We start from the raw sequence: 134,480 nt of genomic DNA on the forward strand, positions 1-134,480 counted from the left end.
AAAAGAATACTCTAAAATAAAGTTTGAATTGAAACTTTATTTTAGAGTATTCAACTTAAAATCTCCCTAAGAGCGAAACATATGAGCACCTACCTCCTACCACACATACACGTGCAAAAAGACAAACTTCGAGAAACTACTTTCCAGCGTTCAAGTTGCAAAACCAGGGTTGCCAAGTTATCGCCTTATTGGCGATTTTCGTATCGAGCGAAAAATTAAAATCTCGCCAAGAGAGGGGCATATCAGAGGAGAGCCTATATATATATATATACCATTCTTTTTTTACATATTTTAAAATAAATGAAACTATCCTAGTGCTTACCATCTAAACATTTCCATTTTGAAATAAATGTTTTTTAGCAAATGGAAAAAAAATCTTACATTTTTTGTACCTTTTTGTTTGAAAATCAAATCCAACAATGACTCGGGTTTTCATTTCCTCATCCCTTGCATGTTGAAGTTCCAAGGAAAATATAAAACTGCTCTATACTGAAAAAGCAAATCGGAGGATTGCTGATTAATTGGTAAAGAATTATTGGCCAATTAGTTATATTGACAGTAATTTTTAGTACTACCAGTTGCTCCATTGCTTCTCCCCCCCCCTTTTTTGTTGACTGCAATTTAGACTTTTTGAAAGTAATTAATACAGGGTTCCAAAAGTCCCTAAAAAGGCCAAATTTTTAAGTATGGTTTATAGGGACCCCTAAAATAGGCCGTATTTAGAAGCCAGAAGCCCTAAAAATTACTCATGGGCCCTATTTGATTTGCACTTTTATGATCCTGGAAAATAGGTCACCCCTCAATTTGGGAACCATTTCATCATAACATAAATGAAGTTGGCCAAAGCAGGCACCTCAAGTCACAGATCCCTTCGCCATGTGGTGAATAGCAACCAGCAATCACTAATTTTCACCCATATTATTGGGTGTTCTTTTCCATGACGTCACTGCAAAGATAACAGGACAAAAAAGAAAAAAGTTTAATTAATTTTGAAGCTTTATGTTTATCTTAATATCTTTTTAAGTATTAAAAACCTCGTTAAGTCGTCACTTGAGGGACCAAAAAGTTTTACCACTTATGCAGAGTGACTACTTATGTGGAGTTGGAAATTAAGGAAGAAAAAAAATGTCTTACAAATACTTTCATGAAAAGCTGTAGAATGCAGTGAGGAAAACCAACTTGCGTAATCCATGTCTATAAATTAGTGGAAACTTTAAAAAGGAGGGAAAAAAACTCATAATAGTTATCTAGGTTTATTTTTTCTTTTACTTATATATTATTAATAATAATAACTTATTTTAATGTATTTACTGTACATTAAAATAATCCATCAATGTTGACTGATGAAGTTGTTGCTTAAATGAAAATAATTCTTGCCTTCTAACTTACTTCAAGCTTTAAATTCTGCATCTGTTGTACCTTGAACGAATGTTAAATACTGACAAACGTTCTCCAGATATTAAATTTTGTCTGTCTTGCTGAATGCAGTTTGACTCATATGCTTGGTACTAGACAGGGTCACAGCAAGAAGTATGCTTTGACTGACCAGAAGTAAGGAGCGATATTTCAAGGAAAAATGACTATCACACAGCATTTCAACTAAGTCTGACACTATTTTCTAAGATCCAATAGGAAAAGGGAATTTTAGAAAACATTTTTTGAGTGACTACTTAACCAAGGTTAAATTAAATTTGGTGACCAGTAAAAGAGGATTATTTTACATTACTGTGAATGTGACCTTGTTGGACCAAAGGAAAACGATGACTTAAGCAGAGTGACTACTTATTGAGGTTTTACTGCAATTCAAGCCAATGTGCTCATGAAAATGATTATTAATTTTGTTCCGTGTTTGTCTTAGGTATGTGAAGATTTTAGAAAATAAAATAATGAAATTGATAAATTTTCTAGTAAAACATTTTGTAAATCAAAAAAAAAAAAAAATGGAAAATTACTCAAATTTCAGATATTTTTTCATTTCCTAAACCATTTAAAAAATATGGGCGATTCTTTATTTTTTTAAAAACATATTTATTAGGACTCGACCGATGCATCGGCGCCGATGGTTCAACAATTTAGGCATCGGCATCAGCGGCCGATGCTAACTTGCAGGAAACATCGGCACATCAACCTTAAAAAACATCGAAAAGCCGATGGAATTGGCCGATGTTTTTGAAAAAAAAGGACCTTAGCTGTTTTACTTTTTAAATAAAGTAAAGGGAGTGTGTGTTTTCATATAAAATTGTTTACTTAAATTTCAGTATGACACCCCTATCAGTCACCCCTGAAAGAGTTTTTAATACTGCATTCTCAGGTACCAAACAAGTTAATTATTGCGTTTTTTCTAGCAGCTGGATGTACGTATGTATCTCTCATAAGTTATAACTAAAAAATGGTAAGCTGTAAAAGGATAAATTTTCGCATGTGGTGTGTGCGTACGTTCGAGTTGTGCACTTAACTTTTTGTTTTCGATCGCGTGTTCTGAAAAGCCAGTTTACTCATTTTTTTGTGGCAATAAATTACTTATTTCAATGCAAAACTAATATAGCGTCTCAGACTGACGATCATTTGGTGATATATTGCCGAATTGGAGACCATGGAAACAAATATGAGATGGCGAAATCGGTTTTTGTGTCATTTTATTAGATCCCGTTGAACCGACGGTAATTTTTAATTTTTCGACATTTGTAATATGAATTACAGTAATTCAGTCTTTTCTGTATCGCTTCGACGGAGTTACAAGTTTGGGGCCCGTCGAAATATATTTTGGGGCGCTATTTATCTATCATAGAAGTTGTAAAATCAGAAGCATTTTGTAACTCCTACGGTGCTCCTATGGTTATGAGGCCTCTCGCACAATTGTAACATTTGCTTTGTTTTAAATTCGCCATTGCACGTCAAAACAAACTCGAGTGCAAGTTTTGAAAGGGTTTTTCTGCTCAATGTTTATGATTATTTTGAACTCTATTTTTTACGACTATTTTTTTTTAAATTTCCGAGAACACTTGCGTGCCTCTCTCCTCTCACTCCCTCAATTTCTGAAATTAAACTGTAGTTGTACTTCTGAGTTGTTTAAAACTAATACCATTCATAAAATTAGAGATTTTTTTTTTCAAACTTTATCTATTGTTTAGAAAGAATTTAGAGCATTAATGCAAGGAATTGATTAAAGACGTTTTGAATGGTGACATAATTTGGAAATCGAAGGGACTTTCAAATTTTTTCTTCGGAAGTGCTTAAGTAGATTCAGACACTCTTCCGAGGCGTTGGTGGTAGCGGTTCTGTACTAAAACGAGCTGATGATGTGCATCACATGACTTCTTTTTACACCAACTTAATGTTGTTTCCCCATTATTGGCAATTTTAGTGTGATTCAATAGTTAACTCTCTAAATATCACCAACAGTGGCCAAATTGAAACCAGATTAAAAATAAATAAATATTTTTTTTAAATCGCCAAATTTGTCGCCAAGTTGGTAACAAAACTTGGCGACCAAAAGACTGCCATATTATCGTCAAGTGTCTGCCAAATTATAACACCACTTGAGTTTGCTTCGAAATTAACAATGATTTCCCCCCAAAAAAGGGACAAAAGCCCCGTTTAAAAACACCCGATCAGACTTAGATAAAATCAAAAGCTTTCTGCGAACACAAATCCTAACCGGAAAATTTTCTGCAAATAATTATTTTGCCTAACTCACCCTTGAATAAAAAATTAAGTTTATATTCAAATATGAAAGAGACAAAAAAAAAAAGTGCTTTAGATTTTTTTTTTTTACAATAACATATATAGTTTGCTTATTTTTCACCAACTGAAGAAAACTGCCAAAACCATTATTTTTTTTTCACATGTGCTTTAAAAGGCTTTTGGAGAAAGGCTTTAACAGAAATAAACTCTGGGATTTTCTTAAAAATTTCCTTTAAAAATTTTTTTTTTCCTTGAGCAATCACGATTGCTTATTGCTTTCATTTGACCGTCCTTGAGGTCCGGTTCCTTTTTCAGAATGGACCAGGGGCCTCTGCAGCACCGCCGTTCACCGGAGGACGGAGCTGCTCCTCTGGTCCTAGCCGCCACTAGCAGCATCCCCTCCTCCTAGGCGGTGGTGTCCATATCCTGCATACACACACTCCTACATACACACACACATACGCACACGTAACCGCCCAGGAGGAGGGGCAGGCTTGGGAGGACATGAGCCGTTTCTAGAAACAATAGCCTCCAATGAGTAGGGTCCTGTCGCAACTCGTGATTGCGAAAAGCATAATTTGAATTCAAAGTGTCAGAATTCAAATTAGATATGTATACACACACATATATATATATATATACATATATATTTTTTTAAATCAATGTTAGCAGTTTGAAAAAAAAATTCTGCAGCGCCTAAAATTTTCTGCGAACGTCGTTCGCGCGTTCGTCTATATCAGCGGTTCCCAACCTTTTTCTCTTTGCGAACCCCTTGGAACAGGCAAAAAAGTTCGCGAACCCCCTGATGTTGAAATTAGTAACATGTAAGAAACAATAAAAAAACAGCATGTTCGCTTTCCATTTTTTGCAGCATTTGATTGCAATAAACAAAAATATAATTGTAAAATATCATTAAGTGCAAACATTAATAAAAAGTTAAAACTACATCTACAAGAAAAATTATAAACAAGAAGTTTTATAAACCAACTATTTTTTTAAAGCATACTTTAAATTGCGGAAAAAATCCTTAATGCGATATTTGTGGCTGTTTGACGGAACAAAGAAACTGAAAGTTTGGTTCAATGTCTGACAGTTTGAGTCTTAAATCAGGTTCTGCATTCCATCTGCTTCGGTATTTATCTTTGAGATAAGTATACGAGGAAAATCCTTTCTCGCACAGATATGTTGTACAAAATGGTAATAAAATTCGAATTGCTTTTTTGGACAAAACGGTATAGTCATTTCTTACACTGAGCCAGAAGTCAATTAACGAGAGCTCTTTAAAGGTAGTTTTCAATGAATTATCACAGGATAACTCGATGAGCATTTCCTTTTCAGGTAATGTCAGGGTGTTCTCTAAGCATGGATTTCCTTCAAAAGGATTGCGTATCCAGTTGTTTGAGAGAGGGACGTTACGCCCATTAGGAAAATACTCGTCAAAAGTTAGTTCAAGATGTTGCAGATGTTCACATACATTTCTTTTAACGCTTTCATCAAGTTTCATTGAGTTTTCTGATAAAAAACTACTAAGAGAAGTGAAACAAGAAAACTCACCCATTTCCAGGCATTGGATCCAGAAATTCAATTTTTTTACCATAGCTTCAATTTTATCATATACAACGAAAATATTAACAACTGCACCTTGCAAGGATAGATTTAATTCATTTAATTTTGAAAAGATGTCAGCTAAATATGCAAGCCTTTGCATCCAAAGAGGATCGAATATGCAAGTGGACAAGTGAAATGGATGATCAACAAAAAATGCTTGGACTTCTGACTTCAATTCAAATAAGCGTGTCAAAATTTTGCCAAGGGAAAGCCATCTAACTTCTGTGTGAAGAAGTAAAGTAACATGAAGGCTTCTCAATTCCTCACAAAGCGCGTGAAATAGACGGCAGTTTGTGGCACGTGATTTTATGAAATTTACAATTTTTACCGCATCATTCAAAGTAGCAGATAATTCTGCGGGAATACGCTTACATGCTAATGCTTGTCTATGAATGCAGCAATGAGTCCATTCAATTTTCTCGTTGATCTTCTTTACTCGCACCACAAAGCCAACAAATTTTCCTGTCATTGATTTTGCACCATCCGTGCACACACCCACACACAAAGACCAATCTATTCCATTTTCTTCAAAGTAACTGTTGACCAGTTCGAAAATTGCTTCTCCAGTTGTGTTGGTTTTCAAAGGTTTTGCAAATAGTACATCTTCTTTAATTGTATTGTTAAAAATATACCTAACATAGACAAGTAATATTGCAGCGTTTGCTACATCAGTCGACTCATCAAGCTGAATCGCAAAATTATTCTCTTTTATTCTATTCACAAGTTCTTTCTCCACATTACTTGCCAAATCAGTAATTCTGCGTGATACTGTGTTGTTTGATAGCGGAACCAGGTCAATTTTTTTTGCTGATTTTTCTCCCAGCACACACTTAGCAATATCTTTAGCACACGGTCCAATTAAATTTTCTGCAATTATATGTGGCTGTCCAGATCTTGCAATTCTATAACTGACTCGATATGAAGCTTCAAGGGCCATTTTACTATCTTCGTTGGATTCTAACAGGAACGTAGAGACGCTACACTTTTTATTATATTCCAATTTCCTTTTAAAATATTCGATAGGTTTGTCCTTGTGTGTCGGATGCTTTGTTTCGAGGTGTCTTCTCAGAAGTGACGGTTTCAAACTGCTGTTCGCTAGAACTTCGTTGCAGAGAAGACAAAGTGGTCTAGGTTCAGACTCTTCTCCAGTAAAATAAAAGCCCATTTGTAAATAGTCACTGTCATATTTTCGCTTTTTTCCTTTTTTCTCCCCTAGTTCACTTTTCTGTTTAGTCGGGGGAGGCGACAGTTCATTACAGCTATCTATTTCAATATCCTGTGTTGATTCGAAAGTTACTGCTGATGTTGAGGGTTGATCGATTGACTGCTTGTCCATTTGTCGCTTAACCAAACTACCAGTTTTCAACCATCGATCCATAACAGCAGAAAGTTATTAAATCATAAAAACTACCAACACGATTATAACTTCACAAACAGAGTAGCAAGTTCACGTAGCAAAACCAATTGCAAACAAAATCACTTGTTTTCAAGCATCTCTAAAGTATCTCTAAATACGTCTGTTAACAACTATTTCCCCAGAACTATGAGCATGCTGATGTTATATATTTTTGAAAACAAACAGATGGGTAAAATCCAGTAATAGATTTTAAGTTTGGAGCCTTTTGCTGTCATGTCTGCTATTCGATGACTGAATTCGACGGAAATTCCCGAGTTATATTTCAACCAGATTAGAAATAATACCCCTATGATGCATTGTTTGAGAATTCTTTATTTTTTTCGACATATGTATATTATGCATATTGTTTGATTGACTCCACGCGATGGCGCCTTTTTAAGGTCATCGTGATCCCCGCCACAGCTTAATACAACGTTTCTGCATGGCGCCTCGCAATAAAGAAGGAAGGATATCTCTTTTTGTTGTCTATCGAAAAAAAAATGAGAAAATTTCTTTTTAACCAAGATTATAAAACCGCTGAAAGATTTTTTTTTTTTTTTTTGAGCTTAATACAAGAGTCTGGCGCGTTTTCAAATAAAAAAAAAATTAGTAACTATGTGTGCAAATTGAATATTTTATAATTTTTTATTTTTACCAAACTAGGAAAAATCCGCCATTGCACCGAAATTTTCGCGAACCCCCTTCCTGCACCTCGCGAACCCGTGGGGGTTCGCGAACCACCGGTTGGGAACCTCTGGTCTATATTATGCAAGATTGCACCCGATTGCAACCGAAAGGGGAGGTGCACAACTAAACTCCACTAGGAGTCTACGTACCACATTTCAACTTTCTAAGACATACCGTTCTTGAGTTATGCGACATACATACATACGTACATACGAACGTCACGAGAAAATTCGTTGTAATTAACTCGGGGGAGTGTCAAAATTGATACTTCGGGGGTCTATACGTTCTTAGGCACTTATCGCGTGTGGTTGGGTTCAAAAAAAAGAAACTCAACATTCATTCAGGAGTGAGCAAATGGAAATTAAGGCTGATTTTTGAGTGAAATTTTTTTTGTGAATACAATATTTCCTTTTTTGTAAAAGGAAGTAAAAATGAGGCCGAAGTGTGAGTTACTCCAAAATCAGAGGGTGACCCCCCCCCCCCCCCTAACCCAAGCTCGTTGTTTCAAGCATTTCTTAAATATTTAGCGATTATTTATTTTAGTCAAGAAATGTCATTTTGCGTATTTCTCATACTTGTTTCACCTATATTTCATAATGCGCTATCTTTTTTGCATCATTAATAGCTATCGATTTTTTTTTTCTGTTGTAAGTAGCTATTTTTATGTAGCTATATAAAATTAATGAATAAGATATTTTCGTTTTTTATAGAAAAGTTTCAAGGATTTTCTATTACGCATTTTTTTAAATTTCAGAAAATTATTGTTAAATTGAAAAATTTAATTTGAACTTGTTTGTAAAGCTTCATAAAAGATTAAACAATCAAATTATTCAATATTATATGTGCAAACATTAGATCAAGTAGTATATGTATTCAGTTATTAACTTGGTGTAAATATTGAGTTTGTTTATTGTAGCTGCTTTTTAAGAACCTCGCTCTTTTCATGGCTATTTCTTTTTTCAGCAAAATTTATGTCACTGTTATAGCTTTTATGAAAAATGTTAACTTTTCTATTCATAAATTTTAAATAAGTATAAAAATATTCCTATTTTGATTTAATATTGTAATTTATCTGTTACCTTTTTTGTTTAATTTGATGACTAAAAAATGTCACGTGCAATCTTTTCACTTTAATTGCGTAATTTTTTTGACGGTTCCATAGTTTTATTCTTATTTTTTGTTTATGATTAAACAACATAATTTAATGTTTTTTAACTATGTTTAATGTATTTAAATCCATACATTATTACAATATTACTGCAATCTTAGTTGTATGTTCAATTTAAAAAAAATCAATTGGTTATTAAACAATCTCTTTGTTTTTCTTCCTTTTTCTTTCTTTCTTTTTTTGGCTGTTGTTCTTTCTCTTTCAGCATACAGCAGTCAAAAAAAGGAGAAGCATAACCACACCCTATACAGACGTAGTACGATCCAAAAGTTCGGGGACAAGTAGTATAAAACCTTACCCAGATTAGTTTACATTACCGAAGCACATCCACCTTCAAAAGGTCACCTTGAGAGACTATGTACTTCTGCCAGTGTTCATATAAATTTTGGGAACACGCCTGGAAGACATTTTTTGCTACCTTCTATGATGCAGCTTTATCTTCTCCTGGCGGAAGAAAGCGGCGTTCATGCAAATGTTTTTTTGCTGGGAACAGGTAAAAGTCACATGGAGCTAACTCCGACGAAATGTTAGTTTATTTGTTTGTCATATCGGAGCATTGACCAATCAAACCGTGCATCCTCAACATGAAAGTCGCCTTCTTTCCCATGAAGAAGTTAAAGCAGCAGCGCAAGAGGCCTTACAGGATGTTGCGAAAAATGTCTTCCAGGAGCGCTTCTAAAAGCTGCACGAACGTTGGCAGAAGTGCATAGTCGTTCAAGCTGACTATTATGTAGATAGATGTGCTTCGGTAATGTGAACTATTCAGGGTAAGGTTTTATAAAACTTGTCTCGAACTTTAAGATCATACTGCGCACGTATGAGTTATCAATTTACTATTTCATAACGTTTTTGAGCGACGCAAGTTTACGCGCATGAAAACATCACAAGAGAATTTGTGATAATTAACTAAGGAGGCGTTCAAAATGGATAGTTCGGTCATCTATATGTTCTTAGGTACATATGCATGTACAGATGTGGCGAAAAAACTTGTGAAGTATAAATTGGGTAATCGTAAAATAGAAATTTAGGTCGAAATCTGATTTTTTTTTTTTTTTGTGATTACAATTTCTTATTTGTAGAAAGGAAGTAAAGTGAAATAAATCAATGATCCTTTAAATCCCTGACAATCTTATCAATTTATTTCTGTTTGTTTTTTTATTATTATTTTTTTTTTTTTGCCATCGGCCATCAGCATCGGCAATCGGCCATTTGGAGGAAAACAATTGGCCATCTTTGAACAATCGGCCAACAATCGGCATCTGCCCATCGGCCAAAAAATGCCATCGGTCGAGCCCTAATATTTATTTTATATATATTCAATTCAAACATTTTTTTTTTCTTCCAAGCACTCTCCAGATTTAATGCATTTTTCTCCAGATCTTTCAGTTTATTTTATTGCATATCTCTTGTAGAGTTTTATAGCTATTTTTCATAGCACTTACAGAGGCTAAAAACTAAGTTTTGAATGAAGAGAAGTTTCCAAGATTTATCTTTTGAGTTGATCACAATTCTTTGAGAGAGAGAAAGAAGCAAAGTTGTTTGACTATTTTTTACCTGAATAACTGCTTCAAATTCATTACCTTACTCAAATATTCGTAAATTTAATAAATAATCCAAATCTTGATTAAGTTTAAATTCTATTTTTAGTAGAACCGTATAAATAAAGAACATTATTATTTATTTTTAATAATTTCTTCCTATGCAGTGAAACCAAGCATTCAATATGTAAGTTAAAGTACCAAAAAATATTAAAAACCCTTTGTGATAGAGAATTTTAATTTGTGCTAAGGATGGTAAAATATTGCACTTTTTACTTCACATCTAGTTGCTGTGAATGAAATGAAGAAAGCTGAGTTGGCAAAATGCTTTGTATGAAATAAGCTTGTCTGTTGTGGAGATAGGTACATATAATTGAGCATCGTAAACATTACTTACATGCTCTTTTGACGTTAAATTTTCACTAATTAATTTTCGCCTTTTGCGGACAAGAATGTTTTGTTCTCCCGGCCAACAATTTTCACAAGGAAAGGATCTGAGAAATTTAGACAGGAATCCTACCATCTTACTTTGAATTTCTGTCGCTGGACTTGTTCAGAGGTGCATCTGTTTAATTTCAGAACCTTGAAACTCTTTCCAAACGACTTTAGTGGAGTTTTAGCATTTTTATCATTGGGTTGAGGAGAATGCAAGAATAAAACAATGGCAATGTTATCAATAGATTTAGGAAAAATACCAACTCTGCCGGTCTAGTATAGTGTGTTTCGTTATTCCTCAAAATCTCACAGCTGAATTCAAAGCTTTATCAAATCACGCATAAGCGTTCTTAACCATGAAGAATTTAAATTGTTTTGGACTCAAGGACTTGCAGCCATTTTGACAGTGTCAGAATGTAGAACCAAACTGATAGGAGAGTACTTTCAAGTGGCATTAGCTATAAATGAAGAGTTCTACGTCTGTCAGACGCATTAAATATGTCTTTCATGTAGCAGCATAGATTGGTGCATAATTTTCTTGCTAAGGACCAACACTGAAAAGTTGCTTGAATTTTTTAATGTGATCATTTTTTTTTAAATTAAGAAACAGTTAAATGCCAAAATTACTAGTCTTGTTATGTCTTGTAGTTAAGTACTTTACTTCATTTATTAATTTTTTTTTATTTTCATATTGTAATAAGGTTTGCCATTTCTAAAACTTGGCAAATAGTTACTTGGCCACTGCCAATCACGAAAAATGGCTCAGAAGTTTGTTCATATTCAAAGAAAAGGATTTTTGTTTCTAAATTCTGGTATTTACATTATATTACAAAGCACAAACTATCAAACACCCTTTGATCTCTTATGGACTCACCCCTAACATTGAATATACAAAGTAAATGGCTGATTTTAATATTTATTAGACTGTATTATGTCTTTATAAAGTTTATATCATATGCTCTCCTTTCTCGAACACTATTTTAAAGGAGCAAGAAGCCGAGTACAGTATTCTCCTTTTTAAAATTAGTTTCCAAAGAAAGGTAGGCTCAATAAGAAAAATGGTTTTCATATTTTATTGTTTACTTGGAAATATATGTAATGTTTAGTTATGCGTATTTACTATGCAATTCTTTTTGCTGCAGGTTAAACCACGCAGACGTAAAAAGAAGAATAGGGTGCAGTATGACGTGACAGCTTTCTGTGAATATTGTAAACTGACTACTTCTTCTGCAACTCTTTTGCTCTGTGATAGTTGTGATCTCGCATATCACTGTGAATGTCTTACTCCACCATTGACAGAAGTTCCAGCTGGGTTATGGTTTTGCCCTCCATGTGTTGCAGTTGATGAACGGCTAAGTATGTTAAACTCCTGTATTGGTTTCAAATGCAAAATGTATAATGCATATGGCTGTGGGCATAGGTACGCTATTGTAGGGTGGAGGGGGCAGTCCACCCCAGATGTCACACATCAGGGGGGGGGGGGGGGTAACACCCAAAGTGGAGTTGTAAGTTTTTGAAAAATCTAAATGTTTTGATTCAGAAAATCTCCTCCAATATTTCAAATTACAGTCGGTTCGCAATAATTCGAAGTTTTTATCAAGACCCAACCCCTTTGTCTTTAACTCCATGCTAATCAGGGTTGTAGTTTTGGCCGAATGGAACCCATTTTGGCCACGCCACTGGCAAAAACCGGTTAAAACCAGCCAAAACTGGATTTAACCAACATAGAGCTGGCCAAAACTGTATTATATAAAAGCACACTCATATGTGTTCTCATACAGTTTGTATGCATAATGTTGTACATTTTAATGCATGATTCAAACAAATTGAATGTGTATTTATGATGATTGAAATAATTGTTAAAACTGATATATTGATTTAAATGCAAATTGTCTTCTATTAACATTAAAAAGTGTTCACAACAAGGACAAAGGACACTCGTTTTGTAGGAATACTAAACAGTCTGCAATATAAGCTAATAACTATCAGGGGTCTGTCCAGGATTTTTCCCAGGGTCCGTTTTTTGTGAAAAATCAATTATTTTTGTGAAAAATCAATCAATTTTGTAAAAAAATTAAATTTTGCAAAAAAAAATTTTTTTTTGAATCCTGAGATGGCGCAAACTGCATCAATGACACTTAAAGTTTCCCTCTTTTCTGTTGAGAATATCATTCTTGCGTGTTTTTCGAGTATTGGGGTATGGGAGGGCGGCATCGCTCTCTGGGAGATGGGCACCCCTCAAGTATCAATATTTACTTACTATTCTACATTATGTTACATTTTTCTAGAAATGTTATATGTATGGTATTTAAAATAATTGTAACAAAGAAATTCAGGCAGAGGTTTAACTTTTTGAACCAAGACATTGTTAAAGAGCACAGAATTTAGTTTAAAACTTATAAACTCTGATTTTTACAAAAATAAAAAAATATTTTATTTGTTTACCTCTTAACAAAGTGTACTAAACATCAAAAATTCGAAAAATCAGATTCCCATAGCGGATGCAAAGAGATTGCAATCCTCAAGTGAAAACATCAAAAGAATAAAAACAGCTCGTAAAATAAATATTTTTGACAAAATTATTTTAGAATTGCATTTTAGAGTCCTATGATAAACATATCATTAATGTCTGGACACATTTGATTAAAAAAAGAAAAAGAAAAATAAATAAATAAATAAATAAAATAAAAAATGAACCTTTGATTCAGCATTTAAACTTTTGACTTATAAAAGAAAATGGAATTCCGCTTTAAAAATTTAAAATAAGCGTTGTTATAAAAATAAAGAGACTTCATTTATTTGCATCCTAATAAGGCGAAGTTAGCTTGAAAAAAGAATAAAATATGATTCTCATATCGAGTGTAAAAAGATTGCGCTTTTCAAAATGTAGACATATAAAGATAAAAACGAGAAATAAAAGAGTTTATTTAAAATTAATTATCCTTTTTAGTATCGAAAAATCAAACCCATATAACTTTTTACCATAATAGCAATTAAACATCGCCCCACCAGGCGCTAAGTGGCGATAAACAGTTAAACATTGCTCCCACCAAACGCTAAGTGGCGTTAAGTTTAAAAATGGCAACCCTATCTGTAGCGATCACATTTTCCCCCCATCCCTACTATCCTTTGCAGTTCTAAGTTCATTTTGCTGTATATTATTGTTTATTAAATCATGAGTGGGGAGAAAAGTGCTTACACGGGGAGAAAAGTGCATACACGACTGGACTGACTGAAGGTTGACTCTTTTTCAAAGAAGTTTACAACACCGCTGCATAAAACAAACAAGCAAAACTATAAACCAAACTCACTTTCAGCTGTTAATTTCTTTCAAAGAAACCAACAACAAGCATTATATTTATTCGGTCTTAGTTGATGTTTATCGCTTGCAGGAGCATCACAAGAGTGCCAATTTTTTTCTCTTTTGAAAAATTAGCAGATTTTATATAAGTTGATCCCTCTAATTTAACTTTAAAAAAGGTTCCAAACATTATCTCGTTATTTTGATTTGAGATTTGCTCTTCCAAAAAACAATTTGTGAAAGATCCGTTTTTGTTTATCAGAATTTTGTGAAGGGTCCGTTTTGGTTGGTTGGGATTTTGTGAAAGGTCCGTTTTGGTTGATCGGATTTTTGTGAAGGGTCCGTTAACGGACCCAAATTTCCTCTGGCCAGACCCCTGACTATTCTTCACAAAACTTGTAACGTGCATTCAATGTATTAAAATATAAATAATATACTTTGATTAGATTTTAAATTCATTTTGTGTGCATAAAACTATGAAACAAGTAGAATATATTGTGCAATTTACACGTTTGGATAGTTTAAAACAATTATCACAATTTCTCCTATGATGTGACTAACCTTTTGGAATATGCTCTCATTTATTACTTGCGTAGGGTGTAAAATTAACTGTTTACTTAAATAATAAATAGTGACTGCTTAAGGGATTGATGTTTCTTATTTCTTTTAATTAAGTACTCATTTATTTTGATTTTAAACAGTATGATTTCCTATATCCACATACAATGACCAAAACTAGATAAAATTAATTTTTTCCAAAATGGTTTTAACCAGTTTTATCCATGGTTAAAACCACATCTGGCTGAAACTCTTACAACCCTGATTGCTAATTATTCTCAATATCTCGAAGTTAATTTCCTTTAATTTGAAGTTTTTTCAAAGATGACTCAAACTTTTATTTCGAAAGAACAAAAAAAAAAAAAGAAAGAACGAAAGAAACAAGTGACTATGAGAAAAAAATTAATTCACCTTCACTTGCAATTCCTGCACAACAGACCTCTAAAGCAAGAAGAGCAGTAGTTGAGCCAATTGCGATGAAGGCGTCACACGTGCGAAAAAGAGCTTGTTTTCTTTTGTTGCATTGCAAAGTTTACATTTTGACATGTTGCTGGACTATGAATTTGCTTTTAATGTGTCAAGTTGTCAAATCAACTGATTGTACCTTTATTCAAAGACTGACCTATGTTAAGATGTGTTCCCCTTCATTCTTTAGTTCGATCATTTACTGATAAGTTCCTGAGAGACGGAGTTCTCTTTACTATTAAAGATATCTAAGCAAGTACCCTGTCAATGATATATATATACCCTGTCAATGATTGAAAGAAAAGGAAACTTCTTAAGCGGTAGAATCCATGAATCCGCATTTGAAATGAATGAATATGTGCACCTTTCTTGAAGTAGAATCAGCTCTATTCAAGTGGTTCCCGCAGTATTGAAATCAAAACCATGCTTTTGATTTTTTTTCCCAATATTCATGTGGACGCCAGTTTTTTCGAAAGAAAGGAGTTTGCACCTTAAGTTGGCAAAACCCGTATAATTTATCGCTTAAAAATTCATCATGTGCTGAATGTAATGAGGTTACAGTAAAAGAAGCATAATCTTAATGATCTTGTTTCAAAATGGAAGCAACAATCACGACCTCAAATTCACTATGAAAATCGTAAGATTACGTACAAGTATCTTACTCGATTTAGTAAAATAAACATTTCTGATGATCCTAAGATAAATAAGTACTTAATTTCTTAATAATCAAGTACTTTATTCCTCCTTTAAAAAAGGTTATTTTTAAGTTTTGCAATACTTTTGAAGCAACATGTTTCCAAAATGGCGTCATGTTGAAGATTTTTTATTTTTATAAGTCAGAACAAAAATGCTCTTTCCAAAATGAATAAAAAGCAGTACAATTGCATGAATTTCTTTTGTAACACATATGAAAAAAAAGCGCCCTTTCATCAAAAGGAGTCTGGACATTTTTGAAAGAAAACACCGTGCAGACCGTTTTTTTTTTGTTTTTTTTAAATCTTTGTGTTTTTTTTTTTTATTTTTTTAGAAAAGAAAACCTGCACATGGAGGTGGAAACTAAACCTCTGTAAAGACTTGGGGAGTGGCAAATGAAGATTATCGGAAAGTGAAGGGGGGGGGGGAGGGGGGTAAGTTTGGGATTATAAAATGATTTCATTTTGCACAAAAAAATGGGGGGAGGTGCTATAATTAATAGGGGAGTTACTTTCGGAGTTTTACGGTATTTAGGTAAGTGCACCAAATAAGGCTAACCTAAGGTTCAAACCCTATTATATTTCTCCTTTATGGTTGAAATACTCCAACTTTTTCATATTGATTAGATGACTCATAAAAATTAAGAAGAAATAAAACTCAATGAAAATTCTCCCCAGTTTTAGCAAAGAAAAGTGGTTTAGACTTATTAGGAACATGGGCCCTCATAAGTCATAAGGAAGACTCTGGGACAAGATTACTTCACCCAAAATTTAAGACCAAAACACCAAAAACTACCATAACGAATTGAAAGAGTCTTTAATGTCACTGTATAGTAAGCCACATTTGATAACTTTATTGTTTTCAGTTTTTTTTTCATCATAGGCACTATTCTTGCGTATATGTGCAGGCAGGGCCGTAACTGGAAAATAATTTTGGGGAGGGTTTAAAAACTTTCATTCGGAGTTTTGCACTGTTTCTGCTAATGTTCAAGTCGTCGGGTTATCTATTATGAAAGCGTTTTATGCAATTAATATACATATGAAAGACATTTGAGTTTAGGAACAATTTTTTTTGGAAATTTTTAAATATAAACGAACATTTAAATGTCAAACCGAACTTTTCGGGGTTGAACCCTAAGAACCCCCTGCAAGTGCACACATGATCATATCTTCCACCTGATACTCTGGTGCCATATTATGAGGGGCATAATTCGTGCATATATGTGCAGGTGCAGCCAATGACGTATATATGTTTTTATTTTGGAGGGGGGCCCATGTAACTAAGATTAGCTATCCCCCCTCAACTTTTTTTTGTTTTGTCTACTTTTTTAGGGGGGGGGAGCAACAATTCCCTGATCTTCTCATTGTTTTCAAGGCAGGGCAAGGACTTCCTACTGTCACCCAGTGACCAACCAAAAAATAGTCTTAGGAGGGCACACTTAAAAAATTTTCACTTCTGGTGGAAGAGGGGTTGAAATTTTAGTCCTAAGAATGCAGTTTTATAAGGTTTCTGGTAGTGCTACTGGAGTAAATTTTGGTGGGCCTTCTGGGGAAATTTTTATAAATTGAAATCTTAAAAACACCATTATAGGCTATATTTGTTGACGTTAGTGTGATGAAAGGAATGGGACTTTTTGAAGTTGCCCCTGATTGTTTTTTTAAAAAATATGGGAAATCCATCAACCCTCTGCTCAATTTTTCAAAATTGAGGTTCTGAAAACGCTAACAACTTCATCAAACTAACTTTGATGATGTAACGGGCAGGTGGGTTTTGGGGCACTCCCCAAAAACTCCTTTGAAATTAGTCCTAAAAAACAAAGTTTGAAAGATACATTCAGAGATACTAGGTAGAGGGATTTAAACTCTCTCCACCTTAAATTTTTCAAAATTGTAGTTTTTTCATTTTCAGATTTCATTCAGGAGCAGTCGGACCCTCGTCCGAATTTTTTTGAAATTGAAGTCTGAAAAGCGCGACTGTGGACCATATTTGGTAACAGTAGGGGTTCGACCATATTTCAAAATTGAAGCTCCATAAAAGCAATATCAAACTAATTTCGATGCTTTCAGAAAGCAAAGCGTTTTTAATTGTAATTCAGTATTTTAAATTCCTGAATGCATAAATTTGTGCTATAGAAATTTCGAATTTCATCTCGAATTTTGAACTTTTTTGGGAGACCCCCCCCCCCCCTCTCCCGCTCTTTTTCTAAAATTTCCAATTTTTTTACCGACCATTCCCATTTTTAGTTTTGATGTAAAGACTTTTTAATAATATTATAGCCAGGAGTTTGCCAATATATATCAGTCAAAAAAAAAAAAAAAAAACATGATATATATCCACTATTTATTTTGAAAATATCATGATTATTTTGATATTTTCAATGTTTATCTTTTCAATTAAGATATTTTCAATATAAAAATAAAAATTACTCATTTTGTTAATTTATTATCAAAAATAACCAGAGTTATATACTATATTTTTATGATGTATTAATGCATCATTAATGTAACTAAGTAATAAAATATTCCTTTTTATTTTATGTTCATAAAATCGTTAACGTTGTAACAACTGGAATTCATATTAAAAGTGCCTAATTAAATATTAAACATTGGTCAGGAAAAAAGAAAATGTCTTATGACTGTGCACCAACTAAAGCATATTTTTTATTTCTGAATTATGCAACTGTGTACAAGTAGCTAACAGAAGAAAAACGAGTAAAACAGCTAATGCTAAATTAACTACATTATTATTGATAAAAATGTAATTAGTCTACATATTGTAATAATGATATAAGAAAATCAAGTGACTGGTTTGAGGTTGCTTTTACTATTTTGGAGACTTTAGTTTGAGTTTATTGAAAATATTGTATACATATCAAAATATCCGATATATATCAAAATATCGGATATTTTCAAACCCGTATTATAGCTATACAGTCAATCTCACTTATAACCAGTCCTGATTTAACGAGAACCCGGATTTAGTGAGGAAACCAGAAAGATTTAGTTGGTACAATGTCAAGTCTACGGAAGCATAACTCTCTTTTTACCATCATATAACACTGAAAGCGAGCAATATTTCTGTGATTCATAATGTTTCTATTGATTTGTCTTCCAGCCCAGCTTATCCTTTCTTAAAAAAATTCCTTACACCCTGAAGTTAACTGAAAGTTAGTGATGAGTCATAATCCTGTGAAAAAAAGATGACAGAGAAGCATTTGAAAGTCATATTTGTTGACTCCAATGTTGTCATTTCTGAGATGTACTTCTGAGGAAAGTGTATCTCAAATTCATGCAAATGCAGATGAAAATAATAATAATAATAATAAAGACGATGTAGTAATAAATGTAAAGAATTTGAAGCTGATTCACTTCCAACATAGTCAATGGCTTTTCATAAACAGAAAAATTTAAGGTTTTTTTGAAGTGAGAGGTTGAAGTGTTGAGTTTCTTTGGGTGCAGAAGATAGATACAATCAGACAATAAGGTAGTTCAGAGCAAATTAACCAAAAAACAGTAATGATAATAATGATAAGCAAATGTGTATGAATTTTTCTGAATCTACCAACTGTACTATTTACTTGAGAGCATGGAAATGTAACAATATGCCTATTTATTTTGTAACAAATGTTACTCTTGAATTCAGAACTGATTTTAAAATAAAACGTCTTCTTTTTCATGAAAACAATCATCTGAAGCATTCACGATATCTCCGATTGATGTTCTTGAAAAATCGAGATTTTTCCAAACATTTTCCAATTTACTTTTTTTTTAAATAGAAATCTCTGGATGGATATTATATGTCCCACAAAATATTTTTTAAACAGATAATCTGGATTGTAGACCAAAAATTGAATTTTTGACCTGTAATCCAGATAGTTATACTTGAAAAATTGAGTAGTAAAACTTTCCTGGATATGAAATACATCAGAAATATTATTATAGTACTGAACGACAATATCACTTAATAATGCTAACATTGAGCTTGAAGTTTGGTGAAAAGACTTTGAATGAAAGATGCACATCAAGGATTAAAGATTCTTCAGAAAACAGTTGTCATAAAAATGTACACTGTCTCCATCCAAAATTTTGACGCTTTAGAACCTATCCATCTGGTAGAAAAAATCATTTTGAAGGAGAACCCCGTTATATATTTATCTATAATTAGCTACCAAAGTTTTAAAATGTACCAATTTTCATTGTTGTTATGTAAGGCCGTCCTGAAGAGCCTAGCCCCCTTCACAGTAAGGAATCAAAACAACAAAATTAAAAGATTTTTTACATTAATGGCATTGCATACATAAACATAATAACATATGAACTTTTGTAAATTGAACTACTTAACTACTTTTGATGTACTAATTTTATTTTATAATTGAAAAAAGAAAAACTATTCATTTTCCCTTTGCTCTTCCTAATATAAATTACTTTTAAGGATTTGCGAACACAATGTACAATATGAATTACATTTGTCACTGTGCTCATATTGAGTTATCTGAATTTTTCTTATTATTTATAATTTTTATGCATAAATTAACAATTTTTTTTTTGTTTGAATTTTAGAGAAAAGGAATGGAGTTAGTAAAGAAAGTGAAACTGAGTTTAAGCCACAGATTGAAAAAGATCCACCAACTTTCAGTTCTTCTTGTTCTGAAGATAGTGCTTCCCAAAGTAAAAATATTTCAATGCACAAACTTTCTCCTTGGAAAAAGAAAAATTTTGAAGAAACTATAAATCCATATGTTTCTGAAGATGAATGTCCAAGTCTGCCTCAAAAACTAAATAATCCGACTGAAAAGATCCAAAATGGGTCCCTGAGGGTATGCTAAACATTAAACTTTGGCTTAAAATTTTGTATGATTCATCAAATAATATATGGGGAATATTCTGATGTGGGAAGGTAAAACTCAGTACCTGCATTTTGTTTTACTTATTTATTTATTTATTTATTTATTATTATTATTATTATTTTGCATTTTTGTCATCTGTTGAACTTTTGCCTTACTGTAAAAACTAGCTTGTTTGGCTTTGTTTGAAAATAAAGCCTGAAAAAAATTTCGAATTCCAACTAATTGGAATTCAAAATGCATTGTTTCAAATATCTGAAAAACTCATTCTTGCAGATACTGCCCTTTACCTTCCAACGGTAGTATTACCAAGCTTACTTTTTAGTTCTATGTAATAAGACTGCAGTTTCAAAAAATTAAAACTAAAATTTAACAAGTAATAAAGCAAATTATGCAATACACATTGGTTACATGTGTTTCGAAGTAACAATAAACCCTTCTTGGTTGCATACATAGAACAGCAACAACAATTACAACAAATACAATTTAATTTTCTTCAAAATCTTGTTTGAAGAAAAAAAGGCTTAACAATGGTAAATTTATTATTTTAATCAGAAATGAAATTTACTCAGTGAAATTATGTGTTTTACTCTGCATTGTGTGGATTTTTTTTTTTTTTTTTTTGCTAATCAAATTTGCTGATTACCGATAAATTGGCTGGGATGATTAATGATCGTGAGGCTTTTTTTAATACTATGTTTTCTCCGTTTCTCTGCTTTTTTTAAAAAATTTCATTCAATTCATATGAGAAAATTATTATTTATATATATATATATAAGAGTAACGGTCTTTCTTTCTTTGTTCCTGATGGCTAGAAGACCCCATAGCACCTACAGCCCTAAAACTTCGGACAAAATTCGAACGTACATCGGGGGGTGTGCACCTCAAAGCCCAAACCCTAAATTTCTAATCAGTTTTTCCTTAAATGTTTTATGTGATTTTTAGCCCTTTTTTTTTGTGTTTATTTCGTCACAGACCCCCGACCAATTGAGCCAGGAAAATCTTTCTTGTACTATAGTGTAGGGAATTTCATTTCAAATATGATGATCGAAAACATTTTGAAGATTAACCAATTTTTGAATTTTTTATGAATTTTTGAAAAAAAACTTTTTTATGCGGGTTTTTTCCCTATGTTAAACTTTTTTCTAAACCCATCCCGCAAAAGGTATAACAGATTTCTTTCTGAAAATTTCATATGTAGTAGTCAAAACAATTCACCTCTTCAGAAAAAAAAACAAGTTTTCAAAATATACGATAGCTTTTTTTTTTCTTTTTTCTTTTAATTTTATTAATGGAATTTTGGAAAAACTTTTATTTTTTCACTTTTTTCTGGGTTTAGTTCTTTCTAAACCCATCCCACAAAAAGTATGCGAGTTTCTTTCTAAATATGCAATGAATTTTTTTTTACAATTTTTTAATTTCAAAGCGACACATTTTATCCTACCATCCTTCTGAACAGGGGGAAAAAGTTTTTTTCCTTATCGTGACTTTTAGTTTTTGGTCATCTAGGAAAAAGAAAAGAAAAAAAAAAAGGAGGAGGGAGAAATAGAAAGAGTGTTACGTGATTAATTGATGAATAATCTGCTATAGAAATTTTTTTAGGCTTTTCTCAAAAATTTTGGTTCCCTCCCCCCCCCCCCCCCCCCAACATTGTATTTTTCCTATTAAAATTACTTTGTTTCCCTAAGGCGCGTTGGTTAGTTCTCTTTAACACTATGGAATGTTTTTGAAAAAAATATATACTCTGCCTTTTCTCTCTCTCTCTCTCTGGGGGGGGGGGGGGGGTGTTTCCCCCCTCCCCTTTTGGTTGCAGCATTGTCACATGGGTCTAAGACATCCCAACATCCCAATTGTCAGTAAAATGTCGTTGAAGGTTTGTTTTAAAATAAGATCTTAGTATATGGGTTATTCTCCAGAAAACATAACTTTTGAACGCAAATATTTTTCAATTTTGAAACCTTTTATTTTCTTCTTTTTTCATTCTTACATGAAAGTGTTACCTACTAGAAGTAACCATAAACAATGGCCCAGCTAAGTTCCAATTATTTTACTCATAAATAAAAAATTAAAAAATGCCTTGTTCACAAAAATGAAAAAAAAAAAAAAAAAACTTTTAATATTTAAAAATCAAGGCCAATTTAATATCAAAGTAGTAATTTTGTTAATTGTGCAAACAATCAGCTATTTTAATGATTAGTGGGAAGATAAAACTAAGCCCTCTTAATTAAAGTATGACTTAGTAGTTTCAAAATGTATGTTAAAAAATAGAGGATATACTGGCAATTTATAATTTTGGTAGAATGCCTATTATTGATGTATTTCCCCTCTATCAGTTATTTTCACCTCAGAAATGATGACATTGATGAGGTCTGTCACTGAGATGAGATTCACGGAGGTAAGGATCTTGCCATTAATATAGGCCTAATAGATACATCTTTCATGGTTTTTTTTTCTTCGTTGCTACAATCTGCACATGTTAAGCACATGAAAACATGTTCACTTTTTTTTACATTAATTAACATCCCTGAAATTCAATTTAACGGAGGTGAGAAGTCAGAATAACCACAATAAGTTTTTACTGCAAAACCTATTTTCTTGTTTTTCGACAAAAATCTCGCAACTTCAACTATGGCTGAAAATAAACAATGGGGCTTTATTGTATCATGGAAAATAATATTTTATATCATTACTGCCAGGTGTTAATGAGAAATGGCATTTTGTTTTAGCTATCGGAGGTAAGAATTTATTGTGTGACATGTCCTTCTAAAACGAACTAAAACACAATATTAAAAAATTAAATATACTTAAACAATTAGTATTTGAGACACTTGTGAAAGGAATGATAAATAAATAAGTTTATACTTTTAATTAATCAAGTTATTAAGCAACATAAACAGTCACACAAGGTGTGTGACATGCCACGGAGGTGAGAATTCACATGTTGTGAACCAAAAATATACTAAAATAAAAATTATTATTAAAAAAATGTTAGCAGGTTAAAATATATATATTTTTGATGAAATTAAAAATCATTGTTAAATGAATTGTTCCTTAAAGGTTTTACTGTAAAAGGCATGTGACAGAAACATTACACGTTTTGTAGAATGACCCATATGATCCTTAGCATTTATGCCAGTAAGCAGCTAATTCTCAGTGTCAATGTTCTTCGCCTGATGATTCAGCTATAATCCAAGTTAATATAAATATTTACAGAATGACCCTCTTTGTAATACCTGAACTAATTATTCTTCTGCTAATTTAATGCTTTTTTCTGTATAATATCTGTCAGATGTAACACAAAATTCTCCAAATACTCGTATTTTATAGTTGCATAATAAAGACTCAGAACAAAGGTAGCAGTTATTTTTTTCTTTTTTTTTATGAGGGGGTGGGGATAAGAATGTTTCCTTCCTTTTTGCGCCTATGATAGAGGCCAAATGTTTACTTGCTGGTGCTTGTGATTGCCTGAGACAACATTAGCAGACTCCCCCTCTCCCCCCATCCTGTTTCTAAGAAAAGGGCACTTTAGAAAATTTGCAAAGGAAAAACTGTTGTATGGTTTTCAGCATGACATAATTTCTATCGCAAGAAGAAAAAGTCTATTCATTAATTTTTCCACTTTACTTTGAAATTGTAAAATGTGCTGCCCCTTAAATATACCGCCATCGGTCGTAGCACAGCGCGGCACCTACACCAGGAGCCAGTACTTATCAACGAGGAATCAATGAATATTCAGTAAATTATTATTTATTATGGGGACGAAATTATTTAGGTGGCTAGTAAAACTGTTCCAGTTCAGTGCTTACTTGTCCCACTCTTTAGCACTTAAAAACACCTGTGTAAAGAGCGGCTTGCTGCTTGCCGCCTCGTTTTATCGAACTCTTTTGAAAAATATGCAACTCTTTTAAAAAATAAATGACTCTAATAATCAATTTTAATTGTCAGCAAAATACGTGAGAAAGCATAATCCCGCCTATTTAATTTATTTTAGAAAAAATGCAAAAGTCAATAAAAAAACTTGACTTAGCACCCACAGTCTCTAATTTATTGAAACTTGGCATGGTTACTTTTTTTGTGTATTTATGAAAGTGAAAAAAAACATTTATGGTGAATCTCAAATGGTTTAGGCTTTACAGCCTATTAAAGTTTTGAGATTTCATGATTAAATGAGGCAGCTGCAAGTTCTTTTGATTCCAAAATCGTATTAGGAAGTTTTTAAAAACAAATTTTGGGTTCTAATGCAAGGAAAAAGATAACCAGTTGTTTATATACAAATATATTTATTTATTTTCAATTCTTACTCTGAAATGTATGTTCAACAACATAATCATCTCTGTTGTAAATTTTTACTTTACAAACAGACCTAATTTTAAAATTTATGTTCTCACTTGCTTAACACTATGAACTCAAATGTTTTTAATGAAAAAAATATTTTTCTCTAAAAAATATGAAATGTTGACACTATTGTGTGATGCATCCAAGATTGACCTCTGGCTCCCCCAACCTTTTGTTCGAGGACCCAGGGGTTAGAACTTGTTGCCTCTTTTTCAAAATCTAGATTTATTTAGGAATAAACCCTGTTGCAAGAAATTGTACAATGCAGCAAATTGTATGAAATTATTACTTCTTACTTAATTAACATATGTATTACCTTTAAAACTGGTAAATTAGCCATTTTTTTGTTGAATTTTTGAATATCATGGCTTCCAGGTTCTATTTTGATGCGGTTTTGTATATCCTCCCTTTCACGAAATTTTTTTGGATATCATCCCTTTTACGAAATTTATTTTTGGATTTCCTCCTTTTTGCTCTCTGACCACTCTCATCCCCGTTTAAAACAACTTAAAGTTGTAATGTTTTGATATTTGTCTCTATTATTTAAAATTGTTTATTGTTTTACTAAAGAAGTAGCAAAGTAAAATTGCAGGTTCTGCTCTGATTTGACTCTAGTTTTGTTTTAGAGAATACAGTACAAAATATTTTGTGTTTGATATCTATTTCATTGAATGCAAAACATTTTATTTGGAAAATTTTATCATTGATTTTTTTATGGACATTTTAATGCTTGACAATTGAATGTGTTTGATGCTAACGTTAAAACATTCTTTGCAGGTTGTTGTAGAAAAATTGAATGTTGCGAGCCTTAAACTCATCAATGACTCTACAATTAATGTTCCTCCATCTGAAAGACCTGTTAGGACAGAGAGTTTTTTGGGCCAGAAAAGCAGTACTTGTACCTCTGAAGATGCTTCATCTTATGAACCAGAACAAGAGTTAACAAGCAAATTCTCATCAGAAGAAAATGTTGCTGCTAAGAACTGTTTGAGTCAAGTAAATGACAATGATAAGTTCCCAGTTCAGAAGTATGAGACAAAAATTGTTGCTGTTGTGCCTGAAAATAAAAATTTTCAATTCAGTGTATTTCAAAAACTAGAAGACATATCTTTGTCTGAGTTAAAATACTCGGAACTAGCAACTGTGACTAATAATCCTAAAAGCAATACTCCATGTGATATTTGTAAAGTCTGGAAAATGAAAAATCGGACAGACAGATTAGAAAAATTGTTGCAGAAAAAAAAATTGCTTTTAAACAAACACTCACTGATGAAAAGTCCTTCCAAAACTGAATCTCGCATCAATCATCATGTACGAAACTCCCTTATTAGTGAAATTCAAAAAATACAGCAGAAGAAATGGAAACTGAAAGAAAACTACAATTTAAAGAAGCGTCGCATCATGAGACAGTTAAAGAAGCAGCTAAAAATGACGACTTCAACCACAGATTCAACGCATGATTTGCTATCAGCTATGCCATATCGTAATGAAAAGATATCAAACATTAACGAAGAACCAAATTCTTCATGCAGGACAACTCATAGAGATATCAAGCAATCAAAATCTAGTTCCAAATCCCTTTCTGGAATGGTTGAAATGTCCAGTGATGCTTTGGAGGCATGTGAAAAATCTACTTATGAAATAACTGCGGCACCAAAATTGTGGGACCAAGCTCATAGCAGTAAAGATTCTTTAAATATTTATGATAAGGCTGTTAAATCGGAAGAAGCCAATAACATGCTTCAAAAACCTTTTCATATGAGTGATTTGAAACGCATAGTTATTCGAAGTGATGGATCTTTATTTTTAGATTATCCTGAAAACACCTAACCTAATACAGAAGTGTAATGTTTTAGTTTCTTGAGACCAATTATATTCTTTAATAAACCAGTGGCAAAGCAACAGAGCAGTTGGTAAAACTCGAGTGTGTGGAAAAATTAAACGAAGGGGGAGTGTATTCTTGTATTTTTGAATAAAGCCAAGCGAACACATTATTTCGCCCTGACTAAAAGAAATTTCTTTTTAAGAAAAATTTTAGCTGTGGAATAATTTATAGCTAATAATGTTGAATCATCTGAAGCATTTGATACAGAGCCATCTTAAAAACTTACTATTTTAAAGATGTAATTATTTTTACAAGGTTCCTGAGCAATTATTCCGGAAGTTTTCGGTTTTCTAACACAGGTTGAAACATCAACTATAATTGTTTTTTGACGTTCCTGAATTACAATTCTTTGAAATTTATCACACATTAATTCTTTTGTTTTGCCAAAGACTTACATTTAAAGTTGAGACTCTTAATCATCCGAAAACAACTGCTTCTGCAACAAATGCCGATTCTATTCCAAAATTTTATAAAATTCAAAAGATTTGTGGTTCTTAAAGTCTCATCAATTTCAAAACTAATAATACAGTTGGCTCTCTGTTTAATGACGCTCTATTTAACGACGGCTTTTCACGGTCCTTGATAGTCCGCTATAGTGTTAAAAGCGTTCTATTTAAGGACGCTTTCTACTTAAGGACAATTTTTTGTGGTCCCTTGAAAGTCGTTAAATAGAGAGCCAACTGTAATTGTAAAAGAATCTAGAGAAAAGAAAAATATCAGGGAGAAAATCAAGTTACTTTCAGTATTAAAATTTCTTAACTGCTATTTATTTCTTGTGTGCTATGTATAATATTACTATCTACATAGTGATATTATACATTGCACACAATGATATTATACATAGTGATGATATTATCACTATGTATAATATCTTCTATCCCTATCACTCTCTCTCTCTCTTACATGTGATGTTTTTAATTGCTTTTGTACAGAATTACCCCTGGTTTATCTAATGATTATTCAAGCGAATGACTGTGAGGTAGCAGGTCCAATATATATTACTTGTGTTGTTTTTTTAAGCTAACTTCTCTTGTGTTAATTGTGATATTGTTCAGATTGAGGCAGTGAGAAGCAAAGGGATGTAAATGACAAAATTAAAAATTTGGAGATACAGTAGAAGACCGTTATAACGCACTCTTTGGGACCAGAGCTTTTGCGGTATACAGGTTTTGGCGTTACATAAGTCATTTCACAAATTTTAAAACTAATATTCAGAATATATATTAGCACTTCAGAATGGGTTTTATCTGCAATGAGTAGTAAAGCACTAATTATAGAATTAGTCATTCACAAATCAAAAGAAAGTGAATTATCTTACACTTCAAATAGCTTTATGGTTTGCATAACAGGTGCATTTTCAAGAGCCATGTGGTATTTTCTTTTTACTGTGAATAATAATTTTTATTTAAAAGCTTTGAATTATGATGGAATGATGAAAAACTGTTTAAAATTTGATTCGCCTAACAATATTTATGTTTGCTACTCAAAACAGAGGTATTTTTTAAATTTCAAAACCTATTGTTTACTTCTGGAAAGTTGTGCGGTTTATAGAGAATTGCATTATTTATGGCCGGCGTTATAAAAGTAGTCTACTGTACCAGTACAAATGGTAGGAGAACCTCTGCTTTGCTGGAGGGCAAGAAATAGCACTAGTAGGCGCTGTTGTACAGCATGATTTCAAAACTTTTTTTTTAATGAAAGCCTACCTAGGATCTGAACTTTAAACGTGATTTTCTCGAAACTTTAAATAATCCCTTTGCTTCTCACTGCCTCAATATTGTGCTTCTTTATAATTTTCATATCCATGTGCTTAACATTTTCACTATGGAGGATATGTATGGTGGTAAGAAGTCTAGCAGTGTGATATGGCTTTAATATTATGTTTTAATTTACGAAGTATATTTTCCTTTCTTCATTTTTTGCATTAAATTTTTAACAAAAATGCTATTACAGGCAGTATTATACGAAAAAAGTAAGTGTCTGTAATATGTATTTATAAATCGACAGCAAGAAGAAAAAAGAAAGAAAAATATTTTCCTATACAACGGTTGTACTAGAACTGTATAGACATGCTTTTAAGGTTAAATGGCAGTGCACATTGGGGATTTACTTCACCATTATGTGAAACACTAATGCAATCAATATCAAGTATTGAAAGTTTGTTCTAGCAATTGTAATTCCATTTCAGGGTGGCGACAGATCAGGGAAAAGTCGGGGAACTTTATTAATCAGGGAAATATCAGGTAATTTTGAAAAAATAACAAAAAATCAGGGAAAATTGATTTTATGAAGAAAAAAATTTTTTTTTTTTGCTTTACAAAATTAAGTACTCTAATTCCCTATGCATTTTCTGCCAATTATCTATTCAAAAAAAGTAAAATTAATGAGGTGCGATTATACACTGCCGCATATTTGTGCATCTTTTTTCCTCAACGTCAAAGTATTAAATCTTATTTATTAACCACAGGATGAACTTCCTAAGATTGCTTCTGTGTCTGTTAGGTTGTTTATTTTACCTAGCTTGAAATTTCCTTTTACGCTTTCAATGCTACATTAAATAAATAACCATACAGGCAAAGAGGAAGCCTTCATTAATGCCTTAGCTCCTTTGCTTTTATTCCATTGTCTCAAAGTAATTAGCGTACTGTAATCACAATTTCAAAAAAAAAAATCTTTGGTTTTTGAATTAATACTGTAAAAGCTTAAAAGTTATTACTTCTTCGCATTTTTAATTTAATTGCTAAAATTGAACTTTCAATGAAAAAACTTTGTTTTTTGCCGTTATACTATTTGTTGTCACCGCAGATTATAAAGGTTTTCTTTTCTTCAGACTTAAGTGATTCTTTAATTTTATAACCAAGTTGTATTCTTCTTTTATATATTTTAAAATTAACTAATTGCTTTTTTTTCTTGCATTTCAAAGTTGTTTGTTACATAAGCAATCTTAAGATTTTTTTTTTCTTTACATACTGAAATCATTTGAAATAGCGTTAACTTATATACTTAAGTAAATATCATTATTTTTTTATTGTTAAAATGCTGTATTCATTCATTAAAACCTATGTTCTTGATTAGAGAAAAGCTCCCTATTAATGAATGTCAAATGCTTTCATCTATTTTGCATAAATATGTCAATTAGTTATATAAGAATAACTACATTACTTCTATTCTTTCACTATTACTTGTTATTCTTGCAACAATTATTATACTGTTTGAAAACTTAGTTCAAGATAATTTCAATTACTTTTTAGTTCTGTCATAAATACATATGTTTTTAAGAGTAATTTTAATAGTTTCTTAAAATTCTTATGCTAAGTGGTTTCTGGAAGTAAAGTATTTTTTTTTAATTTTCTATAATCTTTCCATGTAGAAAAATTAAATATACTGTTTTGTAAGGTTTTTTTTCCCCCAAAAAATTGACTTGACATATTTTTTTTTAAACCATTTTATTAAAAAAAAGTAGCATCTTTTTAAAATATATCTTTAGTTCAACTACTTTACACAACTTAAAACGTTTAAAATACTGCATTTTATACAAACATACAATGGATTTCAAGTAGAGCAAAGAAAGAAAACCATAATCATTGGTAACGTAAATCAGGGAAATTTGGTGAACTTTATCAGGGAAATCAAGGAAAAGTCGGGGAACTTTTTTTCACAGTGTTGCCACCCTGCATTTGTTTCTGAAGTTAAAAGTTGTGGTTCTAATGTATAGATAATCATGCGCGCTCGAAAATTTTTGAATGTAATCTGCATTTCAAAGAAGAGAAATATTTGATAATATTTTTATAGTCAAGATTGTGCTTCGAAACATGTCTTTATTCAAAGAAGATTTCCTCAAGTATTCCACTTGTGGGTATTTACTATGGTTAAGAACTTGGATCTTAGGAAAAAAAATAGTAATATACTTATGATAAGATAAATAAATACCTTTGTGCTGAATAGTAAAGTCAGAACAAACAACGTAAGTAGAAGCACAAATTTGTAAATTACAGCAGACACGTGTTTCGGCGTTACAGGGAACGCCTTTTTCAATGCAAAAAATAATGAGCTTATCGAAACACGTGTCTGCTGTAATTTACAAATTTGTGCTTCTACTTACGTTGTTTGTTCTGACTTTAATATACTTATGGTTCTAATTTTTTGAGGAATTTTATTTAACACGCTTTTAAATAAAATTCCTCAAAATTTAATTAGCTTCACCTGTATGTATGTATGTATCTTGTAACGGAATCTTGCAGCTCAAATTTCGCTCACTTCCTGCGATCGGATTCTTTTGAAATTTAGCACGCTATCTCAGGCCCGATGACAATGCAATATTCTATAATCAAATTAATTAACTCTTTTTTTAATTATTAGTTTCCTCCAATTTTAATCAATATTTTGGCATAAATTCAACAATGTGAAAAAGGAAATTTTTTTAAAAATACATTAAAAAATGCTTGCAAAAATTATTTAATAATATCTACAAAAACCTTTAATTTTTCTGCATCAGACAAAATTTGTTCCCATGTTCCAAGGTAATTAGAACATGAAATATAACTGTTTTCAACTAATTTCATGTCAAAATTTAGGTGAGCCTTCAATTGGAAATTCATTGCTGATCAGACCATTGTTGAACAAAACTTTTATTCTAATGCATCTCAAATTTTCAAAGTAATATAAATATGATTTTCACAAACGTACATCAATGACTCACAGAAGCTTCCCATCGGAGTGCCCTTGTCTTAACTTTAAGATATTACCTTGCACTCGTTTTATAAATAATTTCATCAATTAAGTCTTAATCTGATTCAAATTTTCATATACCGCACAAAAAAAAAAAAAACTTTGCTTGATAATTCTCTAACAAGACTAAAAAACAAAAATAAAATAATGGTTTAACAAACTAAAAAAACATGCTTTCGTAGCAAAATGAGCTAAAAAGTGAAAAATAATCTTTGGATGATAGTTGACCAATCAATTAATTTTAATGTAATACAAAAAAGCGTGGGGGGCTTCTTATCAGTTGTCTTGAATTTCTTCCATTTGTTGTCTAAGCAAAAATGTAAATAGACAGCACCCTACACTTTTTTGTATTATTAAGTGATTGGTCAACTACTATCATCCAAAGATTATTTTTCACTTTTTAGCTCATTTTGCTACGAAAGCGTGTTTTTTTAGTTTGTTAAACTATTTTTTTTTTTTCAGAATTACTATGATCCTAAGAAGCACAGGAATGTAAGTAAACTGAAAGTTTTTGAATCAGAAAAACGATTTAAAAAAAAATGAGCTCAAATCATATAGAGTTTAACTTGATAATTTTTCTAAATCATGTTCACTAACAGGTCTTGTCAGAGCTGCCACCAGTGATGACGACTCGGGGAGGGTGGGCACTACCCCTTTATTTTTTCCTTTTAAAAGATTGTCTAAAGATTTTAATTTCAAAAGCAAAAGAAAAAAAAATATCTATTAACATCACCCAGTCCTAACGTCTCCTAAGAAAGCTTAAAATTTCAATATTTAAATAATTTCTAGGAGAATCCCCCCAGCCACCCAAAAAACATTTTTTAGTTCCTCAAACTTCAAAGATGACCTAAATTTGGGTTATTAAGACTCCAGTTTCAGAATTTTTTTTAGGCAGCTAACTTCTCTTACCCTGATAGGAACGATAGGGTAAAATTCTCCTTTCAAGGTTCCAATTTAGAAAGAAATGACTTGAAGTCTAAAATTGAGTTTTTAGGACTTCAATATTTCTAAAAAATTGCAGGTAGAAATCCTGAACCCCTTCTTTCCTCCTTAATTCATTTAAAGATAGCCTGAAATAATGTTTCTATAGCTTCAACTTCGCAAAAGTTTTCGAGAGATAATCCCGGCACCAGTTGTAGCAAGTTGGCAATAGATGGTCTAAATTTACGTTTTTAAGACTCCAGTCTCGAATATTTTGGGAAGAGCCCCCTTTATCCTTACATCACAAAAGATGGCACAAGCGTTTCTTGTCTTCATTTTCAAAGAATTTCCGAGGGAAAGAGCCCTCGAATTTGTCCCCATTCCCCAAACATTGACAAAACTATATTAAAACTTCGTTTTTAAGACTACAATGCCAAAACATTTACAGGGGAGAAGTTTGAAACCTCTCTCCCTGAAATCGCCCAAAGATAACCTGAAATAAAGTCTTCAGCTTCTAAAAAATTTTGCTTCTGCATTTTAAACCACAGTCGCTGCCACTATCATCTCATTGCCGCAAAACAGACTGTTCTTTGTGTTGTCATTATTGCTCTGGTTATCTCAGAATTTTCCTTTTTAGCACCAACAAACATTTTACCTCTTAGTGCCTCATTTCCATGAATCAATCTATTTTTATGCAGAATTTTAATTACACCCAAACCTGTTTTTGTGCGGTGGATAGGGACCGCATAGAAAAAATAATTCGTTTTGAGGGTAATTTCGTCCATTTTGAAGATAATTTTGTTCACTTTCTAAATAATTTTGTCAGTTGAGTCCCGATCTGATTGAAAATTTCATATACCGCACAAAAAAAAAAAAAAAAAAAAAAAGCACGAAAACAGGTTTGGGTGCAAATTATCTCCCTCTAACGAAATATACCCTCTGTGTCAGGGTTTGATAAAACTTGTTTTTTTTTTTTTTCTTTTTTTTAAAGCCTATTTTTAGTTCCTATTTTTGACCACATACCCAGGTTTTTTTGCTTTATTTATGAAAACCTGGATTTTTCAAGAATCATTTTAATTTCGATCTCCATTTAAAAACTCTACCAAACGACTGCTTTTACTTTTCATCGAGCATCATTGGTAAATGTAGCTTCAAAAATAATTTAATGAATTATCAAAGATGGGATCCTTAGAAATCTTCAGGATCTTCAGATATTATTTTAAGATCATTCGTGTTTGTTTCATATTACAGTGGTTAATGAAGGTATGAAGCAATAAAGTTGTATTTTTGTATGGTAAAGACTGGAACTTCTAAATTTTGGAACAAATATAGAACTTTAATTTTCAAGTCTTAAGAAATATTAGAATTTTTAAATCCTGCATCGGACTCATGAATTTCTTCTCTCCCAGTAATCAGTTTTAGCTTATTAAAACTGGCAGCTATATAAAGTAGAATCTCAATTTTGAGAGAGTCCGGTCCAATAACTTTGGTTAATCGAAGTTCTATTGCGTTTGTTTATTTTATTTTGCCAAATAGATTATTCTTTTGTCTCTGTAATGCATATATATGAATCAATTTTTTGTTTTTCGTTTCTTTCTCATGTATTTCAGTAGTTTTGAATTGTATGTCATTGCTATTATTTTTTGAAAACATTTTGTAATTTTTTTTTTGCTCATTAGAATTAAAATTACTCATGATGCCTAAAAATTTTACTACATTAAAACTGCATTATGAAATTTAATTTTAATAAATATATTTTTATCCTATGTCTAGTTCTTTTTTTTTGCCTGCATGAAGACAAAGAAGAATGCTCAATCTGATATTTTAAAAAAGTGGTTGTACTTAAATTGTAATCACAAACATAGGTAAGATAAAGAGAAAATAAATGCAATATTTGATACATCTTTTGATCTCTGGAGCAGGAAAAATTCCTGTTTCCCAATCATTTTGTGCACTGCGTGTGCACAATTCTATGCAATTTCGTTTAGCAATTCTTGAGTGCATAAGTTTTTTTATATAACAAGCAAATAAAAAATCTTGCCAGTTCTCGATTTTTTTACCGGTCCAGGGGTCACAAAAAGGTTGAGAAAGGCTGACTAGAATTAGGAAACATGTAATTTTCATGATTTTTACTAGTAGAAAAAAAAATATATGTGTTACAGTGAAGCACTGTTTATACGCTTCGCTTTTATACGTTTTTAAATTGGTCACAGCAGAGTCCAATACTTAATAACCTAAACCTATTTTACGTTTTTTTCTTTATAGGCTTTTTCCACACAGTTCCTTCAAAAACGTATAAAGGGTGTTTCACGCTTCACTGTATTTGCTTGACTCAAGTTAAAACTAGTTTAATTAGTGTTCATTGAAATATGACCAATAATAATCATGGGTGCATTATATGCTTACCTTACTATAGAGACCTGATAGTAACTTTCCACTACCCAATATTTTTTTTTGTCTTTAGTTAAAAATAATCTGTTTATACTTTCTTCTATATCTGATATGCAGAAGAAAGTAATGGATTTGTGATTCAAATTTAGGTATGTGAAAGTTTTTATTTCTTTTTTTTTGACCGCTGTAAAGCAAAAACTACTGCATGAAATCGAACAAAATCAGATGCACATCAGTTTTTGGTGCAAGTTCTAAGAGGGGTTGAGCAATTGAATGTTTACTCTGTTATGCATGCCTGCTATATCTCGGGAAGCAACTGGCGGAATCAAGAAAAATTTGGTCAATATGTTGACTTGGAGAGTTCAGGTGCTGATTTAATTTTAATGCCAATAGCTCAAACGGGGGATTGAGCCATCGAAAGTTATTTCCTTGTCTGATATACATCCAGAAGCATTGAACGGAATCAAACAATTTATTGACAAGTAGACCTTAAGCAGGGCTGCAGAGAGCCAAAGCAGGCCCCTTGTCAGATATGTCGTCAGGCTCCCCCCTCCCCAATAAAAGGAAAAGGAGGGGGAACAAAAAAAAAAAAAAATCAAAACTGTTTACTAGAAAACAACTAACTATATTTTAAGTCTCACAACACTAAATACCAAAAGAGTAAATTTTACTTAATCTTTATGTTTTTTCTGATTTTCAGAGTCCCCCCCCCCCCCTCCATTTTTCTTTCTTCCTTTCTTTTTTTTTTTACGTCAGTGTTGCCGGGTCCTTTCAAGCCCGTGTCCCTCGTTTCCGACTGGGCTGACATGGCCTCTTGTCGAGCCTGACCTTAAGCAAGCCCGGATTTATAAATTTTGGGCCTCCCTACACAAATTCAGCAGGGTCTTTAACTATTCTCTGGGTTTCTATGGGACTAAAGGCTATAGACCGCTTAGTTCCCATGCCCCCTCCCCCAGGCAAGTACGTAGATCCGGTCCTGCCTTTGAGGGTACAAGAGCCTGGTTCGAGTTTGACGCCAATACTTGAAAAGGGGATGGTACAATTCGCAACTCCAGAGCTCGAATACGCTACCTTGCGGTGATTAACAATACTAAAGAAAAAAGTAAAACATTCCATTCCACGTGTTTTCTTTGAGGTGAATCACAGGCTTCCGACAGTTTATGATGTAATGTAAATTCAGAAGAAAAGAAAAGAAAGCTTCCCATAAACACAATGAAAAATTACTGTCGTTCACTAAGCGTCAAAGCAAGTTATAAGTTAGGGCATTTGTTTGTTTTACCTTTTTCATCCGTCATTAGACTGACTGCAGAGCCCCCTATAGTTTATTGGAGTTGCGAATCATCAAGTTATCATGCCATGGCACGAGTTTCATTGTTGAAACTCCCGGTTAACTCGATGATTGGCTATTATATATATGAGGATGTTTTAGTAATGTCGTTTCACCTACATTATCATTAATTTTTCATTAGTAATCTTCTCTATACTGAGAACTTTTAGAGGACATAGACTTCTAAATATTTTTAAAAATAATTACGAATTTACTTGTTTTTATGGATGGGGGAATGTACCAATGTGGGAACTCTTTTTTGGGGGATAGGCTAATAATTTGAAAAAGTAATAATGCATAAACAAAATGCGGTGAATACATGAAACCTGATAGGAAAAGAATATCCCAAATAGAACTTTTATTTCTTGTTAAGCGCTACTACTATGCTAGAGAAAAAGAATGCAAGGTTTAAATAACAAATTAAGTTAACATAGTTTGAAGGTTGCTTTTTGCAATCGATCTTTTTTATAGTCGACCGAACTACACTATATTTCAAGAAAAATAAAAATGTAAGGTTTCTTGTAGAAATCAGTACACAAAATGTTCTATGAGAGTAAGTTTTAGCGTCCATCGTTTGATAATAAAGCGCTGTTTATTTTCATTAAGCCTGACGGCTGTCATTCAATCTCTTCAGGGGATACGCATAAATGTATAGAGTCGAGCGTTTAGGTCATGATCCCTACTCTTAAGAGACCAAATATAGCCCAAAACTGCATTTAAGTATCTAAACATCAAAAAAAAAAAAAAAAAAAAAAAATGCCTCAGAACCCCTATTTGTACTCGAAAATAACTGATCCCTTGTGCCAAGTAGAGTCCCTATATAGGGACTTCAGCGCCAAGTGACTACATATTCCCTGTTGAGAGCATTTCTGAGATTTAAAAAAAAGAGGAAAAACTGCCTAAGTAAATAAAACGAGGAGTTTATTGATAGTTGATATTGGAAAGTATTTTCCAAAAAGGTTTCCTAGAGTTAAAAATGTTTATTCACAAGAACGAAGAACCCAAAACTAGTAGCTCTCATCATGATGTTATCGCAGTATGTTCTAATGTAACATAATGTAATTTGTAACTTGTAACTCTTCATGAAGTATTGGCAACACAACATTAAATTTTTTGACACGTCGGTCAATGCAGGAACGATCCTGGGTCCATGGTTACCATATTGGCAACTTCATCTATTTTAAGGCGAGTTCTTATCAACATGACGAACATGATGCCAAAAAAAAAGTGCGATACCATAAGCAATACAGTTGCAGTTTATTTTTCCTTTTTGGAAACACTTCCTGAAGGAGTATGTTCTTTCCGATTTTTAAGTGTACTTTTTTTCATGTATTTGGTATTTTCAAGAATGGTAAACATCATTAAATGCAAATTAGTTTAAGAAAATAAACTGGTTCGTTCTGTATTCTAAAGTTAAATATTTTGAATCATAATAAAACAAACTAAATGACGTTACAGTTTTTCCGCATTTTTTATGAAATTCCATTTGCACCAAAAAAATCTTTCCTAAATCAGAGATGCTCCTCTTCCCCCTCAAGAACAATGACGTCCCCTCCCCTCAAATGCATCCCCAAAATGAGATCCCCAAAAAACGACAAAGACAACTTTTAGCAAACCCTCCTCTAACTAAAAATTTCAATCATGCTGTCTGCTCTGAAGTCCCACTCGCTGCACTTTATTTATCTATTTATAGCTACACAGTTTCACATAGGTAGAGGACTGCGTGCCAAGCGCCTTGCCTCCGGACACACACAAGAAAGATTTACAACACTAGAGAAGGAAATAACACTCAAGGCACAGGCGGGAATCGAACCCTCACGATCTTCGGCTTGGTAGACGAAGCTTCTACCACAGAGCTACGGAGGCCCCTCGTTGTACTAACTACTTTAATTTTGATAACATATTAATTGACCCCCTTAAGTGCCCACTCAAGGGGGATCGTGGCACGAACCGTACCATAGAAATTTTAAGGGGTATCCTGGGTGCTGCTCCCGATTGGGGGGAGGGGACAACCACGAAACACATAGATGCAGAGGGGTACCCACCTTGGGGAGGTCCTGGCGCACTGCACCATCGAAATTGCTATGGGGGGGGGGTATTTCGAGTGGTATTTTCCCTGTTATGGGGACTTATTTTGGAGGGGGTGCACCTTTGCTCTTAAGGGGAGGGGGGAACCCCTAGATGCAGTAATTTTGCAAACTTTTTCTGCAAAATAATAGTTGTAACATTTTTCATTAGAAATGGTTCATTAAAAATTTTAATATTTTCTTTCTTTTCTTTTTTTGTAACATAGATACAGCATACGCAACTTTCAAGAGAAACAATATTAACTTTTGTGTCAAAATGAACTGTATATCGATTTTCCAACCCCATGCCGTTATGCATAAGCTTTGGGAAAAGCAGCAATAAATATAGTTGGATACTGTGGCAATAAATATTGAGAGTTCAGAGATTGGTAATAAAATGATATGTATGACTTATTAAGAACGTGAGTATATAGCAAAAGTAGTACTTCCTAGCAAATGACGAAATTCACAGGACATCAGTGGACGCCCAAAAACAGAAGCACAACCTTAGATATTGGGCTTTGGGAGGGGGGGGGGAGCACCTTTATTGAGTCTCAAGCAATTCTCACTAATCCTTGAGTGCTTATGAAAACACGAAGATTGCTAATGAGCCACAAGTAAGTCCGTCGTCATTTAGGGGGTTCGGGGCATGGGCGCGCATAAGCAAAATTTTAAGGGGGGAGGGGTCAGATATTTTTTCCATGGTTCAGTAAGATACTTTCCGCATAGAAACCGATTTCAGTACAGATTACAGTTATTAAAATTTGACATTTTTAATAATTTATTCATTAATGGCTGGAGAAATGTTTTTACTTTCTTGCTAGAAAAAGGTACTAAAAGCAAGGAAGTTCTAATTTCCAAGGTAGGGCTTGAGCCCCCACTTGCCCCCCCTTCTCCATGTGGACTAAAGGGAGGAAGGTCGAAAGTCCCCCTTGCTTTGGAAAAATAATGCTTTTTATTAGTTATAAGTGGATAGCGGGCGTGTTTTTCGTTGTTTTCCCCCAAGTCAATTCCCCCATTGAGTGCACACCCCCCTCCCTCCATGTCAAATTTCGAAATGAAGGACCGCAGAAAAATATTTCTGATTGAACTGCCCCCTAATAGAGAATATGTTAGAATCCCCCCCCCCTTCCACTTCAAAGAAAACGCAAATCTACCTGGACTAAAGGCTACCCACCGATTTGTTACGTTAAACTACTATTTATTAATTTATTGCAGCGAAAAGGCAAGGAGCAAGTTACTATTTCATCAAGTTATTTACTTAGCCCAATTTATATAATATGTGCATATAAGTATACAAAAGGCAAATGTATGTTCAAACTGACAAACTAAAAAAATTCCTATCCTCTCCTACTCCATGATTAACAGACATTAAATTCACGTGACTAGAAGTGCAACCTCCCCCCTCCCCGTTTAAAAATTCCCTACTCTTGATTTTCTCCTGCAATAGAAACTGAGTATTTTCCGCATCGTTCCCTTGGTTTTTTTTTTAATGACGAGCCTATCAGTTGCTTGTACACTCAAAACAGCCTTCATTAAAAAAAAAAATAAATAAAAACTATTACTTTTTAGTAATTAAAAAACAAAAAACGTTTAATACAGAAAAATGTTCATATAGCAAACGGATTAAGGAGAAAAAAAAAAAACGATAACACTTGTTTAAAATAGAAAAGAATTTTCCAAGTAATGTGTTTCATATGATACATGATAGAATTCTGAATAGATTAAAATTTGACAAACTCTTAATAAAACTCGATGTGAAACATAAAGTTAAATAACAATTCTTAATAAAACTATTTAATATATAAAGCTGAATAATTTTCTTGTAAATATACAGGCGTCTCTCCTATTCGTTCCGTGTAGTATCGAAATCGTGTTATACGAGACTTTTTAAAATTTATTAACATATTTTTTACACTAATTAATCATGTATATAATAAAAATCATGTCAATATGTATCGTGTTGTATCGAAACCGTGTTATACGAGACTTAGAAATAATGTAAATCAAAGCATGTCTGTCGTGTTATATCGAAACCAAGTTTCATGAAAAACAAAGTAAAACCTCATTAGAGTTATCAAACATTAACAGAATGTATTAAACAAAAAAGAAATGTCTTCTTTATTAAAGATAACTTTCGTGTTATATCAAAACCATGAAGTATTAAATTGAAGTTTCGTACTGTGTAATATCGAAACCGTGTTGTGCAAGTACCGTGTTATACGAGGGACGAATGTACTACAGTAAATTTGTTAAAATCGAACGTCAATTACATTGATTGTATTATAAAATAAAACCTGCTAAGTGTGAAGCATATGCAAAATATAATGCTGTGGTTTTATTTTAATTTAGAAGCAAAATTACCCACTTATAATTGTAATGTGTGTTGTTTAAATGCTAACACTGAAAAACACAATTACAGCATATAACCAAATCCAGAATAAAACATTTTAAAAAATTACATGGTATGATAAATTGAGGAATGTCTCCACATGCTTTTCAGCACTTATTCAACATGGTGCGAATATTTTTAATGCTCTTGCTCAAATGTTCTTGACATTGAAATATGAATATAGCTTAAAATTACTCCTCTGTTAATTTGAAAGGATGATCTTTTTAAAATCCCCACGGAAAATACATGTCTAATGACTATCATGCTAAACTTGTTTCCACACTACTATATTATTTTTACCATTAACTACTAATATAGTGCTTTTGTAGAAAACAAATTAAAGTACAAGAAAAATAGATTTGACCCAAAGAAAGACAATCATTTTCTCTTTTAACTATAGCTTTGAAATTTAATATTTAAATACATAATTTAAAAAACTAAATGTCATTGCTTTGATGGGATTTTTGAAACATATCAATAACATAAAGCATATATACCACTACTATTATACACTTAAGTTTTGCTGATACCTTTTACTTAAAATGCAATGTTGATTTAATGCTCATTTTCCTTTGATTCCCCTCACTAGAATACTTTGCTTAATTTCTACTTTCCTCATACCCCTAATTTCTTACACCATAAAATGACAGATAGTGATCTCCAAGTTTTAATGCCAGCATGCCAAAGAAGTTCTGTAAATGTTTTTCTTTTGACATTTATGAAACTTTTGCACCAGGAAAAACATTAGAGTACTGAGCTAACTACAGGAATAACTTAGAGAAGCATATTCATTCTTGGTATGATAACAGCAAGAATTTGTTTTAAAATAGAATAATACACAGATTTTTTTTAAGCCGGCTGTGTTACAATTCTAAGCAAAATAATTGTACCAGAAATAAAACATATCTGTAACCAAGTAAAAATGTTCAAACCAAACTTTTTATCTCGAGGAAAATTAGCCTAAAAAATGTTAGCATTTATAAAGAGGGTTTTAGTCATAAATTAAGTGACAACATCCCTTTATGTTAATTCTGTAAATGCTTTTTATTACATCAGACACAAGAATCATATATTTAGACTACACTATATGACTGATGTTGAATGCACTTGAATTTTAACAAGTTGGTTTTAAAGAGTTATTGTCAGCAAAATTAGTACTTCACAGCAGACTTTAATAAAGTAACTGTTGTGCAAGTCCTAAATTCAACTAGTGTGCTTTAAGTTTCTATAACCTCATCCATCTTCTCATTATTCAGGATCAAACAATTGACATCTTGGTAAACTAACATGGAACCCTTCTGAAAAATAGATACATTAATAAACAAAAAATATATTCATAAATCACAATACAAATTGAACATTCAACTTTGGGCCACATTGAAATAATTATTTTTATACTTATATTTACAGGAAGTTTGTGCATCAGATGAACTTAAAACTGATTTCTGGCTGCAAAGCATAGACCCACCATTTCAAAGATTCTATTGGTTGTTCTTACTCATTGAAAGGTCCAGTTAAAGCATTATTACCAGCAAAATTAGGACTTTGCAGCAGACTTTAATAAAGTAACTGTCATGCAAGGTCTAAATTCAACTAGTGTCATGCTTTAAGTTTCCATGAAATCATCCATCTTCTCGCTATTCAGGATCAAACAATTGCCATCTTGGTAAACTAACATGGATTAACCCTTCTGAAAAATATACAATAAGCAAAAAATGTATTCATAATTCACAATACAAATTGAACATTCAACTTTGGGCACATTGAAATAATTATTTTTATACTTATCCCACAGGAAGTTTGTGCATCAGATGAACTTAATACTGATTTCTGACTGCAAAGCATAGACCCACCATTTCAAAGATTCTAACGGTTGTTCTTGTTCATTGAAAGGTCCAGTTAAAGCATTATTAACAGCAAAATTAAGACTTTGCAGCAGACTTTAATAAAGTAACTGTCATGCAAAGTCTAAATTCAACTAGTGTCATGCTTTAAGTTTCCATGAAATCATCCATCTTCTCGCTATTCAGGATCAAACAATTGCCATCTAGGTAAACTAACATGGAGGAACCCTTCTGAAAAATATACATTAAGCGAAAAATTTATTCATAATACAAATCGAACATTAAACTTTGGGCACACTGAAATAAAGCATTTTTATACACATGTCCGCAGGAATTTTGTGCATCAGATGAACTTGGAACTGATGACTGATCAGTGAAAAACCCACAATCTCAAAGATTTCAATCATTGCTCTAACAATGACTGCTCACTGAAAGGTGAACTTATACTTCAGGTTCTATTTACAAATGTACCAGGTGCCCTACTAATTTAATAGAATAGTGTTTCATGCTTAAATAATTTAGCTCTTAGCAAACTACAAAAATCTTTCATTTGTTGCTAGACAAAGTTAAAGTTCAGTAGAGATTAAAAATCTGGCATATAATTTTAAGTAATGAATTAAACAGCTAAATAGTTTAATTATGTAAGGATTAGGAAATAAGTATTTTACTCATGATAAACACCTATTTGTTACACATCTATAATGCTGGATAAGAATAATACCTGAAATGCATGAATTTTGACAGTAAATTAAACAGCATACTGATTTCTGACACCAAGAATATGAAAATTAATAAATGTTCATTTTTGGCACACCCGGGAAGGCTAATAGGGAGAATATTCAACAAGAAGAAAAGATATGATGGTTGAAGGGAAGGGGACTTATGAGGAAGAACCTTTACAGAGTTAATTTTTGAAAGAAATATTTTGCTGGGAAATTGAACAATTAAAGGGCTATTCCACGTAAAACGGTAATTTTTTCCTGCACGTGACGCTTCGTATATTTCATAAAAAATAATAATTTAAAGAATAATGAACAAAATTTTGTTGCTTAAGACATCAGAAATGCATGTGTGACTTCTTTAGCCAAAACTTTCTTCAAAAATTATTTCTTTTTTATGAAATACAGAAACCGTCACGTGTGGGACAAAATGACCATTTTCAATGGAATAGGCATAGACATTTTTTTTTTCAATGGTTTAAATAATTATTTCTAAACTTGTGAGATATGTTTCCTTTACATTGGAACCATAGCTTTCAAAATCTGCAATTTGTTTCGTCATTGCTGTATTAATAGAGCAAAAATATTAGCTTATCCACAAGCAAGTTACCAGAGATTGACTTTAGATGTGACGCATGTAAATAAATTTTAATTTAAATAACAAAATTGTTTCAGAAGTATCTTTGTATCAAATTTAAAGATTAAAAAAATTGCTTACCCCAGTTTCATTAAAATATTAAGAGATATGACGAAATATTAATGAAATTTAAGCGTATTTTTGTCCCACATGTGACGGAGGAATGGCCCTAAATAGTTTCAACTATGCAACAGGAAAAGAAAATAAATGTCAGAATGAAGTCATTTGATGCTCAACTACACAGGAGACAAGAAAGAATCCTTACTTAAGACTTGATATCGGAAAGAAAGTTAATTTTGACAGAAAATTAAATTTGCTGCTAAATATTCCTAATGGTTCAAGGAACAAAAATGCTTTACAGTACAATTTTTAATAGCGTTCATTAGAAACATCTTTGCACGCTAATGGCTAAAAGGAGGAATCTGCCCTTAAGAATAGATGACAGGAATAAATTTAATTCTGGCAGTAATTAAATTAATTATACATCAAAATGGTTTTACTAAATGAAGGAAATTAAACAATTTACTCACGATAACAGATTTCTAGTTGACGCTCTACGCACGCTAAAGGCTGACAGGAACAATTCGGACAAAAGTCAACACGTCTGAGAAAAATGATTGTTAATTTTTGATAATTAAGCAACTCAGTAGCTTTAATTATGCAAGGAAAAGGAAACATCTAAATGTTTCACAAAGGATAAACGCTTAATGATGTGAATACATGCACGCTTACAGGAAGAATCCTTAAGGACGTCTTAAAGAAATGTACGTTAATATAGGCGGGAAATTAAAAGCCTAATAGTTTCGATTATTCAAGGGGGAGGGGAAGCAAAAATCTCAAGCACACGAGAAACGTTTATTTAATGCACACCTATGCAAGCTAACGTCTAACAACAATTCCCATATTATATATCTGAAAGACGTCTAATTATGGCATAAATAAATATAAATTTTGTCCAGATAGAAAGTACAGATGCACAGAATGATAATCTAGAAAAAAAGATAAGGCCTAGCCATAATAAATCTTAATACATGCTTTTAATTTCATGACCGTTGTACTGTCCAACCACAGATTGCATGGAATTTTCAAACATCCAGATCAACGAATCTATGTGAATAAGGGGGAAAAGTAAAAATTTGATGCGCGTATTCCGCTCATTTGAATGAGACTCTGCTTCTGCAAAAGCTGACATCGGTAAAAAATAATAAATTTATCCATTTCCGGCTGTAAAACGGTGTTTGTCATTCCATACAATCCGTAGCCAGACAGTAAGCATAAATAAAGGAACATGCTCTTTTTCAAAATAAAAAAAACAAAAAGATACAACTTAATATAGTCACATCCAAGAAAATGTTTCACTTACTTTCATGCATATTTAATTGTAAAAATCTCATCATAATAAATACATTAACACATTACTCATTACTACATTCTTCAAGCCATTTTTTAAACCACCACGCACGAGGTACAGGAAGAATCCTTGTCGCCAAGTCTTAGAATGATATCATTTAGCGCCAAAATATAGGGTTGCCTCCCATTTATCTGTCAGGATCGTTCCTGCATTGACCGATTTCCAATTTTTTGTCAATTTGTAAACATTTAAGTTTCGTCAGAGGTTTTTACTCAATAAAAGTTTTACTGATTTGGAAGTAATCATGTCTAAAAATATTCGTCGCGTAAGAGGATTTAGAAAAGTTATGCCTAAAATAAATCCCACACCTTATTTGACAACACAAATACCGGCAGGAAAGGCAATGCCTGGACCTCCTCTGGGACCTCATCTTGGACAGGTTACATATCTTTTCCTACGTATATGAGGCAAAGGATTTTTTATTGGTACACAGGGTCGCCCGATGGGAGATCACTGTGACCTCCGAACTAAAAGGAAAGAAATTATGTTGACGATTTGGCAATTTTTGTGACAATATTGGAACATTGATGTACTTCTTCTTTTTTAAAATTGTTTTTAATAATGTTTGATGTATCTTCTCAGTAGATGGTTGTATGCATGAAATGTGTGCATTCTCGTATTTTTTCATTTGGTAAAATTCGAGAATTTCTTCCTTCCAAAATTGTTTGTTCGAGGCGCCCCTGTTTATTCATAAACGAATATTTATTCAGTAGGGTCAGGTGGGGTGAAATGGGACGGATTTTGTCTATTTTTTTAAAATGATGCCATTTGCAAACCCATAAACTTTTTTTTGTACTTTTTTAAAAATCTCTTCTTTACGTCTGATTCTTTCCCTTTAATTTAAGCTGCTTCTCATTGAAATTTGTTGTCATTGACAATCTGAAAATTGCAATTAAAGTATCTGACCCATTCCACCCCACGGTGGGGTGAAATGGGTCATTGCAATAGAAACATACAATAACTAAGAAATTATTACCAAAACACGTACAATAGCTGAGAGAAATTGTTTCCAAAGAACCATTTATTTATTTTAACATATTCTACACCAAAATATTTTGAACTAAAACTCAAAAATATAATGTCCGCAACAATCGAATTCTGCTCATTCAATGTCTTCAGAATTGGACATATAGAAACAATGTCTGTATCTTCCTACTCAGGAAAGATGTAGTATTTGCCTGAGTTGGCTTTTTGTAGAAAATTTACGCTGTTGTAATCTTGGTCATTAACTTTGTGTCAAGTGATCAACAAACTATTTGGAGGATTTCTTGCCCGTGTATTGGACAAGAACCCACTTCCCAGGTGTTGGTTCTTGCATAAGTAACTCAGACATTTCTTCATCCAAGAGTTGGGTTTCATTCGGTTGCTGCTTTTTAGAAGGTATCCAGGCTCTTGCTTTCGTGAGCAATTCTTGCTTTCTCTTACATAAGTGGCATGCCGATCTTTTTTCAAAATTCCTGGCTCACTCTATGCCAAGAGTGCCACAATTGCATTTTTCAGAATTAGTCTTTATAAATACCTTAGCAACAATGATTGTATCTTTCTATCAAATGGGGAATCGCACTTTGTAGAGCTGAAGCAATACATTTTTCTTCTTCACTTAGCGTTGTACGTCTAACCAACCTTTTCGACTTTGTGCGCCGGAGATCCATATCCTCGATGTTTCTCTTGGCTTATTATATTTCCTTGCAGTTGCAGGAATTGCTAAATCATCTTCAACTTAAAATTAGTGCAGCCTCTAAATCATAGTCTGAATTTTTCTTTTCCCTTTTTCTTACATACACCCCAGGCATTTTCAATGAATAAATAAAAAATTTGAATTAGGAAAGAGTAGGTAGGTAATAGGTTGTAAATATGGATGCAAGTTTAGCTTTTGAATTCTACACATTAATAATACATACTTTATTTTTGTTACATGTAAAAATCTTCTAAATTTCCATTTAAGACCTATTTATGGATTTTGAAAGTCAATATACTTTCATTATGAATTAAAATTCGCTAAGCCTAACTATGCCCCATTTCACCCCACCACATGAAAATAGCAACAAAAAAAGAAAGAATTGATACTTTTTCTACCTGTTTTTTGCAAATTGTAAATGAAAGTCTGTTCTAACTGATAACACTTGAGAATTTCAATTGAAAAAAAATGTATAGAGAGATTTTAAGAAGTTTGTCAGGCTTCCTAAAAATTCACATGTGACTTGAGAAACAAAATGTCAGTGTAGTGCTCCCAGCAATTTACACAGAAACTTTTAAAAAATCAGAATTGTAGCCAAAAAGCCCCTCATGACTTGTGTAAAGTTTGAGAAAAATTCAGCCAGACCAAAAACTTTTATAAATAAAAATGCACAGCATGACCCATTTCACCCCATGACCCACTTCACCCCACCTGACCCTAGTAATCACTTAAATTGATGATTTTAGGGCGTAATAGGGAAATAGGGTGAGGGTAGAGAAGTGATGTAAGTTCTATTGATTTTAATTAGAGTGAAGCACTGTTAGTGTGTAGAAACTTAGGCCTAGAATTTTTTTTTTTTTTGAGCAATCACATTGCTTATTGTTCTCATTTGACTGTTTTGATGTTCTATGATTTTATTTCCCCCCGCCTCCCTCTGCAGCACCACAATCGATCGGCCTCACGATACTGGTCCTCTAGCGAAAACCGTCTCCAGGTTGTGTCTATATCCTACACACACAGACACATGCATGCACACCTACACACACACACACACAACCCACACACTCATGCCTGCACATAGACACAAACATACACACATACATACACATATACCTACTCCTACGCACGCACATACCCACACACACACTTATGCCTGCAAACAGACGCAAACACACTTGCTTCCCTACACACACACTTTTGTGATTGCAAAAAACATAATTTGAATTCAAAATTCAAATTAATTTTAATTTTTTTTTCAACTTTTTTTTATTTTACAAGCTTGCAAAATCATAGCCAGATTTTCTATCTCGCAAATGTCAGGGCCCTTTATGAGCCAAAGGGGTCGAGAACTGGATCAAAAATGTGTTTTACAGATAATGATGTGGATCAAGTAAATAATACCCAGTGGGACGGCAAATATTTTTTTAGTCTTTACACGGGTATTTATCCAAGTTCTGGGTAAATACCCAAAAACTGGGTATTTTGGAAAAAGGGGCATGTGGGATTTTTATTTATCTGATTATGGATTCCCTGTGGGACACACTGCTTTGGTTCAGTCTGCTATCATGTCTGTTGAGTAGACCTGTACTGTGCACCTACTTGACTGTAGTCGTCAGAACCCAAGTCCACTGTGCTTGTTGTGACAGCAAAGTTGTTCTGTAGTTGTTCTAAGTAGTTTCTTCTGCGCTAGTGTAATATAGTAATGTAAGGTATTAAGAAGCTATTACATGGATAGTTATGCAGGATAATCTTCATTTAAGCAATGTCAAACTCAAAGAAACGTTTCTATTTAATTTTTTACATCTCATGTTGAGATCATAATGTGTTACAAAAAAAAATGAATTTGGACATTTTGAATTTAAATTATGATTTTCGCGATCACAAATGTGTGTGTATCTGTGTTTGTGTGTGTGGGGGGGGATGTGTATGTGTGTGTAGGCATGTGTGTTTGTGTCTGTGTGCAGGCATGAGTGTGTGCATATGTGTTTGTGTGGGGGGATGCCTATGTGTGTGTCAGCATGTGTGTTTGTGTGCAGGCATGAGTGTGTGGGTAGTTGTGTGTAGGTGTGCATGTGTATGTGTTTGTATGTGCGTTTGTAGGTGTATGTATATGTTTGTGTGTGCGTATGCGTGTGTGTGCAGGATATGGAAGCAACCAGGAGGCTTAGCTCGCTAGAGGAGCAGCATCCGGAGAGCCGGCCGACTGTGGTGCTGCAGAGGATGGTGGGGGGAAATAAAATCATAGGAACATCAAAACCGCCAAGTGAGAACAATAAGCAATCGTAATTGCTCAAAATGAGTTTAATACCAGGGCTGCAAACAACCAAAGTGTACACTGTGCAGCTTTTATAAAATTTAATAAAAAAGAACAAAGTGGGATGGGGGGGGGGGAATACAAGAATTTTTGCATAGAAAATGAAGCCCCATCTATCAAAAGTTTGGAAACCATTGCTGCAATCTTGAATATTGAGCTTTTCTACAAAATAGGTTCACCATTTGTTAAATCACAAAAACAATGCCTAAATTTTATTTGTTATATACATATTTTTACATTTACTTTCTTTTTATAAGTACATTTGTAATTCTGTTTTCTTGCTCTTTTTTTTTCTAAATAAGTTTCTTTTTTGTGCAGAAAAACATCAATGTTGCCTTGTTTTGTAAAGAATTCAATGAAAGAACTAAAGACATTAAGGAAGGCATACCTTTATCAACTAAAATAACAATTAAAGTAAGTAAGTGCAGTACTTATAATATTTCTGCTATCAGGTTATTTTTTTTCTACTTTCATCTTTTTTATAACTGCTGTGTGTTTATTCAGATGATTTGATACAAAAAGCAGTAAACCAGAAAATTCAAATGCTTTTTTTTATGCTCATATTTAATCAAGCAATTTAGCTCAAAAATGAGGTTAAAACCTAAAAGTTGGGTGGTGGAAGGTTACGAGGCAGTGGGGGAAGGTAATGAAAAGTCACCATGAGGTCTGCCGGTTTTTCATGTTCATTTGAATTTAATAAGGTTTTAGATCCAAAACTAAAGAACTTTTGCACATTTTGAAGAGAAAAGGGGAATTCTGTCCATTATTCATCCTTTCTTCATCCTATCTGTTGCTGAGTATGATCAGAATTTTAGATGTCTGTTAATGGGGGTCGGATTTTTTTTTTGAAATTGAGAAAATAAAAACAGAATTAACTAATTCAAAGGATCCAAAAGCAGCCAATGGTTAGCTGAGATGTAGTTGCTTGAGAGAAAAATAGTTTTAAAAGTTTAAAATACATTAAAAGGCTCAGAAGATTGAGTTGACCTGAGAGCTATGTCTTAAGCATGTCTGACTGGTGCCGTTATTCTATTCTCACTGCAGCATTTTCCGTTGTGAAACTTTTAATAAACTTGAAACATTTAGTAATTTTTTTTATAAAATTTAAAACATGCAAGTAGTATAAAAAGTTTAAAATCAACAGGTAAAACATTAAGATATTATCTAGAAGTCACCAGAACACATGGCTTTTTTTAAACAATTTTAGATTTAAACTTATGATTTACAGTTTTATCTCTCATAGAATGTTTTTAATACAATGGTGCCCATCTAGGGGGGTTATGATGCAGACTGCACCATTAAAATTTTTTAGGGAGATTGTTTTGAGGAGTATTTTATTCTTTTTTTTTGGGGGGGGGGGTGTGACTTTGCTATTGGGGAACCTTGTTTTAATAGATGAAATTGTGTATTATATTTTTCCCATTTCCGTATTGAGATAATAAATAAAAGTATTGGCTTACGACCTGTTTCAAATAAGTAGACTTACCATACCAGTGTAATACTTTGTTTTGAAATAGACCTCATATGTTCATAAATACATATTTAGCGTAATTTTCACCAACTGGTGCATTAGCATTATATTTGTGTGAAGTCATTATTATTATTTTTTGTTTGTTTGTTTGTTTAGTCTTGCTGCAGGATTGCATTAGCTGTTAACAATCAATCTCTGATAAGATAACTTCCTATGTACGAGGGATTAACCTAATCCATTTGCTACGCAAGGATGAGGAAAACTGAGCTCCTTTGCGTAGTACCCCGCTTTTTTGCCCAGTGCCAATAAAATAATTTTTCAACTTGCAGCCCAAACATAAATGAGCTCCTACAATGTCAAGGAGGTCATCACTGAGTGCAATTCCATTCAGCCTCACCATACTTTTTGTTACATTATGAACCAATAGGCGACAATATCTCACCATGTAGCAATTGGCTGTCCAGTTCAAGCTACAATTTGACATGAAATGGGGACCTTAAAGGCACTTCAGCAACTTTCCTATAAAAATTAGTTCACAGTGCTATTTTAAAGAAGAAAAAGAAAACTACTACATCTGATAAACAGTTGGGTGGCGTATGAGAAGTTTCAAATGCGTCCACAACTCATGCGATAGTACAGACAGCGAGGATGGTGGAACAGTTTTAATACATGCAGCTATTTTTTGTCAGTCTGGAGTTTTTTGGAACAATATAGTACCACTCTAGCGTCTAACATTCTGTAGATGTGTATTTTTTGACGTTTTGTAATTAATTGGATGAAAAAGGTGGAAGGATAGTTACATATACAAATTTAAAAAATGTTAAAGTTATAGATAAGGGAAGGGGAGCTTGGGTTAAAATTAAAAATTGGTTGACGCTGCCCATCCTCGGCTACACTACCGTCTAATAGAACTTATTTAAAGCAGATTTATTTAATTATCTAAAGGCCTATGAAATTCCTCCTCAGTTTTACTTTTGTTTCATCACTTTCTCTACTCCTGGAAAAGTTTTTTTGTAGTTTAGTACTATAAGACCTGAAAAATCAGGGAGTTTTGAAAATTGGGAAACAAAAACTATTGCTTTATGTCTATTGCTCAGCTGGCCACGGCTCAGTAGTTACTGGTAATCTTGTTATATACTTTCATGCCATAAAAAAAGACTTGCATCAGAAAAAATGACCTTTAACCATAATGAGGTCGTTTCCAAAATTTTAAAAGTATTTTTTTTCTGAAAGAGCATGCTTAAAAACATAGGATCTGACCGTTTTTTAAATAATTTGTTTAAGTTTAATGTTTTAAAAAAATTACTTAAATCGGTTCGCTTTCATTATTTACACTTCTGCCGGATGACACCACAAATGATGAAATGCCATTCAGTGTTGCCAAACACAGTGCTAAATATTTAATTTTAATCTTTACTCACGTGTATTGGCAATGATATTGCTGATAGCAAGGGTAGAGCACAATTTTAATTCGCTTCTTGATTATCATAACGTGGAAACGCTAAAAAGATGCACCAAAGAGCACCATTTGTGACGTCATCAAGACCACGCCTTGTTTGAAAAATTGGACATTTTAAAAAATTAATTTAAAATTAACTGTTGGGAAAATGAAAGTATTTTCTGGGCCCATGTTATTTTTTTTTTGCTCATTCTATCCATTTCAATGACTAAAAGTAGTACTTTTGACTGAAGGAAACCACCCCATTATTGTTAGAGTGAAATTTTATTGTTCTATTATGAAATGAAGGAAAGCTTTTCACTTCCTTTATTTCTTTTCTTCTTTTTATGTGATTTTCTTGTTTTTGATGTTGTTTTTCAGTTAAGTTCATACATACAAATGCTATCAATTTTATTGCAGCCTGATCGGACTTTTGATCTTTCTATAATCAACCCTCCTATTAGCTATTTTGTGAAGCAAGCTGCCGGCTGTGAAAAAGGCTCAATGAACCCAGGTAATTTAGAAAAAGTGTTAAATATTTATGTCAATATAATTTAACACATAATTATTTACACACATATTTGCCTACATTTATAAATTACTTCCAAAATGTAGACATTTATCCAAATTATGAACTCAAGGTCAGTTGGGGCAAAAAGATACAGAATATCCATGTTTCAGCTTTAGATCCGCCCTTTCTTTTGGATGAATTGAAAATTAAGATTTTGTGTACGGTGTCCAAGACTACTTCCCTAAGAGTAACTGGGTATGAAAAATTTTACATAGTGACTTTATTTGCAAATGAAAGCATGTTTACATTTACCTCAATGTTTTCCCCTTTGTCCCAGAGACTTGAGGGATAACTGGAAACACCCTATTTCTTTCCCCATTGAGGTTGGTGTAGGTAGATAATCGTAATATATACAGTCAGTTTAGAAACTCAAGAAGATCTGCACCAGCAATGCCAAATCTGCACCTGTACAAATTCTAAAAATGTAATCTGAAATCATTTAAACAGAAAAATCATACAAAAAATTAAATTATGCTCTAAATTTGTGTAAAATACATGCTAAAGTATCTGAAAATTTTATCTTCCTAAAAATAGAAAGAAGGAAAAACTTAGTTGTTTCCATTTATACTTGAGCACAGTGGGTTGAATACAAGTGTGGTGTGGGGTGAATAAAAACACCTAAATTACTCATCAAAAATTTGGAAGGTGAATATCATAACTAAATATTTTTAATATCCTTATATCTGACAAATAAAAGCAGGTTGGAGCCGGTGTTTTCGCATTTGTAAGCTTGCTGGAGAGGAAAATGTAAGATCCATAAACTTGAGTTCCACTAATCAGTTATCCAACAATTGTAACACCGAAACACGTGTCTGCAGTAATTTGCATTTTTTGTGCTTCAAAACGTTGGGTAACTGATTATTTTAATTTGACTTTTGATCGATATATAAAATTAGTTTTTATCTAGCAGCTCTACTTTTTTTTAGATAAATGCTGCTTTTTTACCCAAAATGTGCAGTTTGAACTCCATTTCGTGCACTACTTAAGCAAGTATAGGCTTTTGAAACAAAGATTGTTTCTGGCATATTTACCCTATTGTCAGCCTGCAGTGTAGTAACTTAAAGGAAAATTCACCAAATGTAGTAAACATTTGACAAGTTTAGTAATAACGCTCCAACAAGTTAAGGTCAATTTGTAAGTTCTTGGCTTGCATATGTTCGTTTCGCCTTGATGTGTGACAATTAGGATCTTTGTACATATACAATATTTTTGGGGCCCGATTCATGTAGTGGGTGACCCTAAAGAAACATTTTTTTGGGATTCCTCTGAAGTCAAACCTTATAAACATAGACATTAATAGGGAACCAGGAATGGCAATTTCAGGAGTGTTAAGGTGTTCAAAATATTTGTTGGGATGTAGAGCATCCCACATTTAAAGTACTTGGGGGGAAAAAATAAAGAAAGAAAAAAGTTAAAAAAGGAGAATACCTTAATTTTCTTAAGTTAAGTTTTCTTAAGTAAGACTGCAACAATTTTAGTCATTTTGAAACTCTTTAAAATTGAGTATACACAGGCCCGGATCTATAAATTTTGGGCCTCCTCCCACCCTGCAAAAAATCAGCAGAACCCCTAACTGCCTACTGGATTTCTACACCACTGAGAGCCACAGGACCCTTTAGTACAATGCCCCACCCCCTGCACTGGAGGTTCTGCAAGTACGTAGATCCGGGCCTTGGTATTCATGTCCAAGAGCCAAATTGGCTTGTTTGGTAATCAGGCTCTGATTATTTATTTGTACAATACAATAGAAATTTTTAAAAAATCTATATTTTGTGTTTTATTTGATCTACAGATGTCACTTAAACCCGTTTCATGTATATTTAAATGTTATATCTTAGAAGTTTGTAGGTGCCAAAAACTGATGTTATATTTGAACTCAAGGTACCAGTTTCATTCTAAATCAGTTCTAAAAACCCCAGCACCCAAATCACTGTTCCCCTGTGTTATTTTCTTCTTTCCTTTTTTAAATTTTCCCATGTTATTAAAAAAAAAACTATTTTGAAATTTAGTGTGTGTTCTGGCTCGTGAGAATGATGTTAATATCAGGTGCGACCCTTAGGCAAAAAAAGGTTGGGCACCACTGGCATAAAGTAACCATTGATTTGGTGGTTTGGTTGATTTGATGACGTCAGTGATTAATTTGATGATGTTGTGGTGTGTTTCCAAAGGATGTTTTCATTAACTGATAGCTCTATTGGAATGCCTGGTTAGTCACTGGTTAACTGTAGTCAACTAGTTACTCTATGCAAACATACCCTTATCTAGTTTGTTTAAAAGTATATTTAGTGCACATATTTTTGTGCATAATGCATGTGTGGATTTTTAATGATGAATATGTTTTGCATGTGTAATACATAACGTTTAAACCACTTAGTTATTCATGCTGTAGGTCCTGATGATGTGGCCGGGATGATAACACTCAAGCACGTGTATGAAATTGCAAAGATTAAAAGTCAGGATGTAACATTTGAATGTATGCCTTTAAAAGAAATATGCCAGCAGATTATTGATCAAGCAAGAACAGTTGGAGTTCAAACTGTCCCCAAAATGACCGTGGAAGAATATACAGAATTTTTGGAGAAACGGAAAGAAGTGGTGGCACGTCAGACGGAAGAATTAGAAGAGAAACGTAAAGCTAAAATTCTTCGTCAAGCTAAAGCTGCCATATCTTAGCAGAATTTATGGTAGTAACGTTTAGAAATTGTTTGTTAGTTTAATAAATTGAAAGTATGGTTTTGAAGATGTATAGCTTGATTCTTTGGTTAATATGTTAATTGATGTTTCTCACAAAATCTAGTGAAAAATAACTCATCCTTAGTTATTTCTTAGTTTAAATAGTATTAAGCAAAATGTTATCTTTTTAATTTCTTGCTTTTGAGCTTTCCTGTTTTAATAGTTTGTAACCTAGATATCTCAGAAACTATTTACTTGCATGTAAAAACATTAGTTAAAAAATCAAAAACTCTAATAATTGAACATGGAGTTAGAACTTGTATTATAGTGCGATGAGAACATATTAAGAGTATCATTAGTCTACGTATGAAAAGTCTCAATTATTTTTAAAAGTTTTGTTGCTAGTTTCTGTATTTTAACAAATAAAATATTTGTAATTGATTTTAGCAAGAGCAAACAAGGTTGTTATAATAGGATTTTTAATTTTCTTCCTTGATTCTGTTTTTTGCGATATTAGTAAACTTAAATAGTTGTGATTATTTATCTTTCCTTTTCTGTTTCCCAATTAATTTAGAAAAAAAAATGTATTCGAATTTAATATCGTTCTAACTTGCAGGATTCGTCTTAATATAAGGTTATCCATCAGGGTTGGGGGTTTTAAATTTTTAGTTTCAAATCCTTGTTAATCTTTAAACTCTGTACCCTTTTTATGACCTAAGTTTCCGAAATTAAATTATTAAACAGTTAAATACTTTTGAAAAAGTGGCCAAAGGAGTGTTTAATTTGCTTTCAGAAAAAAGTGAATTTGGTGCTGAATTTTAAAAGATTGGCACTGGTGAAAAAAATATCTTTAAAAAAACTTTTTGGATAACTTGTATGTCTCTGTTGTAAATTTAAAAATATCTATGATGGTCACATGGCACTTTTCAGACCTGCTTGCCCGATTTGAAATGGAATGGGTCACTATCAAAATTTCAAATGCGGAGAAAATCACTCATATGTATTTTTTTATGTGGGTATGTATGTGCATGTGGAGTCACCATGTCTAACTTGAAATCTTGGACAGATTTCAGACATTTTTTCATCAGCCTAGGATGTTTGATATAAGGAATGAAAGCAAAATGTATACAAGGTGTTCGGTTTTAACCTGCAAGACCTCTATTTATGCAAACGTTAGTTCTAGATGCCTATTTCCAATTGCAAAAATTTTCTAAATCAGATGCAGAGTTAAGATATTGAAAGTTTGAAAACTGAGTCAAAAAATACAAAACTTTACTTTTTATATGGGTTTTAGGTCCCCTAACTTATGTTTAGAGAAATAATCTTCATTGAAAACTATTATTGATACAGAAAGTTTGAAATTAGTATGACCAATATTCACCTAGATATGGAAAGCAGCGTTTTGTGACAGACACCACTTTACACTCGCCTACAATAACACCTCTTGAGAGCAGAAAATATAGCAGTTAACAAGTGTTTGAAATTATACGTGTGCAGAGTGTGGTTTTTCAAATTGTTCGAGGTTTTGCAGTGTACTTTTGCATATCACGGCATAACATTTGCATGAATTTTTGAATAGCAATGAAAAATATACCTTTTTTTTTAAAAACTTTAACAACCTGTCATTCTTCTGAAAGGGCAATACGTTCCAATCTCATTTTCTGTATGGTCCCTTGAAACTTTGAACTAGAATATCTCCTTAAGTTTTAGTCGTACAAATGTGAAGTTTTTTGTGTCAATAATAGTTTTCAATGAAGATTATTTTTCTAAACGTAAGTTAGGGGACCTAAAACCTGTATAAAAAGCAGGGCTCGAAAATTATATTGCCCAACATGCCTGGGGCATGTAAAAATTCTGATTTTAATTTTAATGAATTATTATATACTATTTATTTAAATTTTTTTTAATGTTGAATATTGAAATAATTCTGGATTCAGATATAAAACTGTGAAATTAATTTTTTGTGTGATTAATGCTAGATAACAAACTCAATTATTTTTATTATTATACAATTACAAAAAACCTAGGCATGCAAAAGTTTATTCGGGCATGTACCTTTTAGACAAACATGTTCGGTAGGACATGTAAAGTTTTAAAGATTTTTATAGTCCTAATAAAAAGTTCAGTTTGTTATTTTTTGACTCATTTTCCAAACTTTCAATATTTTAAGTCTGCATCTGATTTTGAACATTTTTGCAATTGGAAGTATACATCTAGGACGGTTGCTAGTAACGGTTGCAGAAATTGAGGTCTTGCAGGTTAAAACTGAACACCCTGTATATAAGAGTGTAAATTGTTTGTAAATTTATCCACTTTGTGAAAAGAAATACGAAAACATAGTTTGATATTAAATTCTTTTATTACTGCAACAAGTAAAAGTGATAAGAATAGTTGGAGTATTAAAGAATATTATGAAATTAGCTTTTTCAGAAATATAATACATTCAGCACATTTGTGTATTTCTTCTTGGGGGAAATTTTCTGGAATATGAAAAAAATAATTAACTTTAATGTTCATAAAAACATATTTCTCGACAGAGTAAAGAGAATTACACCATGAATGTTTATTCGAGAGGTTACACCATGAATTTTATAGACCACATATTGTTCTAAATGTTGAGTAAGATTGAGTGTTCATTTGTTTTCTATTGGGATCATATGTATTCCCTCCAGAGCTGGAAGTGGCGCTTCAACTGTGAGTACTCCATCTGTTGACAAAGAAGATTTGATCATTTCTGGGTTGGTTCCTTTAGGGAGGAGGAATTCTCTGTTGTACTCACGATAAACAGATTTGGTGTCTGACTTCTCTTCATGCTTTGCTTGCACCTGTGAAAAGATCCAAATATTATATCAAAAATTTCATTTTGGTTTCATGCTGTTAATTTTGATGCTGTTTACTAACACGAGGGAAGTGACAATTAATGAAACTTTTTATTTTAAGTTTCTGCGTATGTACCCCACAAGTTTCAAATTTTAATATATTTGGATTTCATTTGTACAAAGTTTTTGTTTTCAAACGTAATGTATTTTTCTTAAAAATAAATAAAAAAAAATAAAATAAAAGAAGTAAAAGGGACATTTGCAAATGAAAATTGAATGTAGATGAAACTATTCTCAGTAACAGAATGAATATTACAATTTTTTAAAAACAATTTCCTTGATTTCCATGATTCCCTTGCATGCCATGTTAATGTGCAAATTTTCAATAAAAACTAGTAATGTTTTTGTTTTTTCCGGTTACTTGTTTAGAATTTTAAAGAATAACAATCACTGTAATTTCTGGTGCGGCCTTTCTGCCGATGCGACGTTTACGACCGTCATTTCTTGTTATCACCCCGATACAGATCGACTGGAAAACAATGATGAAATATAGCCAGAAACATCCTGATACAATCGTATATTATCTACCCGTTAGTTTGAAGTTTTAATTGGAGTAAACGATCGATTGTTCGAAGAGTGCTTGAAAAGACGAATTTCCTATTCACGAGTTTTTTGTATAGTTGATTGCAAGTAAAATGGAGCTCTTTTTTAAGCAAAAAGGGTAATATAAAACCTTAAAAGAAACGTAAGGAAGCAAAAAATGAGAAACCTGCATGCAATTTTATTAATGTTAGTACAGGGAATAAAAGCAAAAGATAACAGAGATTCTCAAAAACGAACCATTTTTAAAAAGTCGCGAGAAGGAACTTCTTTTATACAGAAATATGATCATTGTTCATTCTAGTTCGTAAACATGATTATGAAATTTCATTTTCTTCCTTTATAAAGAGTTTGTTTACAGAAAAAAAAAGCGGCAAAACGTTACCGATCTTAGGAGTAAAATCAGGAATGATTTAAAAGCGGAATTCCGTTTTTTCTTAATTTTTTCTTTAGAAATTGAAGGATAAAGCCATACGCAAGTATCTTAATATATAAAAATCTTCTGTGCGGACGTTTGTCACCGTAAGGCTGAACCGATTTTGATCAAATTTTTTGTGTGTAATTAAGTTGTGGCAAGCATGGGTAGAATTACGGTAACCGGGTCGCGTTGGCATATTTTTTCAAAAACTGCCAAATTTGGCACCTACTACTCAATGTAAACAAAGTAATACAATGTAAACAAAGGAAATCATCTAATGAGAGTTGACCCAAGGAAAAGGGGCGGAGCTTCGAATTGCTCAAACTATCACCTTCTTGGTAACTATAACTGTTTATTAACCTTTTCTTTCTTATAATCGCAACCGTAAAGAAAGAAAGAAAAAAGCATTAAAATTCTTTTTTCCTTTTTAAAATATTGTAAAATATGGAAAGAAACAGATGATTAAGCCTATTTTTCTTTATATAGAACTCTGTTATTTTTTTAACTTTGAAATTAAGTTTGCAGAAAAGACAAATGAGAGGTAACTTTTTTTTTAAGATGGTAACATAAACGTGGGAAGATAAAGCGCAGTATGGTAGAATTACGATAACCGGGTCGCGGCGATAAATATTTCATTCTGGCAACCCACTACCATACCCTGGCGACGGAGCAATTTTGGTAACCCTACACCAAAGCAGATTTGCTATTCGTTTGGCCAATCAACTATTTCGGAATTCACCTTTACAGAATTGTAATTTATTTGTCCAAAAAATCTTTTTTTTTTTTTTTAATTCCATAGAATAATATTTTTAATTTTCTCAAAGTTTTTTTTTCTGAAAATTGGCAACATACTGTTCTTTTTCAATTTTTAGATCTTCGAAACATTTTATGAAATTTTACATCACGAAATGTTGTCACTTTTAACTTTTTTAAGTTTTAGAATTAAAAATTAGTTATTCATACCTTTTGGATACTTTTTTGGAATGTGTTTGTTCGCAGTAAGTTATTTCCTTCATGTTTTATTGTTTTATCTTAAACTTAAAATTTATTTATTATCATAATAACTAATTCAGTAAGTTAGAATTTCAATTTTACTTATGATAACGTTCGTAATGGATCTTTTGATGTGATTTAACTTATTTTGTAGATCGTTTTAAGTGTTAATTAAACAATAGGTATTTTTAATGGCTTTTTCTCAGATTATTTCAGACTAATGTCGTGTTCTATTCAAATTTTACTGTTGTTAAATTTTGGTAGAAATTTGTGTTTCATTTCAATGTTCCATAGGAAATTAAACATGTTGATAAAAAGTGTAACACCATACACTTCAGGAACCTTTTCGTTCAAATACACCATGATACTTTATTTCTTTTCCTACACTTCCGCTTCTAAATATTTTTTTTATTTAAAAAATGTATCAAATTGAAGGAAAAAAAATGAGTTTAATATTACTGCAATGGGAACGTAAAGAGCACTATCGTCAAATTTTTATAAATATCTTTTTAGCATTTATGTCATGCGTTGTATTTAAACTTTCTTGTACAAGCTTGCTTATTTGCTTTCCACTGGGGGGGGGGGGAGTCAAATTCCATCATTTCGCTATTGTTAGTATCGAATCCTAAACACGTTTCTTTTAATGTCTCAAAAATTCGTCTGTGTAGATCTGAGCTTTATATTCCCATGCTTTTGCTAACATCTTGAAAAACGTTACTTCTCATTTGTATATTTTTTGCAAACTTAATTTCAAAATAAGAAAAATGATATACAGTGGCTCCCAAAAGTGTCCGTACACTTTGAAATTTTTTAGAAAAATCAATATAACTCGAAACTGAATTCGAATATGAACTTCAATATTTTTTCACATCATTCCTATGTCATTCTAAATACAACCCATTGGTTTTTTCAAAATATTGACGGATCTTCTTTTTGAAATTGGTCAGAAAACGAAGAGACAGAGAAATAACACGCCACAAAAGTCATCGTACACTCAAATACTTTCGAATAAATTCATGATTAAAATTATCATATGCCATTTTATTAATATTTTTGCACTGCGTTGACACTTAAGAGTCATTTGGCTTTAATTTTTTGTTTATTTATTCCTTAATATTGTGCTTATTACTGTAAAATGGCTGGTATTCGTAAAAACCCACGAGCACCATTCAAAATTTGAATTTTTTTCCCACAGTAGTGGTAAACTGGTTTGAAAGGTCTCTAAATTAGTTAATTTATTTGTTTGTATAGTAAAGTGCTTGATAAAATGCTTTAAGGAAAGGAATCGGACCGAAAACAAGGTAAGAAAAGGTCAACCGGAAAAGTTGACAAAACGTGATCGGAGATTTAAAGTTAAAAAATTTATGAAAAATACACATTTGAGTGCTGTAAAAGTTTCTGCAGAGTTAAATGAAACATTTTACATTTAATTTTCACCTAAAATTGTTCGCCAAGTTCTCTGATTAGCTGGATTAAATGGGACCTCTTCCCGCAGAAATTTTCTTGGTCGTGCGAAAAACAGAAAGCTTACGCTTTTCGCCGCAAAATCAATGATAAATAAGCTAAAAACGTTTTAGAATCACGTCTAACTTACAGATAAAAATAAATTTAACATTTTTGGTTAAATTGTTGTATAACTGTATGTAGAAGAAAAAATTAGGAACTTAATCTTAAGAACTTATTTGGATCATTTAATCAGGACGGTGGAGGTTTTCTAGTGTGAGGGTACATATCAGCATCAGGACTTGGTAGTTTGTAATTTTTTGATGAAATAATGAATCATGCTGTTCCTTTAAATATTTTAAAAACCAATTTTGAACTCTTAGCCGAAAATTTGGTTATTGGAAACAACTTTGTTTTTTATCAAGATAACGATAAGAAGCACACGGTTTTCAACGTTTGCGTCTAGTGCCTCAAAAATTGTCCTAAAGTTTAGAAAATACCCCCTCAATCTCCAGATTTTAACTTAATGTAACGTATTTAGAGATATCTGGAGGCTAGATTTCGAAAATAGGGCTTTAAAACGAAAATAGAGCTAGAAACAGTAAGACTCGAAGTGTGGTTGAACACTTTCTCAGAAATTACACAAAAAAAAGAAAGAAAAAGAATGAAATCTATTCCCAGACGTTTAAAAGGTGTTATGAATACTGTATGATAATAACTTCTAATAATATTCTAGTAGTATAGTATTCTACTAATAGTATTCTACTAATTAATAACTTAATAAAAAGTTAGATTATTCAATAAGATATAAACATTTTATAAAGTGTACGAAGACTTTTGTAAGAGGAAATTTCCGGCACTTTTTGGTTTTTGATTTTTAAAAAATTAAGTTTTAATATTTTTAAAAAACTTTTCATGTAGTTTTGTTAAAAATTGATCATAGATCTTATAATTAAATACCCATTCCGAAATATTAATTCTAACCAATGGATTGGGGCCTATTTCGTTGAAAGTCGTAGGTGTACGAAGACTTTTGGGAGCCACTGTAGTTCTATAGAAAAAAAAAAAAGGCTTAATCATTTGTTTCTTTCCATATTTTGCAATATTTTAAAAAGGAAAAAAGAATTTTAATGTTTTTTTTTCATTACGGTTGCGATCAGAGAAAGAAAAACAGTTGTAGTTACCAAGGTGATAGTTTAAGCAATCCGAAGATCCGCTCCTTTTCTTTGGGTCAACTCTCATTAGATGATATCCTTTGTTTACATTGTAGTACTTTGTTTACTTTAGTCGTAGGTGCCAACTTTGGCAGTTTAAAAAAAAAATACGCCAACGCGACCCGGTTACCGTAAATCTACCAAGGTCAGTGCAGTGGAAGATCTTTATCTTTGGTGGAAAGAACAAATTAGGCAATATATGAAGTTTTAAAAGTTTTCGTTCAAAAGATCGGACTACTAATCGGTCAGAGTTGGCTTCGCTCACTGATCGGCTGGATTACAGTAACGTGGTGGCTTGGCGACTTTGGCTGGAAACAATAGAGTTGCGTGATCATTTGTTTACATTTTAAAGCTACTGTTAATGTAATTTATTGTATTTTTTGTTTATTTGGTGAAATATTTCAAACTGCAAAGATTTTTTTATGGTTTTTAAAGAGTTTTTAGTTATTTTAGTTGAAGAATGTGTTATTTTACGTCAACGAGGGGGGGGGGGGTGATTTTCGCTTATTCAGGCAACTGTTTTTATCTTTATCATTTTTCTAAACGATATCCTTTCGATTGTTTTATTCTTTTTCATATGGGGGATGTTGCAGCGGGATTTCCTTATGTTCTGAATTGGTAGTTAGTTTTTTACACTTAATATCTGAGGATGCTTTTTATCCTTTGAGTATGGCTGAAGGAACAAACCATCAAGTACGGGAGAAAAAATCTTTACTAATATTATAAAGAGAGAGGGCGGGTTTTTGTGTGTTTATATGTTCGAGGTAATCTCTGGAACCACTGCACCTATTTGAAAAATTCTTTCACTATATGAAAGGTGCTTTCTTACTGAGTAACATCTTTACTAATATTATAAAGAGAGAGGGCGGATTTTTGTGTGTTTATATGTTCGAGGTAATCTCCGGAACCACTGCACCTATTTGAAAAATTCTTTCACTACATGAAAGGTGCTTTCTTACTGAGTAACATAGACTATAATTCGAAAAAATCCGATAAATAGTTCTTTTTTTATTCCAATTTAGGCGCAAATTTCACGTAATTGAATATTATTGGCTATTAAAGGGGTGAAAAATTACTTGCACATATTAATATTATATATTGTTGAAAAGGGTAGAATTTTCCGCATTCTAAACAATTTGTTTCAATGCTCTAACTTAATTACGGCGGGAGTAATTTGCGTTTTTAGCTCGAACTATTTTAGGCTTTGCTGAAATTCAGGCACTACTTTCTTCATTAAATCTATCAGTAAAAAGTGAAGGAATTGTCCCACAGTTTTCTTTTTGACACCATTGGAAAAAACGACATTTTTCACTCCAGATCTCTCTGGACCTATGGTCGAAAAAATTAGCTTCTATCTTCAAAGGGAAAAAAGTTACAAGCGTTTTTAAATCAATTTCGAAATGTGTCATTTTGTTCAAGTTGTCAACCATTTTATTTTCACGTTTCCACGGTTATGCTTTTTGAATCCATTGTTTATTTCCTTTATTTTGCATTTAATTACTCAAACTTATTTTATTTCATGTTTCCATGATTACGCTTTTAAAATCCATCTTTCGCATTTTAATTTCTTAAAAGTATTTTAATATATGTCATCTTTGTTTGTAAGGGTAATTTTGCATGTTTTTTTTATAATTTAAGCCCGATTATTGAATATATGTCACTTGACACAATTTTTATTCTCATGGTAGGACCGGGAAAAGCCGGGCAACTCAGCTCTTAATATATAAAGATTTGAAATCTACTGTTAATGTAATTTTATACCTTTTTGTTTGTTTGGCGAAACATTTATTATTGCCAAAGAAAAAACATCCGCTTCACTCGCAAAAAGGCTGGGTCCCGGTAGCGTGGTCGCTTGGCACGTTAGGTGCTGAGCAGGTTCAGTCTAGGATTATTGTTTTAAGGCAACCGTTATTGTAATTCATTGTTTTGGCGATTTGTTTTGAAAGAAAAGAAACTTTTGATTTGTTTTTATCCGAGCGAAATGTACGACATTTTCTTCTTTTTTCTGAGGATGATTTTTGAATGTTCCACGGGATGTTTTTTTTTTTTCGTTAGACGGATGGATTATGATGGTTTTTTTTTTTTTTTTGAAAAAGTGTGTACGCATTTTATACAAAGAAAAACGATCATTTCACATCAGAGGGGGAGGGGGCGTCAATTCTTTTTATTCAACGGACTTCCATTCAATCCCAGGCAAGGACGGTTCCAGAAATGTTTCAAGGAAGGGGCGGTTGATTTTTTTAAACTTACTTGTTACTACGTATCTGGTTTATTCAAACTTTGCCGGGGGGGGGGGGGCTGCCAAAGCATTTTATCTAAAACAACTAAATTATAGAGATTTAACCAATGAGGCCCCCAGACTTTTTCCGTTGTCAGAGTTATTCTAAAATTTTGTTTTAGAACTTCTCTAAATTTCGTAATAACTCTGGAGAATTTCTCGAAACTCCCTCCTCCTGACGTCATCGAAGTTCGTCTAAAATTGAGCTTTATGAAACTTCAGTTTTGAAAAATTTCCAGAGGAAATAGTCTCTGAACCCGTTAAATCCCTGAACACTACCTGAGTTCTCTTAAATCTTAAAGAAGTTAAGATTTAAATTTGAAAAATGCACGGGAGGAGGTCTTCAGACTCCTTCTCTTAATACCGCCAAAAATTGTTTAAAGTTGTCTTTTTGAAATTTCAATTCCGAAAAAGCTTCCGGGAAAGAGATCCAAACCCAATTCCTTTCTTTTCCCATCACAAATGGTCTTCACTAGCGTTTCAGGACTTCAATTCGGGAAATCTGCCGGTGCAGAATTCCTCAAAGGAGGGACGATCGCTCCCATCGCCCCTCCCTTGTATCCGTCCTTCAGGGGTGCCCATCTAGGGGTGATCATGGCGCAGTCTGCGACATTGAAATTTTTAGGGAAGGGGTGTTTTGAGGGGTATTTTCCTCAGTTTTTTTGGGGGGGGGGGTTGCGCTTTTGCCGTAAGGGGGGAGGGCACCCCTGCGTCCATGTGTGAAGGATGTTTATAGAAGGTTGTTTGCGATTGTCTAACTCGAAGATTGTGATCAAAACTGCTCGTTGTAAGTTTCCTAGTAAACCAATCATATAGAGATCATTTCTTAACAAAATAAAAACGTAGATTAATTCCCCGGTAGCGATAACTATACTTGCTACAGTAAATAAATTGAGTATCAGAAAACGTAAATCATCAAAAGAGGTATGATGTTGAATTCGAATTTTTCGACAGTTCATAGAGCTCTGATAGAAAATTAGTTAAGTTAGAACAAAAGATTTTAAAAATCTCTCGTGCCAGCTAAAACATGCAGCTGTTTTGGTACTTTTATGGTTCCCTTTTTTTATTGACGAAAATCCAGTGAACTAGTACTGCAACATCACATTTAAACAACAATCCAAATTTTAAAAAAAACCTTACCATGCCCGTAACTAGCCATTTACTCTACCCCATGTTTTAATTTATGTTTCACTAGCTTTTACCAGGCGGCTTCGCTCACGTTGATATAGTTTTTTTTCAATCGATTCAAGTTAATGATCAACACAGGCAGAAAGTCAAATAGTTACCAGGGCAGTTCTCAAAAGGTGGGAGCAAACACAGACCTCAACTTTGAAGCTTCAACACCAAATAACTTTCGTTTTAATTAACTCAAAAAATTTTGAGTTAAATTATAATACTGTATAGAGACAAGAATTGACATAAATTATGGAAAAAATGCTCTTTAAATGCCCTTAAAAAAATATTTTCTTTGCTAAAAGGCGCAATTTTGGACATACCAAAACGTTAACTGAGCAAATGTACCATTAAAGAAAAATTTTTTAAAATTATTTCGATACGTTTCAAAAAAAATTTAAAGGTATGAATCGTACACTGAATAATTTTTTGTTAATATTTTACACAAATAACAAGAGTAAAGACAGATTATTCACTTTGTAAACAATTTTAGAAAATAGTAAGTCTGAAATTTGATGCATGTCCAAAATTTACGATCTTTACAATGCTATTTTTTGAGAACTAAATATATGATGTTTTCATTTTAAAGGTGTTTATCGAGCCTCAGAATCAATTTTTAATTGTTTAAAAGTGTTTTCATAAGCTTTTATGCAGTATCTTAGAAGTAAAATAATTTTTTTTTAACGTACATGTGAGATGTCCAAATGGCGTTACGATCTTGACGCCGATAAATTCTGTCCATTTATTCAAAATTTTTGATGATCTACTGTCTTCTAACCTCAATAAAAAAGGTTATTATAATGCTATCTTCTTTCATCCATTAGTATTTTGCATAATTAACATGTTACACATTGAACAATACATAAATTACAGTAGAAACATGGCTACTTATGATCGAACCGAAAGCCATTTTGTGCTAAAATCGCCAAGCAAACCTCCGTTGGCGACAGCACAGTATACGATAAGCTAAAGGTTACCAGAGGAGAATTCCACTTTGACAAATGTAGTTCACCGTCAGCTGTACCAGTTTTGGCGACTTTATCACCTGCGCTAGCATTTTTTTTTCCCCCGCTTTTATTATTTTAGAATTCTTTTTCTCTTCTTTCTTTTGGAAACATAATTTAACGATCTCCAAATAGAAATACGAATTTCTTTCTTCAATAATTTTTTTAGACATCATTTTAATCCGTATGACATTAGAAAAAATATTCATTATTAAAACTGATGTCACTTTTTACAATTGTATTATTTTTAATTTGAAGCTTTTTTTTAACTTTGCATCAATTTCTTCAAAATCATTCCAAAACTTTATTATATGTAAGGAGCAGCATGTATAGCCATTCAAGTATTTCAATAATTATCCTCTTTATTATTAAATTGCAAAATTCAAAAAGTAGTAAATAAAATTTTCATTGGAAAAGTTAAAAATCAGATTAACAATTGTCAAAAATGGTGAAACTTACGTTATGATGATGTCCAAAATCCGTTACCTACAGGACAACAATGTCCAAAGTCTGTTACCTACAGACTGCTGATTTAATTTGCTAATTAACAATTTTTACAAATACCTGCTGTCTTTTCATGTTCATATATTGTGTTCTAGGTATGCATACTATAGAATAAAATCAAAATTGATGTCAAAGTCGAAAATTTTTGAAATTGCTCAAAGTTAACTTTTTTGTTCCCACCTTTTGAGAACTGCCCACCAATAAAATGGTTTGTTTCCAGTTTCGTCGACATTTCAAATTGCCTGCCCCCTTAAATGTATCAAAAGGTATGATTAAAACTGAAAATCAGAGGAAAGGGGACATGGGGGTAAGTGAACGTCGGCGAAACTGGAAAAATCACACAATATAACAAAATAAATCATGAAAACGTTCAGGAGTTTTAAAGAAGTTAGTTTGGGTAATTCTCAAAAAATCCAATTTGAGTGAGGTCAACAATTCTTAAATAAAGTGAAACAGTTCCCTTATAATCCCGATCTCCGTCAACTAATATCCAGCGCTACACCGGCTATCTAAATTATTGTATAATGTATAGTTTCTTACCAGGAGAAATCGTCCTAAAATAGGGTCAACAATCACTACAAATCCTGATTCTAATACTATTCCTTTAGAGTGAGAACATCAAACCTTTGAAATCCCCATCAGGTGGAAATTAACTGTTTCTAAATAACGTAAACGGTCCTGATTACAATACGAAAAAGTTCAAAATAAAAATACCATTAAAATCAGATTAAGCACAACAGTTTTTTTTTTTTTTTTTAAGTTTCCATTTAAATGAGGATAATAGTACAAAAAAACTTCTCATTTCGCAAAGAGAAAAAATCCCAAAAGTCTCTATGAGGATGGTCTCTATCAACGTTTTCAAATAACATTTTCCTCTGATGATCTCAGTTATGATTATTTCCAAAAATCTTCATTAATACAGGTCCGATAGGATAAAAAACAAAAACAAAATAAAAGGAAAAAAGGAAAGAAAGAACAATATTCTCCATTGTCGCCATTAAAATAAGGACATTAATTCCATGAAATCCTAATTAGCATCATTAACCCTTAAAAATACACACACAAAAAAGAAAAAAGAAAATGAAAAGTTTCATAAAAATTGTAAGTAATTCGCCAATGCACTAAAGTAGTCGCCTGGTAAGACTGGAGATAAAAAATGGATTTGGTGGATTTATTTACATTTTAATAGTAGTTATAATGTTATTTAAGAGTGTTGTTTCACTAATTTGGTGGATTAATTTTAACTTCAATACCTTATAGTACTTAATAATCTTTAAACCAAAATTAATTTGGCGGAATTTTTACATTTTAATGTAACTTTTGTAAGGGCTGTAGAGCCAAAATTTTTGAACATGCGTCCCGATCCCGAACACGTTATCATAACTATGCCTATCAAATAAGTTTTAAAATGTCATTTTGTTTAGTTTCATTTTATATTTTTGCAATTAAAAGCAGCGTTAAAATGTAAAATAATAAATCCAAATCAATTATTTATCGCCAAAGGATTACAGTACCATACATTCGCCAGAGATTTGCCAAGTTTATGAAACTGCGTAAAATTTTTGGTTAATCTATATTCATAAGATGTAATTTTTAATTCCGAACAGAAGATGCTATAAAGAAAACGTTTTGCATGTATTTGGCGGTCTTGGCGAAAAATAAGGAACTACTTTGATATACCCCCCCAAATCGGAAAATTGGCGACTTTTTTGTTTTTGTTGATACAAAACTTTGTTGCCACAAAAATTGTTGTCACAAAACTTTAAAAAAACTCAAAAAATGGTACAAAATACAAGAAAATACTTAATTTGGCAACAGCAAAAACCTAAAAGGCTGAAAAAAACTAAATTGGCAACACCAAAATAAGAAACAGCAACCCTAAAAAGTCCGTAGGAAATGCCAGATTTGGCGCGTAATTTTTGGGGGTGTATATCAAAGTTATACCAAAAATAAATCTTTCTTCGACGGTAACTGGGGGTAGAGGGGTAGACTCTATTTCATAACTTTATTTAGTTACCAGATAATTGCATGTAGCAAAAATACTCTGCGTTGCCTGGGTCTGTAATAATTATGAGAAACAATCGCTACTTTTATTCATTCTTTGCTGTAACTGAAATAACTCAAAACACAGCGCTTTGACGTGATTAACTAGTATGTTGTGGCCATCACGAAACTTTCTTCTATATTTTTCTTTTTTTTTTTTCTGATCCCTCCCCATGCTTGACGAGGAAGCAATATTCCCAACAAAAACAAAATGACACATGCAGAAACTTGACGACCATCCCAATGTCTGAATTATTGCAAAAGCAAAGCAAAGAGCGAAAATTGAAAGTTATTTTAAAAGCCTTGCTTGAATTAATTACAAATATTTTATTTGTTAACAAACATAAGATGGCAACAGTTAAAAATTTTAAATCATTGAGATAATATTTCCGATCATTTCCATACAATTAAAATCACGAGAAATGCGCAGACGACAATCTATTGCGATTTATCTTTCTTATTGTTGCATTAATAAAGCTATTTTTATTCGCAAAAAAAAAAAAAAAAAAATCAACACCTCTTGGAGCGATCGGCGTCAAAATTGAACCAAAGCCTGTTTACATATGGATTCACATATATTCCAAATTTCAACCAGAACGCAGCATTACTTCTTGAGATAGGGCACTCACAATGGAAAAAAAGAACGGGTGATTGCGCTACCCCCCTTTTTAGCTGTTGACACCAAAATAAAATCACCTCTTATACCCACTAAGGGCTACTTGCCGATAAATTTTTCTTTCATTCCATTCATTATTTCTTGAGATACAGCAGTCACAATTGACGACAAAAAAACGTTCTATAGCTCAACCCCCGTTTGAGTTATTGACACCAAAATTGAATCAGCACCTGTTCCTGTTAATGGCAACATATGGACCAAATTTTGTTTGATTCCGCCAGTTACTTCCTGAGGAATAGCAAGCACGCGTAACTCGAAAAACGTCCCATTGCTCCACCCCCCTTGGAGGAATTCGCGCCAAAAACTAATGGCACAAGTTCACATAGGGGCACATATGTGTACTAAATTTCGTTCGATTTCATGCGGTAGTTTTTGTTGTAGAGCGGCCACAAAAAACTGGTCACACACAGACGTGACACACATACATACACACACACACACACACAGACAGACAGACATTTTCCAAAAATGGTCGAAATGGACTCAGCACACCTCAAAACTTTCGAATCCGTCAAAATTCGAAATTCGAAAATTTGCACGAATCCAATACTTTCTTCTATATATTAGATATAGAAGAAAGTAAAAATAGAGCTTTTTCCTTACCCATAAAAGTAAAATGGCAATAAGTATGAAGAACAAAATAGTACTCTTTTAGAATCGAAAAAACGATATTTAAGCATATACAAATTTGAGGAATTTCAAAAATATGAAACTAAACATCACTTGTTTAAAAAGATTTATCTTTTTTTTTTTTTTTTTTTGAACATAATCTAAAACCTTCTCAATATTGCTATTAAAGTACAACTTTTAAAAAATGTAGCCGCCCGTAATCCCTTACTGCGATTTAAAATGTTATTAAATCTGCGATAACCGTTTTGGGATACTTTAAATGAGGCTCCCCCTCCCTACTTTGTAAAACTGTGTGTTACTAATTTTCATCAAAGAGATAGTGCCGCCAGATACTGAGATACTTCTAGTGATTTGATTATAAAATGATACTACCCGAGATGTTTCCAATAAATAGTAAAAATTTGGCAATTCTTTGAAATTGTGCGCAAAGACAAATTAATGGAAGTTTTTGTACTGTTTATGGATTTGCTTAATTTAGTTGGCGAATTATTTTACGTGTTAACAAATTTAAAGAACGAAATATTAAAGAAATGGATATATTTGGTTACATGGTGAAAACCGAGAAACAGTATTGTGTGGTCTTTAGCTTCAAAAACAGCGACAGTTGAAAAAATTGCCAAATGCCTTAGCTATTGAAATGATTCCACAAAAAAAGTATGGCTAGATTCCTGTTGATCGATTAAAAACACAGTCAACACAAATAAATTAAAAAAACCCCATTAATTGCCTCAAAGTTTCATTAAAATGGAAAATAATCAGCCAAATCCATGTATTATTTGCCAATCTTGTTTAAAAATCTTACTTCAATATTTGACTTGAGAAAAGCCTTGAACAGAGTCACGAAAAGCAAAGATAGTCAACAGTACAACAACTGTCGCTATCGACAGGGAGTTGAGATGATACACTAAATACTGTATTAAGTTGAGGAAAGCCTTCGAACATGGAACTAAAAAGCTCATAATTCGTTTTTTATTCTACTTAGAAATTTCGAGCAGGTGCCATCTTCAGCAGAAAAATCAGAGCTTTCGATGGACACATAATGTTAATATGTGCAAGTATTTTTTCATCCCCATATTAGAGACTTTATACAAAAATTGTGTTTCATTGCCCCCCTAAGGGGGTTTTGCCCCCCATAACGGGACGGAAACTACCCTATGTGTTATTCTGATGCATAAGCTATATTATTGTAAAGTTTCATCAAAATCCATTCAGTAGTTTTTGCGTGAAAGATTAACAAACATCCATACATCTATACAGACAAACTTTCGCATATATAATAGTAGTAAAATAAATACGTAATCGTTTGACAAAAGAAGATTTTTTAAAAAAAGTGAATTATTACTCTTAGGGAAAAACATAAATGCACACACCAGAAGAAGAAGAAGAAAAAAAGAGAGTAATATTTTTTCACGATTAGCTTCAAAGATCCAACATTTCGTTCTGAAATTCTCATGCCAAATGAGGCAAAGATTTTGAAATGCTGCCAATATGCTTTTGGCATCAGTTTTTCTTTCATTAATTTTAGCACTTAATCGTGCGTATAAGAAAAAGATTGAGCCAAAACAATCTGGCTGAAAAAATACCGAATACAGCTCGAAGCTCAGCTAAATACATTTTTTTGAATTTTTCAGTGGATCAGCTATACGTAGAATTGGACTTTAAAGTCCCTCTGGGGTAAATTAGTTGCCACAACGAATAGAAGAACATAAGAAATAATAAAAAAAAGAAAATACTAGAGGAGGGAATGTAGCGGTACAAAGGTTTAAATATATATATTTAAAATGAATAATCTGTATATACTAGAAAATCGCCCGTCATCGTATGACGGGTGAAAATTGTTTCTACATTTGAACGAAGCAATTGCCTGTTTGGTGATAGTTTGATTTGAAATTTTAACAATAACACCAGTGGATTAACCCTAAACTTCAGTAGATAGCGTTCATTGTTTTTATATCTTCGTTTTTCCAAAATGAAAGTCTTACAAGTAAAACTGTTAAGTTACCGGATCCAGTTCAGCCTTGTCACAATAAAGCGTTTCCCTGCATGTTAAACATCACCAAAACATATTATCAAATTATCATGATGTGGCGCGAGTTTCATTGTTGAAACACGCGGGTTACTTCATCATCGGCTATTATTCATATGAGCATTAATAGGCAAGGCGTTTTCGTTACCATTTTCTCCTCTGTTTGTGAACCGATTTTCTTCATTCTTTTTTGTTCAGTAGCTATTGCCAGATTTTAGTGTCATAAATAAATTTTTTTGAAATCAGACGCTAATTAACGGAGATATTAATTAAAAACGCATTTTCGCCCTAAATGGCTCTTTCTACGCGAATGGATGGTCCAATTTTTTTCAGATATGATATTGTTGGAAAGGTCTTGAAAAAATACCCCTAACGAGGTTTTCGTCAGGACACGCAGTGTCCAATAACCTAAATCCACTAGAAAAAAAAGGTTATAAGCGTTTTTTGGTTAGCAAAATTCATTATTTTTAAATTTGTTTCTTTTTCATTGTTAGAAGCGTCAAACATTAAGTTTTAATTGATTTTTCAAACCGCCCTTGATGACATTTCTACCATCCTACACTTTTTAGAAACTTGTTTCCTCACCCCCCTTCACCCCCACCAAGTTATACTGTAATCCTACACCCGGCAGACGAAGAGACTGCTACTGTAGGAGGAATGTTTTTTCATCAACAATATCTGACACCGATAGAAGTTGATGAACTTCGAATCCGAAACTCACAGCATCTCCACGTCTAGACACTTGGGGATTTTTTTATCTGAAATTCCTAAGTTCTTTGGGGTTCTCCCCACAAGATTAACTTCGAAAATACGTTAAATTCAGACATAAAGTGCATGGGGAGGAAGGAGGCAAAGGTTTTTGAGGTAATCAGGCTCAACTGCCCCGTACCACGAAAACACATGCTACAGTATCAGAAAGCCGTCAGTAAAAACAGGGTTAAATTCAGGACAATCATATTTTCCATTTTCTTACAATAATTTATGGAAGAAACGCCGCATGGGCATAATCGCCGCACCTCGAAAAAAATGTGTCCAAAATTTTAAATACTCAAAAACGCCGCATCGCCCTAAACGCATTTCCCTGGTTATGGGTAACTAGTGTTTAGAATAAATCGAAGAATTATTCAGAATTTGAGAAATTTTGAATATCCTTCTGTCTTTCGTAGAAGTATAAACTCATTGGAAAGAATATTAAGGTATGCTTAGAAAGTTTTAACGTTGGATTTGAAAAATGCGGATCGGCAATTTGAATGTTTGAACTTTTGCTAGCACAATGCTATTACTTATTTATTTCAAAATAGACTATCAGATTATTTTCGTTTTTTAAATAATTGTGTAATGCATTATAGTAAGTTCATTCTTTTTACAACTTCCAGCCCTTCCAATCATTTATACGATCTTATTTATTAGATAATTGTAAACTGGAGTAAATAATATTTATTCGATTATTCTATGTGATTCTTCCCTGAAACGTTCGACTCGATCAGAGGAGGTTTAAAGTTCGTTTTTTTCTGCGAAGATAACGACAAAGGAACTACCACACAAATACTTTTAAGTTCACCTTGAAATATTGTACAAAATATATGTGAGATACCTGAATAGCTACTCGAAAGAATTGTCTGGTAAATCTGGTCTAGCCTTGACTTATGTCCCCTGACTTAACTAGTCTGTTAATGTTTGTATGTGTTTGAAAATGTTTGAAGTGCTGACATAGGGAAAATAGCAAGTCAGAAATTTCGAGTTTTTCGTTTTTATACGGAAAAACTAGTAAACGCTCAAGTCAATGACACAGAATAAACAGTAAGCTAATCGCTAAAATGGTTTAGCTTCTACAAGCGACAGAAGATGGTACTTGCATATAGTCCTCGGTACTTGGTGCTTGGTCTGTCGTTTTTTGCTTCCTTTGTAAAATTTTCTTTTTGACTTACTGTCTTCCCCATGTCAGCCCCTCGATTAGTCATAAATGAGTGACTGCTCCTCACTTTCCTTTTTGATAAATGCTCATGTTTGCTGTTAGAATCTCACGTGAAGCTGAATGTTCGCTGTTTTCCGAACATAGTTCAAAATATATTTGTCGGATACTTGCTTATTTAGTCTATGTCTAACTTATTTAGTCAAATCTAACCTGGCAGCATTGTGACGGCCACACAGCTCCTTCTCACACTATTTAAACGTTGCCTCAAGTATAGTCATGAATGAGTGACTGCCCCTTGCCTACATTTTGAAAAAATGCTCAGTTTTGGTGTTGAAAACTCACCTGACACTGATATGTACCTCAAAATAAATTTTTGAGATATTTGAATGGTTGTCCAAAATAAGTGCCAGTTAAATCGAGAACAGCTTTTATTTACGTATCCAGACTTAACTAGTCTATTTAATCTGTGTTTGTTTAGAAACCATCAGCGTAATGGAGTCAAGATTTCAGTGCCTGATGCCTATTAAGGTCTGGGTTCGAATTCCGGCTCGGGCATGAACGTACTTTCTCTCTCCTGTCCTTGTCCTTTCTTTGTGGGAATGTGTTGTTCTGCTGTGAATGGGTGAATGGTTGCCTACCCTATAAAAGGTCCTTATGGCAATGTGTACTGTAAAAGTCAGACTTCACACCAAATTACGGTGCAGTTGGAAAAGTGAAGCAGCGCACCTCAAATTGCAGGCCTAGCTGCCACACGACAACAACAACAATAACTGTTGCTAGCCTACATTTTACAAAATTGTCAGTTTTGCTGCTGGAAACTCACCTGAAGCTTATTGTCTACTGTTTTCACCACAATCTCTTCTGGCTGATATTGACTGACATCAAATCTGAGTCGCAATTTTTTCCCGTCATCGGAGTCCTGTATGAGAGGTGAACTGAGGCCGTCCAACCAGGTTCGCACTTCTGTTCTGTGCGTGGCGCCGTCACTCGATGTTGTGTGGCTCTGGATTCGAGGGGGTGCCTCGCGGTCTAGTAACTGCGATCGGAATCGGTTCATCTCTTCCTCCATGAGGCGCATCTCTTGGTCGAACTTTTCTCTGATGGAACTGAATTCCCTGTCGACCACACTGAAATCCGTGCGGAGAAGGGGCAGACGGCGTTCAAAAGACATTCTGAAGGGATCTGGAAGAAAATCAAATTTCAGTTGACACTTGTAATGTAGTTTATAACACCCAGAATAACAACAAATCGTGATGCAGAATGTAACAAAACTCCAAAACAACTTCATTTAATTTTATAATTAAATTTTATTTACATTTTTATTTTATTTTCAAATGAGAAAAGTATTGTTACGAAGACGCTTTTAGTTCAGTTGTTCTCAGAAAAAGGATTCATTCCTTATAAAAGCACAGAATTTGTATCTACAAGTAACGTTTTTACAATTGTTAAACTATCCAGCAATTAGACAAATCTCATGAAAACCCCGTAGGCATAGAGTAAACGCGTATTTGCTTCCAAATACGATAAAAACACAAAGGCGAAACGAAAACACAGCTAACAGCACGAGATCTTTGCAACAAAGATAAACAGCTCTTTAACTCACAATCAACTAACTGAAAACTTAAGTACTGGATCACCAGTTTTACTAATACTTTCAGATCAAAGCACTGGAAATTTTTTTTTCATTAGATCTATAGTTTTGAAAAGTTTTCAAACTCTGAGAGATTTAGATATTTCTCGCCAAATTTGGCGCAAAATTGTACAAGCACATAACTACGAAAGCGACGTAAAGTTAATCGCAGAATTTCTGCTATATAAATCTCTTTCTGTTTGTTTACATGTCCTCGTTTGTCATCACTGACTCAATGGCATTTTGTATTCCACCATTACTAGTTGTTTTCACTCTCCGAAGACTGTAGTTTGTTTAGAGCGCTGAGACGTCATAAATAATACAGGGGTGTTTGTGATCCGACATTTTCGAAAATTTTGGGTTGCCGTTTCCGAAAATTTTGGTCTGGCATCATTCTAAAACTGAAAAATGATATTTAAAAAAAGAAAAAAAAATTTCAAAATGTTTTTGTTTTACAATGATTTCAATGATTTTTGCATGCACATTTGGAGAGTTTTTACGGGGGGAGGGGGGATTGAGCATTTGAAAATTTTAATCTTCAGAAAAGTTTACTTGAGTCCACTTGCACCCCTGAAACAAGGTAAATCCTTCTTATTAGTTTGATACCCGTAGCAACTGACAAATAACGATATTTGTTTTTCTACTATCGCAATCGTGAATGCAGTATATCGTAATTATATTCATTTTTTTTTCTTCTGTTTTTGAGATACTTCACAAAATGGTTTAGTAATACAACAGACATTTATTTGCATTATGTACCGCTGTACTTGTACTACGCTTGAAAATTAAAAGCTATTCTTGCCAGAAACTATTTCGGGATGTTCGCTACAAGGTGTTTGTATGGGCAAGACAAGTTCTACTTGAGTTCTTTTCTCTCGAAGTTCGGTTCTATTCTTGATAAATTGAGTTACAGGGAAAAAAGAATCAAAAGTTTTCCCCTTGTTTAAGAGTTGAGTATACTTATTTTCCAGCTAATGTTGAAATAATGTTAAGAGTACAATATTGATGGACGTTCACCATTTCTTTATGTCAAGAACTAGAATGTATATACTTGTAAATAACGCATGCGTCAAATAACCATGAAATTTCGAACCTTCAAAGATTAGTCTTCGACTGTGGTAACCAGAATCGTAATTAAAGTGTTACGTGATATGATGACCAACTGTTTTTTTTTTCCCCAGCAAATGGCTACAGAGGAGTAATTATTTACGGGGAGGGGGGGGATGGTGCAAGATACAATATTGTATACAAGTGTACCAAAAACAAGCATTGACAATGAGAGAAAAAGGGAGGGTGATACAGCAACTGTATGTTCTATTAGTATCCAAATGAAGTTATTAAATGAATTTCACAATGATGAAATAATTTTTGTTCCATTAATGAACATTTTTACATTTTTGTCTGATGTATCAGTATAAAATTCTTTCCTGAGAAATACGAAGTAGAGAAAGATATTCTAAACATCTCATTGTGCGAAATCTTTTTCATATGATCGTATGACACATGAGAATTCTTCGTACCAGACGCATGATTTCAAATTTTTTCCGTGTGTGTGTGTGTATGGGGGGGGGGGGACGCAAAGCGTGTATGCAAAAATTTTGAAGGAAAACAACAAAAGCCACGTCCACTGATTTGTAAAAACATTGTTTTTCTAAAGCGGGGGGAGGGGGCGGGGTAGATGACCTCCCAGACCCCACCAAATACGGGCCTGTTCAATGCCAATAAAATATCGAACATGCATAACTTGGCCTCCGCATTTACTGCAGACGATTCCCTTTCATTTTTGTCAGTAGGTGTACAAAATTCAATTTTTCTCATTTTTTTTTCATCCGGGATCTATGAATGTGGAGGTTATAGTAAAAAAGCAATCGATGCAGAAACAAAACCTTTGTTCGGAATATTACCTGAAATTTTCATCACATTTTGATGAATTCTGAAATTAACAACATTTATTCATTTATTGTTGCATTTCTAGCCAATTTCGTTGTGTCAGGAAAACGAAAGCATCATCAGCAAAAATTTTCGTAACCTACTTAAAATTTCTATCCCGTTTTGGTCAGTTCTGAAATTGAAATGTGAACAATTATGCCACTTGATCTATATTATTACATTCTGCATGTAAAAAAACGAGTAACATTAAATCGAATCATGTCTGTAGGAAAAGAACATTGAATAATTGCGCGGGCACGATTATCTAGGGCGCGCTTGAAATCGTTTTCTATAAAAGGTAATGTTTGTTCGAGAACCTACAACTTGTCCACGGGAATTGTGTCGAACGAGCTGTCAAAGTTTCAACTCGTATACGGAGGCGTCCCTACCCACGATAGTATTCCATGTCTTTGACCCCAAGACCTACTCAGCCTTTTGATAACCACGGTTAAAAAAAGGAATCCGTGTTTCAGACGCTGAAATAAAAACTGGTTAATTTTGAAAACTGTAACATTCATTGACGTCTTAGAAAATTTGGAATAAGGATCTGCATTTGAATAAAATTTAAAAGAACAAATTAAATAAAGCGAAAATCGTCACGAAATTTTGAAAATATAGCTACTGTCAGCCCCGCTTAATCGGATAACGGATAAACGAATGCCCAGCTTATGCGAATAATTTCCCCGGCTAATCAAAAAATATTGATCAGCTTCCGCAAATATTTTTGCTAAGAAATTTTTTGAATAAATTATAAAATAAATAAAGTAAGAGCAGTTATTTACATAAAAATATAAAATAACTAGCTGACCCAGCCACGCTTTGCTGTGGCAGAGAATGGAAATAATTTTTTACTCATTGTTTTTATACGATCAAATTAATATTTTTAACAAAGCTGGAGAAAGTTCCGTTGATTTTAAAGCCTCGTGAAAAATTCAGAAATCTTCCCGTTTAAAACCTGTCATGTTTCTGGAAAGAGAGAGAAAACTTAGGTATGTATAACCGCTTGGCACCTTCCTGATTTAATTAGAAAGTTCCATCAGCAATATTGCAAACATGGCCGAAGTCAAGCAAGAATTGCAAGCGAGTATCGCGCATTGCACTCGCCTGCAATTCTTGCGAAGGAACGTCGTCCATACCTATTTGCTCCCTTTCAGCACTTAATCAACAGGGGCGGAGAAGCCATACACTTTATAAATACGCTCAGTTAATCTTTGAACTGGGAGCTAGAAATATTTTTCACAACAGTGAGAAAACTGCATTCGTGCAACGTGTAGCAATTCAGAGAACTTTTTGACAATGATACTTGATTTTTCCAAGAAGTAGATAAAAACAACTGAAATTCTGAAACGTTACCCGGAAATACTCAGAAACGTTTCGGAAATTTTTTTGCAGTGTACTTACTTCGTCCAACGGTGCAAAATTATTTGAAAGTGGTAAGTAAAGCATCAGAATGTTGAAATTAAGCACTGACCAATATACAGATTTTGTATGCACAGTTTATTCATGTCAGCCTTAACTATTGTTTTTACAATTGTTTTTAATCAATGACCTCACAAATTATACCACATAAATTGATAAGCTATAAAAGTGGAATTTTATGAATAAGGTAGATAACATTGATTTCGAACTATTGCTTCGATTATTTTAAATTAGTAAAATTGAAAATTATCTTTGTACTAATTTGTTCTTAATGTTTTTGGTTAATCTGTCTTTTGCTAATACGAACAGGCTTGATGGTTTTTCCACACCTGAGCAGGTTACATATAGTTGTGCCCATGGGAGAAACACCTAATTTTCTAGTCCAACTATCAAGTGATGGCATATCATAATGACTAAATGGCAAATTTGACGTTGAAATGCAAAATTTTCAGTTTAAACTTAAGCTTCATATTCATCTCTGGTGTAAAATCTGGATTTGGACATTTGTGTGTTTGTTAAACTTGATGCAATACGTCTTCAAACGTGAAAGTTATATAGTTTCTCCTTAAAAAATGATGATTGTGTTGGATAGTATGATAAAATTACTTGAAACAGTTGACGAATACTGTTTCTTCTTATGTCAAACCTGCATTAGAAAGTGTCGACTCCCAATGACTTTGTGCGACCAATAAACACAATTTGCGACAACATCAGGATATGTATTTGACAGTCGACAATTGACGATCCACAAATACTCATGTCTGTTCGGGAATGCTTACCGAAAACAAAACTGCTACAAAACCAGCGCGATTACAGAGGCAATTATGATTAAAAAAAAATATCAGGGAATAGACTCTCAATTAGTTTACTTTTTGTCTCAACGGCAGTGTAGAATTTGTCTGGCTATTTGTTGTACTGCATATTTTGATACAGTTCAATTTCACCGTTTCCAATACCCAGCAATTGCTTAGAAAATACTTGTGGGATTAGATTATTTTGCGTTTATACTCGCATGCTCATTATCAATCGCATTATCTCGACATTACCTTATAAAAACGATTGTTTTAAACATGCGTTGATTACATCGGAATAACTGGTAATGTCTGCCGGAAGTCCTCAGACAATTTCGCCTAAAAGTTTATCGTTGCCGTTCAAATCTTGCACAATCCTATCCCAGTAAGCAAAATATCTTGCCTCAGTATTGCATAAAGGTTGACATGCAAGAAAAATCATCTTGCATTAATACTGCCTCAATGTTGTTATGTTACTCCCTTTATGCTGTCAGCAGGCTGCCACAATATTGACTGACAAGGTGTATGCAGCATAATATCAGGAAAATATCAAGGTAGGCTGCTTTTGTAACATTGCATACGTATTGATATGACAGGATAATATCAAGATGTTGTCATGACAGCATGAAATCAAGGTCTAGGCAAGATGATCTTGCTTTTGTAATCTTGCATACGTATTGATATGACAGGATAATATCAAGATGTTGTCATGACAGCATGAAATCAAGGTCTAGGCAAGATGATCTTGCTTTTGTAATATTGCATACGTATTGGTATGACAGGAAAATATCAGGATACATTGACATAACAGTATGAAATCAGCACGTTTGCAAGGTGTTTTATCCATTTATTTATTTGTATTATTTTCACTTCAAACTCAAGAATTAAATTTCATTCTTTAATTATTTCTGTTATTTTTCAAGATAGTTTTCTAGTCTGAGAATATTTTCTGAAAGCTGACATCTGATCGGAAATTCATATAAAGATATTAATAGTACTCGCAATTTAATTTTAAAAAAATGAAAGTTTCTTCGTTTTGCGTAATACTTGACTTATTTTTTAAATTCTTGCTTCTAATTGTATTATAAAGACATAAAATGCCTATTTAGAAATAATTGCGGAAGTTTTTATAGCACATTTAAGAGTAAAGGTAGCAAAATAATAAATAAATACAATAAAGTACATTTTCAAATGGATGTCAGCATTGAAAATATCCCATGGACAAAACATATGAATTTATCTCAAAGAATAACATAAATAACCATTGAATAAAATTAATCTTACTTGTGAGATTGAAGTGATAATACGAAATTCTGGACTTCATGTCCTTTGTTATTTTCGGCCATTTCTAACATTGATCGCACATCGTCTGCGATATGACTTGTTTAGTACTATATTAATAAACAAATGCAAATATCAGTTATTCATAAGTTATTCCTAAAACAATACTATTCCACACTAATAACTAAGCAACCAACTTAACGAAGCCTAAAAAATGCAAAGCCACGTGCAACTCCTCTGAACCGACTGAATCAATGTGCTAGCAATGCGAGGGACGCTGGGTAGAAAGAACTGTGCGCATGCGCAAGTATCAACGAAGGTCCACCTGCTCTATTGTGTACTAATTACCTTGACGGCGACAGCATGAAATCAATATCATCTTGACGGCATCAACATGTATGCAATGTTGTTATTTTAAGGTAATATCAATATTGATATTTTAAGATGAATGCAATGTTGCATACGTGTTGTTATAGTAATATTGCTTTTTAATCTTTATGCAAGCTTTATGCAGCATGAAACACGTCAATATTGACGCCGTCAGTATAATATCAAGATCTGTCAAGGTTGATGCAAGAAATTTTGCTAGTAGGGATGATGTGCTTCGAATGAATGCTTTTACTCATGAGCCATAGTACACTTATCCCAAATTTTAATTTCACTCTCTTGCAACACTATAGCCATTCCACGTTTTTTTTTTCCCTTTAAGGTTACACATTGCGTTTTGTTTGTTATGAATATCTAATCGACAACTTTAAAGCTGAATGTGCTGTTCGTCTACCATCTAAAAAAAGTAGCAGCAATGCCTGACGATGCAATTGTCACTGCAATTTTCTTTTGCGAACGTATCTTTGCAAGAATTATTGTTATTGAAAATCTCTTGGGGAACAAAATAAAGAAAATAATTGTTTTCCGCTTAAATTCATTAACCTTCCTGAAATTAACCTTGAATGTTTTTGAAGAATTCAGTAGTCTTCTTGGTTAAAGGCAGTTATGATTCTGGCACCTTCAGAGAAGCCTAACGCAGGTTTAGTATAATAGCCTGGAACCTTCCTGCTTTTCTAAGAAAGCTCTCAAAGCACGCATTGCCAACGCGAGGACAGACTCTTAAGCAGGTATCTGGAATGTAACTCTTCTGCAATTCTTGCACAGTTTCGAGATCCAGATATCTTTTCACACTCTCTTCTGCAATTCTTGCACAGTTTCGAGATCCAGATATCTTTTCACACTCATTGGGTGTTAAGTCAATCTGGACGAACCGTAATCGCTCGGAAACCGATACACCTATTAAATACGTTTAGTTAATCTTGATACTGGTGGAGAAAAATATCTTTCTCAATAGTGTGAAATCTGCAATTTGTAGCAATTCAAGGAAACGTTTTGAAAAATATAGGTGATTTTCTCAGGAAGTGAATAATAACCTGTAATATCCCGAAACGTTATATGGAAATTCTAAGCAACATTTCTAAATTTTTTGTCATTGTGTTTTTAGCAGTAAGTCATACGATGTTAGAGTTATATCGATTAATTAACTTACACCGCCATCTATTAAGAATTTTTAGAACTAAACAATTAATTCACACTATTATTGCATAATTAATATGAAATTTGCAATAAAAAATTATAAAAACTATCCTATCTTTTAAGTAGGACCAAATGACACATAGATATGAAATTTGATCAAAATCGGTGCTGTAGTTTCGGAGTTTACCCCGAACAAACATCGTGACACGAGATTTTTATATATATAGATGTATTTCACCGACGACGGGAGAGAAAAACAACATTCATATTCCATCAAAACATTTCCAATATTCTACCAAGTTTCTTTTATCTTTGCCATTACAAAAAAAAAAAAAAAAAAATATATATATATATATATATATATATATATAACCCAGTCGATAATTAAACTAAATAACAGAAAGAAATGTACACATTTTAGATGATAATAAAAGATAAATATTAAATGTAAATACGTAAGACGAGGAGAGGAAAAAAGGAGTCAGAAATATGTTCCCAAAAGACTTAGTGCAAGCAGTCTACTATTATGGAATTTTTCAAAAAATAATGTACTGATAAAAGGTACTAAAACAGATTTCATAACTCAACTTGTAAGTTACTTTTTATAATTTTCATACGTACGTACTTGTAATATACATACTAATTATTGAACTATTTTGTTGTTTATTTCAAAACCTTTTCGCCAATATCATTAATTATTTCCTTTATATAGGTATTGATTTATTATTATCACGTTTTAATACAAATATTGTCAAATTAGAAAGGTAAAGAAAATTTCCCCGCTTAACCGAATAAAATTTCCTGGAAGCGACGATGTTCGATTAAGCGGGGCAGACAGTATTTTATGACTACAAAAAAGCCGCTTCATCAGTGCATTAAAAAGTGCTCATCACACTACAAGATTGAGTTTCACGACATATTAATATTTGTGGTTAAAAAGGTGTTTTTTATTTTTCGTTTGTTTTTAAACATTCGACTTAAACGGAATGAGCATTTCATATTGGCTTATTTTATTATCTTACTACCATGATAAGCAGATTTCTACTTGTTTGATAATATTTTTGTCTCTGATTTTAAAATTAGGGACTCTACAAAAAATTTTATAATAAATTTAGATACATAGATAGATTTTTAAAAAAATATCGTTACTAATGCGAAAAAAGTTTCAATTGACATTTCAGAAAGCACTTAAAATTAATAATAATAATAATAAAGTAACGGCAACATCTTGTTACAATGAATACCAATACAACGGAATATCCGTTTCAACGATTTAAATTTGCAGTCCTGATTTAATTTCCATTACATTTCTTGACTTCCATTACAACGAACAAAATTTTCGGTTACTTGAAGTGCGCTGCAACAGAATTTCTCTGAATTTAACAGTTTTTAAGTTTTTACTTCGGTCTTCAATCCCCATGAGTGTTTTTTTTTTTTTTTTTTTTTTGAAATTAATAGATTTTAAATAGTTTAAACGCTTTTTCTTTACTTTTGCTAATACAATGAAATTTCGTTACAACAAGCTTTAAGAAACCGCATTTTTTTTTTTTTTTTGAGCAATCACGATTGCTTATTGCTTTCATTTGAGCATCCTTGATGTCCGGTTCCTTTTTCAGAATCGACCAGGGGCCTCTGCAGCACCGCCGTCCACCGGAGGACGGAGCTGCTCCTCTGGTCCTAGCCTTCACTAGCAGAACTGTCCACCGGAATCCCCTCCTCCTAGGCGGTGGCGTCCATATCCTGCATACACACACTCCTACATACACACACGTCTACACACAAACAAGTCCTTACACACATACACACATGTAACCGCCCAGGAGAAGGGGCAGGCTTGGGAGGACATGAGCAGTTTCTAGAAACAATAGTCCCCAATGAGTAGGGTCCTGTCGCAACTCGTGATTACGAAAAACATAATTCTTATTCAAAGTGTCAGAATTCAAATTAAATATATATATCTTTTTTTTTTTTTTTTGTCGTAAAGGAAATTTTGTTGTAATGGAATTCAAGCAATACAATGAAAATTGAATTGAGATCGAAAATTTAATTAGTTGTAACGGATATTTCGCTGTATTAGTATTCGTTATAAAGGAATTTTACTGTATTTATTTGAAAGATTGAATTCTAGTTGAGGATGTAGAGGGCCATTCCACGGTCACACGCGCGGGACAAAAAGACGCTTAAATTTTATTAACATTTTGTCATATCCCTTAATATTTTAACTAAATAATGGTAAGCAATTTTTTTAATCTTTGCCTTTGATGCAAAGTTTCTCCTGACATAGTTATATTTTTCTTAAACAATTTTAGTGTTTTAAATTTATTTTATTTGCACGCGTCACGTGCGGGACATCCAAAGTCAACCTCTTGTCACTTGCTTATGAATTAGTTAGTATTTTTGCTCTGTTGATGTATTAATCTTTACTAATAATAAAGCTGAAAGTCTCTCTGTCTGTCAGGATCTCTCTCTGTCCGGATCTCTGTCTGTCTGTCAGGATCTCTGTGACGCGCATAGCGCCTACACCGTTCGGCCGATTTTCATGAAATTTGGCACAAAGTTAGTTTGTAGCATAGGGGTGTGCACCTTGAAGCGATTTTTCGAAAATTCGATGTGGTTCTTTTTCTATTCCAATTTTAAGAACAAAATTATCATAAGATGGACGAGTAAATTACGAAATTATCATAACGTGGAACCGTAACATGGGCACAAGTCAATTGGCGAGATACGAAATTATCATAACGGGGGTAACATGGGTACAAGCCAATTGGCGAGAAAATTCACCATACATTATTTGTAAATATACAGGCGAACCAAAAGATCTTTCAATTTTTCTATTAGGGGCAAAGCCGTGCGGGTACCACTAGTGTTTAAATAAATTGTAGATTTTGAGAGAAAAGGTTCCAATGTGAAGGAAACATATATCATTTGTTGAGAAACAATAGTTTAAACTATTGAAAAAGATTTTGTATTGAACCGTTCCACGAAAAAGTTGTCACTTTGTCCCTCACTTGACGGTTCATATATTTCATTAAAAAGTAATTATTTAAAAAAGTAATGACGGAATCTTTTCCTTAAGGAATCACACGTTCGTTTGTAATTTTTTAAGTAATAAAATTTTTAGCATTATCCTTCTAAATCATTATTTTCAATGAAATATATGAGGCGTTACGTGTGGGGCACAAAATTACCGTTTTCCGTGGAATGGCCCAATATTTTTTTTTCTTTTTTTTTTGTTAAACTTTTACAGCAGTTTTTACTTATAAACGATAGATAACGATGTAGAACTACGTTCTGCAGTTACGATCACGACAAAAATATCATGATTTGCAAAGAGTGCAATGTTTTCATATATCTAAATTTCATCCACAATAATTTTAATGCAGTGAATTACCTGGCAGAAGAAACATTTGACAAGTCTGTGATTTTCCGAAGCTCATGTTCTAAAATTGTATTTCATTGTGCATCAACAATATTGAAAACCTTGATTGAAGTCTTATTGCCAAAAAATAAATTTAAGAAGCAGACGACTAAACAACTATTGGCTATGTCAATATTCGAACCCGGCTTGCCGGGGATTTCTAAATAAGACAAGAAAAGAATGAAAATCCGCAGGATATCATCTCCTCTGAGAACTATAAATAACTTTATGCAAGTGACAGATGCGTTCTGTCAGAAGGGCGTTTGACAAGCCAAGCTGTCTGTGTGTCTCTGATGCTTTGGTTCTAAAAACGAAAAAAATAATACAGCTTTTAACTTTGCTCGGATTGGTTCAATTTTTATTAAGACAACAGAAGTGTCGCATTCAGGAAAAGACGACGAAAGTTAGACGATTACGAAAAACTGATTTGAGGAGTAATTTATCAAAAGGGAACATATCCACGTTTTAGAAAAAGTCATCTTATGACATTTTCTAAATCTTTCAGATGATATTTATCAAATCACTTACTCGCAAGAAGTCCAAACGTGGAAAACCCTATTTTGTTTAAGGGTAATGTGTGGCTTTTTGATCAAAAGGTAACAAATCCGTCCTCTGCACGTTTTATTTTGGACAAAAGGGGACATATCCTGAAAGAATCTGTAGTACGAAGACTTTTAGAACCAAAGAAACACATGTCCAAAATCCACAAATTTTAATCAACTACTTTTCATGAAATTCGATAAGAGAATATGAGAAGGTGAAATATTAAGGTTTTGGTGAAATTGGAATTAACATTCAGGTTTTCGTTCAAAAGGGCACATATCCAAAATTAAGAGGCGATAGCTCCTTGTTTTTTTTTCACAAACATTTCTTACTCTGGGTCATGATTTGATGCTCTTTCGTACGCAATTCTGTACCCAGAGAAGTTGATAAAACTATTTTGATCTTACCCTAATTCGTTTTTCTCACCTCCTGAACATTTTTTAGAAAATGGATATGTTCCCTTTTGATAACTTAGTCCTTATTTAATATGTTTGTAAACGTAAATTCTTGCTCTTTCTGATGTTACATGCTTTTCAACAAAAATGATGCTTAAAATTGTAGCATGTTTTGAGTGACACCAGCCGACTCTATCATATTTCGGTTCGAGACAAGTGCAAAATAATTTCCCCTCAACACAACAAAGATCTAGAGTTTAAGATTTCGCTTTGAAAATACTTCGAGAAACCAGGAGAGATCCCCGGACCCAGCCCTCACCCGAGTATTACATTTTTGCCCCTGCCAGCCCGCCGATTTCTGTGATCATCCTGATATATATAATAGCTAATGATCGAGTAACGCGCGAGATTCAACAATGAAACACGCGCCACGGCATGATAATTTGACAATATATTTTGGTAGTGCTTAACATGCAGGGAAAGGCTTTATTGTGACAAGGCTGAACTCGATCCTGTAACCTAACTGTTTTACTGGTAAAACTGTCATTTCAGATTAATTAAGAAACGATAAAATGGTCAAAAATGACCGCTACCTACTGGAGTTTAGGGTTAATCTACTGGAGTTAGGGTTACAATTTCAACTATCAAAGTATCCCCCAAACAGGCAATGGCTTCGTTCAAATGTAGAAGCAATTTTCACCCGTCATATTTTGACGGACGACTTTCAAGTATTTTAATAATGATTCCCTCCAAAATCAAAGGCTCTATTACCGCTTGGTGCGAATGCTTTTTTTGTCTAACGAGAATTGTGTAAAGTCGAGAGGGTCGGGTATAAACAAAGTCGATTTTGGAGGACACGGACGAGGAGTCCGCTCCCTACCCAGGAGGAGTTACAGCGGCGTACGCAGACAAATCAGTTCGGGGGGGGGGGGGGGCTGAGCTCGAAAGTCTTTGAGCTGGGGGGGGGGATACTTATGAACTGTAGCTACGAAAAGTTCATGTATCGCTTTTCTGATATCAATACGAATGTAAGATTTCAAAAATACATCATAAAAAAAAACTTGTTCTTTATTATAATTTTTATAATTAATTTTGAAAATTTCGGGGGGGGGGGGCTGTAGCCCTATCAGCCCACCCCCTGGGTACGCCACTGAGGAGTACCCGCGTGCGAAGACCGTTGGACCTCCAAAAAAATTGAATTTTGATATCTTGAATTCAAATTATGTTTTTCGCAATCACGTGTTTTTTTTTTTTTTTTTTTTTTTTTTTTGCGTGTGTGCAGGCATGTGTGTGTGTAGGCGCGTGTTTGTGTCTGTGTGCCGGCGTGTGTGTGTGTATGTGTAAGTAGGCTTGTGTGTTTGTGTCTGTGTGCAGGCATGAGTGTTTGGGTATGTGTGTGTATATGTGTGTGTGGGTATGTGTGTATGTGTGTAGGCATGCGTGTGTGTATGTATGCGTGTAGGCAAGTGACGCAGCCTGGAGACGGTTTTGCTAGAGGAGCAGCATCGTGAAGTCGGTCGACGGCGGTGCTGGCAGAGGGAGGAGGAGGAAAAATAAAATCATAGCACACCAAAAACAGTCAAGTGAGAACAATAAGCAATCGTGATTGCTCAAAAAAAAAAAAAAAAAAAAAAGATATCAACAACGGTTCTGGGAAACCATTGTGATTGCTCAAAATTTTTCCTACATTAGAAAAGAAGTGGTAGTTTAATATCATTTAAATCAAATCTTCAGTCTCCCAAAATCTTGTTAAAATAGATTGAGTTTATCTCGAAGCAGTGTGAAAAAATTTAATTGTTATTGCTTAGTTGTCGTGTTCATTCCACGATGTGGTAAAACATTTATTGCAAAGGTTAAGGTATAAATCTCAACTTTGAGTACAGAAAAATTAAGCCAAATGTTATAGAAGAAATAATCTAGAAACGAGTAAGTTCTTTAATGTTGTGCGAACGAATCATAATGGAATCGAAGTTTTTCTCGAAGCAGTGTGAAAAAAAAAATTGAATTGTAATTTCTTAGTTGTCGTGTTCATCCTACAATATGGTAAAACATTTAATCCAAAATGTTAAGGTACATAAATTTCAACATTGAGTACAGAAGAATTCAATCAAATATTATAGAAGAAATAATCTAGAAACGAATGAATTGATTGAATTTTATGAGAATGAATCATAATGGAATAGATTTTAAAGCAACTCGAGGAAACATCTCGCTCCCCATTTTGCTAATATTACATTAAAAAAAGAAAAAAAAGAAGTAAGAGAAAAGCAAGTAAGTAAGTAGAGAAAGTAAAAAGCAAAGAATAAAGTGCATCTAAAAATCGTAATTGCTTTTTCTCATTGCGTCAGGGGATCGAGGAGTCAAACAAACATCCGAAGTAATTTCTAAAAGAGAAGCCGATTGCAATCAATCGATTTCTAAAGAATAAAGCTTTTAACTTGAGCAATAACACTTAAACACTAGGCTATCCTGTTTCAACTGAGAAATGTCGCTTATAGAAACTGGGTGTAGTTTTTTCAAGCGTTACGTTTTGTTAAAATGTTGCAATACGAGGGAAAAAAAACACCTTTTGTAAGAATGAAAAAAATTACATTTTTTAAAGAAAATAAAACGTTAATAGGAACAAAATTTTTAGGAAACTGCCTACATGTGTTTTGGGGTTACAAGGAACCCTTTCTTCAGTGAAAAAGAAGTGAACTTATGGATGCAAAGTGTGACAACCCATCATGTCTTTGCATTTGTAAGTTTACTTTTTTTGCATTGAAATGGGGTTCTTGTAACCAAGAAACATATGTCGAGCAGTTTCCTGCAAATTTTGTGCTAATTACGTTGTTTCATTTTCTTATGCTTTTCAAGCACAAATTTATTTATTCAACTCTAATTGAATCTTTTGCTTTTAATTTTTTAAAAATAAGAATAAAATGAACCTTTAATTTGCGAAAGACTTAAATTAAAGGAAAACAAATACTAGGCAGATAAAAAGCAGACTTTCAGAAATCCGGACTTCGGAGAAACCGGACTGACAATCGAGAATACTTTTTCGAATTAAAAAAAAAAAAAAAAAAAATCGGTAAAACCCTCTGAGGTTATTCCGCATTGCGCAAATGACATGTATTTTGCACCTTAGGGTGCTCCATGTTTCAACAAAATTGATATCATTAATGATTAAACCATCCGTTACATTGGTCCGGACTTTTGCTAGTCTACTGTAATAGTTTCGTTTGCGAAATTAACATTTTTGCCCCTACTTTTAACCCATTCATAAAACTTAAAGCTGGAGAATTCGTAAAGCTTAATCATAATTTTTCTGTTTGCATTCAACCCATTCACAAAACTTAAATGTTGGAGAATTTGTTTAATTTTAAAGTGAGTAAACTCGCTATACTTTCCTCTTCCTCCTTTATTTAGTTCACCCGCAGTGTCTATGACTCATTGTCAAACGAAGATAGTTTCTCAAACGCTTGACGGATAAAATAAATTTTGGGGAGTAGCTTAGAGACAGTTGGGAGTTGTCACTTCTTTTGCTTGGCTAAATTTCAATATTTCACGAAAGAAAAGATAAACATCCGATCGATCAATGTTTCTTGGAATAGGTGACATTGTGAATCAAAAATAAACTTTTGGGCTCGAAAAGGTGCAAATAACAAATTGATTTATCATTCAATAATTTCAAGGCCAACGCTAAGGGGGAGATTACAAGGAGGCTTGTTATTTCAAAATTTTCCACGGGGGGGGGGGGGAGGCAAGGGCAGTGGCGGATCCAGCCGATTGTTTTAGGAGGGGCCATCCGAAATTTTTGAACAAACTCCCCAGGGCCGAATTTAGCTCCATGCCGAATCTGCCGCCCCTCCCCCCCCCTAAAAGAAGCAAAATATCCTTGACTCAAAAAAACGTAAAAAAGTGTTCCCCAGATTCAAACTGTCAAACTTATGAAGAAATGATGGCGTTTCACACTCTGAGGCGCCCCAATGAATTGATCACAGTGGTCTCCCAAAAAAATTTTCATTCGGCAAATTTTGCTGACGATTCGGCAAATACCACGATTGAAAAACATTTGACTTTCATAAGATGTGTGAAAGTAATCATTATTAAATTACAAGAAAAAATAGTCTCTGTGGAAAATGAAAGAATGCTAACATTTTACTTTCAAGAATAACAATTTAATTCAGAAAATGTGTTTTATAATAGCAAGTTTGACGCCCGTGAAAGGTTTGCCACCCTAGGCAGCTGCCTAATCTGCCTATCGGTTAATTGGGCCCTGATAACTCCCCAGAAATTTTATTAAAATGAAGTTTTAAAAGCTCAATTTTCGGGGTATCGGGACATTAGGTGAGGGTGTGGATTTAGGAATCTTCCTCGAAAATGTTTCAAAATTTAAATTTCCGAGTAATTTTTGAAAATTACAAAACTAAAAACGCATTTTGTCTATTTTTGATGATGTACGGAGAAAGGTCAGGTTTCGGGCGCTGCCCCCAAAATACTTTTTGAAAAAAAGCTTAGAAACCAAAATATTCTTTCATTATACATTGATAAGTTAGAAGAAGAGGATTGCTCTTCTAGCTCTTCAGCTGTTCAGCCTAAAAATGCACCTTTAGGTAATGTTTGCTTACATTAAAGGAAGTGTGAAGGTGCTTAGAATCCTTCCTTCTTGGAAATATTCTGCCTTTGAGGCTCTAAAAATTCGATTTTTAACTATATTTATACATATTTTAGAAAGGGATGGAAGAATCGTGAGCTCCTCCAAAAAACCTCCTTTTAAAGCTATCATCACGATATGAACTAGGGAGGGAGGGATCCTATCAAAACTCGTTTGTAATTGAAATCCCCAAAAAAAAAAAAATTCATTTGGGTTGCTTCTAAGCAAGTTAAGTGGTAAGGACTGGATAAGCTAGTTTCCGTTGACATTTTTTCCAAATAAAAGACTTAAAATGCAATTTTTTGCTACATATCAAGGCATTTGTGAAAGGGCATGGGAAAATGAGGTTCTCTTCCTAGTTTTGAAATTAAAGCAATGAAAATGAAAAGTTAGGCTCTCTTTGGTCTTGTGAACAATAGGTACACTCTGAGAACCGCAGCATTTAGAGATCGTCCAAGTGTCTGTAGTTGTAATCAAGAAATGATGTATAAGATGGAGAAAAATTTTGGAAATAAAAGTTTTGTTTTGAAGATAGGGATATAATTTATTTCCCAATTAAGGCCTATACTTCTTTTTTAGTAAAATACATGCGTTAAATTTTGTTATCTTCTCATAATATTTTTTTTCCTTAAAATTCCTACAATCACAAGGCTTTGGGAGGGGACATGAGCCCCATCGCCCCCCTCTAGATCCGCCCCTGGGCAAGGGTCAACTCAATGCATATTGAAAAAACGCAAAAAAACATGCCCACACATATAGAGATACATTGATTTCTCAAAGTCAGGTCGATGGTTTGTAACCACCTCTATTCAGTGGCGTAAGAAAGGACGTGGTCCCTGGGTCCGGAAACTTCCCTTGAAGCTCAAAATTATTCTCTAATATTGAAAACAGAGGAGGGAGGGAGTCTGGCGTTCTTTAGAAAACTAAATTCAGAGGGAATATGGTTAAATTTTGGACGATGATATTGTTCGTTTTAATCCTATTGTTCAAAAATTGCAAACAATATCAAAAGATGTTAAAACCATTCTTTAATAAAATCATAATCAAGGTGTTTTATAAAATCAAGGCTTTTGGAGGACATATGCCAAAACGACAACTATAGTTATGTTGAAAATTGCAACAGACCTAATAAATTCCCTAGTTAGGTCGCACCAAGAAGCGAAAAAGTGTCTCAGAAGATGAGGAAATCACAGAGAACAATATCTACCGCTATATAAAATCAAATGTCCGCAGAACGAATGTCATTTTAAAGTGTGGAGGGCACTGTATTAAAATTGTATCGTAATATCGTATTGCAGGAGTACCCACCTGGGGGTCATGGCGCAGACTGCGCCATTGAAATTCTGAGCCGGGGGGGGGGACGTGTTTGAGAGATTTTATTTCCTTTTTAAGGAGGCGCTCTTGTTTTTTCTTGGAGGGGGGGGGGGGGTTATCCCGATGTTTAGGGGTTGCGCCTTTGCCATTAAGGGGGTGGTGTTTTGAGGAGTATTTTTCTCATTTTTAGGGGGCACTTGCTTTTTTTGGGGGGGGGGAGTCATCCCGATATTTTGAGGGTGCGCCTTCCGCCTGGGGGCGTTGTTGAGGGGTATTTTTCTCATTTTTAGGGGGGCTCTGACTTCTTTGGGGGGGGGGATCACGCCGATATTTAGGGGATGCGCCTTTGCCCTTTGGTCAGGAGCACATATGAGTATTGTGTCATAAAAACAGGTGAAAATTATTACTGGTGTAATGAAAAACGTAAGTCAAGGCATGAAAAGCGGGGCGTTTTCAAAAGATCTTCCTCTGCTTCTTAAAATTGCCTTCGCCTTCGTTCAAAAAGCATAAAGCCAGATGGTGCTCTTTCCTCTCTTCGATTTATTTAAAGAACAGTTTACAAAGTCCGCGGGAGAGAACGTGTAATCGTCGCAATAAATTTTGGCACGCTCGACGTAAATAACCGAGCAGATGGCTTCCGACTGAAAAATTCTAGATACATTTTTGCCAAATTATAAAGACCAACTTCGTCTAATTGCAACAGCTTTCAATCTGTAGTGCTAATGCCGCTGGACGCATGCCAATTTGCTTATGTATCTTTTTAAAAGGTGAAAATAGAAGCAATTTTTGTATCCCATGTTTGCATATTTGTTTCACTTACGACAGGCAGGGGTGCCCACGGGGGGAGGGGGGGATTACGGCGCAAGTTGCAGCACAATTTTTTTTTTGGGGGGGGGGGCGGATTTTTAAATATTTTTAAAAATTTATTTATTGATTTATTTTTAAATAATTTATTTTATTTTATTTTTATTCTGTTTAATCATATTACACTTATTTATTTAGTTTGTGTGTGTGTTTTGTGTGTGTTTCATTCAAAGTGCAATACCCTTCTTATTTTTTTCTAATAAAATAACATTATTAGATTATTAAATTAATTTAATAATCAAATAAATTAAATTAATTTATTAAATTAATAAAATAACAATAAATTTCTTTTCTCATAAAATAACACTAATAATAATAATTAAAAGTAATAAATAAATAAAAATATTTTCAAAAAATGAATAAAATGAAAAAAAGAGTTAAAAAAATAAAAAAGGAAAAGGGTGTTGAGGAAATAGGGGGGGGGGGGTGTTCAATTGAACTTGGGGGAAGGGGATGGGCATCCCTGATGACAGGACCGATTAATGCTGAACAATTTTAAATGTAATAATTTCGGAAAAAATTAGATTTAGGGGGGGGGAAGCTAATGGATAAGGCCACATAAATTCAACGATTTGCAATGGCATCTCGTTGAATTTATTAGCGAGAGTGAAAAATGTATACAGCGAGTTAATTGTTAAAATGATTTTTCTTACAGATTGCTACAGGTAAGGGATAGATAGCAAATATAGTAAGTTGATGCAGAAATTCATTGATGTGCTCTTTCAAATAGAACATTCTCAAAATCTGAATTGTTGGGAGTGATTAAGTAGCTAAAACTGAATTGTCTTTAAAGGTTGAAGTACACTTTGTCACGAAAAAATGTATGCATCAAGAATAAATTGAGCTGCAACCAACAAACTCGGCAGGAATGTAGTTTGGTAAGAGATGATTTAATTTTCATTGCCAGTGACAAAAGGTTAATCTGCGTATTCAAGATGCGCAGATAGGTACGATTGAAAGTGTGAAAGCTTGAGTCAAAGAGAAATTCAAACGAAACTGTCGAGTTGAAAGGACGCTATTATGACTAGGACGACTTTTTAGAGATATACGAACAATTGTTGGACTTTTTAAAGGCACGTCGTATAGTAGGTCTCAGAGAAGCAGGTTGGTTGTACGCGCGTATCTGTCGGCACCTCGGTTGGAGCGATATGGTAGCAGTTTAGTGTAAGTAAAAACGAGCTGATGTGTGCATCACATGACTTCCTTTTACTCCAATTTAATGTCATTTTCTCATTATTGGCAGTTTTAATATGATTCAACAGTTTACTCTAAAAATATATCACCAACAATGGCCAAATTGAAACCAGATTTAAAAATTTAAAAAAAAAATTGCCAAATTTGTCGCCAAGTTGGCGAAAAAACTTGGCGACCAAAAGACTGGCGATATATCGCCAACTGTTCGCCAAATTATAACACCACTTGAGATTACATCGAAATTAACAATGATTTCCCCCCAAAAAGGGGCAAAAGACCCCCTTTGAAGCATCCGAATGCAACCAAAAAGGAAGGTGCACAACTAGACCCCACTAGAAGTCTACGTACGGAATTTCAACTTTCTAGGACATTCCGTTCTTGAGTTATGCGACATACATACACACATACACACATACGTACATACGTACATACATACAGACGTCACTAGAAAACTCGCTGTAATTAACTTGGGGATCGTCAAAATACATATTTCGGGTGTCTGTACGTTCCTATGCACATATCCACGTGTGGTCGGGTTGAAAAAAAAACTCAACATTCATTTGGGGGTGAGCAAAATGGAAATTAAGGGCGATTTTTGGGTGAAAATTTTTTCGCGAATACAATACTTCCTTTTTTGTAAAAGGAAGTGATAAATGAATCACTCCATTGCGGTTGCTGTACAGGGAAAGATGTATTTTGACAAGGCTGGACGGGATCCGGTAACTTAACTGTTTTACTGGTAATACTGTCATTTTAGGAGAATGAATGGACGTAAAAATAGTCATCAATGAGCGCTATCTGTTGGATTTTAGGGTAAATCCATTGGAGCTAGGGTTAAAATTTAAACTATCGTAATATCACCAAACAGGCAATGACTTCGTTCAAATGTAGAAGCAATTTTCGCCCGTCATATCTTGACAGCGGGCGATTTTCTAGTTATAATTAAATGTGTAACTTCAGAGCTGCAATTTCTTTTCCGAAGAGGCTAATTTTCTTTTTCATCTTGAGAAGAAAAACATTTCATGAGCTTTTTTATTCTTTCTTTGTTAAAAAAGTTTAGAAAAAAAAAAAAAAAAAAAGAGGCAACTTGCCAGCCAGAAGTAAACGAAACCTCCCATGGAAAGAACAGGGTCAAGAGCACAGAAGAAGAGATTAAATGGCTCGACTAATGTCTCTGATGCATGACTTGGAATGTATACAGTGGTTGGGAGCAAGGAAAAGGTGCCAAAACCAACACTACCGAGTACATACCCATTGTTAGACAAAAGTTTGCTGAGATATAGAGATGCAGGAAGAAAATCCTGGATGACGTAGGGCCAATCTTATGTACCTACTTATGATCCTTTACAATTCGGAAACCTTCACCTAATGAACGAATTTGTTTCGCTTTTTGATCGTCGCAAAATGATTGGTTATTTATGGAAGGAAGCTTCAACTCACTTATGCTCTCTTCAAGAAGCATTATGTATTTTTTTTAAAATTAGAATCGAAAAGCATCATATGCAAGGCCCGACTAACTTAAAGTGAGGCCTAAGGCTCACAATAATTTGGAGGCCCCCTGAAGGTTATTATTTTTAAAATGTGTGTAGTTTTTGTACAGTTGTAATGCTATGCATAATTCTTTAAGTAATTTGGGGCCCCTTAGGAAGAGAGGCCCAGGCCTAGTCGGCCTGTGCGGTAATCAGGCCCTGATCATATGTATTAACTTTGCTGTTGTATCACTAATATTTGGGTCTAACTTAACTTTCTAAGAAATCGGAGGTCTAACCTTAAACCTTTTTTTCTTTTTCCTTTCCTTTTTTTTTTTTTTTTTTGCCAATGATTATATCTGCCATGAGCAGGTAAACAGCAGTATTAGCAGAATGAGTTTTCGAGATATTTGAAGAAATGTGTTTTAGATTCAGTACTAACAACAGGGAGTATTGGAATTAGACTTTTTTTTTTTTGCTTTTTGCAACGGAAACCAAATAAGTATGCTTGTACAGTAAAGCTAATGTACAACAGACGACAAAAAAAAAAAAAAAAAAAAAAAAAAAAAAAAGTTTGCAGTTTGCCTTTTGAGAGCATATCTGCCCACCGCAGATATGCCCTCAAAAGGTATTTATGAAAGTTGCGTTATGCTTGGGGACTATTGTATGACCAGAAAATTGATAACTATACTGCGCGTTTTTAAACTGAAACTTTTAGTTTCGGCAATCGCGTAGAAATTGTTATGCAAATTAGTTTTTTTTTTTTACAAATAACCCATTAAGGCAAAAATTCGTTATAAAATTGTGTATGCACTTGTTATGACTTGCAAAGAGTTCGTTGAGTGAAAATAAACTTTATGATCAAAGTCGGAACGAAAAATAAATAAATAAAATAAAATAAAGCTAAATGAAAACTTCCGTTTATTATGTGTGTTTTGGCTCGTTTTCAAAAGTTGTCCAACTGGCGCTTGTCAACCTAACCAGAGCATCTCGAAGCGATTTTTCGAAAATTTGATTTTGTTCTTTTTCTATTCCAATTTTAAAAACATTTTAGCGAGCAAATTATCCTAACGTGGACGAACAAATTACCATAACGTGGACGAGTAAACTACCATATGCAGCCATGGGCGAGAAAATTCATCATCCATTATTTGTAAATATACAGGCGAACCAAATGACCTTTTAATTTTCTACTACGGGCAAAGCCGTTCGTGTACTACTAGTTCATATAATATGTTAAGTGCCTTAAAAATCAAAATATTTTTACCAGTGGTTCATATGTACCTATAAATCTTTACTAATAATAAAGCTGAAAGTCTCTCTGTCTGTCAGGATCTCTGTCGGGATCACTGTGACGCGCATAGCGCCAAGCGCCTAGATCGTTCGGCCGATTTTCATGAAATTTGGCACAAAGTTAGTTCGTAGCATGGGGGTGTGCACCTCGAAGCAATTTTTCGAAAATTCGACGTGGTTCTTTTTCTATTCCAATTTTAAGAATAGAATTATCGTAAGATGGACGAGTAAATTACGAAATTATCATAACGCGGAACCGTAACATGGGCACAAGCCAATTGGCGAGAAAATTCATCATACATTATTTGTAAATATACAGGCGAACCAAAAGATCTTTTAATTTTCTATTACGGGCAAAGCCGTGCGGGTACCACTAGTTAAAAATAAAAAAAGCTATTGCAGATAGATTTACAAAATTCTAATTTAATACAAAAAAAAAAAAAAAAAATCTCGGTAGTTAGTGCGCTAACTATAAAAATGGGTAATTCACTACGAAGATGATATTACGCGTTTGGGATGTTTGGAGAAAAGCACTTAAATATCTATAGAAAGTGCAATGAATCTTTCAGAATAATCCCTACCTCTGGAATACATGAAGATAAGGGTGCGTTTTGTGAACTTCGACAAATCTTGACTAACACTGAATAATCCAGACAAATGTAGCAAACAGAAAAACACGGTTGCCATGACAACAATGTTTGAGTTTAGGATTCTTCACAAGAACTGCTGTTGAGTGGTCGATATTTCACTTCTTTTGAGATGCCAAGAAAAAAAAAACTTAGCTATTTTGCACTCACAAATGATCAGAATACGAAACAACTTTTTTATTAACAAAACCATTTTATTGATTTTTCGGGGCGAAAAATTATAAATTATGTACATTCTAATTCAGTTAAATGCGTTTGCACTTTTTCCACTTGAAAATAATTCTCTCATTTCTTACGCTTTATGATAATGAATCGTTGAAATATAAGATTAGAACAGAAGATGTTGCTCAGTTTTGTGTCGAATTAAATAATTACAAATATAATGCAGCCACCCGGAGCAAATTCCTGCGCAAAAAATGTCCGCTGAAGCCCTGAACACAAAATGTTTCAACAAAATAAAAAAAGATATAAATTTTGTATTTTTCGTATTATTTATTTATACAAACAAATCATCGGAAAATTTTCTGCTTTAATTTGATAAACTTTGCGGAGTGCGCAAGAAATACAATGCTGGGGAAAAAAGAAATAAGTAATTTGCAAGAAATATGTAAATTATATAATACAACACCCCACTTCACTACAGAGAATACAAAGGGGGAAAAAAACCACTAGTTAATGATTAAAAAAGAATATTTTGAAAATCTAAGATGATAATTATGTTCCAGAATCAAACTGTCGTAAAAATGCTTCTATAAAAATGCTTGCAAACTCAAAATCTTTTCTAATAACAGCGTAAGATCATTGAAGAATTACTCTTTCAGAACGTTTGAAAAAACAATTAGATAACTAGAAATACATAATTAAACAATGTATATAATTCCAGCAAAATAAAAACGAAAGCAAGTATTTGATATCTTGAACTCTTAGCAGAACCTCATCTCATGATCATTGAGAGTACTTGAGTAAATGAATTTGTAAAATAAACAAGAAATATGAGAAAGAAGTCCATATTTTTAACGCAGGATAACACACACATTCACGCTATCTGACAGCTTAAGTGCAAGTTCTCATCGATCTGAACTGAAGTATTGTGTCGTTTGCCGCGCGTGGGCGTCGAACTAACAGCAGGGAGCTTTCAACCGAACTATAAGATTTAGAAAGTTTTGCGTTTGTTTACTCAACAAACAACTCTACACGAGTCGAGGATGGAAAAGTTGTTAATCTTTTGGAAAAAGTTAAGAAGTTAGAATGTGGGAATGAGTTCTGAGCCAGGAATTTTTAAAGTTCCCCTAAGATATGTTGCGGATAACTTTCAACCAAGTTGATATTTATTCAAATCGCAGACTGTAACTAGTGATGTGCCGGATCGTTAAAAGGTAGGTCCGCGGATACGGATCCGGACCCCGATCATTAGTGCCAAGATCCGCGGATACGGATCTCAATTTTTTTTTTTACCCAAATTAACTACCCAAGGGTAAAATTTGCTAGGGAAAGTATTCCCGTTAGGGTAATGGCACTGTTTCTTCAAAAAATGTCATCTACGGCGAAAATATAGACAAGACTCAATTATTTACTCTTTAAATCTCCGTTAAAATTGAGGTGGAATTGGAAGGAATGGGTCAGCGCTACATTAATGCTTAGATAGAATATGAAAAATTATTTCTAGATAGACTGGTAGATGTAGGATACAGGAGCAAGAGTGTAAAGCTGCTTCTGGACAGGCTAGAAATAATTTTTCGTATTTTATTTCAATGTAAATGCAGCGCTGATCCATTCCACCCAACTTACCCCGACCGACGAAATAACAGAGCAGTGAACACCTTTACAACTAGTAAATAGAGAATTTAGTCTCACTTTGTTTGAAGGATGCCGAGAAAAACCAAAATGAAGAATTACACAAACCCCAGGTCAATAACAAAAACCAATATTAAATTAAAAATTTAAAAAAAAAAAAAAAAACATTCCCCAGAGAGCCGACCTCATATTAAAATGAATTTCGCGGGTCAGAATACATATTGTTAACAAATATGTGAACCGACAGGAGATCGAAATTTTAAATCGTCCAGCTTTTTCTCTTTATCTTCCGACTATGAAATTGCTACCAATCACGCGTATAAAGGCTTAGAATAGCATTAAAATGTACTTAACAAGATTATAGCTCCTACTGTATATAACTTGGAAGCTCCAAATAAATATCAAACATAGAAAACTTCGTTCTTTCAATTAGGGTCAATATTTTTAACCTACGGATAAGTTTTTACTACTATAATTGTAAAAAACATTAAGTCGGTTTTTAATTAATATCTTCGGTAGCTAAAGTTCTACAAAAACGAGGTTAAGCTAAGAACACTTTTGATCAAATCACCTTTGAACGAAAAAAATAACTATCAAAATCGGTTCATCTGTTTAGGAGCTACGATGCAACAAATAGACACACAGATGCACACTTTTAAAACTTATTACCCCTTCCTTTTTGCGACGGGGGGTAAATTGGCTTCGGAAATTATAACGTATAATTTAGACAGGGAATAAAACCTAATTAAAACGGAATTTAAGAGTCTTTAATTCAAATATTTAAGAATTTTTAGAATAGAAAAAATCCGTTTAAGATCCGCCACAAAAAGTAACAGATACGGATACGGATACAGATCCTTATTTTCCCTTGGATATCCGCGGATACGGATACGGATATTTAGAACATCACTAATTGTAACACTGTTTCTTTCAGCTCAGGGTGAATCATAAAATATAAACGAATAAATAGTAAACTTGTTTTTTTTTTTTTTTTTTTTTTTTTTTTTTTTTTTTTTTTTTTTTAATTTTAAAGTTAGTAATAAAATGACATTGTAAATGTCTGACCGGTGAAATGAAATAGGTTAAGTTGGTTTCTTTCGGTTCATAGTGAAACGTAAAATGACATCATAAACGAATGAATAGTAAGGAGATATGTAAAGTTGGATTTCCAATTCGTTCATAGTGAACCATTAAATGAGATCATGAACGAATGAGTATAATAAAGTGACGTATAAAGCCGTTTCTTTCAGTTCATAGTGAACCATGGAATGACATCATAAACAAATGAATAGTAAAGAGATATGTAAAGCGGATTTCCATTCGTTTATAGTGAACCATTAATTGAGATTATGAACGAATGACTAATAGAGTGACATATAAAGCGGTTTCTTTTCGGTTCATAGTAAACCATAAAATGACATCATAAACGAATGAATAGTAAAGAGATATGTAAAGTGGATATCCATTCGTTCATAGTGAACCATTAAATAAGATTATGAACGAATGAATAACGGAGGGGTATATACAGCGGGTCCGGGTTTATTTCGTTTTGTAATGAACCATAAAATGACATCATAAACAAATAATTATTAAAATAAGTGAAGTGGATTTCATTCAGTTCTTAAAAGTCTGACCGTCAAACGGATATGTAAAACAGGTTTCTTTCAGTTCACAGTGAATCATAAAATTACATCACAAAAAGAATGAATAGTATAGTGATATGTAAAGCGGGTTTCTTTCAGTGAACTATAAAATTACGGCATAAACAAATGAAAATGTTTTAAAGTGCAGTGGATTTCTTTTAGATCATTGTCACAAACCATGAAATGACATTAATAACAAGGTCAAAAAGTCTTACACGTTCTCATTCCAAATGAATTCCTGTGATGGTCTAGGATCAGGAGTTACTCGGCTCCTGGTCAAGTTCAAAAAGACTGAGCTGTTTTCTGGGCTCTATCCAATCGGTAAACCATAGCTGCGGTAGGCACGGGAGACCAGGAGGATGCGTGTTTATGAAAGGTGGATTTCTTTCGATTTAGAGTGAACCATTAAATGAAATCATAAACGAATGAATGGTGAATTGATAAGTAAAGTGTTTTTTTCTCCGTTTTATAATGGATCATAAAATGACATCGTAAACGAATGAAAAGTAAAGTAAAAGACTGATAAGCCTGAAAACTTTTCAGGCGCAACAGTTTTTCATGTCAGTTTTTAAAACACGGTATAACCACACAGTGACACTGTGTGCTCAATCCTGTTGGGTCTTCGAAGTCCCAAATTAGTTTGCTATTGATGACTTTGGTGTTGATTTACAGTAAAAATTGTGTTATAAAATGATAGGTAGTCAGGAATTTAAAGAGTGGAACAGGCCCGTCATTTAGGGGGTCAGGAGGGGACAATTGCCACCCCCTTGGTTTTAGAAATTAATGTATTTGCATATAAGTGGGCGGTGTTTGGGTTGTTTTTCAGTGTATAATTTGCAATGATTGTATCCCCTCGTACTTTCCCTGGAAAATTTCGAAATGACGGTCCTGACGTTTAGCTTTTAGAAATTCTGTAGAATAAAGGTTTAGAAAGTAATTTTCAAAGGCTATTAATTATTGAATAAACAATACGCTATTACCAATGTCGACATTTGAATTGTAGGAAGAGAGCATCTGTGATAGAACAACATTGAACTTGACAAGGATAACAAACCACGTCGTTTGATCGACATTGAACAATATTAGAGAAAGCAAACAAATCCAGACACACAACTGCTGGCGGTGCAGATTTTTCCCTAACGTAGGGAATAACACCAGCCGTTCCACCCTGTCACGTTTAACGTGACTATTTATGGGCTGAGGTACGAACGTAACTCAAACGCCCGTGAAACTGAATAGACACCCACGTAACTATTTGCCCGCTTCTTCTGTGTCTGCTGTGTCCTTCTAACATAGTTGCATGGCTCAGAAAAAATGTTTAAGGTTTTGATTTCTCAGGGGGGGAAAAAAACTTATGCACTTGTTCGCAGACCAAGGTCAACTGAAATGGCTCTCAAATGGTTAGTTCTATGGCTTCCTATGGGCTTGGTACAGACGACACTTGAAAAGGATTATGTAAATTTTTAAGGCAGTATGAACAACAGGGGGTGGCCATCCCCCTTAGAGCAAGAGCGCACCTGCCCCAATACCGCAAACCCCACTCCAAACTGGGAGCCCCCCAAAAAGAGAAAAATATCCCTTAAAACACCCCCTCCCCAAGAATTTCAATTTCGCAGTCTGCGCCATGACCCCCCTTAGGTGGGCACCCCTGTGAACAAAGCTTACCTGGAAAATATACGATGGTGCAACAATTAAAAAAATCGAAAGAAGTAGCAATAGAAAAAACATGATAAAAGATGTTTTTGGAAGCATAAATTATTTGTCCTCGTGTCCCCATTATCGAAATGAGGTCTAAAAGTATGCTGACATTTTAAGAAAAGTGGTCAAATTCAGTGAGAAATTGGAAGATATCTTTCACCCGCTTCAGATGCACTTTATTCAAAACAAACACTATTAGCTTCTATTCCCCAAGATCTTCTTAGAAATTAAGTCATCGTATGAATAATAGAATTAGTTTTTAAAGTTAATGTTTGGTGATTTGAGTATGAGGCAAACTGTTCGACCTTTGATTTACTGAACTGCTCAAAACTTTTCAACTTTTATTTGTGCATTGAAATGATCACCATTGCGAAGTGATTACGAGGGGCGACTCGATGGGCACATCACTAGTCACACTGCGATCTCTCAAAATGTCCATATTCGGAAAATTGTGTCTGACTATTCGGCAAACTGCAGACATTATTGCAATATTACAATTTTTAGTGCCCGAATTTACCTTTTTATCATGTTAAGTTCTAGGCTTCCCTGGGTATACACCGTCAAATCCAATGTAGCTAGTCTCAAATTTACAATGAAAATTGTACACACATTGGAAAATATTATGGAAAACTGTGAATGATATAGTGTTGAACGTCAACCCTAATACTTTATTTTATGCGTACGTTTTTCATAATACACAAGTGACAACGAACTTTTTTTAACTTTGTCGTGATAAAAATCTGTGGGCGCAAGCCCGTCATTCAATGGTGTCAGGTGGAGGTAATTATTCCTCCTGGCTTTGAGAAATTAATGCATTTACATGTTAGTGGGCTTGGTTTTGGTTTATTTTCGGTATCATTTGCTTTAAGTATCCCCCCTCCTCTAAAAAAAAAACCGAAAAGACAGGTTTGTGTGAGCGATTTTTGAAAGATCTAAGAAGTAAAGGCGGACAAAATGCGTTGTACAATTTTCTGTTTGATGTGACGATAAATCAACCTATAGTAATTGCCATAAAAGGAGAATATTATTCTATAGAATGCAATAACAAGAATCGTTAATGTGTGGCACATCTTTTCGAAATCAAAACATAAATTGTCAAGTTAAGAGATAGTCTGGCTTTTGCACCGTAAGATAGAATGAAAAACTCAAAATTTAACCCTTTAACTGTCATGATCAAAATAAATTCGGGCTTAGCACTGATGTTCCAAAATTTCACGTTCGAGGACAACACGCTTAATTGGTTTCAGAATATATCGTATTAATACACACGTATATGTAACATTCCCGAATCTATTTCAGGAAAAGTTAATTTGAGCTCAATTCAATAGATGGCAACATTAATTGAAAATTACAAATGATAGAGGTTTATGTTCAAAGTGCGCAGAATTTTATTTCTATTTATCAATTTTTATTTATTTATTTATTTATTTATTTTTATTTTTTTAAGAATAATTAAATTATTTTTTCTTTTAATTTTTAGAAAATAATGCTCCGCTAGAAGCTATCTTCACCACTGCCACACTGAGTGGCAGCTACCTCAAGTGAATATGCAGTGACTACAAAACTTTATCATTTTTATGCATGAAATTCAAAATAGTACCAAATTTTAACTACTAAATGCATTTTATTTTGTGCAAAACTTTTGACTTTTGCAATAGCAAAAATTGATAATTTACTCACTCAAATATTAAAACAACTTGACAGTTAAAAGGTTAACAGTTCTTTAAAAGTCTCAACTTAGGGGCTGTCCATTAATGATGTTACACTTTTTTGTCACTATTTTTGACCCCCTCCCCCTTTGTTACTAAGTGTCATACTTCATTCCCCCCCCCCCCCCCTTTGTCACGTATCACACTATTTTTCATAATCATATTCTTTAAAAAATGCTTTATGTCCATCTCCCTCCCTATTGTCGTAAACTGCCGCAATACCACGAACCCCCCCCCCCACCTCCCCTTCAACGCTTGACATCAATTGTGCACAACCCCGTAGCAATACTAAACGTAGTGCTTCCGAATTGGGTTCGGTCCAAAAGGAAAAGCGATGAAAGAAACTAAAATACCAAAATTTCTTGTAGAAAACATGAGAAATGTTGCCTCACATTTCGTCAAAAAATGAAATTCAAATTATTCTTCAAACATGCCTACTGTAATCGTGATAGGTCTTACAAGCAGGACTAGAAAAAACTTATTAGACAAAATACAAATAGCACTAACAAGCTTTAAACATTGTATGGAAATAGCCGGAGTATGCATACATTGACGTTGCCAGAAAATCTAAATCAACAAAGTCAGGTTGTGTGTTATTCCAGTCTCATAGAAAAGAAAATTGAAAAAAAAAAAAAACTCTAAACGCCCACGCTGAAGCGACTCAGTCGCAAGTGGAAAGAAAGCAAACACAAAACGCATTCGTCAGTTATTTCGTTGACATTCGATGTTCTTAGAATTAGATCTTCTTTTAAACGAACTCTCCAAAAATTCAGTACAAATTTTCCGCTTTTAGTGTTAAACTACTCGTATCATGGGTAAAGTTAAAAGAAAATAATCATTGAAATCAAATTTGCTCAAATTTTTGCACAATTTGCAATTTTTTCGGAAGAGCAAGAAACATAGAGCAGTAAACCCCCATTAATCTGAACTCTATTAAACCAGACTTTCTGTATAAATAAAGGGCGAGTTAGCAAAATAATGTATTTTTGTATGCCGTATTTTGTATTTTTGTAATCTCTTTTTGTGATGTATTTTTGTAATTTTCTCTTATGCAGTTTTATATTTCATTAGCGGGACCTGCACGGCTTTGCCTGTGGTAGAAAATTAAAAAAGTCACTTGGTTGGCACGTGTATTTGCAGTTAACTTCTACATTATGCGCATAGTTTTTTTTTTTTTTTCAAGGTCTCTACATATTTTTTGTAAGCTTGAAAATTTAGCAATACGACTACCAGTTGATTAGCAGCTATTACAACAACTAAATTTCTTTGAGAAAATAGTAAAAGAAAACGAAAACAAGGTTGTATGTGTACGTGCACGCAAGTCAGCAAGTTTGGCGCATCAGTTTCGACTTCAACTTTTTGAATATATTTCTAAGTTGTCGTCAAATGCTCTACCATTTATGATGTTACTTCCGTCCCATTACTTCCGTAATATTGCTACCAATGTAAGTTGAAATTTTAAATTCATCGAGCCAAGAGTAGTATAACTAAATGATTTGTGAACCTCAAAACGTTTGTTTTGTTTATTGAATAAAAACTCGTTAGAACAGTTCAATTATAATTAAATATAATATTTGATATTGTTACATTCAATTCATAATGGGAGGGTTGAAATGGAAGCTTTCATGACATTGTGATCTCGACGGATTTAATATGCAGCGGTTATCATTAGCATGCTCGGAGGATCTGAGACCTGCAGGCATCGAACCCACGACTCTCCAGTTTCGAGTCCAACGCCATCCCCAGGCCTGGTATACTCCTGCTTCAGAAAGTAACTGTACATCATCCTTCTTTTGTCTAAATGTATATTTCTGATCAAGGCTGCTGACGGATATAAACAACCTGCATCAAACGGAACAGTTTCCTACGTCTTGAAAAGTATAAACTACCCCTAACAGATAGTTTAATCACGGGTGCACACCCGGGGGGGGGGGGGTCATGGCGCAGATTGTGCCATTGAAAGTTTTAGGGGGGGATTGTTAGGGATATTTTTCTCTTTTTGGGGGGGGGGATTTCCGATTTGGAGGGGTCTTCGTAGTATTAAGGGGGAAGGAGCGTTCTTGCTCTTTATGGAGATGGGCACCCCTGATTAATGCTGTTTTTTTTTTAATTAAACGCAATTTATAATTGTATTTTGAATAGGTTTGCAGGGACAGACTGGCCCGCCGGCCCATCGACCTGCGGTCCGATGCGCCCTCCCGCCTATGCCCCATTGCGCCCTCAAGGCTGAACCCCCCCCCCTTTTTTTGCACCTTTTCGCTCTTTTTTTTTTCTTTTCTTCCATCTTTTTTTTTTTTTTTTTTTTTGAATGTTTTCTTTTTTCCTTTCTTTTTTCTTTTCTTCTCTTTTTTTTGCACCTTTTTTTCTCACTTCTTTCTTTCTTTCTTTCTCTTCTTTCTTTTTTTTTTGCACCTTTTTTCCCCAAGGTTGCACCCTCTCGAGGGACCCAGTCCGCCCCTGTAGGTTTGTCTTTCATTTTACCGTATTAGCGAACTATTATTTCACTAGCAAAAAGTGAGGACTGTAAAAATGATCCGAGCTTTAATTAAACGTTTTTTATTTAAGACCTAATCCCCTAGCAATAAAATTTTCTTTATGATATAGCATAAATAATTCGGTGCGAAATCCCTTAGAAAACTTGTAATGTACGTAGCTAGCTGATTAATTTTTTAATAAAGGCAAAATAATAAAACGAAACTTTTTCCTTATTTGCTTAAGCCGTATGGGATTTTCTATTGAATTTTACACTGCCATAAGCTTGGATCACAAATTGAAAAAGCAACCCATAATGTCTCGCATAGTTCTATTGTAAACTAATTTAAAAGTCTTGCAAAAAAGTTCTGAAATTTTTCATTCTTTACGGTTTATGATTTTAACGGTAATACCTTACAATTTCTTACTGTCTAAGAAGAAAACTTTTTTTGGGGGGTATCATAGAGATTTTAATTACTTTTATTTCAATTCAATTACTTAAAAATGTTTTATAAGTATTTTCGTCTAAGTTTTCTCTTGTTCTAATTAATTGCGCATTACCAATTTTCATTAAAAACTACTATGAGCAAACAACTAACCCGTCTTAAATAATTTAAACTCTGGAAAATATTTTAGATAATACGCAACTTTTTTTTATAAACTTTTTCATGAAAAAAAAAAAAGATGGGAATAATAATTTAAAGTTCTTTTTGAAAAATGCTAAGTAGTATGATTTTACTTCCTGCGTTTTAAACTGATGCGTGACCATTTTGTTAACGTAAGCATTTTATGCTTTAGCGAACATTTACAGAGAATAATAAGGTTTTTTATTTATTTATTTCTTTTTTTAAGTGAAGATTGAAAGCGAATGAAAAAAAGAAATTTCTACAAAGGTTTGAGCTTTTTTTTACTGTTTAAAAAATAAGTAACCAAAAAGAGAAAAAAATCTTTTTTTTCTTCTGTTATTGCTTTAGTTTTTGGACACGTTGACTCTGATCTGTCAATATTATATTCATTGCTATAGATAAAAGCTGTAAATAAATTGAGGGACAAAGTAAATCTCTTGCAAAATATGATTACAATATTCATTTTAATAAATAGAAAGAGGTTTTTACTCACAGAAGAAATTGTTTCCAATTAAAATATCATTACAGATATTGGCGCATGCGTATTATATCCGTTATGCGAAGATAACATTTTCATCTGAGTCAAATGTTACCTCAGTAATATGGTGACATTGGCGACATAAAATACTATCAACAGTGCTCATACTTTTATATCATTTTTGCAAATAAATGCTGATATGCATAGAACAATATGAAAAATATTTTCTGGTTGGAAGTAAGAGAAATTTCCCTCCTTTTAATTTCGCCGGAAAAACTCTCCTAGTGTATTTTTTCAAAAAATTCACTAGCATTCGCATTTCTGGTTAACAGTGACGCTTAAAATTTTCAGTCTTCAAAGTACATTTAACAGTTGTAATTTTTTTCGCATATGAAATTTAAGGTGAAATTAAGGCAGCTGAAATCCTCAATGGTGCTACGGAAGTCAGACGAGATAAATAGAAACCTGTTGTAATATATCAGCAATTTCAACAGTACTTTCAAAAACATTCTATAAGTACTAAGTTTTCTCTTTGCCAATAGCTAAAATTTGCAAAATCTGGCTCTGCTCTGGTGGATTTGGGAATTGAAGACCTCAAAATGCCGTTTGAAGAAGAAATGGTGTTCAGAATAATTCAATTATTTTCAATCGTATGAAATGCTTACCAGATAAGTATTTCTTTAGAAAACACACAGTGTAGTTATTAGATTGATATCACTAGGACAGTGGTTATCAAGTTATTCATTACTGAGGATCACTTCTAAATCTTAAGCGGATCACGTACAATCGAAATGATATTTTCAAAATATTTATATCAAGTGAAATGAGATAAATCCAAAAGTTTTCTTTAAAACATTTAATTATAAACTATAAAAATTATATAGGTTAATTTTCACTAACTGTTCGTGGACCACATGAAAATTGCTTGCGGAACTCTAGGTTGAATATCACTGCCCTAGGGAAACGTTATTTGGCTGTTTTAAATCTGATTTGTTTCTAACTAACTTGTAGCCTCTGAGTCCAAAAACGCTTTCAGTTTTAGTCCATCGTGCCAAGTCTCAAGCTACATGGGGCTCAAAGCAACCAATTGGGATAGCTAGAAGTCGTTTTATAATTTTGAGAAAACGCGTTTGAAGTTCGGATCCTGGATACTGAGTTGACTTTCAGTGATTTTTTTTTTCTAAATCATGCTGTATAGCAACACTACCAGAGCTATCACTACTCTTTCTTGCTTAGAACGGAGGAGAGGTTTTCCTATCACTAACCACTACTGGTTATTTCTAAAATTTTAATTTTGATACTCAATCCCTTTGCTTCTTATACTGCCTCAATTAGCAAAATACAGAACATTTCTTTTAAAATCTCCCCCCCCCCCTTTCTTTTTTGGTAATTGATGAACATGGAATTATTTCAAATTTCTAACTAAAAACTTAATTTTGTGCCGTGACAGAGTGAATTAAAATTTCTTTCAAATATTAATAATATTTTTGAAAAGAAACAGTTTATTTCAATTTAAAAAGGTTTATGTCAGCAAATAGGAGAACAGTAGGGATTCTTGTATTACGCGCTGTACCGTAGAAAGTGATCACATTCACATGAAGCCTAGCATAAAGAAAAAAACCAGACGTATTAGTAAGAAACTAACTTCAGTTTTGAAATCAGCAGAACCGGATCTAAGGGGGAGCCGAGAGCAATGTCAGGCCTCTTGTCAGTAAGGTTAAGAGGCCACCTTCTCCCCTTAAATCTAATAAAATTTATACTACTCGGATTCCGAGCCGTGCCCTCCCTAGGATCAGGCCCCTAGTTTCCGACTAGGCTGACATGGCCTCTCGTCGGCCCTTATAGCAAGCCGGAGCCAGTCGGCAATTTCTGAGGGGGTGGCATATTGACCCAATTCTGAACTTTTTTCATTGAAACTCGATTTAAAAACTTGAAAGAAAATGGGTGGAGGCGGCAGTCTTACGTTTTGCCCCTGCGCGGAAAAATCGTAGATAAGGCACTGGCAAAAAATCAACATTCCACTTTCAATCTAAAACAACTCAAAAATCTAACTCAGTAGAATTTTTGCTAAAAATTGCTCTCCTGTGCTACTCAAATAATTAAATTGAATAAGAAAAAAAAAGCATTTTTGTTCAAGAAGATAAATTTTCTGTGCTAAGTACGAACAAGTACATATTCAATAACATCAAGTGAATGGATAAACTGATATTTAAAAAAAAGGCCTTACTTGTGCAAGCTAATAATAAACCACAATATCAAAGCAGACGAGGAACAAATTCACAGTTCTGCAGTCGAGGAAAGCTGAACTCTGAATGGTGCACTCCCACGGGTTAGAAATAGGAACACACCACGCTCCCTACGCAATTTCACTTTCTCCCTCTGATGAAACCACTTTCCCCTACGTCTTCAAGGAAAACCAGTCACCAGACTGAACAAGATGCTTAATGATAGAAGAAAAAAAAAACACACACATACTCACAATTTTTTAATAGACGTACGAGAGAGGAAACAATTGACAAAGTTAACACTTCTGAGTAAGACAGCTTTTTTTAATGCAGATATATCGCTGTTGGATACTTAATAGCTTTTCGCAGACGTGTTGTTAGTTTAACGATCTTTCGTGTGAATCAGATTTACACATCTTGTCTACACTTCCAAGGTTGTTTCAACTGTAAGGTTGACTTCCTGAAACGCGCGAAGTTTTTCATTGTTCTTCACTAAACTAAATAAGATTGTAAAAGATAAGTCCGTCTCAGGGCTGCCCTGATAGGAGGTCACAGGAGGGCACTGTGACCTCACAAAAATTTCCTTTTCCAGCAATTTTGTCTGACGATTCGGCAAAATTTGGATTTCCATTCGGCAAAATTATCATCATTCGGCGAAATTTGGAGTTCCATTCGGCTAATGAAGAATTTTTGCCCACCAAAAAATTTAAGTTCTGGGCATCCCTGGTCCGTGTAGTTGAAAGGATATAGGGGGGTCAAGCACTGAATGGTAAAAAGTTATGATTTATGCTTCAATTAAAATTTATAGGTAAACGTTGGGGGGGAGGGGGGAGTCTGCACCGCAGTTGCTAACTGTAAATTTGATCAGTGGTGCCCGACCTCTATTTACACTTGTTGTAACGGGAATTTCGTTGTAATGGAAGTCGAGGAATAAAATGGCAATTAAATCGGTATTTATGTAGTATTTCGTTGAAACAGATAGTTCGTTGCGTTGATATTCGTTGTTTCCGGATTTCACTGTTTGTATCCTACTAGTGGTACCCGCACGGCTTTGTCCGTAGTAGAAAATTAAAAGGTCATTTGGTTCGCCTGTATATTTGCAAATAATGAATGATGAATTGCTGGCCAATTTGCTATGTTCATTTGCTCGCCCATGGTCGCATATGGTAGTTTGCTCGTCCACGCTATGGTAATTTGCTAGTCCATGTTATGGTGATTTGTTCGCCTACGTTATGATCAAGGTCTTATACTGTTCAGAACCGCCTGTCATTGTACACATTTCTTCTAAATGGCTTACTCAAACACATACTTTAATTTGAACTTCATAGAAAGAAGTTTATTTTACCTTCCAAACTGTGAACTTCTCGATTCACCTGGTAGGTACTTTTGCTAACTATAATCGCCTGTCAATTTTGTTCCATAATTATCAATAAATAAACTGAATGATATTAAATTTTGAAGCTTACAGAAGTAAGTTTTTTTATCTTATATATTTAGCATTTTAAATAATAAAAGGGCTGATGACGTGCAGGGCAGAGGCCTGCCAGGCCATGGTTTTTGACCTTGACGTGCTATGACTCATCACCCTACTAATTTCTAGCTTTACAGGAAGACCGTTACTCAGAGGGTTCACTAACTCTTGGACTATTATTGTTGCAATTATAAAGCTATTTTTATTCACACAAATAAAAAAAAAATCAGCCCCCCATGGAGCGATTGGCGTCAAAATTAAACCAAAGCCTGTTTACATATGGATTCACTTTTATTCCAAATTTCATCCAAAACGTAGCATTACTTCTTGAGATATGGCACTCACAAAAAAACTCAAAAAACGTCCCATTGCTCCACCCCCCTTGGAGGAATTCACGCCAAAAACCAGTGGGCACAAGTTCACATAGGGGCACATACGTGTACCAAATTTCTTTCTATTTCATGCGGCAGTTTTTGCTGTAGAGCGTCACAAAAAATTGGTCACACACATACGTGACACGCACACACACACGGACACACACACACACTCACAGACAGACATTTTCCAAAAATGGTCGAAATGGATTCAGCACACCTCAAAACGTTCGAATCCGTCAAAATTCGAAAATTTGCATGAATCCAGCACTTTCTTCCATATACGATAGTAGACGAAAGTAAAAATGTTAAAGAATCTCGTTGCATTTTGGATAATTGGTATTTAAAACATTTTCAGGTTGACCCCAATATCTTAGCGACTGCTCTCGAAAACCTCAAAGTTGAATTACTCAAAAATTTCGAATGGCACATTCCCCCAAGAGCAACGGAGATTCTAATATTCTCAAACATTATGGTACGACCGCACAGAAAAAAGACTATAACCTCTAAAACATCCTCCAAATAGTTTTATTGGTGCAGTCTGCGTTATGATCCCCCTCGTGGGCAGCAGGTGTTTTTTTAAAATACTACATAGTAACTGATTAAAAAGCATTAGCTTTGTGCATGAAATGGATAAAAGTCGGAAGCAACGTTTAAAAGCATAAATAAAAGATTGAAAAGTTTAAAATGCAAACATGTTTCAGAGGCAACAGCCCTTCCTTGGCTCAAGGCAAGCAAAAGGGAAATTGCTTGCCTTATTTCCTTGCTTTGCACTGAGGAAGGAGGCTATTGCTCTGAAGCATGATTGCATTTTTAACTTTTCAATCTTTTATTTGTGCTTTTAAACGTTGTTTCTGACTTTTATCTACTACATAGTAGTAATTAATTCTCTTTACTAATAATAAAGCTGAAAGTCTGGATTTTTGTCCGGATATCTGCCAGGATGTCTGTGACGCGCATAGCGCCTAGACCGTTCGGCCGATTTTCATGAAATTTGACACAGAATTAGTTTGTAGCATGGAAGTGTGCACCTCGAAGCGATTTTTCGAAAATTCGATTTTGTTCTTTTTCTATTCCAATTTTGAGAACATTTTACCGAGCAAATTATTATAACATGGACGAGCAAATTACCATAACGTGTTCAAGCAAATTAACATAGCAAATTGGCGAGAACTTCATCATCCATTATTCGTAAATATACAGGCTAACCAAATGATCTTTTAATTTTCTACTACGGGCAAAGTCGTGCGGGTACCGCGCGCTAGTTCCTAATAAAAGCAAGGAAGGAACATAGATGTGACGATTAAAACTTTTACGAAAGTAACCCAATCTATACTGATCTTATAAAGCCACATTAAAAAAAAAAAAAAAAAAAAAAAAAATATATATATATATATATATATATATATATATATATATATATATATATATATATATATATATATATATATATATATATATATATATATATATATATATATATATATATATATATATGTAGGTTTAAAAAAAAACATTTCGAAACAAAAACCTAAAGTTTTGTTCCGACCAGCTTTGAAAATCACATTAGATAGGTGGCGTAGGTTGGCTCAAAAATACATTCTGTAAAAAAAAGTTTTTCCTAGATAACAGAACAACCCTCAATATTTTTAGACTTGTAGATAGTAATATACTGGAAGAATTTTAGCTTCCTATTTCAACTGAAAGAGGGTGCTCAACCCTCTCCCCCAAACTTCTTAAGTATGGGGAGGGGGTTAAAAAAATACATTGAACTGAAAAAACAATGCTACATATTATAATATACACGAGTAATATGCATATACATTGCAATAAATTAATCTCTTTATATTTAAAAAAAAAGTAAGGTCAAAGAAAATTTTGAAAGGAAGTCTGTGGCGGACCTGCGTCCAGGAGACACCACAGCACCTACAGCCTTGAAGTTTTGTATAAAATTACTTCGATTCCCGCTGGTTTGTACCTGGGGGTTTTGTTTTGTTTTGTTTTGTTTTTCAATTCGAATTAGTTTTTTTGTAATTAATTTTTCAAGCTCAAATTTCTTGCGAATCAAATAAGATTGCGAAGCAATCTTCAGGGATTGGTGAGCGTTAGCGAGCAGAGGGCAGAGCCCCTTAATTATTTACAAAAAAAAAAAAAAAAAAAAAAAAAAAACAGCTAAATGTTTCTAAAATTGGGACATTTTCTATGCTACGGCTAATGTTAATTTGAGGGGTCAATGAGCATCCTCTTGAAATTTAAGTAAGAAGCTAAAATTTTTCAGTATAATACTATTAGTAAGTCTAAAGAAATAGGGGGTGTCCTGGACTCTAGCTGAAAAAAGTTTTTTTTAAACCACCCTAAGGTGCCGGTTTTCATAAACACTGAAAGTCCCTATTTTTTCCTACGATTTGATGAATTTGACTTAACTGACATTTGGTTAAAAAATGACGGAGAACGACTGACATTTCTAGGGAACCCATGGCGATTATGAGGGGACACTTCCCCAAGTGCCTTAACTCAACAATGGGTAATTAGGTGAGCTTAGCCAGCTCCCCGATTTGGACCTTTGCGACTTTTTGTGGCTTTTTAAAAAATCTCATACATATGACAACAGTCCAAGGATCTTTCAAGACTTGAAGGACAAAAATTGCTAACATACCTGCTGTTATGGTATTATATAGGTCATGAGAAAAACTAAAAATCGGTTTATTCAGTGCATGGACAGTAGATGGACGTCACCTACTTGATGTGATATTAAGATCTGTTTGAAAGAAAACTTAAGACATGTGCCTAAATTGCTAAAAAATAAAAACATTCTGAATGCATGTATTATTGCGTTTCGAAATTAGGAAGTTGTGTTGACGCACTCTGTATCTATATAAGGGGAAAAAAAGTAGGAGAGTTTCTGTAAATGTATTTTTACTGCATTGATTCAAGCGTAGAGGAAAAGCATACTTACAGAAAACATGTTCGAGCTTTTACAAACAATGCTGATTTGCCATATTGAATTCCAAAGAAGATAAAGAGTATGCAAAGTGATACTATGATTGCAAGTTTTCCCCCTTTGTCGCTTTAGTTAGGGTCAGTATTCTTCTGTTGAATAACGTCACGGAGCAGAGGCAAAATATATTTCAAACTACGGAGCGGAACGGCGGAGTTATTTTTTCACAGTAATAGTCTGGTTCACAAAAATGACATAGAACAGTTGTGTCCAACCTTTTTTACCCAAGGCAGCACCGAATCTTGTGAGCCAGAACACATATAAAATTTAAATAGATTTAATTTTATTTCCAACCTAATATGGAAATCACGGAAAATTAAAGGACAATCTGTATTTTGCAGCTGTATTGAAAGAGAGAAACAGAGAATGTAATCTTTACTTCTTGTTGAAGTTAAACTTTTTATTGGAAGGTTTTGAAATTCTGATCCGGTATGCCTTTTTGTGTGACGAGAGCGGGGGCGGATTTAGACTTAACGGGGCCCTAAGCTATTTCAGGTGTGATATGGGGCCCCTTTTGTAGTCCGTGCAACTTTTCTTTCGGTGGCGAAAAAGGCCAGTTTAAAGTGTTTTCCTTCTCTTTTTTTTTTTTTTTTTTCAATGTTTGTCTCTTTCTCTGATACATAAAGTTACTTACTTTAACTGCTTTAAATTGCTTTACTTTTTTGTTTACTTTTTAATGTATCCTGCTGTCCTTTTTTTATTGACTTTAAGAGGGGGAATGGTATCAAAGTGACACAGGGCTCCCCGTCTAGTGGGGTATGGAATATCCAAATACATTAGTTGGGGGTCCGTGGTTGGGTTTCTTTCCCAGACGAGAATTTAAAAAATACGATATAAAATTCTACATTTTTTAGTCTTATAAGGGGTAATTGAAACTACAAAAATATCAGGGGAAAATAGGTAAATAAAACGTTTTTAAGAAATTCTGTACTCTTTCGCAAGTTTAGATAATACACAGTAAAAATTGATTTTAGTTTGAAAAATTAATGACAGCAATCGACAGAGATAAAGAGCAAGGGAGAAAAAAACATAATGCATTGTTACCTGCAGACATCGACTTTCGATATAATTTGCTTTTGATCACTCGCCAACCCATCGAAAAATACAACAATGATCAATAGTAAAATATGCTTTTAAAGAAATTGTGTGCAGATGTAGAAAATAGGTCACAGGTGAGTATCATACTACCTATTTGAACAATTAACAATTTATACCCTTGATTTGATAAGAAATAAAATTGATGCATACTTTGCTTAGAAGTTTCAAAGACTTATCTGATTATTTTCAACTACTCTAGAAGAATTAAAATAATTTAAGGCACTTCATTTGCATTTCCAGTCTCGGACATTTTAGCATTTGATTGTATAGTTTTAGAGTATTGTTATAAATTTGTAAGTAACAACTATTTTAAGTTTAAAAGAAAAAATAAACAATAGATTTCTCATTACAACAACTTTTTTCCAATCGCAACAAGAAAACGAAAAGGAACAGAATTAGAACAATATCCCCCCCCCCCGCCATGCTAAGCAGATTGACAATATGCAGTGGAAATAAGGGAAAAAAACCAACCAATAGGAAAAGAATTTCTAAAATACTGGATTCGGTATTAAATAAATAGCAAGATATGAAACATGTGTGCCTAAATTTCAGACCCGTGGTTTGATTGATGTTTAACTGTTGCAATTAAAAAAGGGACAAGATTTCATTCATTCACATTTAAAACAAGTTAGGTATGAAAATCGTATTTAGAACGGAAAACATTTCGTATTGGGCAACCGCTTCAGACATTGTTCATGAGCGATGGTTAGCATGTTGAATATTTAACTGAAACAACATCATATTAATAAACAAATGAGTTGTAATTATTGCTATCAGGTGACAAGTTTTTTGCTGGTTACTTTTACTGCATCTCCCTCACCCCCGAAAACAATCAGTAATAATACCATGTAATTTGAAGAACGTGCAATTTTGTTTCTCAATGCGAATTGTTCTCTGAAATGCATTCTAAAATGTATATTCTTTAATTTTGGAGCGTCTTGTAAATATATTTACTGGTTTTCGAGGTCTGCTTTCAAATTGGTTTACCTTGAAACTTCCTGATTATTGGTACCCCTTCTAATAGAACGTATATATATTTACAAACCATAAGTTTTCTTGAAATGCGTTATGAAACACATTTTTATTTTGTTATAGGCCGCATTTGAGAAATAACTGCTCTCAAACTGCACGCGAAAATATTAATTATTTGAAGCTATGTCGTAGTAGAGCGGTTTTTTGTGCATACAACCGTAAAGTTTTACGTTTAATTGCGCTAACAAAGCAGAAAGAAATTGTTGTAATATGTTTGATGAATGACATACTAACAATGTTTTACGACACAGAAGTAACGCTTCACCTCAACTGTCAGACATTTTATATATAACATTTTCGGCTAATCTACTTTGTGTAGTGATAGACACACTTTTATAGCAAAAAATTAAAATATTAATCGAAATATTTTTTTGTATAGTTTCAAATTTTGTTTTCATAACGGCCTCCAAGTAAATTGACATGTCTGAAAAATAATCATTTTTAATTTCGGTCTTGGACAGAAAAAAAAAAAAAAGAAATAAATTGTTACCTGGAAGCTTTATCTTCCTTTCTTTATCTTTACTAATAATAAAGTTGAAAGTCTGTCTCTGGATGTCTGGATTTCTTTATGTTTGTTATGCGCATAGCGCCTAGTTCGTTCTGCTGATTTTCATGAAATTTGGCACACATTTAGTTCGTAGCATGGTTGGTGAGCACCTCGAAGCGATTTTTCAAAAATCCAATTTTGTTTTTTTCTATTCCGATTTTAAGAACATTTTACCAAGCAAATTATCATAAAATGGACGAATAAATTACTAAATTATCATAACGTGGAACCGTAACGTGGGCGAGCAAATAAACATAGCAAATTGGCGGGAAATTCATAACCATTATTTGTAAATATACAGGCGAACCAAATGACCTTTTACTTTCTGCTACGGGCAAAGCCGTGCGGGTACCGGTAGTTTTTAATACAGCTCTCTTTCTTAGAAAGTTCGTTTAAACATCAGTCAAACAATCGATAATAGAAATTAGGTTTAGAGCAAACTATATAGTGCATCTTCTTTTATCCAGACTAACTGGGACCAAAGGCAAACCAGATAACCGAAAATCCGAATCCTACGAGTAATATAGGTACTAAGAAATCAAATTTTTCAATATACAGGCTAACCGCTTATTAGGAGAAGAAATCATGTTTTGTGCCGAAATTCCATAGAATTATTTAGAAGGTAAGTGCGCCATATAAGGCCTCCTAAGGCCTAGTATCTCGCTCATTTATGATTCAACAAGTTCTACATTTAGCACATTCATCAAATGACTCATAAAAATTAGAAAAGAATAATTCCAAGGGAATGTTTGTGTTTCAATTATTTTTTCCATCAGTTTTAACAAAGAAAGACGATTTGGCTTTATTACGAACATTGGTCAATGAAGCCAATGTTCCTAATGCCAATAAAACCAATAAATAAAGTAAATTCTAGCAGGGCCTGTTCTTGCAGTTTTTATCAATCATTACACCTATGTAATTGTTTGGAAACATGCACAACTCTTAGAGTATTATTTTTATTAATATTGTTTTTTTTTTTTTTTTTTTTTTTGAACAATCACGAATTGCTTAGTTTATTATCCCCACTTGATCGTAGTTGAGGTTAGTCTGATTACCATGATGACAAGAAAGTCCAGCTCGTTTGTTTTTAACCTTTATTTAGAGAGATTAATTTTCGTCGTCATGGTTACAAATCGTCTGCATTCATTCAAGGCTTAACTCAAGCAGATTTTACATTAAAGAAACGCGGTTTTTTTGTGCAAAATTACGTTTTTTCAGAAACACACCGACATAGATGCAATTAAGTGCAAAACTTCATCTAAATAAAAAATTTCCATGTTACTAATTCCACAGCATTGAAGAATGGTAAGGAATAAAAATACTATAACGCTGTAAATATTATCTTTATGATAGGTGTACTAGTGCCAATTGGCCATTAAAACCATGACATGTTTATTACCGCATCCTAATCACCATTTCTTTTGCAGTGGGTATGTCTCGTATTATCTAGAAAACTATCGGTCAAAATATGATGAGTGCGAATTTTTTCTCCATTTCCATTCCATTCTGTTTGTAGAAACAAGAAACACAACGACTAAAGTCCTTTAGCAATTAGTGATTGCGAGAAGCATAATTTGAATTCAAGGCGTCAAAATTCAAATGAATTTTTTGATTATTTCTCTCTTGTATTTTCATTTTGAATTCATTTCTTAAGACGACACTTTTTAATAACTGTTAGACATATTTTAGCCTGCAATTTCAGCACCACTTTCACAAGCTCCATGACCAGAGAGTAACTACATAAGATTTTGAGGAAAATAGCGTAAGTTTTAGCAATAAAAAAAAAAGTTTTGCTTTCAATTGAATTCTATCTTAATCTTCCAGAAATAGCAATTAAGGGCAGAGGTCCCCCCCCTTTCAATGGCACAAATCCCCCATCCCCCATTTTTTCTCAACCCCCTTTCTCTTTTTTATTTTTTAGCTCTCTTTTTTAATTTTTTTAAAATATTTTTTCTTTCTTTATTTATTTTTAATTATTATTATTATTTCATTAGAAAACTTCTGTGCAACGCCAATGACATACACACTCACACACAGAGAGACACGCAAACTAAATAAATGAAACAAAATGTAAAAATATAAACAGAATAAAATAAAATGAATAATCTAAATTTTAAATAAATCAATACAAAAATTTACCCCCCCCCCCCCAAATTTAGATGGCACAAATTGCGCCATAATCCCCCCCCCCTCCTGATTAAGGCTACGCCCTGGCCGACATCACAGCAACTTTAACCTCGCTAGGAAGTAACTCAATAATTTTGGTATCCTTAATTAGCGGCTTGAGTCGACTTTTTCGTGTGAAATAACCACCTTGTTGCAAAAAAAGATGCAACCCGTATCTTGAACAAAAAAGACGTCCTACCAAAACTGTCAACAGAGCATTGTACACTCATCGATTGAGCAATCAAAAGTGGGTGGCAGTTCTCGGGTCATTTATTGAGCAATATCACAGAACGTAGGTGAGGCCTCAAGTGAAAAATTGAGGATGAAAAATCCCTACTGCTCTGAGACATCTCTGGAGCATTCGAGAAAATCCCCCGCAGATGACGTCACAGCCGGCATCACACATTTGTTGCCAAAACTCTGCTGTTATATTTAGTTAAGAAAGTCCTTGACAAGAATTCGATGCACCGCCAAATCTGAATCGTCCCTCCTTCACGATCTAATTTTTACATCGAACTTCGAAATAACATAGGATTAAATTGGTTTTCTCAGTTTAAATTGACGCAACTTTTTAGAAGCATAAATTATTTGTTAAATTTTATGATTACGTCATTTTAGAATCCACCTTGAAATAAACCTAAAATTCAAATATTTAGTTACCAGTGCCAAATAGTAGAAACCAGTGGATAGTGGGTTCCTTGAATTTAGCCACTTTTCATTAGTAGCCACTTGCACAGGGCTTTTCTTTAATGAAAAATTTTTTATACGAAGCCTAATTACAGCGTTATTCATATGAATATTTGCTTAAAAAGATAGAATAATGGAAATTTAAAAATTAATGTTGCTTTATCTAGCAATTTTTATAGGAAAAAAAAATAGTGTGAATGTGATTCAGTTTTCTTTTTGCTACATGGAGTTTTCCATGTGAGAACTTGGGATCGTTTTTACATGACGAAATATGTGCGAAAAATAGGAATAAAGGACTTGTCAAAAAAAAAAAAAAAGTAAAGTAATAATTATTATCAGCGGCCGGCCGGTTTTTAAAAAAGTGCCAGGTAGTGTATTTTCATTTAGCCGCCTGAGTAAAACCTTTAGTCTCCCGGTGGCGGGTGACGAACGTTTTTTTTCAGGTCTAAACCTTAAAGACTTCAGGTTTCAAACCGCAATAACCTCTCAAAATGTTTTCGCAATTACTTAAAATTAATAGATTTGATAATTTTCACATTTATCAATGTTACAGAGTATTGAATTTTGTATATGAATATTTACAAGGAAAGAATGAAACACAGCATTAAAACATCATTGATTTTCATTAACAATGATGGAGCCATGGAATTAAAGCAGAATATCAAAATGTGCAGTAACTGTCACTGTTCTGTTCCTTGAGCATTTGCAAAAAAATGTTACTGCCATTCAGGATAATTTTGATTCTGAACTTCTCTCTTTCAAAGTGCCCTACTCATATTTTAATGGTTTTATTGTATGTTTTGTTTTTAAACGGATGTTACACTCCTGAACAAGGATATAGTTATCAAAATTTAAAAGTAATAATAATTTTAATTTATTTAAAATGAATTATCAGCACGGTTCAAAGTGAACCTGTTGTCCAGGGTAACTTTGATCCACGTCATAAGTAGAATGCAAAATAAAATATTTTAATAAACGCAGCACAACTTTAATGCAGCGAAATAAAATGTCTAAAAACTCTTTCTTTGTTACTTCATAACATCACAAGATTTTTACTTTTTATAATATTGCATTAGAATATCACAATTCTGGAAAAACACTTTCAGCAACTTCAAAAGCAGCTTTCCAAAAGCAATTCCAGGAAATTTAATGATGAAACGGGCTGCTTTGCTCATGACACACCAATAATTAAAAAAATTCATTATATGTGGTAAGCTATATAATTATTTTGGATAAATACGGCGAAAACAGTATTTTAAAGTTCTGACAAAATGTATTAAAAATCAAAAAAAAAAAAAAAAAACAAAAAAAAACAGGAAATTGCCAAAACGTCTTTGCACTTGTCGTAAAGGAAGGAACTATACCTCACACCTTTTTTGTTGGGGGGGGGAGTTTAATGCCCAAAATTACATCTTTTCCGTACTTCCCGTTATCAAAAATAGAAGAATACAAAAATATTTTTTTTTACTAATTTTGTGAAAAATATCAGAAAGCAGCATTAGTTGAAACTTCGACGCATTTGCGGTAGGTAAAGACTCTGTCAAAAAATTTCAAATTTTTTATGTGCACTTTGCTTTACCAATGGCACCGTTTCCTCACTATCCATCATCGAAATGGGGGGGGTCTCTTTTTTAGCCCATCTTAATATGCTACTACCAGCTTTACCAGCGACCAACAGGCACTGTGCGCCTGTAAAACAGTTTCTTTAACGGCAAGAGTTGCATCACGGAAAAGCCGGCTCGTAGAGCTGATTTTTTTGTTTTTTTTCCTTGGCCTGAGTGCATTGCGCCCGCAAAGTGAAAATGAATATTACACTATGTCACCAAAAGTTCTAGGACACTTTCAAAAATTCACATTTTAATGTTTCTTTTGTTGCTTGAAAAAAAAAGAGACCAATTGTTCTGTAACTGTTGTCACATAAAAAGTATGCTCTAGTTTTCAGTTTCCAAAAGAAATTAATTCGCCTATGCCTTTATGCGATCAGCAACGAATTGAGAAAAACAAAAACTTTTTTAATCATCGTTAATAGCTGAAAATAAACTGTAAATTTCAGACTTGAAGTAGCTTACTATGTACAATTATTTTACATACTTTCAAGGCCGTATCACTGATATTCATAAAGATATAAGCATTTCTTTCAATACTACGAGTTTTATTTGAAGGTTTTTGGCTCAGAACACGCCAAGTTTTCCATCTTTTCTTTGTTTATGGATATGCCTCGTATTACCTATTCTAGAAAATCGCCAATCATAACATGACGGGTGACAATTTCTTGGTCATTTCCATTCCATTCCAGTTGTAGAAACAAGGAACCCAGTGAGTAGTGTCCTACCGCAATTTGTGATTGCAAAAAACATAATTTGAATTCAGAACATCAAAATTCCAATTAATGTATTTTATTATTTCATTTTTTGACCCTTCTCTCTTCTACGTATATAATTCAACTGAGCAGACCTTTTGTTGGTTTCTGCATAAACTTTAGCGACACACATACAGTGGCTCCCAAAAGTGTTCGTACACCTTGAAATTTTGTAGTAAAACCAAAATAACGCAAAACTGAATTTGAATATGAAGTCCAATTTTTTTTCACACCATTCTTATGCCATTCTGAATAAAACCCAGTAGTTTTTTCCAAAATATTGCCAGATTTTATTTTTGAAATTGTAAAAAAATGAAGAGACGGAGAAATAATACGCCACAAAAGTCATCGTACACTCAAATTTTTTCGAATAAATTCATGATTAAAACTATCATATGTCATTTTTTTATTATTTTTGCATTATGTTGACCCTTAAAAGTCATTTGGCTTTAATTTTTTGTTTATTTATTCCTTAATATTGTGCTTATTACTATAAAATGACTGGTATTTGAAAAACACTACAAACACCATTCGAAATTTGAATTGTTTCCTCACAGTAGCGGTAAATTGGTTTGAAATGTCTCTAAATTAGGTAATTTATACCATTCTATAGTGAAGTGCTTGATAAAATGCTTTAAAGACAAGAATCGGATCAAAAACACGGTAAGAAAAGGTCAACTGGCAAAGTTAACAATGTTTGATCGGGAGGTTTACAGTTAAAAAAATTATGAAAAATACGCATTTGAGTGCTGAAAAAAATTCTGCAGAATTGAATGAAACATTTTACGTTTAATTTTCACCTAAAATTGTTCGCCAAGTTCTCTGATTAGCTGGATTAAATGGGACCTCTTCCTGCAGAAATTTTCTTGTTTGTGCGAATAACAGTAAGCTTACGCTTTCCGTCGCAAAATCAATGATAAATAAGCTCAAAACGTTTTGGAACAACGTCTTACTAATAGATGAAAATAAATTCAACATTTTGGGTTAAATTGTTGTATTATTGTAAATAGAAGAAAAAATGAGGAATTTAATCTGAAGAACTTAGTTGGATCAGTTAATCAGGACGGTGAAGGTGTTTTAGTGTGAGGGTGCATTACAGCATCAGGACTTGGAAATTTGGAATTTTTTGATTGAATAATAAATCATGCTGATCATTTAAATATTTTAAAAAGCAATTTTAAACTGTTAGTCCAAAATTTGGTAATCGGAAACAACTTTGTTACTTCCTTTTACAAACGAGCTGATGTGTGCATCACATGACTTCCTTTTACTTCAATTTAATGTCATTTCCCCATTATTGGCAAATTCAATGTGATTCAATTGTTTACTCTCTAAATATCACCAACATTAGCCAAATTGAGACCAAATTTAAAATTTAAAAAAATTGCCAAATTTGTCGCCAAGTTGGTGATAAAATTTGGCGATCAAAAGACTGGTGATATATCGCCAAGTGTGCGACAAATTATAACACCACTTGAGTTTACATCGAAATTAACAATGATTTCCCCCAAAAAAGGGGCAAAACACCCCCTTAGGAACATCCGAATGCAACCAAAAGGGAAGGTGCACAACTACACCCCACTAGGAGTCTAAGTATTAAATTTCAATTTTCTAGGACGTACCGTTTTTGAGTTATGCGAGATGCATACACACACACACACACACGCACGTACGCACATGCATACGTACATACGGACGTCACGAGAAAATTCGTTGTAATTAACTCGGGGGTCGTCAAAATGGATATTTTGGGTGTCTGTACGTTCCTTGGCATATATCCACGTGTGATCGGATCGAAAAAAAAACTCAACATTAATTCGGGGGTGAGAAAAATGGAAATTAAGGCCGATTTTTGAGTGAAAAATTTTTCGCAAATACAATACTTCCTTTTTTGTAAAAGGAAGTAAAAATCGTTTTGACTATCCGTTTGATTTAAGTAATTTTGTTTTCTTAAAAAATGAATAGGATTATCTTTCTTCGAAGGGACACTGCTGGTTTTACTTATAGCATAAATTTGCTTATTTTTTGAAAAATTATTCTAGGTACTCTTTACTCAATTTCATTTTTATAAATATATTTATCTATTGCACATAAAATACTTGTAAAAACAAAACAAAAAAAATAATAATAAACTACTTAATTTCAAGAAATTATTTTACAACAATTCAAAGTGACAATATATTTTAAAACTATCATTTAAAGTCATTATCAAATATTTAATTTACATGCATCACAAAAAATTCCAATAATATCTTAGAATATTATAACAAAAAAAATCGTCCCCAAGTTGGCGAAAAAACTTGGCGACCAAAAGCTTGGCGATACGTCACCAAGTGTTTACCAAATTATAACACCACTTAAGTTTGCATTGATATTAACAATGATTTCCCCCCAAAAAGGTGCAAAAGACCCCCTTAGGAACATCCGAAAGCAACCAAAAGGGGAGGTGCACAACTAGACCCCACTACGAGTCTATGTACCAAATTTCAACTTTCTAGGACATACCATTTTTGAGTTATGCGAGATACATACGCACATACGCACATACGCACATACGCACATACACACATACGCACATACATACAGACGTCACGAGAAAAGTCGTTGTAATTACCTCGGTGATGGTCAAAATGGATATTTCGCGTGTCTATACATTCTTAGGCACTTTTCCGCATGTGGTCGAATCGAAAAAAAAACTCAACATTCATTTGGGGGTGAGCAAAATGGAAATTAAGGGCGATTTTTGAGTGAAAATTTTTTCGCGAATACAATACTTCCTTTTAGGTAAAAGGAAGTAAAAAGGAAGTATTGTATTCGCGAAAAAAAATTCACTCAAAAATCGCCCTTAATTTCCATTTTGCTCACCCCCAAATGAATGTTGAGTTTTTTTTTCGATTCGACCACATGCGGAAAAGTGCCTAAGAATGTATAGACACGCGAAATATCCATTTTGACCATCACCGAGGTAATTACAACGACTTTTCTCGTGACGTCTGTATGTATGTGCGTATGTGTGTATGTGCGTATGTGCGTATGTGCGTATGTGCGTATGTGCGTATGTATCTCGCATAACTCAAAAATGGTATGTCCTAGAAAGTTGAAATTTGGTACATAGACTCGTAGTGGGGTCTAGTTGTGCACCTCCTATTTTGGTTGCATTCGGGTGTTTCTAAAGGGGTCTTTTGCACCTTTTTGGGGGGAAATCATTGTTAATTTCGTTGCAAACTCAAGTGGTGTTATAATTTGGCGGTCACTTGGCGATATATCGCCAGTCTTTTGGTTGCCAAGTTTTGTCGCCAACTTGGCGAAAAATTTGGCGATTTTTTTTTTTTTTTTTTTTTAAATCTGCTTTCAATGTGGCCATTGCTAGTAATATTTAAAGAGTTAGAGAGAGAATCCCATTAAAATTGCAATAATAGGGAAATAGCATTAAATTGGTGTAAAAGGAAGTCATGTGATGCACACATCAGCTCGTTTTTTATCGAGATAACGATAAGAAGCACACGTTTGCGTTTGGTGCCTCAAAAATTGTCCTTAAGTTTAGAAATACCCCCTCAATCTCCAGATTTGAACTTAATGTAACATATTTAGAGATATCTGGGGGCTAGATTACGAAAATACAGCTTTGAAACGAAAATAGAGCTAGAAACAGTAAGACTCAAACTAACTACTTACTCAGAAATTACGCAAAAAAAGAAAGAAAAAACAATGAAATCTATTCCCAGACGTTTAAAAGCTCTTGTTGATACTGCATGATGTTCTACTAAATAATAACTTTGTAAAAAGTTAGATTATTTACTAATTTTTTGACATTTTTTCAAAGTGTACGAAAACTTTTGTGAGATAAAATTTCCGGCAATTTTTGGTTTTGGATTTTTTAAAAATTATGTTTTAATGTTTTACTAAAAATTTTCATGTAGTTTTGTTAAATATAGATCATAGATCCTATAATAAAATACCTATTCCGAAATATTAATTCTAACCAATGGATAATGGCCTATTTTATTGAAAATCTTAGGTGTACGAGCACTTTTGGGACCCACTGTACATATTTATGATCCTACTATCCGCTTACAATAGAAATTTAAAAGCATTCCGTTGAATAATTTTCTTTTAATTCAGATCTTGCATTGTGTTAAAACTTTTGAACCGCACTGTATAACCTATGTTCGTGTCGGTGACTAACCAAAAAATAGCCGCCAAAGCAAAGGATGCTCAGCCAAATTCCACACAGATGTACCATAAATCACCTAGCAAACAATTCAAGTTTTAAAATCATGAAACTCTGCATAACAGTAAAAGTTCTTAAATTTTATCGCAATCAAATAAGTTTCAATTAGTTTGACACACATTGTGTTTGTAAAATTAAAACACAAAAATAAATTAAAAGCAAATGGGGTGGTTTCCTTCAGTCAAAAGTACTACTTTCAGTCATTGAAATGGATAGAATGAGCAAAAAAATAACATGGACCCAGAAAATACTTTCATTTTCCCAACAGCTTTTTTTAATTAATTTTTTTAAATGTCCGATTTTTCAAACAAGGCATGGTCTTTATGGCGTCACAAATGATGCGCATTGCCGCATCTTTCTATTACGTTTCCACGTTACGATAATCAAGCAACGAATTAAAATTGCGCTCTACGCTTGCTATCAACCATATCGTTGCCAATACACGTGAGTAAAGATGCAAATTAAATATTTTGCACTGTGAATGGCAACACAGATTGACATTTCATCATTTGTGACATTATCGGCAAGAAATGTAAACAATGAAAGATCCCCAATTTAAATATTTTTTAAAAAATATTAAACTTAAACAAATTATTTTAAAAAATGGTCAGATCCTATGTTTTTAAGCATGCTCTTTCAGAAAAAAAAATACTTTTAAAATTTTGGAAACGACCCTATTTATAAATGCAGGTTTTACCATTCATTGTATCATGATGAGATTGGACGTTTGCTGGATTAAAGATGGGAAAACAACTAAAACAGAAAAGAAAAATTTCTCTTATACGTTTTTGGGAAGGCGAAAGCCCCATTAAGGTGCAATATCCGGATTCAGAACCTCAAGCTATAATTACGGAGATAGTTCAATTACCGAGCACGCCATAATGGAAAATCCGGTAATAAAGCCGTTCTTTCTCGTGTGCCGAGTGTGGTCAGATCCGTGTATTGTTCAAAGTGCGTTCTTTCTTTCTTTCTTTCTTCTTTGCAGTTAATGGAGAAATTATTTTTTATTTTTGTATTAATTCTGTTCCGAAAAGAGAAAGAAATAAAAGACTTGTTTTTAGGGGATTATTTGGAGTTCAAAATTTTACTGTGTTTAAAACAAAACATGGACTGCAAATAAAAATTAAAATCTTTACTAATAATAAAGCTCTAACTGGATATCTGTATTTCTGACGCGTATAGCGCTTTGATTATTAGGGCGATTTTCATAAAGTTTTACACAAAATTAGTAGCTTTGGAGTGTGTACCTCGGAGAGATTTTTCAAGAGTTCGATTTTGTTATTTTTTATTCCAATTTTAAGCTCTTTTTTCACATAAATTTGATAGTATGGGAGAGAAATATTTCATGCACATTTTTAAGTTTCAAATCATTCGAAAGCTTGGATTTTTTGCATAAGATCAAGTTGGTTTGAAGTTTCTGCGAGAATTAGAAAAGTTGTAAGAATTGTTTTAAGAAAATCGGAATCCAAGTTTTACCATAAGCAAGCTAAAGGTTTCTAAATGATAAAGCTCAAGAATAAAACCAAAATTAAAGATAAATAGAATTATTTTCACAACGGAAATTAACTTTGATTTGTTACCATGGTTCCGTCTTTTAGTCCCTTTAATTGTTTCATCCAAATGAGATCAAAAACCCCTCTCAAATTGCCCCCCCCCCCCAAAAATCAATGGCGCAGTATTTTAAATATATTTTATTTTTGAAGGGATGGGGACAAGGATGGGTACCTGCCCCCTTTCCTTGTCCCCATACCTTGCAAAATAAGATCTATTTTAAATACTGCACCATTGGTTTTTTTTTTTCGTCCAGGCAGGGACAAGGGCAGCTGACCCTGTGCTCCTCTCTGGATACGCCCGCGAATGTAAAGTATTGTTTGCTACCAGTTTATGTTTCTTGCATTTCAAGTTCATCAAACCTTATTTTGAAACTTTTCTTATTTTGTATCATGTCAGGCTAACAAATTATTTGAGAGCAAAATTATGAACTGTTCCAATTAAGAACTTTACGTGTGGGAAGAAGTTCGCACACAGGCTATCAGCTTAATTTAAAATAAACTGTAGAACATTTATTATTTCTTCGAAATTATTACAAAAGTAAAACTACAAAACTTATAATCTAATAAGATATAATAAAACGAAGAAGTATTTAAGCTGAATAAATCCCAACGCATAATTTATTAAAAGTTATTTACATAAAATTCGCATGTATCTTTGATCTTCAAAAATATGCATTACTATTATAGACATTTTGAAACCAAAAACTTTTGAAATAATACGAAAGAGATCGTTGCCAAATCTTCACTCGCAATAAATTATAATTTCATTTTTTGATAAAAATTACAAAACTTTTCCTTTTTTTTTTAATCAAAGTGAAATAACACAAATTTCAAACAGGAGTAAAAACAAAACAGTACTAAAGCGTTTTATAAGAATTTGACGAACTTCTTGTACAACAAAGCATTATTCTTTTCCGATGATCGTTAGAATAATAATGAGGAACATAACGGAAGTTTCCTTCAAGAACGAAACAAAAACATGCTAACAAATAAAGCATTTTTGGAGAAAAGAAAATTGAAAAATTAAAAACTAAGTTTTGAAAAAAAAAAAAACTTAAGAGTAAAAACAGGGTAAGCATGGAAAGAGTTTTGAAATATCAGAACAAGAGAACTTTAGAAAAAAAAAATAATATTTACGTAAAAAAATAAGAGTTAATAATAGGTTTAAAATATGCATGGTAACGAACTAACAGGATGGTTAAAAGCAATAATGAATTTTTTTAAGCTTCAGATGGAATAATTCAAAGAATTTCGTAGAAAGCATAAGAGCTGAATTGGAAAAAAAAATCGTTGCTGAAATTTTATTAATTCTTCAGAGTATAATAAAAACGGAGTTGGCGGCGCGCATTTTAATGCTCCTTTTCAACAATCTGCTTTTTTAGAGGAGATTCACGTTCTTTTATAACGCTTGAAGCATTTATTATTTGATCTTTATTTGGAGCATCCACTGAAAATGGATAACAAAAAAAAAAAAAAAAAATCTTCAGAATCATGAATAAATCATCTCGCGTTTATTCTGTTTATGTGCAAAAACTTGGAGCTAGTCATTTCTTATTGATATACTCCAAAAGAGCCTGTCGTTGAATTTCGAAACTTCTTATCTACGCATAATGTAACTGCTATAAATCAATTCTCAACAATGATGTTAAATCTGAGCATTTCTGAGACATGATTCATATTGCTCTCATGCATGTTTGGCATGATATATTTTGTTGAGTGGCTTTTTGAAAAGAGATAATTTCCAGTGCTCTCCCTTCTCTCTGTAGAATTAACGAAAAAAATGCATTTTTTATTTATATCAGGGTTGCCAACATTGGAGAAATAATTTGAGGAGCATCTGTGGTTATTTTGAGGAGCAATTCAAAATTTTGACATCGGGAGCGTTACTCGATCATTGCCTATTATGTATGTGAGGCTTACAAAATTGTGTAAACAGATTAACTGAAACAAATCAACCTGGGTTACACTACAAACGAGGGAAAGGAAAAGGTATTCTTTCGAAAAAAAGTGGTCCGGTCATTGGTTTATGAGCGTAAGTAGTGTAGATTTAAAAATCTTGAAGGTTTTGATGTGACTGGAAGGGAGAAGTAAGAAAAAATATGAATGTCAATTTTTATAGCTTTTTCACTTGTTGAGAAATATGGGTGGCGGATCTAGAAGTGAAGTTTGAAACAAAGTTGTTGACTAATTGGACAAAAATTACAAATCGACGTCGAAAATTTTTCGAAGTTTAATCACTTTAGAGCAGCGTTTCTTAATTTCTTTGATCAGTGGAACCCTTTTAAATGCACACTTTTTTCGTGGAACCCTTAGTTTTTGTCAATAGTTTGCAGTGTCGTAGCTATGGTTCTGTTTGAGAGGGAGCCCAGGTTTTTATCTCAAAGAGACTATCATATTAACTATTTGTCGTTAAATTGATAATTAAAAAGACTTCATTATAGATCATGGTAGTTATTGCTAACTGCTAATTATTATTTTTTATTATAAAACACCAAAACACTCCTATTTGCATAGGCGGCTGGTGCCCCAATTAATGGGGGGTCAAAGGAGGTACGGGCAGAGGCAGGTTTGGTGGGCGACACACCCTTAAAGCTAAATTTTTCTTCAAATATTGGGCAATTGAATTTTTACGTCATTATTAATGAATTGACCTTCTTCTAAAAATTCGAGAAACGGACTCAAAAAGCTGGATCACATGTGGCCACAGAAGATTCCCCCCCCCCTTACGAAAACATTCCATTTTAATTTTTACTGAATGATAACATAAAAAGCATAAAGCAAGAACTTAATTAAGTCAGTTCTTTTTTTTTAAACACGTGAATAGATCACATCATCACTATCATTTTTCATTCAACCCTTAGTTTTGAACTTAGAAAAGTGGAGGGGCAAAGTCCCTTTACTGTTGAAAGTGAGAGGGCAATTGCCTCCCTTCCCTTTCCCCCTCGAACGAGCCGCCTATACCTATTTGTGATTCTGAGTATTTTTAAAAGGGATAAATAACCTCAGGATTTATGCATGAGTTACATGATTAAAATATTTTCATAGTTAGGAGAAGAAATACTTATGTGTTTTACGTACAATAGTATTAATAATTCACTAAAATTTACAAAGAAAGAGTTTTAAAACTTAAAAACTAAAATTTCTCATATTTTACAACAATTTTTGAAGTTACACTCCTGTTTGTGAAAATTGCAACAAAATGAAGGAAGCATATCATAGTTGAATGAAATTTAATACACAGTTGAGTGGTAATGGTACAAATAAATGATTACATTTTCAAACCAAACAAACAATAAAAAGAGACTGAAATTAGTATTTTGTGTGGCCACCACTCGCCGCAATAAAATCTGCTACACGACTCGGCATGGAGTGAAACAAAGTTTGAATATCTGCCTGCGGAAGAGTACATATTCCATATTGTTTGAATGCGCAACCAAAGTTCGTCTGTCGAAGCAACAGGACGAGGATCACGAGAAAGACGCCACTCAACGAAATCCCACACATGTTCAATCGGTGACATATCCGGGGAATATACAGGCCAAGGAAGAAGCTGTACCTGCTGCAAATGAAGGTAGGATTTGACAGTCCTTACGACATTATCCTGCTGGAATACAGCCCCTGGCGATCCTTGCAGGAAAGGAATAGCTTGGGGCTGTAAAACTTCGTTAATGTATCGGGTACTGTTCAAATTGCCCACAATTCATAGCAATTGTGATCGACCATGATATGCTATGGCACCCAGACCATAACTCCGAGTGTTCGTCAACTGTGGCGTTCGATAATGCACTCTGGAATGTGCCCTTTCACCGGCATAGCGCCTGACATGAATTCGGCTATCATGGTGCCACAAATTGAAGCAGGATTCGTCAGAAAAGACGATCTGCTGCCAATCAGCACGCCAGCTCCTATGCACATTTGCCCACTGTAGCCGATGGTTTTGCGTGAGAGGAATCCTGTGTAAAGGAATCCTTGCGCTGCAGCAGACGTGTCCGAATTGATGAAGCTCACAATGAAACACTTGTAGCTGTTGACTACTGTGCTGCCAATTGTCTAGAAGAA

General features: G+C 33.5%; 2 protein-coding genes across 2 annotated transcripts; one reads left to right on the forward strand and one right to left on the reverse strand.

The window, feature by feature from the left end:
- The first annotated feature begins 45,188 nt into the window (after positions 1-45,188).
- Positions 45,189-55,429, forward strand: LOC129227559 (39S ribosomal protein L11, mitochondrial-like). Its single transcript, XM_054862137.1, has 4 exons — positions 45,189-45,411; positions 49,343-49,438; positions 52,354-52,447; positions 54,894-55,429. The coding sequence occupies exons 1-4, from the start codon at positions 45,277-45,279 to the stop codon at positions 55,175-55,177; spliced, it is 609 nt and encodes a 202-aa protein (XP_054718112.1). The 5' UTR covers positions 45,189-45,276; the 3' UTR covers positions 55,178-55,429.
- A 2,088-nt stretch (positions 55,430-57,517) lies between these two features.
- On the reverse strand, positions 57,518-112,069 carry LOC129228203 (heat shock protein beta-1-like). Its single transcript, XM_054862870.1, has 3 exons — positions 111,908-112,069; positions 75,737-76,095; positions 57,518-58,002 (listed from the first exon to the last, which is right to left on the reverse strand). The coding sequence occupies exons 2-3, from the start codon at positions 76,082-76,084 to the stop codon at positions 57,811-57,813; spliced, it is 540 nt and encodes a 179-aa protein (XP_054718845.1). The 5' UTR covers positions 76,085-76,095; positions 111,908-112,069; the 3' UTR covers positions 57,518-57,810.
- Between the last annotated feature and the right edge of the window lie 22,411 nt (positions 112,070-134,480).

The sequence above is a fragment of the Uloborus diversus genome, chromosome 8 (assembly GCF_026930045.1).
Source record: "Uloborus diversus isolate 005 chromosome 8, Udiv.v.3.1, whole genome shotgun sequence".
NCBI lineage: Eukaryota > Metazoa > Arthropoda > Arachnida > Araneae > Uloboridae > Uloborus > Uloborus diversus.

Coding starts and splice junctions, on each gene's coding strand:
- LOC129227559 (XM_054862137.1), top strand. CDS start 45,277: ATGTCTAAAAATATTCGTCGCGTAAGAGGATTTAGAAAAGTTATGCCT. Junction 45,412..49,342: donor TGGGACCTCATCTTGGACAG/GTTACATATCTT, acceptor TTTTTTGTGCAG/AAAAACATCAATGTTGCCTT. Junction 49,439..52,353: donor CAACTAAAATAACAATTAAA/GTAAGTAAGTGC, acceptor ATTTTATTGCAG/CCTGATCGGACTTTTGATCT.
- LOC129228203 (XM_054862870.1), bottom strand. CDS start 76,084: ATGTCTTTTGAACGCCGTCTGCCCCTTCTCCGCACGGATTTCAGTGTG. Junction 58,003..75,736: donor CAGTAGACAATAAGCTTCAG/GTGAGTTTCCAG, acceptor ATCTTTTCACAG/GTGCAAGCAAAGCATGAAGA.